Consider the following 132,699-nt stretch of genomic DNA (forward strand, 5'->3'; position numbering starts at 1 on the left):
TTCTTCCCCTTTTGTCATCAACAAAAATTGGGGTAAAAAGCTTCATAATGCAAAACTAAATGCTAAGATTTCAAGAAATCCTAAACAGCACTAGAAAATAAACACAACTTAAAACCCATAACATAAAACTACTTCAAAAAGAAAGAAAAAAAAGCATGAGTGCCGTCAACTAGCACCCAAAAGATTATGAAATGCAATCATTCAAGCTTCCAGGCTGATCAGTTTAGTGTGGGAGTCAGAGCCGGATTTTAAGTTTCCTTAGACCTAGCTGGAGGGGTCGTCTTGAGCAATTCAGCAAAGTTATCAGAAATCTCTTTGATGGCAGCCTCAATTTCCTCCACGTCAACTGTAAGTTCCCGCATAAATTGTGTCAGTTCTCAGAGAATCGAAGCTTCACTTTGAGCCTCATTTTCTGACTCTGCATATGTTGATACTGAAGAATAACTTTCAGCTATCCCACCGTCAGTTTTTCTTTCGGACCATTCTTCCTCTGTGCTAGGTGTCGTAGGGTAAATCTTAGGAACTGTCATATTCTGTGAGGATTTGGTGATAAATTTGTTAGGTTTGCAGCAGGGCTTATATATATATAAGAGATAGTAACAGGCTCACCAGATGGTTGCTAGTGGTGTACCAGTGAACCTTTCTGTTCCTTGCAATAACTTGATCATCCAAAGTGGCTACATCCATTATTACAACCACATCAAATCTTGATATCCCAAGAACTTGTCTAGGCAACACATGCATGATTTTGAGCTGTAGATCATTACAGAGACTTCAAATTATAGTTTGAAATTGTAAAAGCCTATCAAAGGCATGCAATATGTGCGTTATATATATAGAAAAATCCTATAATATATAGATACTCACAACAATTCATGGCCTTGCATTATGGTTGCAATTGACCATAACTGCAGAGGAGAGTTGCATGTTATCATATAGTATTCATAAGAAAAGAAAACGTAGCAGAGACGTTGCTGTGGTGTAGTGGTTATCACGTTAGTCTTACACACTAAAGGTCCCCAGTTCGATCCTGGGCAGCAACACTCCTTTTAATTTTTCTATGAATTGAATTGCATCCCTAAACTTTAAGGATTCCCAATTATACACTTATGAGTAATATCTTGGGAAAATTACTCGTAATTTCACTTTTAGAAGGTAAATGACTTCAAGATAAAAACTTCAATTTTGAACATTTTATTTCAAATAAATTGATATTTATTATATTCCTAAAAAACACCAATAATCCATTTTCAAATTCCTTTTAAGGAAAAAGCTCGTCATAAATTCTAGCTAAATTAAAGTAAAACAATCGCTGTCTATTTTTCTTTTAAAAAATAAAAATAAATTCTGCCTTCATCACTACAAGCCACATTTTCTTTGGATCCTCCCACAGCAAACCATTCGACTCCTGTGCAAAGTCACAAGCAGCCTCTAATAGCTATTGAATTTTTTTTTGGTTTAGAATTTTAGGTAGTGTTGGCATGACGGAAAATATTAATTGAACTAAATTGTACTGAATGAATAATTATTTTATTTTATATTTAATATGTTTTGGATTGAACTAAATAATTTATTTTATTTTATATTCAGTAGACACTAGACGAGTCTTGGTCGATCTGAGATTTAGACCAGCTTGAGTTTAAGAAAAAATAAAAAAAGAATTAATCCGACATGATCCGGTCAAAATTAAACTCATATCAACCCAAGATAAAATTAGATAAAAAATTTAATTCAAAATAAAAATTACGTTAAAAAAAAATTATTATCATATACTGATATGTATAATTAACAAGCCTAGATGGTAACATTCCATCTTTCAGCTCACCAAGCTACTGACGGGCAGATTACAACTTTGCAGTGTCACGAACGAGGCATGATAGAGAGGCAAGGTAAATATTGCACAATTATTTGATGGACCATGTCTCCTGCTCCATTGCATTTTCTTGTAGAGTAAATGAAAGCAATTTCTGCTGAAGACCATTCCCGCTATGATTTTCCCACCTGTTTGATGAAAATAAACAGAACCATGGTATATTTTCTTCTCAGAGCCTTGGATAATACATTTTCTGAAAGTGAGCAGCTTCAAAAGTAATCCATGCCTGAATGGATCTTGTGCAATTACCGAACCACTCCCGGCTAATATTGTCCATTTTCTTGTAGAGTAAATCAAAGCAATTTTGATTTTTTTTTATTGTAAGGGTATTTTGATTATTTTATTGTAGAATGTCAAAAGATTTTCTTACCCCTAACTAGATAAGGGAATGACACAACCATCGTAATCTTGAGTCTCGGTGAACATTGTTTTTTAATGGGGTTTTAGGTTGTTTTAATTCTTTGATCCTGGCAGAATGTTTGCCTTTCTTTGTTTCCCAAATTCTGTGCGGTCTAGGCTTCTCAGGCAAAATATTTATAAATGCTGGCACGGGATGTCAATAGACATCGAGACTCGGATGTTCAGGTTTTTTTTCATCAACTTCTTATAGTGAATTCGTCTTCCTGCAGTATTAAACCTTTGGAATTGTATTGTAATGGAATCTTTTATGCCGTTTCTTTTTAACTATCTCCCCTGTTTCATTTTATAGCACCAAGCATTACGCATTAGTACTATTCGTTTATGGGTGGTATTACAACGTTGATTGCCATGCCCTTGAATAGTTTTCCCTCAACTGTTTCTGCAGAAACTGCACGACTCAAGGTGTAAAGGGTGAAGGGTGATTGTATTAATATGTTTAAATCATTCATTTATATATATCAGTGCTTTCAGTAAGATAATCTTACGAAGCTTAAGCCATGATCTTACCACGTTCTTTGATTTTCATGCAGTCTTGGGGAGCTTTCCATTCAAGTCCATTTATCCTTTTGTTTACTTTTATTATGAATTGATGCATGTTATGGGGATTTTTGGTTACTTGAGGCGATACAGTTTACCAACTCCTGGTTGTCCTAATGTTTTTGACGATAGATTGATGCAGCAGAAAACAACATCTATGTTGATTCCTTTTCCCTTCTAGCTTAAGTCAGTTTAGCCAATAGATTGATGAATGTTATGGGGTCTGTCCAATATAGACTTCAGAGGGCCGTGAGGGCATTTCTTCCCGTGGAGGAGATTATTTATTGTCAATAGATATTGAAGGTATACGATACGACATCTTTTGATCCTCGGGACATATAAGAAGTCTGCCCAATATTCTTGGATCCAACTCTTGGAATCCCGACGAAGTGGGTCTGGGATAGGGGGAGTCGAAGTGCATTCTGAAGAAAATAGCTCAATGGATACTGGAAAATCTTCCAAAAATGTATCTGAATTTCCTGTGCCAATGGAACCAGAGTGGTTGTGATACCAGGACCAAACACTAGAGGGAAAACTGCTTCAATGAAACTCTAGGTGTGGCGTCTCTCATGTCAAATGCTGGTTATAATATTTGCCAGCTATGAATACCCCAAGCTTGTATCACGGATTTGTACGATCTTGGAAGCAGCTTCCAATGAATCACTTGTCCTCATTGATGAAATTTGTAGTGGAACCGATCCTTCATATGGAGCGGCCCTTTCAACCTGTATCTTGCAACTCATTATGCTGATTCAAGTCACCTGGAAAGACAAGGATAGTCGATTTGAGAATGCAGCCATGGAGTTTTCTCTTCAAACATTACGATCTAAGTATTAGATTCTCGAGGGGGGGGGGGGGGGGGTACTGGTGATTCAAATGCATTAAGCATTGCTAAATCAATTGGTTTTGACAGAAATATAATTGAACGTGCACAGAAGCACTGGGTGGAGAAGTTAGTGCCTGAGAAGCAGCAGGAGTGATCGAAGTGACATGCTGTATCAATCATTGTTGGAGGAAAGAGAAAGAGTGGAAGCTCAGGCCAGGAAAGCTGCATCTCTTCATAGAGAGATTATGCATGGAGCTTTACCATGAGGTAGAATTTAGAAGATCTAAATGAGCACAACAGCTTCTGATTTTGTTGTCCTCTTTTATATATATGCTTCTGTAGTTGAAACACCTGGTGATGATGAGACAGTCTTAGTCCAATACGGTAAAACAAGAGTTCGAGTGAAGAGAAGTGACATGAGAGCAATTAAAAGCGATAAGAAAAAGAAGAAGCAAAGCAAACATTCTAGTCCCAAGTTTGAAGAGACAGGTATGTATGGTTTGCTGCTCTGGAGAAGTTTCAATGGCTTCAGATACAACAGGCATTCCTATCTGTCTTCGCTTCAGACGCATCCGCGATTCCTTAAGCTAGATGTCCTTGTCATTCTGGTTTGAATTGTAGGTCAAGAAGAGTTTTTCAGAGCTAAACAAAGATGAGGACGTTTGTTATGGCCCTCGAGTGCACTGTTCTTCGATGTCTGCAAGCGAACCGCACTCGGTTATCTTTGTTGTGCATGGCACGGGCACTGGAGCTGTCAAGGAGTGCGCCCTGGAGGTACAAGGTAAGCATCCGCGTGTTGCCAAATATGAACCAGAAAGTCCACTGAATTTTGGCTGTACAGTTTCTTATATTAAGTGATGAATTTTACTTGCTGCTCACAGATCTTTTCATAGGCACTAAGTCTCCAGGTTTCATTTTTCTCTCTTCCATTTCATCCTTTTTTCCATACAAGAAATGAGTTATAGAATACTTAAACATTGCAACATCATCTATTGAATTATCTCTATCACAACTGAAACATAAATGCCTTGTTAACGTGGAAATGTTGATTCCCTCAGGTGAGCTTACACTACCACATGCTGAGGAAACCAGCCTTGTGCCAGTTAGTCCCCTGGCAGAATGCCCTCTTGCTGGTGAATAGTGCTCTTGTTATCGGTATTTGTGAGTCCTTGGGTACTATCATGTTGGCTATCGTGACTGTCAGTTGATTTGGTGGCCGAGGCCAATTGAAGTTAGAATCGAAGTATACACCAATTCCTCCACAAGAACCACCATTTAGGCAGCATGAGGGGAAAAAAAAGAAAAAGAAAGAAAGAAGTCATTAGAGTGTCATCGTGTATCCTTCGTCTACACATACACATACTGTATCTTCATAAAAATCTTAACGAGATAATCTAGTAACACTAAAAAAACCCACCATCACAGGTGAGATAACGTCCCACGCGTTGCTCATAAATGACGAGTTGTTCCGCTGGCCAACAAACGTCTCCTTCTTTCACTCCAATTTAGTCCCTGATCTTTAAACAACTCTACAATTTAGTCCTTAAATTTGTTTGACCAGTAGCATGCAATGTATAGGAAAAAGGAAGATAAGAAAGTGACTACACGACGTGCACTAGCTCAAAAGGTTGCACCAGCTCAAGTCCAGCTCAAGGGACTGGGACTGCACCAATTTGAGTAACTATACCAGCCTGAGGGATTGCACTAGCCCAATAGGCTCAAGGGACTAATTGGGCTGGACTACTCTCCAATCCAAGCTCTCTACCCAAACACACACGCGGTCCAACTAGGCCTTATCCCAAACAAGATGAATCCTCTCGTGCAAATTTTCAAGAAACTAGCGATTGACAGATGCCACAATACAGAGTTACAAGTTCAAGAAAATTAATATGGCACTCTCCTCAAATTACGTGTTATCAAGAAAAAATGCATGGTAAAGATGGCAGACTGAACTTGAATGCATAAATGTAAGACGTTGGAGAGTAGTTACATTGCTTGTTAGATTGATTCAGTCCTCATCATCCAAGTATATCATGCACCAGTAACAAAAATCAGTCATGTAGGAATAGTTTTCTGGCATCAGTTTTTCAAACCTTGAACAGTTTATTGAGCTTGATTCATGCACCTTTTTATTGAAACTGTCTCCCAAGTTCTCTTAAGGCTATCCTACATAGAGAGGTGGAGACAGAAAACAGACACCAAGTGCCTGTCTTACGAAGGCTAAAGGCAATTTTTTTCAGTTGTAGAATATTGTTTTTAATCAAGAAAAATATAAATGCTTGAAGCCTACCATTTACGAAGACTCGTGCTAGCTAGGGGCAGCTGCCTCCATGGCAACTACGACCTTGTTAATGAAAAACCCCGTTCGGCTGCCCCAGAACTTCATCCAAAGAAGAGATGTGCTCCAAGTCAAATTAAGGTAATAATTATTAATTATATGATAATAGTTGATGTTTATAATTTTGAGTATTAATTTTAAAATGAATATTTATTCAAGATCATGATAACCGCATAAAAAAATTATTTATAAATTTTATTTATCAATCAATCCAATATCAAAAGATTAAATTAAATAAAAAATAAAATAATTCTTTTAATAATTATCAATATTAGTTGAAAGATCAAACTTCTCCCAGGATTATGATTAAGCTTCTAAAGTCAAGCATTACGAGTGAATTTCTTTTTTTAAAAAAAAACATTAGACTCAAGTTAATTGGTATTTTGTGTTTAGGGATATTCTAATAATAAAAGATGTAAAAAGATAGTAGCGACCTCGATTGATCAAAAAATGATTAATCCACAGTAATTGAAGGAGGGCGAGTGTGAAAATTTTTTATAGAAAAATACGGCAAATTAATTCTTTCAATCCACAGTAATTGATCCAAATGAATCTTTTAAACCTGAGTTAATATTTCAAATTCATAGCTTGTGAAATTACAAATCCATGTTCAGTCAAGAAATTCATTTCTCAATCAATTTAATGTTGAAGAATGAAATTAAAAAAGAAATTCCAAATTAAAAAAACTTACCAAAGAAAAAAATAATAGGGACCAAATATGAGCATCAAATATGAAAAAAAAAACAATGAGGAAGGTAAAATTAAAAAGAAAAGAAATAAAAAACAATCTTAAATAAAAAAAAACATAAATCATAATAATAGGGATCAAATCTAATAGACTAAAAATTAATTAAAGATGAAATTGAAAATAAAATTAAATCTGAGAAATTAATTAAAATAAAAAGGAATAAAAAAGGAGGGACAAAATCAAATTAAAAATAATCAAAGGACTAAACTGTAAATTTGAAGGCTTGGTGTGGATGTTTAGAAGGAAAGAGAAAAGAAGGAAACACAAGAAAGAAAAAGTTGGTGACGCCGCACCGGAGGTTCATTGACCATGCATGACACTAAAAAGAAAAAGGAAGCCAAGATGATTCAAATAACACGATAGAATAATGGTTTTGACTATTAAAATCAATTGCACGTGCCGCTTGAAGACGGTAAAGCACTCATCAACAGTTTTTTATTTATTTATTTATAAAAGTATAATATTGCCCCAAAACCAAGAAATTATTACAAAAAAAAATCATGGAGAGTGGTATAATAATATAGAATAATTACCTCCATTTTTTCATAAAAATAAAACAAAGGTTTTTTTAATTAAAATAATTGATTTTATTTGATGTAGTGGCCCGTGAGTCGGCCTACTAACTTAGATGTTTTTTTTTTATCAGTGTCCGAGTATAGAAGATATTTGTAATATCTCTATTTTTTTCAAATTGACTTAAATTGAACATAGTCTTGGATTTTAATATCCCAAAAATGGAAATGAAAGCTAGAATTGCATGAAATACTAACACCATCCACCATCGCTATCCTTTCTTCCAAAATCCTCAGAACTTGATCATCTGCATTTTTATACGTTCCTGCAGGAGCAAGTAACGTGATTCGATACGATACATGAACCTGCCCTTCATTTCTTCACATGAAGAGCACCACGCCATATTCCGAATCGTTGATCATTTTGAGCAATGATTTAATTTACGAGATCAGGCACAAAATCTTCCAAGAAAACAGGCCCTCCAATCCCTAAAAGGAAATCTGCAGGAAGCCAGCACACAGAAGAACCTTAACGCAGATGGTTATTGACTCCATATGTCAAAAGAAAGCGAAAGGAGATTCCCCATATGTTGAAGCACCTTCGTATTGAAGGTATCTTGATGCTTGCCTCTCTGTCATTTTCAGCATGCCTTCATCATCATGCCCTGCCGGCCCTATGCTTTCCCAGCGATAACGACCATATTCATCAGGCTGCGGCTTCTTTGGGAAGACAATACATTTGTCCCCCAACTATCACCAAACTCTCAAATTGCTACCCCAACAAAAAATATCTCCAATTGGATCCTCCATCTATCGAATAGACTAGCATTACCCAAATAACTCGTCATCAAAGATTTATACAAAAAATGATGTCACTTTAATACAAAATCTTTCTCATTTTTATGATGATCTTAAAGGTGAAGGTACTGATAAGAGGTTTTTCAAGTAATGTCTGGTAGATTGGGGACTTAATTGAATTTTTTTTTTGGATTCAATTGAGAATTAAGTGATAATTTAGGTGTCATGTTGTCCCTTACCACTACCAGAAAATTGATAAATACAAACGGAAATACCGAGGGAATATTTTCGTCGGTAAATTTCCGAGGGATTTTACCGACTGAAATATTCCCTCGGTATATACCGACGGAATTACCGTGGGAAAAAAATTTAAAACAAAGCAAAAAAAAAAAGATGACGTGTCATTTTTACCAACGGAATTACTGACGGAATTTACTCTCTGGAAAATTCCCTCGGTAATTCAGTCGGTAAACTGTGAACACTGTTCATCATGTCAATTACAAAAGGAATCACCGACGGAATTTTCCGTCGGTATTTTCCAGAGAGTGTTATTTGGCGGTTTTCTGAAAAAATTCAATTAATTTAAAATTTTCATTTAAATATTACAGACGGAATCACCGACGGATTGAAAAACCGTCGGTAATTGTTGGCGGTTTCTGAAAAAAATTTACGAAATTGAAAATTTAAATTAAATATTACCGATGGAATTACCGACGGAATAATTAAAAAAATATTAATATTCAATTATCCATCGGTAAATCCATCGGTAACGCGCCCCAATAAAAAGCCTGAATCCCCTTATTTCACAAGAGACAGACTCATTTCTTCTCCTTATTATTCTTCTTCTTCTTGTTCTTCTACTTCTTCTTCTTCTTCTTCTTCTTCACTACATGTAAAAAACATCAATATATATTTCTTTCTCTTCTTTTCTCTCCTCATCTCCTTCTCTTTTCCTCCATGCTTAGGTATGTCTTCTTCTTCTTTCTTCTTTTATCCTCTTAGTTTTTTTTTAATTAATATGCTTAACGAAATTTTTTTTCTCTCCTTAGCTTCACTTGCAACTACATTAAGGTAAGATTTTTCTTTTTTCTTCTTTTTTCATGATTTTTTTCACTATATTTGTTTTTTATTTTATTTTTAATTGTTTTTGTTCTTAATAATTGTATAAATGTTGTTGTGAGATTTTTTTTTCATATGAGATCAATTTTTAGTTGATTTATTTATAGGATTTTTAAATTTTTAGCAATTGCAACTTTATTTTTTTCATATGAATTTTTTAGTTGAATTTATTTTTTCATTTTATTTATTTGTTGTAAATTTTTTTGAGTTGATTTTCTTATTCTTTTTTCCAAGCATTTTGAGTATATATTATACAGTGTTAATTTATGCTAATTTAATTATTTTATAATTTTATAAAATGAATTTTTTTAAATGTTTTTAAATAATTACCGACGGAACTTCCATCGGTAATTCCGTCGGTAAATCCGTTGGTAATAAAAAATATTATTACCGAGGGATATACCGACGAAATGAAGCGGATAAATTTATTTTTTTATTACCAACAGATTTACCGACGGAAAAAAAATTACCGACGAAAGATTCACCGACGGAGCATTTCCGTCGGTAAATTAATTACCGACGGAATATGTGTCTTACACCGACGAAAAAATTTCATCGGTAAAACTGTTAAATCTTGTAGTGTACCCCTTCTTTTTTTTTCTTTCCCATTTGCCTTTTTTTTTTAGTTTAACGTGAGTGTCCGGGCCAGCTTGCGCGCACCTCGACTAATCCCACGGATCCTGAAGTTAACGACCATGTAAGCCTCCAGTGGCTATCATATGAGTAACCACAAGACTCGAATCTGAGACAACAGAAAAAGCAAACCTCTTGATCTTAAGCTCTTACTACTGGGCCACCACCTAGATTGTTATTTGCCTATTTTATTTGTATGGATGCTCTATCAATGTGCAATAAAGTGATAAACTAATAGTTGTTTTGTTTTTATGGTGATCAAAGATCAAAGCTCAATCGTGTGGATTTTCAAGATAGCTTGAAATTCTAACTTTGATTAGAAAGATCGAATTCCCCTTGTAAAAACCACGGAAAATTGCTGACAAATTTTATTTGTGGAGTAGTTTTGGTATTGTTATTTTTTTTCATTCGAATATCTCACATCCGTTTAAAAAATAAGATTAGTTCTATTTGGGGTCGTGGCTACCCCTATCAATAAATACGCTTTATGGGGATCAAATTTGTGTTTTTATCTTTATAGAAATATAGCAGTGCCTTAACCACTAAACCAACATTTCATTAGTAGTATTACCATTTAAAACCATAAATCTGTTTTATATCTTTATGCTTTTGGATGTTTTTTAAAAATATTTTTCGCTTGACAAAACATTAAATTGATATTTTCTTAGTGTGTTTTGATGATTCTAATGTAATTATATAAAAATAAATAAATAAATTATTTTAATATATTAAAAAAAAAACTATTTTAAAAAAATATTATACACAGAAATAAAATATGATCATGCCAAACTAACTTGAGAGGGGAGCTTAATCATACGCTACAATTTTCTTTTGTTTTTTTATTTTTTAAAATGATTGAATAACTTGTAATCTTTGAATCCAAGTAACATGCATATAATTGTTGTGTTGAACACTCTTTTTTTTTTTTTCCTTTTCAAAGAGTCATGACTCATGCATATGGAGCAACTTTTATAAGAAGTTTCTTTCTCATGATTTCTTTTAAATTCCAAGTAATATGTAAATTATTTTTTATATATTTTTGATTCGTTTTAATATATTAACATAAAAAATAAATTTTAAAAAATAAAAAAATAATAATTTTTAAATATATTTTTAAATAACTTTTTTTTTAAATAATCTATCAACCACTTTTTTAACTGTTCTGTCATCGTATGGATGAGACGAGAAGGAAGAGGAGAAAACCCAACCTGTAAAGGAAAAGGAAGTCTATTAAATAAATAACAATAGAATCAAAACATGTACTCACTCTTCAATTGAGCGCCAAAAGGCAATCATTTTGTTTTCTTCCTTTTTTTTTTCTTTTTTCTTTTTTTACTGATACTCAAAATAAATAAAAATAAAAACGCTATTCAATCAACATTCATGTTTTTTCCATTTCTTTTATATATATATATATATGTAAACCATACCCTGACCAGAACCTCTTGAGGCCAATAGCTTATCTCCCCCTACAAGTTCTCACCGCCAAAGCCTCTCTGGTTAGTTACTTCAGTTCACTCTCCTTAGAAAAAAAAGAATTTTTTTTTGGGTTTCAGTTGTTTTTTTGTGAAAATGTTTCTTGTGGGGAAGCGAGTTTTTTTCTTCTATTTCTGTTGGAATTTAAATCTTTTATGACTTATGGATGTAGATTTAATAGCTTTCAATCAAATTTGATTAATTTGGTAGCCAAAGATTGGTAATTGGATACAAAGTATGAACCTTTACAAAGTTTGATGCGTTTTGATTCTAATTTTTTTGGTTTTGACATTTTGTCAAATAAGTAGTCTACATTTCTGGTAATCTGGTTTATTATTACTTCTTGTTTACTTTTAGTGGCTTGACTGGCTTCCATACTCTTTTTTTTTTTTTTGGGGGGGGGGGTTAAGATAATTCTTTTATGCTTAGTAAGTTGGTTGGCAACTGTTATGCATTTTTTTTTGGTTTCTGTCTGCTACCATTCAAAGTCGAATTCGTTCGTGGGCATAGCCTCTATAGCACTACTGGAATGCCTTTCATTTATACTGTTTTTTATTGCTTTTATTATTGGCTTAATTTGGTTCTTGTTCTGTTAGCTGATATGGATGTAATGGTCGTGAATTTTCTTTACATGTTTCAGGACTCTAAGAAATAAATAACAAATTGGGATTTTTTTCTCTGCATGCTTGTGTCTGTTTCTGTTGGAAGCAGAATCCAGTTTTAGTGTAAATGTAATTGCTTCTAAATTACATTTGATTGCTTCAATAGAAAGACGAGTTAGTGGATATAAATTATAGATCTTTTGATTGGTTTCACTACTTCTGCATCATCTTCATGGTGATTTGTTTCGTCGTTGACATTTTGTTAAGCATATAGACTATATGCAGACTGCATTATTTGGGAGATGGGTTTTTATTTAGGAAGAGCTTCTCTTTTTATGTTCATTTTTTGTTGCTTTAATAGTTTCTTTTTTGCATCATGGAGCATTTTTCTCTCAAATTAATTCTTTGTGACGCCCCACCCTCATTAAATTCATTTCTATTACTGGTATCATTATTTTGATTGCTTTGTTTGATTTCGGTAAAAATTTATTTTTGGTTCTTACTCTGTTGGCCCATATGAATTCAATGCTTTATAATCATGTTTGTTATTGCTTAGATGTTTTGTGGGTGTATGCAGATGGGAAAACAGCATGTCTTGCCTGTAGTATGGATGTGAGGTTGGATTTGCATTTAGTGAATCTGACATTTTTTTCCTTTTTTCTAGTGTATGCATTTGCTGTTTTGGTGAGGGCTATCGTTCAATTCCTTTCTGACATGGTTTATGTGAATGCTGAAATGATCTCTCCATTCCAATTAAATATGCTGAATTGATTATCGAAAATTTTCTTTCTCCTTTTTTCAGTAGTGCATTGAAATGGAAGTATCTACTTCCAACATATTGAAATGTGATGATGAGGAGAAGGCATTGGAGGTCTTGCTTGAGGCATTTGGTTCTAAATTTTCTCTTGAACAAATAGCATCTGCTTATTGCAAGGCAGGCCGAAATGCAGATTTGACTGTTCAAATTCTTCAAGATACGGAGGGAGGTGCCTCTACCTCTTCAAGTCATTCATCCAATGGAGAGGCTATGCTGAGTGAAGGATCTTCTGAGTCATCCAATGGTTATATTTTGAAGAAATGTGATGCAAATGGAAAGTTCAGAAATGTAAAGCAAAAATGGCGTCCAGTTTCAGGAGGCACCGTTTCAAGTGTTCTCGGAAAAAGTTACATTAGATCCATGCCAGTGGGCAATGGCTCTTGTGCCGCAACCAAACCATTGAAATTGGACTCGCAGGAGTTCCCAATGTCTGAACTTTGGGGAGAAGAACCCAAACAAACCCAATCAAAGCATGATCGTATGCACGAGGATATGGAAGATTTTTTATTCAAAATGCTAGGAGATGGCTTCCAGCTGGATAGGGAAATGATTCGACAAGCTCTAGGTAAACAATGCTTTAACTCTTTTCTCAATCATATATTGATGTGAAACCTTCTGTTCCCTAGTAATTGGCTGTTTTGTAACTTCTACCTTTAAAAATATCTGGAATTAGTGGAATCTGTTTTAAATTGATGAGATTTTCTCTAATAAAATGTGAGATCTCCTCTATATGATTTGTGTAACCTACTCTGTATGATTTCGTAAATAACATAAATCTTCAATCAATTAAAGATTTAAATTTGAGATGGGATGGAGGATTTAGATCTTGAAAGAATCGAGCCTGCACTACTATATGCAAATGAACTATCCAACCAGATCGCTAATCAGGTTTTATGTTGATTTTGCAGATACATGTGGGTATGATATGCAAAAGGTATGTATAATGTCCTCTTCAATGTTCAAGGACTATTTTGATTTTTTTTACCAAATGCCCTCTTTTCTATCATTTATTTTCAAAACCAAATCTTGATTTCACTTGTTGCTAGTTAAAGCATTGATGCTTTTATAGGTGGGACATATTGTAGGTTGGCATTTGTTGCTTGCCTAGGATTCAGAATTATATACTTTTGGTTGCTTCCAATGGTTGAGCTTTATAAATTAGTTAACTGAGAGGATTAAAAGGTATCACGGATTTACGGTGACAGTGAACAAAGGCCTTTTAAAAGTAGGCTAGATTTTTTAGCCACAAGGCTTGGGCTTTAATAGTTAAAATTTGTGATTACAACATGATTGCCTTCAAGAAACCCTAAAATTTGTGCAACTATTGACGTTTTTTTGGTGCATGGCTTGTTTTTTATATTTTAGACTAATAAGCCATTCTTTCAGTATGCTATTTTGCCCACAAGTATGGCTACCTTATAAAAGTTTATATAATTTTGAGGGTGTTTGTTGTGAGGGAATTTTAAGGTGGAATGTAACTGGAACCACCCATCATGACCAAACCAACTACTTGAGTATTACCAGCGTACATGTGCTAAAGCTTCAGTTCTTTTTAGTAGGATGCCTCAACTGATGAACTTCACCCTGATCTTCCTCAATGAGCCTATCAAAGAACCTATGTTTAAACATCGTTGATGAACATGGATGAAACTTTTAAGTTAATATGCATGATGAAGTAACTCATGAAGATACTGTGTGTTTTAGTTTGTTCTTAATTAATGTGATCTTATCATCTGTGGTAGTAAGCATTTCTAAATCTTTCTTTCTTTTTGTACCTTTCAGAGCATGGAGAAACTACTTAATTTGTCAGCAGTGATTTTGGACAAAAGGAACAATTATGTTGGTAGATCCACTGGAAAGGTTAGCATGACCAGCTCTGTTTAGAAAAATCCTCATTTATTGAGGGATCATTGTACATACCATTTAGTGCATATCTTACAGGAAACTTTTAGTTTGTACTAGTTGTTAACTTGAGTATTTGAGTAATTAGGCAAAGTCAGTTGTTACTAGTCTTGGCATTGAGTTTGCAACTGTGTTTGGGTGCGTTTCAAAATCTTGTTTGCCCTGAAAATACATTAAATTGATGTTTTTTTTAGTGTTTTCCAATATTTTGATGTGGTGATATCAAAAATGAAAAAACAAATCCGAGAAGAAGCCACCACACTCCTAAACAGGCTTGAGTAAAGCTGGGAGAGTATTTTACATGCCAAAGCTTTCCTGTTTGTCCTATGTGATACAAATTTTACTCTTGTTCTTCTTGGTTGGTATGAGATTATAATTCAATAATTAGTTGTCTATTGAATACAGTTCTTCCTAGTATTAAAGAAGAGGTTTAGTGGTAAGAAGCTCATGATGACTGGCTTCATGGTTTTTAAGTGTGCAATTAATTATTCAATTGAAATATATGGATGTGTCAATTGTTCAATTGTGCTGCTTTTTTTCTCCCTCAACAAGTTGGTATTTGTCTTGTGGTTCACATTATCATCTTTGAAATTAAGTGAACTTCCTCCAATTTAAGGGTTATAATGATATACTTGATTTACATATCTTTTTCCTCTTGCAATATTGTCTTACAGTTCACAGATGCACGGTCAAATAGTGGAGGACCTTCATGTCAAAAAAATTTACAGTTTATGAGTTCCTATGGAGGGTATGATACTTGCAAAATTTCTAGCGAGTTAAATAATTTGCTTTTATTAAGCTATAGGATACTTTTCTCATAATTAAGGAAAGATCAGCTTATCATTTTGATTATTTTACATCATAATACATTTGTTTGCTTGTATTTGCTCAGCAGTGCAAATAGAATTTCAAATGCAAATGGGGGAGGATCACCTGGCCAGGGGAAAGAGAAAAACAACCTCCAGAAGGAAATTTTGGCCTCACTTTTTAATGGTGCTGAGAGATCTGGGGAGTTATCTGGAAGAATAACAAAGGCTGAGAGGAGGTCAATAGTATATGGAGAGCCAGTGGTTGAACCTCCTACTGACTTTACCTTAGAGAACAGGACTGATTTTATGGACTCTCTGCAAGATTATGACAATGGTAAGAACTCTTTTGAGATGAACTTCATTAACGAAGTAATTTGTATAGAAAGTTAGAAGGCTTGGATGCTTTAGTAGCTCATTCAGAAGAAATTTGGGACCTGGAGCCCCTTTTTTGGCTTCTATGGACTAGATTTCTTTTCGCTGCATCTACATTGCTTTTTAATTCATGGAGAGCTGAGCAACACGTTGGATATGTTTTTGCTAGTCCCTAACACCCCCTTCACCAAAGAAACAAAAAAACAAACTGAAATATTCTTGCATGGATCTGGGAACTTACAATTTTCTTTCATATTTGCTCACTGTCACTTGAGTTAGAATTGTTTGATGGCCTGTTTGTAATGTTTCTCTCTGGTATGAATTAAAGCACTGATTCAGTGATATGCACCATTCTTTCCTTCTTATTTTATGGCTTGATGATAACTAAGGGATGCATCAGGCAATAAAGTTCAGGGCAGGTGTTTTGCTGGTTGCTCTGAAATGTTTTAAATGGGCATGCCTGCGCTCTCTCCCAGGCCTATCATTGCAGCTTGTAAACTCATGTTGCAAATTCTATTTGTTTTTCCCCCCTGAAATATTGCATTTTTTAATAGCAATATGATGCACTTTGAATAGGTCTCAGACACTGATAAATTTTACTTCTTTCATCAGAAGAAACAAAAAACAATCTCTATGGACATTTACATGTTACCATGTGGGGTTAGTAAGAATCCGTGTTTGTAAAAGAAAAGGTAATAAATTGCTTATGGACCTCTTCACTTGCTGCAAAAAAATGGTTCTGATCCTGTCTTGTTGAGCTTTATATATATATTTTTCTTTTCTTTTCTTTTTTGTGTGAACTGTATAGACTTTTTTTTTTTTGGTTAAAATGCTATATCCCCTTTCAGTTTGTTAATTTTTTCTTGGTTGGTTTGTTAATGTTCTTCTCTTTATGCTAAGTAGTGTTATCAGTTGAAGATGTAGATGAAGATGATAGTTACCATCTTCTTCGTAAAGCTTGGAAGGAGTATCGGACCACAATGAATGAATTTTACAAAGCTGTAAGTTGCTAATTCTATTTTTCCTGAAATTTGGTCTGCCTATGATAATGGCATTTATACCTATATTTTGTAAATTTGCAATTCCTGAGTAAATTTGGTTATATATGTCATGATACTGTAACATGTTTTAATAATTTTAGTAACATGAGAAAAAATTTCCTATGAATATTAATAGCTACAAGCTACTGCAATTTGATAGCTCAGACTAGCTTTTGCATAAGAAATCTGCAATGTGGTTTGTGTCAATCACCTTTCATGCTAAAATAAGAATGTTCCTTGTCAGGCTGGTGATGCGTTTGCCAAGGGAGATGATGAGCGAGCAAACAAACTAATGGACGAGGTAAGGTTTCTGACTGTGTCACAAAGCAAGATGTCTGTTTACAAGTCATCACGTTTTTTTTTCTCTGGCAACATGATCGGCACTCAAGATACAAACAAGATATATATATTTTTTATTTTCTTGGATGGTTATCAATTAGTTGACCGCAAGATCAAAACCAAGTTGTGACTGGTTGGTAGAGCTGGTCAACACAAGAGTATGGGTAGCATAATAGCCAAAATGAAATGTTCATAGCCAAAATGAAATGTTCACGAATGGAAGTTCCATGTGTATGCTTTTAGCTGTGGGTTTCAACAGCATCTCAGTTGTGTCAATTTCAATTAGAAGGTGTTGTTGGATAATATAATAATTTTAGTTATAAATGTCCTTGGTATTTGCAGGGAAATTTTTTTCGTGACAAGGCTTATGAGGTAGATGAGGAATCTACTCAGAAGATTTTTGGAACCAAGTTAGTGATTTTTGTTTATGTTTTCTTCCATTTCATTTAGTATCTAATGGTGTGCACTCTTTGTTTTTTCTCTTCTCTTTGCATTATAAATCTGTATTTGCTTCCCTCCTTGCTTTTTTTCTAATCTATTGGTTGCTTTCATTATCAGAAATGTTGAGACTCAAGACCAGATGTTGCTTGATCTGCATGAACATGGTGCAAAAGATGCAATACGCTCCTTGAAGAGTAATTTTCTCTTACTCTCAGGCATCCCATGTAAGCTATCATCATGCCTTCTTTTGCCCTCATAATTTCCTCGTCATGTATCTTATCAAAGTCAATTTTCTTGCTTCAGCATTCAAGGACCTCAAAGTCATCATTGAGACAAATGAGGTGGATGTCACGAAAGGGGCTCGTAGAAGATTGGTAAGATTGCTTTGATTCTTTTATTTGAGAGATTGAACCAAAAATGATTCACTTTTACAAGTTCTACTTATCACATCCGAAGGATCCAAAACAGAATTTATACCTTACCCCCTTTACTTTTGCAGATTATGAAGCTATTAGAGAAGGAATCGATAAACTGGACTGAAGGAGCGGATGTTGGAACAATACTAATTCAATTGGATAATATCAACCCTAAGCGCTTGAGTTTCGCCAAAAAATAGCATACAACATGGAATCAAGTGGGTTTCTTGAGAGGCAGGCAAGCAGCCACCATTTTTTTTTTTTTTTTTTTTTTGAGAATCATTGTCATGATCATTTGTTGACAAGTTACTATTTATCAAAATGTTGACCGTGTAAACACTATAAAGAAGCAACGAAGAATAAAATTTGATGCATTCTTTGATGTATTCTCCACTCGTCTTCTGTAATCCAGTAATATGTTTCAACTTTCTTGATTTTAGCTCCCTTCTTGAGATGCTTAATACTTTCAATGGCATTAGAAAAAGGTTAGCCGAATCCTAACGAGTGTTAAATTTTTTTTTTTTTTTTAATGAATCAGGTTCCAGTTTATAAAATATCAAAAGCTAAGTTTGATATAATTATGAGCATAAATAATGTTTCTACTCTTCAATCAACTTTTGAATTTAAGTTCATTTTCACTGTTTAAATTCTTGCAACTCCATAAAGCTAATTTTCTTGGTGGTTTTTTTTCTTAACTTTATTATTTTTCAATTTATTTTTTTTATTGTTTATTTTTCATTACATTATCAGATATTGAAAAATAATTTATTTTCTCGGAATTCATTAAAAAAAATATATTATTTTCCAGCAAATAAACAGGGCATTAATTTAATAACTAATCTAAATAGTTTGAATAAAGATAAATTACTCTTGAAGATAAAATCGAGCATTAATTATATTTATGCTTTATACAACTGCTATACATATAAAGTAATATTGTCGTTTAAATCTATCAATGTGCACAGATAAACTTCTTCAAATAATCAAAAGGTTTTGAATTATTTCAAGCACATGTGATTTTTAAGTTTGGATTAAAAATACTTAAACATATTTCTATATATTGCACACAATAATAACCAAACTATCTGTGGGCCCGACTCACCTATCATCTGTTCAATCACAAGCGTACACGTGTCCTACACTACCACATTAAAGGACCCACATAAGGCATCCCTGAAAATAGACGGTGACTGATACGGATGTATGTATGCTTGCGTTGGTGCCATCAGAAGTTGATGATTCCCCGACAGAAGAAAAGGTAAAGTTTATTTTGGTCCCAATTAAAGCTATATTTTGAAACTTGTTGAATTGTATGGGGTCAAAATGTAGCCTAGTAAACAAAATAAAATAAAAGAATAGTATGCAGTGTTTGAGATTGTGATATTATTTTTCAGTTTGAAATATATATATATATATATATATATATTTTTTTAATATTTATATATAAAAATAATATATATAAAAAATATTTTTGAATGAAAAAACAAAGACACAGGTTTCTATTGATAAATATAGGAAAGGGAAGTTGTGCTGTGTCTGCAAATTTCTGCGAGTGTGTGGTTGCAGGCTGGAATAAAAAAAAAAAGAGTGGGTCGGTAAAGGACGTGAAATCAAAGGCTGAGCTTGATAACATAACCAAAAGTGGAGAAGCAGTAATCATTCACTTCTGGGCATCATGGTGTGATGCTTCAAAACAAATGGACCAAGTCTTTTCTCATCTCTCCACTGATTTTCCTAACACCCACTTTCTCACGGTATGTAATGTGAATTTCTTTGTTTTTATGTTCGTGGGTTTTTGCTTTTGTTTAAATTGGTGATGTGGGTTTTGTTTCGTAGGTTGAAGCAGAGGAGCAACCAGAGATATCAGAGGCCTTTTCAGTGTCTTCTGTGCCTTATTTTGTTTTCGTGAAGGTATCTTCGTTTTCTTTTAAAGGGGTTGTTTTGAGATTTTTATGTTCTTTTGGGTTGTTATTGATGTTTTGTTAGGAAGTATCCGTATCCAGCTTTGTTGTTGGAAATTTAGGCTGTAATGGTAGTCTTAGAAAAGGACATGTCTTGGCTGTGTTAATATTGATTACTTTGCTCTGTTTTGGTGGTTTCATGATTCTAATCGTCTCTTGTAGAAGATGGATTAATGAATTGAATTATGTAATTCACTTGTGCAAGTCATTCGTATGGTTTTAAGTGATAATTTGGTGGAGCAGTGTGTAGTCATTTAGCTTGCAGGTTTAAGGATTTCTTATTTGGGTCAAAATTAAATCCATGAAGCACATTATTACAGTCTGTAAAATGAAAGGAGTAATGCCAAGTAAAATCGGTTTTTAAGAACAACTATCTAGAATTCATGAGATACATGGTACTGCTGTCTGGGTTTTGAGACAAAAACGAGATGTAGTGACTTTTTTGTATGCTTTGCATGCTTTTATTGTGTGCTGTATAATAATCCCGTGGAAAGATGCAAGTTATTTTATACTCCTATAAATTTTGGATTAAGTTTGCATCCAACTCATGTGATATTGTTTGTGGGTTTTGCGGCTTAGCTTTGGAACATTTTTTAAACCCACCTGACTAATCAGGCCACCAAACTTCTCAAAACCAAAACCATTCATTTTCAAAACCTGCCTGCCTAATCATGTATTACACAACTTCTCAAAACCACACGAATTATGAAATCCTTAAAATTGCTAGGTTTGGATTTAGTTGGGCTGAACTGTGCATCCGGCAAGTAGATGGATATACAATGTCTAGTTCCGAGCCATGTAAACCAGAAAAGTTCTTGATATGTAGCACACACTCAAGTCACCGTAAAGGGCCTATTTTCATCATCTTTTTATTCCTAAAAATTAGAAAATGACCTGAAAATTTCAATTTGATACTCTATTTTTTGCAAGATTGTCTACATTCATGTATATATAGCAACCTAGGAATGGATTACTGCTGTTCTAGTCTCCTGAAAACATAGTTCTCATTGTGAATACTAACCAGCCATTTCATGCATTTTCTTCATCAGGATGGCAAGACAGTTGATACATTGGAAGGTGCAGATCCTTCCAGTTTGGCAACCAAAGTCACTAGAGTTGCTGGCTCAGCTAACCCTGGAGAACCTGCAGCCCCTGCCAGCCTTGGAATGGCTGCTGGACCTACTGTTCTTGAAACAGTGAAAGAGTTTGCCAAAGAAAATGGCTCCTCCCCACAAGCAAACCAAGCACAACCTGGCCTCAGTGATACATTAAAAAATCGATTGCAACAGCTGATTGACTCTCACCCTATCATGCTATTTATGAAAGGGAATCCTGAAGCTCCTAGGTGTGGGTTTAGCCAAAAAGTTATTGATATTTTGAAGGATGAAAATGTGAAATTCGGAACTTTTGATATCTTATCTGACAATGAGGTTCGTGACGGGTTGAAGTTGCTCTTGAACTGGCCCACATTTCCTCAGCTGTACTGCAAGGGAGAGCTTCTTGGCGGATGTGACATAGCAATTGCAATGCATGAGAGTGGTGAATTAAAAGAAGTTTTCAGAGATCATGGAATTGATGCTATTGGTTCCGTTGAGGCAAAAGTGAGTGGAAGTGAAAATGGAAAGGGCGGCATTACACAATCCACTGGCTTGAGCACGACCTTGACCTCCAGACTTGAAAGCCTGATTAATTCAAGCCCAGTTATGTTGTTTATGAAGGGAAAACCTACCGAGCCAAAGTGTGGTTTCAGTGGGAAGGTAGTTGCAATCCTTCAAGAGGAAAAGGTGACCTTTGAGAGCTTTGATATTCTCACCGACGAAGAAGTCCGTCAGGGGCTTAAAGTCTATTCTAATTGGTCCAGTTACCCTCAACTGTACATCAAAGGTGAACTTATTGGCGGATCAGACATCGTGCTGGAGATGCAGAAAAGCGGGGAACTTAAAAGGATTTTGGTTGAGAAAGGGATTGTTCAGAAGGAGACTCTAGAAGATCACTTAAAGAGCCTGATCACTTCTTCGCCAGTGATGCTCTTCATGAAGGGCACCCCAGATGCCCCCAGATGTGGTTTCAGTTCCAAGGTTGTGAATGCCCTGAAGGAGAAGGGTGTCAGTTTTGGGTCCTTTGATATTTTATCAGATGAGGCAGTGAGGCAGGGACTAAAGGTCTTCTCGAATTGGCCAACCTTTCCTCAGCTTTATTACAAAGGTGAGCTAATAGGCGGTTGTGATATTATACTGGAGCTGCGAGACAACGGAGAACTAAAATCCACCCTATCTGAGTAGGGTTGACATCGATTCTTTCAAATAATGACCAGCCAAAACCTAAATTTTCTACTCATGTTAGTGATGTCTGTTGATGTTATACATGAGTGATGAGCCTGAAGATTGCACAATATACTTTCTTATCAATGTTCTGATGCCTTGCTTGGTTTTCTGATAGATCATAGATTTAAGCTATATTATGAAAGTTTTTCTTGCAACGTGGTTCAAGTGGTATCAAGTATGATTTGGATTGCTTTTACGATGGATGAATCTAGCTGGTAATATTGTAGGGTCCATGCTTTCATTAGCCCTCTCGCAGAGTCCTATTGTCATCTGTTAGTGCTTGCAACTTGCTCGACTTTTCCTGTTTCTTATCATCGTGAAGGGTTGATCTGTTATGTCGAAATTTGCTCGTTAAATGCAGTCTTATGACTAAAATCTGAACGGTGGTTTTGGGCTCACAATACATGACATGTGCTTGACTGCTTGCTTGGGATGTACATGCTTTCCTTTGCAAGATGAAAGATAGAGGTTTCATCACATGGTCATATTGCCAGTTCAACTGAAATCAAATACACAGACAAGTTTTCCTGACTATTAATTGTTTGAAGAGGTCAGATGCTTGGATGAGAGCATGTATTGCACTAGAAACTTCAGAAATTCAAGTAGGAAGCAGAAAATTACAAAATCTATTTATTTCATATTGAACTTCTATCTACACGAGGATTTTTCATGAACTCTGACAAATTCAATATGGGAAAAAAGAAAGAAGCAACAGATGCTTAATAATTGCGCAGTTTCTTCGAAGGAATCTTGTTTGGATGCACTCGGATTGTAGACCCTAAGGGAAGCATTTGAAGTCCTTGCAGTTATCATAGATTTAGAACTTTTTATGACAACCCAGAGGAGGTATGGAAAGAATACGATTCAAAGGCCTAAGAAAATAAGCTTAAAAATCCAATTTAAAAGCAAACAAGAAAACACAGATGATATTGAAAACCAATAGAACATAATATTTGTATTTGAGGAGATTTAAAGAAAACCTCAAGAGATCAAAATATCTTTTAAGCTGGTAATAGGTTAAGATGTTGAACATGAATTGATGTGAATCATGTGATTACTGAGAACCATCAGCATCTTTAAAACAAGTTATTTGTTGAATTTATGGACCCTATGATGCTAGAATTTGTAAAGTTGTAGGAGAAACGACGTCTTAGAGGCTACAAGGTGTCAATTTTTACAGAAAAATTATGAAAAAGGTGATAAGGATGCTGAAAATATGAAGTTGTAGTCTTGCTTAGTTCATGGAAGTTTATATATCTAAAAGAGGTAAAATACATTCTGGTTTTGTGGGCTTGGATCCACACCCTAGCCCATTTATTTTTAGGCTTAGGTCGTGTCTCGTATTTTGAGTCTTGGACATGAATTATGCCTCGTATTCTATGTCTCCGCATTTACCTTCTTGAATGTGTCAAATTCTGGCTTTGTTGCTAGCTTAAAATCTAATGTTTGCTTCTTTGAAGTTTTTAAGCAATCAATGCTACAAAGAAAGAAAGAACAAGTACAAGGATGGGATTATCTCCTAACGACACACTGTAAGTAGTTTTTATGGGAGAAGGGTTGTCTTCCACCTTTAATTTGTGTGGGGGTAGAAATCTATCTTCAAACCAGAAAGAACGGGGAGACAGCAAATCCCGAGCAGCACTCCAGCCAATGCATTATGCATGGAATAAGGCTGTTGATAAATTAAATGGACCAAGCATATATAAATAAAACCCATCACGATTAGCTTGAACAATTTCATATGGACAACTGGAAGCAAGCAAGGGAATAATCTTGATAAATGTGAACTACCAATTGCTTCAACGCAACTAGACAACCAAAATGGAGTGCTGCATCAATTGCATGATTCTCTCAGGAACAAACTTGATTTGAATACGGGAGTTATTGTGGTTCTCAATGGAATAACATTAAGGCCTTAGGTTGTTGAATTTACTTCTGCATCATGCTCAAGATTTTCTTAGTTTCTTCGTCCTCCTTTATCTTGCAAGTTTTCATGCCGTCCAAAAGTCCATGCACTTCTTTCCCAGCTCTTATATGTGCCTTCAATACAGCATGATACATTTCCCTGTTCATTGGGATGACATTCTTCAACGAGGACACAAAAGCTTCTGCGTCTTCAGCACTACCTTCATCACCAAGCCAACTCAAAATGCCAGTGATCACCTTTTGATTTGGCTTCCATTCTTTATTCTCCTCATATAGGCAGAGGGCAGCCTTCATACAGCTGAAAGCTTTTGCCACCTCATTTTTGTCAAAGAATCCTGCAGCAACTTTGCCCCAAATGTTTGGGAGAGTCGCCTTTCCTTTCTCGGTCAAGTTCTCAAGCAGTGCCTTTGCTTTCTCATACAAGCCTTTACCAGAGTACCCAATAATAAGGGTATTTGGCACCCGAACATCGTAAAAATTGCCAGATGCTTCCCACTCTTTTAGCACTTTCTCAACTTCTTCAAACTCATCAAGCTTCACTAGAGAAGCCATAATGTTGATATAATCCTTGTTTATAGGCCTTTCACAAGTAGATTTCTCCAGATCCCACAATCTCAAAACCTCAGTCTTCTCCCCTAGTGTAGCATAGAGTGAAATCAGATGATTGTAACCAGTTCCATCTTTCTTATCTAGCCTTGTTTCTGATTTTTTCAGGGAATCAATGGCCTTATCAGTAAGGCCACCTTTGATGTAAGAACTAGCAGCAACAGCATAGGAGTTCCAGTCCACAACAATGTCCGGTTGGTGCTCCATCTCATTCAACATCTTTTCCATTCCCTCAAGGTCACCTCTAGCACCATAGGAATTCATGCAAAGTCTGTAGCTGAAGTTATCAGGTGAAACATTGTTCTCCTTCATCTCATTTAGGACCTGAGGAACCTTCTCATGCTGGCCAACATTCGTGTAGAGGCACATAATGTCATTATAAGAGAGAGATGATTTGGCAAAGCCCATCTCCTTCATTTTCTGCAAATGCGAGATGGACTTATCAGTTTCACGCTTCTGAACATAACAATTCAGAAGGGCACCATATGTCTTTTCATTTTTATCCTGGTCCCTCAGGTTATTGAAATAGTTCTCAGCAGAAACAAACCCATGAACTCTACCAATCAAATCCAATTGAACAGCATGTTGACTTGGTGAGAATATGCAAATGCCCTTTTTATTCATCCATTCTGACACCTGCACCCACAAAGTGTCACAAACTTAGAGGCAATACAATAAAAGTATATATTACCTGAACAAAAATTCTAAAAGAGTAGCAGATTAAATTAAATAATTCTTTGGTAGCCAACATTAATAACAAAAAGTTCAAATGAATAAAAAATTGATGCTCTCATTTACCTCCATTTATAAACATTGCATCTTTAATCAACCGAAAAAAAAAACATTTGTATGTGTTTTCATAAAGAAAGATATATAGATTAAAAAGGCAGCAATTCATCCACCAACACGGTTGAGATGCACATACGGTCAAATCCATGCATAGCCAAGCATTTTTTCTGTGAAAACTCATTTTGAGGCAAAATTCCAAAATGGCATTGACCATTAAGCAAAGTGATCGACAATTAGTTTAATGTTCAACCTTCCTTTCTTTTCCTTTCCTACATTTTCTCAGCAGCCAAACAAAACCCAAATCAACAAAACACAAAAGAAACAAGAAAAACCCAAAAAGAGAAAAACCTGAAGGGCGTGAGTGAACCGTTTTCGCATGCGAAAATCGTGGATAATGCGTTGAAGCTCAGCAACCTTGACCTTTTTTCCGTTTTGGATCCAACTGTCAAGCTCAGGCTCCAAACTTGGGGTGCTTCCTAAAGGACTGAGCTTTGAGTACAGGGTAGCTTTATTAGTTTTGTTGGTGTAGTAAGATCTGGAAATGATTGCATTTTGATTTTGGTTTAGGGTTTTAGAGATTAGTTTTGTGTTCATTGTTAGGGTTTCGCAGCAAATACAGGGTAAAAGAAACAGCGGCTTTATTTTCCTGCCAGGAGGGTTTAAGAGAAACGGGTCTTAGAGCTCGGCTGGGCTTTTATTGGGCTATCAGCGGTAGTTTCCAAATTAGCTTAATTAAGGATAATTGATCATAAATATATATATATATAGGGCTCAGACCAAGATTCATACTATAGATTGAAAATGTATAATTATCATTGCAATATTTTCAAAGAAAACCAATGAGGGTCATATGGTCTTTTCACAATGATCTAATAGTTATTATATTGATAGATGATAAATTGAGGTGTTTGACGGCCATATGGTGACGACGGATGCAATGTTCGAATCATTTTAGCGGTTTCTCATCCATAAACAACATGGTGGCTTACTAACCTCCAGTTTAATATTAATAATTTTTTTTTCTCTCTCATTTTTTATTTTCACACCCAACTCTCCATATTTTTAAATTTAACAATATAATAAATATAAATATTATTTATAAAAGTGATTGATAAGTACAATACAAGTGTCAGCATATAGGTTCTGGTTGCACCATTCAAGCAACTCGTAAGAAGGAATTTGAAGGCCTAACAATAGCTTTTAAGATGGCGTTCGAATCGTCTTGGCACCCCTCCATTCCTAGATGGCCCACGTGACTTGCTGACTTTTGATTTTGTGTTAACAACCTTTTTTTTTCTCTCTCTCCTTCTTAATTTTTGAGTCTAACCCTTTAAATTTTTAAAGCAGCTATTCAATTTATTTTTTCTTTAAATCTGGTTTGTATTCTTTTGATTAATATTTGTTTTATTTGAAATAATTTATAAAATTAAATTTTTTTATTTTTTTCCTTTTTTAATTTTGTTTTTGTCAAGTTTGATCTTTATTCTTTTTATTGTTATTTGAGATAATTTTTACATTTGATTTTTTTTTTTATGATTTCTTCCTCCTTCTATTTTTACTCTATCTTATTTTATCATTATTCTTTTGATTGCTATTTTTTTTACTTTGGTAAAGTTTCTAAATTTATTTTTTTTTTCTCAATTTCATAATTTAACATTAAATTAGTTGTGGATTGGGCTTCTTAATTGAGTCCGGGTCTAAGATTTCACGGGTTGTGATTTTGAGAGATTAACCCAACTTTAAAAGTTTCGCTAAGGTTTGTTTGTTTTTTTTAAACTCATGTTTTTTTCAGTTTTATTAACATTTATTTAATTGGATATTAGGCTCTATTATTTTTTTTTATTTTCTTTATATGGGATTTTTCATTGAATTTGTAAATAACTTGGGTTATCTCAAGTTTTTTTATAATTTATCGTTCTTTGTTAAATTTAGCTTTTTTAAAATATTTTTTTAATTAAATTAAATTAATTGATTAAATATAAGTATGAGATACTTACTTCATGATATTTTGTTTGGTTTGCTTTTTGGATCGTTGCTTTAACAGCATGTGTGGCATGTTTCGGTGTCATAGTGTAGCCTTTAACGGTGGTATAAAAACCTTCTTAATGAGCTATTTCTTGTTGTGAAATGGTGTCACAGCGAAAACACAATGAGTTTCTAATATACTTCTCTTTTTTCTTCTTTTATATATGATATTGATAACTTATTTTTCCAGTTAAATTTGATCCAACTTACATTCAGCATATATAGCACTAATCACCTATCTAACTACAAATTATAAATCTATAACCTAATTCAAAGAGCAGGTTATGAGTTTTGAGTTGGATAAAAAGATATAGTTTCCAGATTTTTCTTAAATAAAAAAATATATACAAGAAGTCATGGGTTGACCTATTTAATTACGAGTGGACCTACTTAGTTGTCCTGGTTTAATAACAAAGCAGTAACAACTAGGGGTGTTCAAAAAAACCGAAAAACCGATTAAACCGAGGAAACCGGAAAAAAAATAACCGAAAAAACCGAACCGTAAAAAAAAACCGATTAAACCGGTTAAAATTTTAAAAAAACCGACCGGTTCGGTTCGGTTTCGGTTTTTTAAGCCTGGAACTGAAAAAACCGAACCGAACCGAACCAAAAAAAAACTGGAAAAAAACCGAGCCAAACCAAAAAAACCGAGCCGAAACCGAGCCAAACCAAAAAAACCGAGCCAAACCGGAAAAAACCGAGCCAAACCGAAAAAACCGAGCCAAACCGGAAAAAACCGAGCCAAACCGGTTCGAACCGGTTTTTTCTCTAAAAAACCAAACCGAACCGAAACCGGTCGGTTTGAACCGGTTTCGGTTTTTTTAAAAAAAAAATTCAGTTTGGTTACTTTTTTTTATAAAAACCGAACCGAACCGAACCGTGAACACCCCTAGTAACAACATTCGTAGAAGAAAAAACGCACACTAGAGAGAACTAGACAAAAACATAAATCTACTTCAAAAACTAAAACTACAAGCATCTCTCTCTCTCTCTCTCACACATCAAGACAATATTACAAATATTTAGGGAAAAGTGAAACTAAACACTAAGCAATATACTGGGGAAGGAGACCTGCTGAGAGAGCACTCCTAGGACTTTGCCAAGTTTTTTGTAATTTCATCAGAACTTAACATAGCCTCCTGGTTTTGTTCTGGTGGTTTCCCATATTGTATTGATTAAGACAGTCCAATAACTTAGTTTCTAGAGCCTTGAATTGTGCTATTTGGATTTGCAGTTCAAGTTTCTCTCTTCGAAGGTTCTTGTTCTCCGCCATGAGCGTCAAACAATTAGTTTCTTCCATGTCAATTATTGCATTCTCTTGATTAGAAGAAGCCTTTAAATATGCTGGAAACATACTAGGCTCACATTTTTTTCGAATGATCTCGACTAGCATGTGCCTCCTCCCTTTCTGAAACTTTTCATGCTTGAATTCCCATTGCTTCGATGATGTTTTCTTGAATCCCTGCTTTAATTCAGAGGATTAGATTCACTATAAAATCACAAGGTGAGATTCATGGCACCGAGCCTAAAATGTTGCTATCCTGGTTTGATACAAAGTCATGTACTAAGAGCGTGTTTGGCAGTGTAGTTGCGGGTGCTTTTCAAATAACTTTTCGTGCCAAAATACATATTAATGATGTTTTTTTATTTTTTAAAAATTATTTTTGACATCAGCATATCAAAACGATCCAAAACATACAAACCATATTAAATTTTTAAAAAAAATATTTCAAATTTTTTAAAAACGCAGCCGCAACCGCGTTTCCAAACGAGCTCTAAAGAACCGAGGCCCATTTGGATTCCAAATTAAATAAAGATGATGATCGGTAATATTTTTGAAAAATTTAAATTTTTTTAATGTATTTTAAGTGAACGGCGGCTCCGCATTCCTAAACAAGACAAAAAATGAATCCATATACAGTAGCTTATACGTAGATCATAAAAACAGTATAACCACTAGCCTGTGGTGCTTGCATAGATTGAAGTGCAGGTTTCTAACGAAAAAATGGAGTACAGGTTTGCTCCCTAAAAAAGTCCTAGTTAGAAGAGAGAAAAACTGGCTCTCACCCACATGATTGAATTGTAAAAGTCATACAACAAGTACATTAAACTTAGCAGTAGGACATTGTTTACCCTATACTTTAAGCAGTCAAATATGAACAATCAATCACCTCTGATCATGATAATTCATAGTGTTCATCGATAATCCTCAACTTGGATCAGATCATTAAGAAAAAGGAGACAAAAAATATTCTAAAATTCCCAGTATCTCGTGCTAAAAGAATTTCCCTATATATTATATGGTGAACCCTAAAAGAAACTAACTGCAAAACAAAAGGGGATCATTTTTGTCTAGAGGAAAGTTGCTGGAATTTGATAAGAAGGCATGGCATTAAATGTTGAAGAGATGAAAGAATATAGTAATAGTAATTGCTCACATAAGTGTTAAGCTGACGGATGAAGCTAGAGAAGTTGCTGTGCTTGAAGTATCTAGGCAAAGTGAGCTCTGAGAACTCAGCTGGAGACCACACTACAAACCCATTTCCCTCTGCATTCCAAGAAACAACTCTCTTGCCATGAGGATGATCATCAACGCTATCATGAGCCCCACCTTCTTCTAGCAAGTCGTAAGTCTTGGATAAAAATGGAGCAGGGCTTCTTGTTCTTGGAGACCTGGTGTTGCTTGAAGAACTCTTGCTTGTTGTGTCTTGGTCAAGCTGAGAGAAAGTGGCCGCCATGTTTTAGCTTAAGCTAGATTTATGATATCCAAAAGGTTTCTTTAGTGTCGAGGCTTTCTACTTGTATCTTCAACACCGGCCTTGAGAAACTACTAGCACCGTGGAAGGTGGAATGTTTCTTTTCTATTCTTTCTTCTTCTTCTTCTTTTCTTATCCTTTTGTTTCTTTAGGTGCATGTAACTTTCTTATGTTGGAAGGAGATCATCATTGGTGATTGTATGGGACTATCTAGAAAATGGGCGATAATTCAATTTTAAAAAAAAATCGGAGTAAAATAAAAGGAAATTTTTTTTGAAAGTTTCAAATGCAATACTTCTCAATTTATAAAATTGAAAAAATAGTTTTTTAAATCTATATAAATGAAAAGAAAACATGAACTATAGGGATTTTTTTTTTCTTTTATATACAAGTTAAAAGATTGATTTTATATATATATCTAGCTAGTGTCATAAGTTTAGTTTTTATTGTAAATCTAATATGAAGATTTTCTTAGTTAATAATATTTTTTTTCATTATAGTTTTTAATTTGAATGAAATAAGATTAATATTATGTAATTAGATTATCATAGATATAAAATATTAAGATTATTATTATAAATTATACAATTCTAATTAATTTTGATGTATTTCTTTTTTTAATGAAAAACTTTGTTTTCGTCTTTAATAAATGAACACGTTCTCTAGTTTTTTATTAGAAAGGAAAAATTGAAAAAGAAAAAAAAAACTAAAATTAAAATTAAAAAGAAAAACTGTTTTATTTTTTTATCACTGAACACGCCCATAGTATTGATGTGAATATTCTCAATTTATTCCAATAAAATAAATAAAAATAAATTGAACATGTTTACTAATCCCTCAGTCAAACAAATACAAAATTAATCAAAAGAAGGGCCGGGAACTCTGACCTTACTTTAGGAGTCCCTACAAGCTATATTGTCTGCCTATACCATTATTGAATTGTGATTCACTGTATGATTGTGATCACTACATTTGTCCGAACTTATCAAACTCGGAACTTCTTCTTAGGTCAGTGCAGTGACTCGTATGATTGATCAGTTTGGAATTATAACAGTGGTCGACATAAAAAAAAATTTATTTAAAAATATATTAAATTAAAATTTTTTTATTTTTTGAGAAAAAAAATTAAAGCAAAATGAAAAATTTAAAGCAAAAAAATTTAAAGCAAAAAAAAATTTAAAATTTTTTGGAACGCGTCCAAACACTCTCAATGTATTGGAAACGTATGGTCACGGTTGTGGTTTAAAATGTTTTTTATTTAGAAATATAATATTTTTTTTATTTTTAAAAATTATTTTTGATATCAATACATCAAAATGATCTAAAAACATAAAATTAATTTTTAAAAAAAATTAAATTTTTACAAAACATGGTTTCAACCGCGTTCTAAACACGGCCGTAGTTTCAAAACTTAGTTCGGGCTGGGTTTGTTTTTGAATCGTCAAGAGAGTTGATCTGGTTAATTTTTGATACTCAATAGGTTAATTCATAACTTGAGTGAAATTTAGTCAATTATTTTTTTAATCTTTATTCAGAATAATATTGTTTTGGATTTTTTTTAATTTATAGAAAAAAATAATTTTAAATAATTAAAAAACTAAACTTGATAAACTCGGGTCAATCTATTGACCCGCTTAGTTAACTTACCTAATTTATAATCCAAGCCTAGAAGCAAATCATCAATTTATAACTATGCATTTTTCCAAAGTCGATAGAAAGTATTGGGAAACCATAAGATGTAACATGTTTTACTCCTAAAAAGTTAACAATGTTCAAGAAGATTAGTGAAATGATTAGGAGATTACGCTCCCTCTTAAATAAGATTAGCAAAATAGTTAGAGGGATGTCCTTCTTGACTAATTAGAATTCAAAGAAGTGAATTTTTTTTAATATAAATTTACCGCTTTTTAATTTTTTTTCCAATGTGAACAGTCTATCTTTAACATAACTTCAAATACACAATGAAACAATTCATCCTTAATTTCTAAGTTTTCATCTGGTATTTTTAAAGTATTTTTTACTTGAAAATATATTAAAATAATATTTTTTTATCTTTTTAAATTTATTTTTTACAATAATACATCAAAACGATCTAAAAACACTAAAAAATTAATTTAAAATTTTTTAATTTTTTTTAATAAAAAACAGGTTACACCATAATCCAAAATTTATCTTCATCTAAGATTTAAACAAAACATTTTAATTAAAATTTCAAAGTGATCCTATAATTATTGCTTTACAAATTATATCATATTTGTTTTTAGGTATTAAAAGTATTTTAAAACAAATGAAATAATTTTTTTATTTTAATTTTTTTTATATTTTTAAATCGTTTTCAAATAAATTTTAAAAAGTAAATATTTTTTTAAAACTAAAGAAAAGAACTTTTAAAGGGATTGTTAGATTATTCTATAGCTGGAAGCAGACTTGATTTGACTGCTGGAGTGGTTAGGTGTTCAGCGATCCACAATGTGCTTAAAAAGCCACTAATAGCAGCCTCCATTTTTCTCTTGCTTTCCCTTTCTCTTTAGACCACGCCTGTCATGCTCTATCCAAAAGAGTTTTTTCTTTTTTTTCCTCTACTTTAAAGTTTAAAGCAATTTGCTAACAGCACGGCAGAGACTTCCGGGAATTCCTCGGGAAAAGCTCGCTGCTTGAAAGGGAGTTTTAATTTGTTTTTTTTTTAAAAAAAATTATATTTTTAAATCGCTTTATATAATAATATTAAGATAAATTTTAAAAAATAAAAAATATATATTATTTTAATTTTTTATAAACAAAAAATATTTTAAAAATAGTTGTTATTCACTCGTTCATCCAGTACTAGCCTACAACTTCATTAATGGGAATATTTTTTTTGGAGCAACTGCCTCGAGTTTCGACTGCGAAAGGTATTGTAGGCTTCCTTTCCTGCTGTCTGCGGGTTTTAATCCTGTCTACTGGGGTTCTGGTCATTCCTCTAATGTTTAATGATTGCTTTGTCCCTTCTTATAAATAATAATTTAATTTAATACCGATTTCATCTGAATTGAATTGAATTGATAAATATTTTTTTTAATTTGATATTTTAATTTGATAGAAAATAAACAGCGTATAATATATTATATTATATAAATATATTTATATAATATTTAGATTTTTTCAATACAATACCATATATACATATTGTATTTCAACTCTACAGCAAAAAAGACAAGAAAAGGGTCTTATAACAAGAACCATTTATTTTTTTGACAATCATATTAAAAAATATATTGACATAAAGAATTCACTGTATCTGTATACACAAATCATTATTTAAAATAATAATGTAATTATTATTTTACCTCTTCAATTAAAAATCAATAAACTTGCTACCGGGGATAATACGTTCTTTTCTGTATGGTTTATTAGTCACTATAAAATTGATCATGTATAATTTGGTAATTTTATATTTTAAAAGCATAGCATAATGACTAGACTACCCTTAATATCAAGATTTTTCAAACTAGCATCCAAAGATTTTTTTGTATTTTCAAACAGGTGTTTTACTAATTATCAAGTTGTTCCGAGGGGGATTTGGTCTTTTAATAAATATAAGAATTATTTAAATAATAAAAGTGGTTAACACGTTGATGAGTGGGTGATTCCTACACCTTTCGAACAACATGTGATGCATTATGTTGCGTCTAAAAGATGCCTCAACCCGTCATGATCTTCCATATAGTGTTGTACATTTACACACTGGCGCAATGGTTGGGCTTTAATGAACTTTTTTCTTCTCCTTTTTTTTTACTCTTCTCTTTGCCAAAATATAAAGGTGTTTTATTTATTTTTATATCTAATTTGGTTCTCATTATTTTGAATGCTATTTCTTTTGCTTTTTTATCTTTTTTATTGATTTTTTTCATCAATTTTATCCCATATCAGTTGATTTTATCTTATTTTTATATCAAATTTGGTCCTTATTCTTTTGATTACTATTTTTTTTCTAATTGAATTTTATTTTTGACCCTTGGTATTTGATTTCAAGTTATTTTTATATTAAATTTAGTCTTCATTCTTTTTATTGATATTTATTTTGTTTTGGATCCTTTTTTATTGCATTTATTTTTCAATTTCATCCATTAATATTTTGTTGATTTAAAATTATACTTTGTTGTTTTTTAAGGTTTGCTTTCTATAGGGTCAGTTCAATGCTTATGACTAGGATCACAAGTTTCAAAGGTTAATACGGGTTAACTTTGATTTTTTTAGATCATTTTTGAAAATTGATTTTTTTGAATCTTATTATTTCACATTTGATTTATTGGAAATTGATCTTTTATATATATACTTTCATTTCTATAGGGTTATCACAATCATGTGCTCATGGTTACATGGTTAATAGGTTAACTTGGATATTATTATTTTTTCATTGCTTTTTCTAATTAATTTATTTTTGAGCTCATCATTCATGTGCTCATGGTTACATGGTTAATAGGTTAATTTGGATATTATTATTTTTTTTCATTGCTTTTTCTAATTAATTTATTTTTGAGCTCATCATTCAATTTTTTTTTTGTTTTTTTTTTATATTTGAGTTTTATAGTTTTATTTAGTTTATTTTCAATAAGATTTCTCCAGTATCATGACCTTGTTGTAAATTTGGCATGTTAATTGGATGGCCTTGAGTTAAATATTTTTTACCTTTTTTATGTTGATTTTTTTTGTTAGTTTATTTTTTATTATTATATATTTTTTATTTAAATTATTTAAACACTACCAGAAATTCGCTAAATAGCAACGGATTTACCGACGGAGTATGTCTGTCGGTAATTTGAGGTTGAAATTACCAACGGACACTTTTTCATCCGTACTTCAGTCGGTAACTACCGACAGAAACTTTTCGTCGGTAGTTACCGACTGAATTACGGACGGAAAATTTTCCGAATTAAAAAAAAAAGCGGGTCGCTGACGTGGAGGTTTTGGCGGGTTATTTTTTCTGACAGAATCACCGACGAATTCAAAAAGACAGCCCGTACAGTGACGTGACCGGTTTGCCGTTTTAAATTGCTGATGGAATCACCGAGGGCTTTGAAATGGCAGATCTGTATGGTGACGTGTCGATTTTTCCGTCAAAATCACCGACGTACTCACCGACAGAGTTTCCGTCGGTGAAACCGTCGGAAAAGGTTAATATATGTCAGCTCTGCCGACCCTCTCCTCCCTTATTTCTCCTTCTTCTTCCTAATCCCAACTCTCCCAATCTGCAAACAACCAGCCCACCCTCCCCCACAAACAAAAATCTCCCTCATATCAGCACAACAAGTTATATTTCTTGAAGTTTTGTGGTCACAGCATCCGTGTTCTGATTTACCGACGGATTTTATCAATTTTTGTAAGTAATTCTATCTTTTTAAATTTTAACATTTAATTAAATGTCAGTTTTTTTTTAGTATATGTATTTTGTTAGTAGATGTACATGTTTTATTGTTATTTCTCAAACAAACTTGTAGTATATGAATGTATAATTCTATACCTGTTATGGTTTGTTTTAGATTTTGTAAGATTGTATTTGTTTGTAAATTGTTAAAACTTTATGGAACTACCAAAGTACATGTGCTATTTTGAAATAATTAATAGCTTGCTTAATGGGTCCGTTTAAAGTTTTATCAATGGTATTGCGGAGTGATAATTTCTGTAAATTTATATATTTTAATTTGTATGGACGTTGATAAATGATAATGAATATTTAATATTTATAAGAAGTTGTGATTGGTTTGTTGGATAATCTCGAGGTAAAGTAATATTTTTGCAAGTTTATTTACCTAACTTAGTTAATTAATACATGATGTCATCATAATTTTATAAAGGTTCGATATAAGTCATGGATGATTGTTCATGGATGTATCGAGATTCACTCCAAGAATTGCGGAGGATGGATTATTGTAACGGGGTTCAGGGTTTTATTAATTTTGCAACATATATTCCCAGAAATTTTACTGGAGGCGGTATTAGGTGTCCATGCAAGAAGTGTCAAAATAAAAAGTATCTGCATCCAGATGTTGTAATGATGCATCTTCTACACAAAGGGTTTATGAAGAATTACCAGTGTTGGTATGCATATGGAGAAGTATTTGTTAGTAAGAGGAGAATGGAAGAAACGGTGGTTGGGTCTAATTCTAGTGCTAGCAACGTGCATGAAGCGGCAAATGACAACACTAATCCTTACAGAAATATGGTTATGGATGCAATGAGAATGAATCAAGGTAATGTCAGTCAATGTCCAATCGTAGAAGAAGAACCTAATGCAGATGCAGCTAGGTTTTTCGATTTGTTGAAAGATTCTGACGAACCATTATGGGATGGCTGCACGAACCACAGTAAATTATCGGCCGTAGCACAGGTGTTCACCATCAAGTCAGATCACGGGTTGAGTGAGGCCGGGTATGACAAGATTATTGAATGGGCAAGAAGCATTTTACCTAAAGGGAATAGGCTGAAAGAGAACTTCTATGCTGCGAAGTCCATGATGAAACCCCTTGGTTTAGGATACCAGAAAATTGACATGTGCCCTAACTTTTGCATGTTATACTACCTTGAAAATGCTGAGATAACCGAGTGCATGACATGCGGGCATTCCCGTTACAAACCTAGAACTGGCAGGGGAAAGACTCTAGTGGCATATAAAAAACTTAGATACTTCCCGATCACACCTAGACTGCAGAGGTTATTCATGTCACCAAGGACTGCTGAGCACATGACATGGCATCAAGCACATGATGCGGTTAATGGACTGATGGTGCATCCTTCTGACCGCGAAGTGTGGTAACTCTTTAACAGTGTGCATCCTCACTTTTCAGCTGAATCAAATAATGTGAGTCTTGGGTTGTGTACAGATGGAATCAACCCATTTGGGTCATTTGCTGCTCCTTATTCTTGTTGGCCGGTCATACTCACAGTTTATAACTTGCCACCGGGAATGTGTATGAGGCCGGAGTTCATGTTTTTATCTACTGTCATACCCGGTCCAAGCAGCCCGGGGTGGAATATAGATGTTTGTCTTCGACCGTTGATTGATGAGTTGGCGCAGATGTGGTCCTCCGGAGCTCTGATTTATGATATATCGAGGAAACAAAATTTTCTTATGAGGGCGGCTTTGATGTGGACTATCAATGATTTTCCAACTTATAGAATGCTTTCTGGTTGGAGCACGCATGGGAAACTCGCATGTTCATACTGCATGGAAAACAACAAGGCATTCACGCTAGCAAACGGAGGTAAAGCTTCTTTTTTTTACTGTCACCGTCGCTTCTTGCCACTTAATCACAGGTACAAAAAGAACATAAAATATTTCTTTGTTGGCAGAGTTGAAAAAGATGTTGCATCCCCGCGTCTTTCTGGTGAAGAATTGCATGATGTTGTCTCAGAGTACGGTGACATTGTGTTTGGCCTTCAATCAGGTAAGCAAAAGTTTCCTGGTTTTGGTTTGACCTATAATTGGGTAAAGCGAAGTATCTTTTGGGAGCTTCTTTATTGGAAGACCAATCTGCTCCGTCATAACCTTGACGTCATGCACATCGAAAAGAACATGTTTGAGAACATTTTCAATACCGTCATGGATGTGAAGGGGAAGACAAAGGACAACATCAAGGCTAGATTGGATATAGCTTTATACTATAACCGTAAAAATATGGAGTTAGTTTATGATGAGTCACGGGTCGCAAAACCAAGAGCTAGCTTCGTGTTAGAGAAAAACGCACAACTGCTAGTTTACAAATGGCTTAAGAGTCTGCGTTTTCCGGATGGACATGCATCGAACATATCAAGGCTGGTTAATATAGAGGACTGCAGATTGTATGGAATAAAGAGTCATGACTGCCATGTGTTTATGCAAACACTCATCCCATTAGCTTTTCGTGATTTGTTGTCAAAGGGAATATGGGATGCACTCACGGAGATCAGTCATTTCTTCAGAGATATATGCTCCAGCAAGTTGAATGTTGATCACATTGAGAGGCTTCAAACGAATATCGTCGAGACACTATGCAAACTTGAGATGATATTTCCTCAATTATTTTTTGACTCAATGGAGCATCTCCCTATACATCTACCATTCGAGGCAAAAGCTGGAGGACTGATCCAATATAGATGGATGTACCCATTCGAACGGTTAGATATTACAGTTGCAATGTAATTAATATATAAAAGTATTTTCTATGTTTTTCTTAATTGAAAATACTTGATTAATTCAATCCATGTACTTGTTTAATCTCAAGAAAAAGGTTAAGAACAAGGCGCATGTTGAGGCTTCGATATGTGAGGCTTATATTGTCGAGGAGATCTCAACATTTATCTCGTACTATTTCGAAACTCATCTGAGAACGAGAATCAATCGCGTTCCATGACATGATGATGGCGGTGAAGTGCCTTCCAGTGGGAACTTGTCAATATTCTCCAATACTGGACGACCCATACCTAAAAATATCGTAAGAGGAAGATATTTATCGAAAATAGAGTTCAAACAAGCACACAACTATGTTCTATTTAACTGTGATGAGCTGAGACCTTTTATTCAGTAAGTTTATATATGTGTAATACTAATTAAACTTTGTGAGTAATATACTGTTAATTATATATTGTAATATCATACACTTACTATCACTTGCAGGCAACATCGATAATATTTGCTCTCCAATAACTCACAGCTGACCGAATCCCAGATCTTTCAATTACAAGATGAACAATTTGTCACGTGGTTCAGAACACATGTAAGCACTATCACAAACTCATTCTAACTTGCAAAATTACTGTACGTATGCATGTCATTACGAGATTCTCGTTCATTTACTGTTTATTGATGTACATTACATACAAGGTTTATCAAATGGAAAGGAGTACGCCTAAGTCATTGTCTTTACTAAGCCTGGGCCTGAAAGAAAATGTAAGTGCTACAACGGGTATTTTATCAATGGATATGTTTTCCATACTGAAGAATACGGGCAAGGAAAAAAGACATACAACAGCGGTGTTTGTGTTAAGGGATCCACTAGTAGTGAGTTAGAAGTTTACTACTATGGTATATTTGAAGAGGTCGTCGAACTGCAATATCATAACGAGCAGAATATAGTGTTTTTATTCAAATGTTATTGGTATGACACGACTGACAGAGGAATCAGAGTTGATCTGCACTATGGTCTGGTCGAAATCAACTCAAAAGCTAGACTCCGCAACATAAACGATGTCTTTGTTTTCGCAAAGCAATGTCAACAAGTTTATTACACATACACCCCTTCATTTAGAAAGGATCGATCAAGAGTTGATTGGTTGTCCGTTTTAAAAACGAAACCCCAGGGTCGTGTCGAGGTTGTTCAGGATGAGAACGAAGACACAAGTGTGCGAGATGAAGTCTTTCAAGTTAGTGAGTTGGTTGAACCATATTGAGTTGCTCCTTCGATTGAATTGGAAGAAAATTCAAATTTTCATGTTTTCGATGATAGTCTTGTTGATGTTGACGTAGAGGAGTTGAATGTTGTTTTGAGCTCTAGCGGACAAGCAAATGTCGATGAAGAAGATGATATCTGTATTGAAGATTGCGATGAAGGTGATGACAATTCAATTGATGACGAAGAAGAAGAAAATTCTGACTAACAATCAAAATGAAGCCCTGTGTAAAACCCTTTCTTTCATGTAATTTAGATTATGGATGATATATTTTGTAACACGAAATATTTATTACTTGAAATAATTACTTGAAATGCCACAATCACGAAATAATTACTTGAAATAATTATAGATCATGGATGATATATTTTGTAACACGAAATAATTACTTGAAATGCCACAATCACCGACGTCCATACCGACGGAATAAGTCCGTCAGCATTTCACAGAGAGTTCAAAAATAATTACTTGAAATGCCACAATCACCGACGCCCATACCGATGGATTAAGTCCGTCGGCATTTCAAAGAGAGTTCGAAAATAATTACTTGAAATACCACAATCACCGACGCCTATACAGACGGATTAAGTCCGTCGGCATTTCACAGAGTGTTCGAAAATAATTACTTGAAATGCCACCATCACCGACGCCCACACCGACGGCTATAAGTCCGTCGGTAACTTGTCAGCGGGTCAATATTACCGACAAAATTGCCAATGGACTGTGCGAATTCCAAAGGGGCGTGCATTAAATGCATATCTGACCGCGTCATCTTCCTGACGGAATTATCGACGGACCATGAAAAATATGGAGGGTCATTAAAAATTTTGGTGCGAAATTCAAAAAATACCGACGGATTTTTCACACTTTACCGACGGAATAAATTAAAATAATAATTAATTTTATTTTCGTTGGTGAATCCGTCGATAAAACTGTCATATAAGTTCCAGCGACCGCCCCTTCAGTTTATTTTTTCTTCTCCTCAGTTTTTCACCTTAAATTTCGATTCTTTTCCTCTCCGTTCTTCAAAGTTTTCACCTGCAATCTCTAGCAAGTTTTCTTATGAATCTTCATCAGTTTAAAAGGTATGTGTTTCTTCTATTTCATTTTACTTTAAGGGTTTTTTTTTGCTATTTTGTTTTGTTATGTTTTTTGTTTTGGTGTATTTTTTGTAATGTAGATAAAGTATTGAATTCAACACATTATTAAAGTAAGCATATTTCATTCCTAAAGTCTATAGTTGTTTTTTTGAATTTATTAAATATTTTTTATTGTTGTATTGGCATAATTATTATTAGTTAATTTGTTGAATATTTATTGTTAAAGTTGAATTTACCTTAGAATTAGTAGTTGAATATGTTGGAATAATTATTAATTTTACTCTATTATTGCATGATTTGTGTTTAATTTTTTGCATTTATTTTGATTGTTATTCTAGAGATTTTTTTTAATTTATTGTTTTGTTGTATTGGCATAATTATTGAATAATTTTTTGAATTGTAATTGTTAATGTTGAATTTACCTTAGTATTAGTAATTGAATATTTTGGAATAATTGTTAATTTTACTCTATTATTGCATGATTTATGTTTAATTTTTTCCATTAATTTTAATTGTTAGTCTACAGTTTTTTTTTATTGAATATATTTTATTGTTGTATTGGCATAATTATTGAATAATTTGTTGAATTGTAATTCTTAATGTTGAATTGTAATTCTTAATGTTGAATTTACCTTAGGATTAGTAATTGAATATGTTGGAATTAGTATAGACTGGGTCAATTGGTTGTGGCTTTTGTTAATATGTGCATGTTTGTGGATTTGGGTAGTATCCAGTATAGGGGAGGTGCTATCAAATTTTTTTTAACATTGAATTTAATTATATAATTATTTGTATAAAATTGTGGAGATGCGTAGAATAAAAACCAGAGCTGGTCGCTCACGTACGGTCGCAGCTAGTTCGTCTAGCAGCGTGATGATATTTCCTTAGGTGCCTCTCAAGAAGAGGCACCTACACCACCTGCGCCGTCAACCGATGCTGCCTCTTTCAGCGCTACTTCACAGCACAGAGGCAGGGTGCCTTCGCAGCAGAATCAATTTACCCGTAACTACGAGGCACAGTGGAAGGACGATCTTTCAATGTAAGTTTGTTAAGGTTTTATTTTTTTTAAAAAAAATTACAACATAATTTATGAAGTAATCACTATTTAATTTATTTCATTTATTTTCAGATTCACAAACATTGAGGTCGCCCGAGTAATATCATCGGCGTTTAAATCGTCGATAGAGATTTCATTGTTTCAATGGAGTCAGATATCCAAGCATCCTGAATGGATGCCTCAAATCAATGCATGGTTTGACAGATTTCAAGTTGGTGTTAATTTATAATTTTCAGCTTATTTCTAATAAATTATTAATATAATTGTAAATAAATTATTATTTTTATTTAAACTTATTTATTTATACACAGCACAAATTCTGCTGGGACAGTGAGCATAACACTGTTGTGAGGAGGGTGTGGGAAAATCACGCGGCAACTAGGTAAAATAAAAAACAATACAAGATTTTTTTTAGACAAAACTTTATGTTTCAAAATGTAATTTTTGGTTGCGTGAAGTAGGTTGCGTGATTTTTGGTATGAAGCACAAAAAAGAGGAAAAAAACCACGAGAGATAGGGGTTTCCAAGGCTGGAACGATGTTGCGGTTTGGAGGGATTTCAAACCGATATACATCCTGGAAGATATATGGCCGCACTATCTTGAGCACGTGACGTCTGAGTGGTTCACACGACGCTCACAGTCCGGTGCTGGCAACCGGAATCGGCCAATTCATGGCTCGGTGACAACGCACACTGGCGGCTCCGTTCTGTTTGCTGCACATGCGAAACGGATGGTAAGATTAATTTAAATGAAATATATCGTTAAATTAAGTTGTTGTTAATATATCTTTTTTCATTATAGGCTGCGTCTCTTGGACGTGAGCCGAGCCCGATGGAGTTGTTTGTGCAGACACACATGCGGAGTCAAGACCGCCAAAAGGGGGTGCAACAGTTCGTTGATAACCGTGCTCAACATTTCGTGGTATGTTTGTTCAACCATTTTATTTTGTAAGTTATTATGTTTATTGAATTGAATATGATGATTACTTTTTTTATTTTCAGGAGACCTATAATAATCGGTTGAGGGAGAGATACGGTGATGATATTTTGACCCATCCGGAATTCGATCCGGATTTATGGATGGAGGTTGGATCGTCAGGTGGACCCGATAAAAATCGGGTTTACAGGCTCTCCAACACTACGGCCGACAACTTGCAGTCGACCCGTAGTGTTTCAACCGTTGGGAGCTCCCAATCTAAAGAGTTTGTGGCCTTGCAGCAACACACGGCTCAGCTCACCGACAAATACGAACACCTATCAGCAGAGTACGCACAACTCAAAGCATCTCATGCACAACAAAAAGCGGCTTATGAACAACAAAAAGCGGCTTATGAACAGCTTCGCGAAATGGTGATGAACATGACAACATGTAGTGGAATATGTGCGCCTAATCCTTTTTGGCCGTATAACCACCAGCCTCCTCCTGCAGGATCTCCTCCTCCTCCTCCAGCTCCACCTTTATATTAATTTCTAATAAACATTATTTACCTTTAAAACTTCATTTAATATTTTTTTTTAAACATATTCAGTTTGTAATGAATATTATTTAACTTTGATTTTTTTTTGATGTTCAATATAAATTTTATTTGCATAATTGGTTTGTATTACCATTAATTTATATAGTTTTATATTATATATTCTAAATAATTTTTTAAAAACAAATTTAGAAAAAAAACTATTACCAAGGGTTTTACCGACGGAATAAATCCGTCGGCATCTGACAGTAGCATTCCCGACGTATTTACAAACGGATATATTTGGTCGGTATTTTAAACATTCACCGACAGCCTTACCGACGGACTTAATCCGTCGGCATTTGACAGTAGCTGCAACACTTACTGATGAATTTACAGACGGATATATTCGGTCGGTATTTCATACACTCACCGACAGCTTTACCGACGGTAAGTAGCCGTCGGTAAATCACGATATCACCGACGGAATAAAAATCCGTCGGTATATTTCAAACGGGAATCTTTTTTTTGGCGCGCAAATTCCGTTTGTAAAACCATCGGCAAATGGTTTTTTTGTTTTTCCGACCAATATAGCGACGGAATGGGAAATCACCGACGAAGGGAAAGGCGACGGACAGAATCCGTCGGTGAAGATGTCGGTAAATAAATCACCGACAAACTTCTAATCACACACCGACGGAATGTTTTCGTCGTTAAAACTGTGAAATCTTGTAGTGAAATTAATTGAGTCTATTAGACTCAGTAAAGTAAATAATCTTGAGTCTCCAAATATTTTTTTTAAGGAATTTATGCTTCACCTTAGCATTTTTTTTTTATGTTAGAAAAAACTTGGCCAGCTGCAAAGTAATGTGACCCCTTATCTCGTTGTTCTTGTGAAGAAGATTCAAGGAGATGAACAACCTCTCAATTTCCCTTTTGGGTGCGTATTTATGATCTTCCTTTAAACATACGATCGATAGGAAATATTCAGTGCATGATATAAACAAAGAAGGGTACTGTAGTAATTCACCTCGTTATAGAGTTTCCATTGATGTTAACCATGCTTATAAAAAGTTATTAGTGATCTAAATAAAAAGAGTCTAATAATGTCAATTCATATTAATTATTTGTTTAGTATAACTACATTAATGTAAAGCACGTAAATTCCATAAACTTAGAACCAAGGTAACACCTTAAAGCACAATAATCATGATCCAATGAATTTATATAAATTTAAACTAAATTGTTATAATAATACTTACTTGTTAAATCACGTAAAATTTGATTTCAATGAAGATTATTTGTTGTTGCGAATCAATAATTCATCTTTAATATTTCTTGCTCGTCATTAACATAAATAATTAAATGTAATTAATCTTATAGAATTCCAACAATACCACGTTAATTAATTAATTACATTACTTCTTGAGATCTACGAATCAAGGAAACCAATTTCAAAAGCTCCGTACAAAATCCAAACTTCAGCTCTAAAATGATTGAAGAAAAACATAGTAGAACATGCTGGAAGAAAGTAGAAAAGACACATGTTATCCATCTCAAAAATTTCTTTTCCATCGCTAGCCTGAAATCCTTAATCCCTAAAGACTCATCTCTTAAATCCCAACCTCTCACTCTATTGCAAATCCCATTTACGTTCATTCTTGATCGATGGGTTAGTCAAGGCAATTCTGTAACAAAATATGAGTTGCAGCAGATAATAACGGAGTTGAAGATTTACAAGCGTTTCAAGCATGCCTTTGAGGATCCACATTTCTCTAGTCCCTTTATTTTTATTATGATTTTTACTTTTACTTTTGGTATTGGATTATGATTTTTTGTTTCCCAATTTTTTTTTATATGGAAGGAAATGATTTATTGAAAATAAGTAAAAAAGTGAACTTGGTGTAGAATTCATGTGGTTTTCACTTTTTAGATGATGATCAGGGACTAAATTCTGTTGATTGCAACAGATGGGGATGCAAAAATGAAATTTTATTGAATTTGTGAAGTTTGAATGACCCACTTGAACCATTGTTGTTTTGTTATATATAATAAAAAGAATGAGACCTTGATCTTTTGTTATTAAACGACCAAATCTTATTACAGATTTTGCCAATCGAAGCAAATGGGCCTGTGAAATTAAGTAAGTTAGTCAGCTTGTAGAGAAGTATGTATACTTGTAAGTTATTCTGTGCCTGTGATTGTTTATGGTCGATTTGGATTGGTTATCTTCTGCCAACGAGGCTGTTGGCATTTCGTGGAACTCTTGACATTATAAAAAATTGATCTTTTTGCTTGGAGACAGCTGCAAAATTGACGGGGAGGTTGAAAATGCAGGTGGCCTCATCCTGATACAATGATTTGCAGAGATATTTTATTTTCAAGGCAGAAGTTGTTCAGAACCTTATAGTTTATTTGCGTAGTGGATATGTTTCTAAGTCATGCTTGTTTCCTCATCCTCTTTATTTTGATTTAATTTTAATTTCTTTGTTCTTGCTGGATATCTCACCGGATGAGCAACAGGATGTATTTTCCTCTTTCGTGCAATGATATAGCAACCAGGATGAACTTAATCTCGAGGGTCCATGGCATTCAAGAAGCAGAGAAATATGCTAATGCCATCCCACAGAAGTTAAAAGGGTTTATGGTTTATACAGCTCTTCTCAACTGCTATGCACGTGAAAAAGATGTGGAGAAGGCAGAGGCAACTTTTAAGAAGCAGACGGACATTGGGGTTATGAGGTCCCCTCTAGTTTTCAATATATTGATGTATCTTTACTTCCAGACAGGTAATAATGAGAAACTAGATGCCTTGATGTCCAAAATGGAATCAGAGGGCACTCCATTTGACCAATATACTTTCTGCATCCGCTTCGCTGCATTTGCAGCTGACTCTGACAATGAGGGAATGGATAAGATTCTGTAAAAAATGGAGTCAGATGGGGAGGTGGTTGGAGATTGGAATACTTATTGCGTTGCAGCAGATCGGTGCTTGAAAGCTGGGATAATGGAAATGGCGATGACAATGCTGAAGAAACTTGAGGGACAGATAACTGAAAAAACAAAGAGTATTGCATTTGATACTCTCCTGAAGTTGTATGCCAGAAAAGGAAATAAAGATGAGTTGTATCGTATCTGGAAATCTGACGAGAAAAGGGATAAAATCTACAATAAGGGCTATATGAGCATGATAAGCTCGCTTTTGATGTTGGATGATATTGAAGCTGCCGAGATGATGTTTAAGGAGTGGGAATCCAGGGGATTATCCTATTATTTCCGAGTTCCTAACATATTGATTAATGCATATTGCAGGAATAATCTTTTAGAGAAGGCTGGATCCCTTATAGATCATGCGATGATGAAAGGGAGTGAACCTTCAGCTGATGCATGGTATTCTCTGGCAAGTGGGTATCTTGAGGTTAATCAAATCCCCATGGCTAAGGAAGCTATGAAGAAAGCAATCTTGGTGTGTCCGGGATGGAAACCCATCAAGGAAACTTTAGCTTCCTGTTTGGATCATTTGGAAGGGAAGGGAGATCAGAACAAAGCTGAAGAGTTCATAGAATTACTGAGAACTGAGAATGTTTTCTCTCCAGTTGCTCACAACAGATTGCGGACGTATATTAAGGGTCTCAAATCACAATCTGATGGGCTTCTGTAATCTGATAGGTTGAAATATGTGGCATTGTTTGAGGGGAAAGGAACAAATGATGCTAGACAACTCACTCAAACTTTTAATTAATATTTCATTTGATTATGTGATTCTATAGGGCCATTGATTGGATACAATCTTGGTAAAAATAGGGCTTCTAGCTGATGTGATCTGCTCTTCCAACTTAACAAAAAAACGGAAGCTTAGGTGATATATTTGGTAGCTAAAGGGATGTATGAAGATGTTCTGCGCTGAAGGATAGCAGGTAGCTTCAAAGCTGACACCATGCAATCCTCTGGTATGCAAAGGATGGATGCTAATGCAGATACGGAACATAACCAATTCATCACAACTTAGGCTATGCAGGTATGATTCTGGTGAGTGGTGGAGGAACCGTGTTAGCGGGGACAATCCGATGGCCTCTGAGGCTGCTTCTGGAGTTCTGCCGTGATGTGGACGATGCATGGGAGGACTGGAGTAAGGGGTCGGCTTATTTTGCAGTGCTAGAGTTTGGAAATGGGCCAAAGGCCCGCCATTGGTCTCTCTCTGCATTTCCTTTCGCCTTCTTTTATGCAGAATTAGAGAAGAAGATGAGTGACCATGATTTTGGATACTGATATGACCAACATTGAAAAGAAAAGGAAAAAGAAAAAGAAAAATTCGTTTGATCATGAAATAAAGTCCCAATATCCTATGAAAAGTAAACTCCTATTAAAAACATAAATTAAAGGTTTCCACAATCAAAGAGACTTTAATTATTTCTTCCATATCATGACTTGGTACAAGTTTGGTGAGGTTGCATGATGAACTACGGAGAGAGATTTTGAGTTCAGATCTCATTTTTATTGAGAAACATGTGTGAGTAATTCTCATGAACTATATCTATGGAGCATTTTTCTCAAAAAAAAACAAGATGGGCTCTCACTAATCCACAGGCTGCCATGGCTTTTGTAAATATTGTTAAAAAAAGACCTCATGGCTAACACTGAACACGTCTGAAACAAGCATTCCAGGCAGAGTGGCAGACAGGCGCCTGCTGGGAAGTGGAAGTGGCCTTGCACTAAAGGCAGAATTGGAAAGGTATTTGTAGGCCTAAACAATCATCACTTTTGTTTTGTAGCAAGCCCAAGTTGTGTATCAAATTTCGTTCTCTCTTCCCTCTGTAACTTCAGAAATGATTGGCCATTTTGAGGGGCAACTCAAATTCTGTGTGACTTTTGCTTGCATCCTTCAATTTTTAAGATCTCAGTGATCCAAAAAAACTAATTTATTTTCCTAGAGTGGATAACAAACAATGAAAAGAGAGAAAAGTGAAAAACACTTGGACTCTTTCCAAGATATACATGATTTTGTCGGGGCAAAAGTGTTTTAAAAAAAAATTTAATTTTTTTTATTTTAAATCAGTTTATTTTTTGTGTTTTTAGATGGTTTTAATGTGCTGATATAAAAAATAAATTTTAAAAATAAAAAAATATATATTATTTTAATACATTTTCAACTAAAAATCACTTAAAAAAAACCGCTAGCACATACTAATAATATATATGCCCTTCTCGATGAGAATTCTTGCTATCTCAACTTTGTTGATGTTAAAAACAAAACACAAATCTCAGCTTTTAATGACTCGATGAGATTGATTGTGTGTCTGGTATATATATATATATATAATTTTTTTATATTTTCTATATAGTATATTAAAATTATTAAAAAAAATAATAAAAAACAGCAGAATATTATTTTTTTTCAAGTAAAAAGTAGCAAAAAAAAAATAGAGGCTAAGTTAACGAAAACACTAACTAATTAAAGCATAAGGTCCCGCCATTAGATAAACGTTTATTTCAAGTCCAAAAGTCTGTAACCCACAAAAGGGGATAGATTTGCTTACTATTTGTATTCCGTATTTCGGTGGAAATTAAATGCCATCAGCTATGGATCACCGTTTTCCTTTTCTTTTCTTTTCTTTTCTTTTTTTTTTTTGTTGCGAAAAGGGAAAATTAAAAACTAAATAAAATACTCACTTATTTCTTATTAAATTCAACGTTCAGAAACAATTCATGTAATTGAAAACAAGAATAAAAGTTATATGTTGGAAATATATTATCATTACATTTAAATTGATTATGATAAAGAGCATGTTTGGACTGCTACTTTTTAAAATGTTTTTTACTCGAAAATATATCAAAATAATATTTTTTTTATTTTTTAAAAATTATTTTTGACATCAATGTATTAAGATGATCTAAAAACACCAATAAAATATTAATTTAAAGTATAAAAAAAATTAAAAAAAATAATTTTTTTAAAAAAAGCTTTTAAAATATAAAAACAAGCTAAAAAATAATTTCATCCTATAACCGCACAAATCATCGTAATAACACCACTACAATTATTTGGGGTGAGAAGAATATATGTAAATTACTCTTCTTTTCTTGTTGTTTTGTTTTTTTCGTGCTTGGCTATGAGTTAAGATCACGACTCTACAGAACTACAATTATGAACTTCAATTATTTGCAGGCATCAATCAAGATAGACAACGCATACAGAGGGGTAACGCGTAGACTTGCAAGTCAAATTGCTCGAAAGTTTTTTTGGGAGCATGCACACGTAGACGAAGAAGATGAGTTATAGCCAAGTGACCATGGAGGGATTCCAAGTCAAAAAGCAAGTCTATGAAGCTTCGTTTTTAGCTTGGCATGGAGAAAAAGGAAGAGGGAGGCCTAACCAAGTAATAAAGACACCACATCCACTGAAAAAGAGATGTAAAATGAAGCTGGTGTCATGTCCATTCTGCAACATCGACCAAAATGAGTGATCATCATGGTGGCAGCCACCAGTGCTGGAGGCAGTTGGGTCAATTGTGGCTAATTTCCTGCAATCTATCATCATCATCATCATTCAATTTGATAAACAAGATTCTATTGTTCCTAATCCAACGCTTGCATTAATTTCAATGCTTAGTTTCTTGTCAAAAAGAAAAAAAAAAACTTCTTTAATTACTCTTCCATCTGCCACCCTTAGAGGAAGGTAATGGGGTGACGATGATTTGTTAACCATTTAGGCTATGGCAGTGGGTTGACGACAGAGACAGAAAAGCTTAAATCATAACGCAAGCTATACGCTCATCTGCCTCTATCATGTCAAATCAATTTAATTTTAAATTTTAAATTATTAAAATTTATATTATACTCAAATATATTTTCAAAACTCTCTAACAACAATTTGTTTACTAGAAAGTTTTTTTTTTAAAGTAAATTCTGAAAAATTAAATTATTTTTTGATGTTTGGAAGTGTAATGAAAAATAAGTTGAAAAATAATTTCCAGTGTTTGGTTATGTCATGAAAATTGAGCTGGAAAATAACTTATTAATATTTTATTTTTCTCAAGTTTATTAAAATAATGAGGAACAAATCTTACAGATTAAAAAGTTGAATGAGAATGAAATTAAAAAAAATATAATTTCATAAATTATCTCAAATAAAATAAATAATAATAAAAATAATAGAGATCAAATCTAAAAAATTTAAAAAAAATAAAAGTTGAAGAAATTAAAATAATAATAATTAACATTTCATAAATTATTTATTAAAAAAATAAGTAACAATCAAAAGAATGAGGACCAAATTTGATAAATAAAAAATTTCAATAAAAAAATAATGAGAAAAAAGCAAATAACAATTATAAAAATGAGGACCAAAGTTAATATAAAAATTAAATTTTAAGAGATGAAATTGAAAAATAAATATTCAAAACAAAATATATATATATATATATATATATATATATATATATATAGCAATCAAAAGTTTGAGGACCAAATTTGATATAATCAGCAAATAATATGACATTTCTAAATTTTTCACAACTTCCGGAAAGTGTTTTCCGCCCAAATTTTTCAGGAAAACACTTTCCTGGAAACCAAACTAAATTTTCCTTTGACTGAAAAGTGTTTTCCGTTGACTAACTTTTCTAATGTCAAATAAACACAGGAAAGTTTGGAAATGGTTTCTCGGAAATTGAATTCCGGGAAACAAACATAACCTAAATTTAAAACTTACACAAACTCATATTATTTTATTTTTAATTTTTATCAAATAAATAGAAGATGGTGAAATTTGAAATCGTGACCGCTTGGTTTTTTAATATAGTATCAGAGCTTTAATGACCAGGTAGTCACGAGTTCGAATTTCTCCGTCCTTATTTATTTGATAAAAATTAAACACAAGGTAATATGAGCTTGTACAAGTTTCAAGTTCATAGAAATTTCACTTAAAAAATATATTAAAAATAATATAAATTATATCTTAAAATCTTACCTATTAATTTAAATTTTTATATTAATTCTTCAACCCAGCAACTAGCCAGCCATGTACAAATGTTTTTGTAACTTTCAATCACAAGGCATTGGTGCTTCACCAGTAATCGATTATAGGTAACGTAGAGGAAAAGTGATTTGCCCAAAACACTTGATCTGTGTCCTTTTTCTTAACAATCAATTGGAATATTGTGCTTTCAAGCTATGCAAGGCAGAAGCCGAAAGGGCAACTTGTTTTTTCTCCGTCCCAATTCTATTTTTTTAAAAGAAAAAAAAATAGCTGTAATTAAAAAAATCGACAAAATAACACTATTTAAAAAAAAATATATATATATATATATATATATATATTTTTTTTTTTTTTTTTTCACTTTGTGGTCGATTTTTACTAAATATTGCGCTGTTCAGAACAGCTGGTTTGTCTTCTCACTCACAAATTAAGGTTGGGGCAGGCTTGATTAATTAGGGCATTTTGTGTTTGATTATTGTGGTGTTTTTTGCGCTTCCATGCCCAATACGCAGCACCTACTTCTCCTAATACATCAGCTCCGTATCAGATCCTCGTTTGACTTTCTTGCTGGTACGAGTTATTAGAATGATATATGATGAACTCTTCTCTACCTCTCTGATTTTCTTTGAGTGGTGATAGAAATCAACATCCTTGAGGTATTATTTACAAACCAACATTCAATCCACACTCCACATGTTTGATAATATGTCTATGAGAATTGTCTTTGCCCCGACCTTTGCCCTCTCTTTCCCTTTATAAGTTGATATCTTATTATTTGATTTAATTTAATTTTTATATTAATTTTAATTTTAATTTTAATTTTTATAATTGTTATTTACTTTTTTCTTATTATTTTTTTAACTAAAATTGTTTATCATTCATATTTAGTTCTTATTATTTTCATTGTTATTTATTTTATTTGAAATAATTTATAAAATTGTAATTATTATTTTTTAATTTCATCATCTTTCAACTTTTTTATCTGTTAAATTTTATCTTTATTATTTTAATTATTTTAATTTTTATTTATTTGATTTGAGACAATTTATAAAATTAATTTTTTTTTTCAATTTCATTCATTCAACTTTTAAATTTATAATATTTTTTTATTATTATTTTAATAAACATGAAAAAAATATTAATAAATTATTTTCCAGTTTATTTTTTATAATATAATTAAATATTTTTTAATTTTTTTATAATACTATTAATCATGAAAAAATAATTTATTTTTTAAAAAAAATATTTTATGAAAAAAAAAAAGTTATAGTAAACAAACGATGCATAAAGCAGAGATAAAACTTTTACTTTGTAGGCTTCTTTTTTTTATTTCTGTCATTTCATTTATTATTAAATAGGGTAGCCAATAGAGAGCGTACCAGGCCTGCCTAAAGCTGCAGGCCAGGTCACATCTGTCCATGAAGGCGACTCAGGGAGCATTTATGAGGTATATGTTTGGTCCCTTGGTTGGGGACGTAATTGAGGATGGTCAAAACCGTCTAGCAAGCACCGGTTGATCCAGGCAGCTGGACGGCCAACCTATCCGAGTTAGTGAACGGTAGCGGAGGGCCCTAACTCACCGGACACAGCTTGCCGGTACGTACATGATATTTTCTACGGGTATCTGGCAGGCTTCTGTCTGTGGTTCTGGCGCCATAGTTCGTGTATGGCCTACAAGCTGGTGGCCTTTTTTTGCTTTGCAGGTGTCTTTCAGCGACGTCAGTAATGGGCTAATGGCTGGGATACTTCCACCCAGTTGGCTCTTAAGGCAACGATTCCCAAACTCGTTTTATAAAAAAAAATATTTATTTTATATTTTTAAATTAGTTTGATGTTTTAATATTAAAAAAATAAATAATAAAAATATTATTTTGATATATTTTTAAAAAACACTTAAAAAACCACTGTTTTAATATATCTAAATTATAACCTCAATATAAAGACCATCTAAATTATAAGCTCTTGATTGGGAATAAAAGTTTTTTTCAAAAAATTAAAATTTTTTATATACTATTAAAAAAAACATTTTAAAAATTAATTATTATTACAGCAGAGTACCTGATTGGGAATAAAAAGGACAAGCTATCTTCAGAAGGCGAAGTCAGTCTCCTAAAACTAAAACTGCAAGAAAGCTGCCATCAGGTCTAGTAGTGACATCCATAGCATTACAACTTATGATGGAGCAATAAGATTCAGATTTACAATCTGCATATTCAGCATTATTTCACATGAAACACTGTTCAGGTTCTTGCCATGGATATAATTGATTAAAAGGCATGAATTTCCAGCAAAATATGAAGATCAATTCATATATATATAAATATAACTGAACCACGGATGTTTCATAAACTCGGATCCACTGCTCTTTACAAACTAACTATCGAGGTGAACAATGGAGAATAACCTAGTTCTATATTTCAAAATACAATGAGGCATAAAAGAAAGCAACAAAAGAGAAAAATGGAGATTCTATTCAATGACTTGTCTGCCATCAGCTCATGCCTTCTCAGCCTAGGGCTACCAGTACCCATTAAGTGATACGAGTTTGGAAAGGGACCGAAAACCCTCGCATACACCATCTCTCTGAACATCCCAACAACTGGTTGCTGCAAACCGGTCATTGTAGGGTCTCCAAGATTAAGCAAGGGTGATGGGGAAGCCTCTTCGAAACTGCCGTATGGATTAGCATTATAGTTATGGCTCCGGTAAGGATTACGATATGGAAGCCGCTGGCCGGTGTTAGATGTGTTTGACACCACGCCTTGAGCACCACAAGCTGAAGGTCTGGGAGGAATGATCATGCCCCTGTATGGTGTCTTGCCTTCAGCTTCGGTTGAGCCTTGGCCACGGCCATAGAGGGGAATCATGGTGGTGTGAGATATATCAGCCTTGCAAACTGGGCATTGCGGGTGCTCATCAGAGGCAAGCGAGGCGCTCTGGACGTGGAGCCACTTGTAGATGCAGGGCCAGCAGTAGAGGTGGCCACAGAGGGTGACTACTGGCTCATGTGCAAAGTCAAAACAGATATTACAGTCGAAACAACCACTGGGATTTTCCGAGTCAGTTGCCGCACTTGAAACTGATTTCCATCCCTGGGTAAAATATTTCTCAAATTCCATAGATTCTCACGTTCTCCTTTAACTCTGAAATAGGCGAGAGAAATCAAACCATATCAGTAACAAAATTCCCCTCGTTATCCAAGTTCAAGTACCTACTAACTTATAACCTTCGAGTGATACAAACTCTGAAACTCACTGTTAGGAAGGGGAACAGAGAAAGAATACAAAATCAGTAAAGATACCACTTGCACGTATAAGCATATAAAAACATCTAGATAGGCACAAGATATATGCCAACAGCAAGGCAATTATGATGGCTGAACTAGAATAAGTAAAGGCACCAAACAAAAGGTCCCCATGGCCCACCCCACCGTTTAGTTTTCACACCAAAGGCCAGAGCTCCAAAAAACGCAGGTTAAAGGACCCCACAACTTTAGATTTCTTATCAGATAAGGACTCTACCCTAGCAATAATTAGAAGTAGAGCGTGAAACTTATCCATTCCTGGTTCCCATTTTGTTTTTCGTTCTTCTATTCTCGGTAAAATTCCGTTTTAAAATTTCCCATTTCATATCTCTTGAAAAAGCAACGGCGAAGCATGGCTTTCACCAACACATTTGAATATTTTGACCTTCCAGCAAGAAACTTCGCAACTTTTCAATGAGAGACGTTAAAATCCATCCTTCTAGATTAGCACCACTTTCTAAATCTTTGTTAGACAATCAAATAGATTAAAAAATAAAATAAAAATTTCGAAGACAAAATCTAACCAGGAATGAACAAGGATAAGTTCAAGAAGAGCCCAATTCCTCGCGCTCGCACACACAATTTTTTTTTTTCAAGGCCAAGTGAAAATGACTACAAATGAGTGAACAATCAGCAAAGACCGTCTCAAATATAAAATATATTTAAGAAGTCGAATCATATAAATCAGATATTCAAGCATTGGATTCTTGTTACATCATATGATCAATGACAGACAAAACCACAAACAAAAAATAAAACAATTTTGCTTTCGACAACCTCAAGAATTCAGAGAGATGACAACTTCAAGACAATCAGTGCTTTTATGTCAAGGTGATCGCTCGCATCAACAAAGAAACTGAAAAGAATAAGATTAAGTTCCTTTCTAGGACCGATCTTCACTTCAATTAGGAACGACACAGCATCTCTAGAACTAAATAAATTATGATTATCCTTGAACATCCATCCAGCATACCTAATTACCAGACTACCAGTACCGGGTCCATTACGAACCGCCATAATTTTTCACTATTGATACTTTCATCAACCACCAATCATCAAAGCTATCACCACAGGCCCATTTTAAGCTCAACCAATGAAATTTTTTTATGCGCTTTGAAAATGGGAAACGAAAAAACTGTAACGCACACAAAGATGATTGCATACAAGGGGAACGCCCATTTGTAAGTTCGCAGAGAGGGAGAGACGGCAGGATAACAATGGTTGGATGACCATCAATGTCCCAGATGGTCAAATGTTTCAAGATTTAGTGTAATTAACAATATATGAAAAAAAATTCTATATAATTGTAGTTTTTTTTTAAGATGCCAAGAAAAGTAGTCGAATTGAACCTCAAAAATGTTTAATTCTTCACGTCCACACTTCGAACCTTCAAATTTAAAGCAGATTTTACTACTTTTACACACACAAAAAAAGAAGCAAATTTCCCACCCTTATTTTTTTCTAATTAAGCTTAAAATTTGCCAATTTTCCCTCATTAACCTTGCCTTTCCCCCTCCCTTTCCCAGAAACCAAACAAAACACAAGATAGAAGACAAAAAGGGGGAAAAAAGAAGAAATAACAACAAAACTCAGCCAAATTAACGAGATCCAAGATCCAGGACACAAACACAACTCAAAAATTCAAACAAACAGAGAAATGAGGCATTAAGAGTAAACAAAGAATAAAAAAATTCATGAATCCTAGAAAGCTGACTAACCAAAGATTACCTGAAAAACAATTAAAGGCAAAATAACAGTGTGTTGTTTGGCTTGATTAAAATAAGAGGATTCGAGGAAGCTTTAATGGAGATTTTGCAGATAACAGAGAGACAGAGAGATTTTTGCGAAGGGGACTGGTTAAGCGTTGTTGCCGGTGTGGGGTTTATATAACAGTGCCGGGAATCTAATGTCCCCTGTTTTTTTTTTTTTTCTTTTATATGTTTTTATTCTTCAGTTTATTTATTTCTATCTTTTTTTATTTATTTTCTTTTCAACTATTCGGTGGGGGGGTTTAACACATGTGGATCCTGCCTCGATGTTTTCCATTCCCTCCTTTAACTCTATAAATTTAACCTTTAAAGATATTATCTAAAAAATAAATTTTTTTATGAATTTATTGAATTGACGCAGAGACTGCGTATTTAAGATCATTTAAAAAGAAGAATTAGCGTGCGTTGAGGTATAAAATGATTAAAAACGACTCCCATTTAATTAAAAAAATTTATTTTTATTGACAAATTAAGAATCTTGTTATGGTGCTGTATCATGCAGTCTTAAAATAAATAGGGTTTTATTTATTTTATAATTTAGATTCCTTCTTTTTAGATTAGGATTTCTAATTTTTATTTTCATATGTTTTTAAAATATATTAAATTAATATTTTTTAATATTTATAAATGATTTTTATATGCTAGTGTTAAAAATAAATAAAAAATCATTTTAAAATACAAAAATATAAAATAATATTTTAAAAATTTTCACATCAGAGTATCAAAAACAGAATCCATTTAAACCTTCTACCTGTCATTTTAGCCAATCTCCAACAAAATCAGCCAAAAGTTACCAAATAAAAAAGCTTGTTGCGTGTATTATCATCACCAATCCAGAATTTGTAAAACTATGTGAATGATTTGATTATTATAGGTCCTGTTTGTTAAAAAAATTAAAATTTTTTTGTTTTGTTTTAAATTAATATATTTTTTGGTATTTTCATATTATTTTAATACGCTGATATCAAAAATAATTTTTCAAAAATAAAAAACAATATTTTAATATATTTTATAATAAAAAATATTTTAAAAAATAATCATAATCACACTTCCAAAAAAAAATTTTAAACTTAATTAGTAGAAACTTCTAGCTAGATGCATATGATTAATTATTGCATAAGAATTTGACCCTGGGCCTCCATTCATTTGATATTAAACGGTGTGTTTAGTGAGGCAGTTAAAAGTTTTATTTTTTATAAGTATCTGTTTTTTAAAGGTGCTAATCTAATGTTTTTGCAAATGTTTTCAGTTTTTCTAACATCCTTGTATTATAATCATTCAAAAGGATATTTTAAGAAAATATTAATTTGATATTTTAAAAAGCATTAAAAGCTGCAATACATGTCAAATAATCATCTCAACCTAATAGCTTAAACTGTTAGGTGAGGTCATAAGATATGATTTATATTATTCTCTAACACACCTCCTCGAGTAAAAGTCTTTTGAGTCTGAAACTTGTACAAACTCACATCACCTTGTGCTTAATTTTTATCAAATAAATGAGGAAGGTAAGATTCAAACTCGTGATCGTTTGGTCATCAAGGCTCTGATACCATGTCAAAGAATCATCTCAACCTAATAGCTTAAGTTATTAGTTGAGTTTCAAGATATAATTTATATTATTTTTTTTATAATATATATTAAATATGAATTATGCGATTGATGTAACAGACCAGATCCTCTGAATTTTTTCGAGTGGAGGAAAAAAAACTAATTTTGTTGAAATAAAAGAATCATAATTTAAATGGAGACCTTGTCTATTGAATTTGACAAAAACAACCTGAGAAAAAAAGGGTTTCGACGTGGGTATTCTGGCATGGAATCGATGGCCTGCTTCTAGAGAAGCTTTACGTGTGTTTTGTAGTTAAAATAATTTAAAATGATGATTAATTTTCATTAGTAGTCGGGCAGCATGTTCCTCCATCCCCGATTTGATTGTTTTTATTGTATCTTTAAATTTAAACACCAATACTACAAATTGACTGAGTGTAAGAGAAAACACAAAAATACAAAGTAAATAAATTGGATTTTTTAAAAAACAAATTAGCGGAGCAAATTTAAAATGACAAAAAACTACAAGTCAACAAAAAAATTGATAAAATAGTATAGTCTTAGCCTTTCTCAATTATGAAAGGTAACATTTTAAAGATGTTGATATTCCGAAACACGATAAAGTATCTTGTTAGAATTCAAAACATGATAAGTTAGGTTGTGTTATTATTATTATTATTATTTTGCTAGTTTTTGCATTTACGGTGAAACAAACACAGGAAGTTATTTAGCAACACATTAAATTGTATTTTATGTTGCGGGGTTGATTACAAAATTGAGTTTGAAGCGTGGTTTTTACAAGTTTTTTTAATCGAGTTTTGTAAAAAATCCTAAAACCCTGTTTGTTTTTGCGTTTCAAAAGCGTTTTTGAAAAAATTTGAATTTATTTTATTTTTTTCTCTGCTTCAAATTAGTTTTTTTATATTTTCAGATCATTTTGATACGCTGATATCAAAAATAATTTTTTAAAAATAAAAAAATATTATTTTAATATATTTTCAAGTAAAAAACACTTTGAAAAACAATCGCAACTACGCTCTCAAACACAACAACCAAACATTTTATACATGTTTTTTTTTTATCACACATAGGTATTTGTTTACGCGGTAGCTTCTGCTTTTAAAAGCTCTCCGCGTAAACATATGTTTGGTAACATCAAAATGTAATTGATTTTTTGTGTGGGACCCATGTTTTTTTTTTATTGAAACGCCGATTCACGATAAGCAGTTGAGAGCTGCTTCTCACGTCTGCAAACCAGGTGAATATAATTCACCCGGGCATTGTTCGCGTGAACAGTGCCAGGTGAATTTCACGTGGCACTGTTCACGCGCAATGCCATGATTATAATTTCTTATATTAAAAAAAATGCAATGATTATAATTACTTATATTAAAAAAATATTTTTTAAAAATTATATTTTACTCGAAAAACTAGTGTTTAATATTATTTAATAACACTACATAAATTAGAAGAACATCGCATGATGACGTAGCATTTGTGGAATTTAATCTCAATTTCATTTTTGTTTCTGATGATATTTTACCTGATTTTATTGCACGCTCAAAAACCCATAGAAACTATAGTACTTATCAGATGAATTTCATACATGATGAAATTGTAGATAATTTAACGGAATAATAAAAAATATTTGATATAAAATATTATTTATTTAATGATGTAATAATGGTAGTTAAATCTACAATATTTAAATTAAAAACCATCAATATTAATATATATCTTTTTTAATTATTTTATAACCTCAACTTGAAAAGCACGTTTAACCAAACACGTTAAATTACTTTTTATTCAACATCAATTTCAACCACAATTTTAACTAAACATATATAAATACCAAACCAACCTCAATTAAAAGTATTTTTTATAAAATAATTTTTTTTCAAACTACAACCATAAAAGCTACCACAATACCAAACACATCAACTTCAATCATAACTTTTACTAAACACGTATTTAAATCCAATTAACCATACTTTTTTAAAATTTATTTTTTAAAAACCACAACTATAAAAATTATCTTAAAAACAAACACACTCGTTACTTTGTACCTATTTGAATTCACGATATATCATTAAAATAAACTCAGCTCTCTTCTTTTTCCCTATAAGAACATAACTCTCTCTGTCTCTAAAATTGACATATAAAAAAGTCATGGTTTGAAAATATAATATTTACCTGGTATAGTATTTTGTAACTATGATAATCTTAAACTATGCTATTTTACAAAAATAAAAAATAAAAAATAAATTAATTTTTGTGTGCAAATAGGCACAAAATCTCTGACATGTAGCAGACCGGACTTTCTTGGAAACAACCTTTCGGTGGATTCGAAGCTTCTTGTTTCACTTTCATTGCCCACCACTACGCTGTAACTACCGATGCTCCTAAAGGGACAATTGGTAACGACGATATCAAATGAGGATTATATATATATATATATATATATATTATTTAAAATAAAAATATTTAAAATTTTATAAAAATACCTTCCAACCATACGGCCACGGCACGGGTTCTTTTAATCATCAAACATACGGCCACCACGCATGGTCAATGGCTGGCCGATTTCCCCAAATGTACAAAAGAGTCCCTCACAAACAACATAATGGAGCTAATTCACCAAATTTCCCATAACAAATTTCCTAATGGGGAAGAGACTTGTTTTCTTTTTCTACATCAGATTCAATTCTTTTTATTTATATTTGTCACCCCCGCAGTGTCTTACTCAATAATAACACGGACATTACTCAATAATTACTCAATCATTGAGCTTGCAGCGTGTTCAGTGGAACTGAAAATTAGTCGTGATATTTGTCACCCCCGCAGTGTCTTACTCAATAATAACACGGACATTACTCAATAATTACTCAATCATTGAGCTTGCAGCGTGTTCAGTGGAACTGAAAATTAGTCGTGGTGCGCGTAAGCTGGCCCGGACACCTCGGGTTATAAAAAAAAAAGTGTAATTTCAAGTCACATGTGGCTTATTGATTTCTGATTTATTATTATTATTATTTTATAAGATGATGCTCTTTAAATTATTTGGAAAATATGTTTAGAACATAATTGATGGGGTTGGAGACGCCCCTAATATATAATTAAGGTAAATAATGTCACATCTATATACTCTAATTAATTAATAAATTTCAAATCCTTAAACTAAACATTGACATTCCTATTTGTATAATTAATTGAGATACAATGATTTTCAAAATTTTATATTAAAAAAATAGAATTAAAAAAAATATGTAAGTTCACTTCAATGTAATTCTATTAAAAAAATTTCATTATATTAAAAAATATATACAGTGATGCCATCATGCTAATGATAATGACACGGACACTAAATAACTAATTATGTTTACCATTGGCAACATATATAATTACGAGACTTTAAATAAATAAAGAAGCAAGTGGACGTTACGCTCTATCTCAGGCCTAATAATTACGTTTTAATGGTGTTTTATGAAAATTTCAATTTATTTTTATTTAAAATTTATTTTATATATTTTTAAATAAAATACATTTAAAAAAAACAACTGCTTCCAAGTACAAACACCCTGTTAAAATTATTATTTATTACCACTTGTCCCGGTTAAAATAGAAATCCCGTGCTCTTGGCCTGTTGCTCACCTAGGTACAAGCCTCGTGTTATTTATTTTTTTATTGCTATAAAAAACCCTAAAAAGAATAATCCAATCATGCAGTGACACATGGTCAAATTAAACAAGGACGTCAAATTCCACCGGAATTTGTGGAATTCTATATTTTTATATTCGTATTTTAATCTCGTGTGCTGTCAGAGCTAGGGGTGTTCACGGTTCGGTTCGGTTCGGTTCAGACCCAAAAAACCAACCGAACCGAATTACATTAATTTTGTGAAATATTAACCGAACCGGACCGAAAACCGGTTCAGACCGAACTGGTCCGGTTCGGTTAAATCCGGTTTTTTGGAAAAAAAACCGAGAAACCTAATCCTATCATTCGGATTTTGCATATGGCAAGGAGAAAACACAGGCACAGCCGCACAGAAAGAAGATAGATTTTACAGCCCTTTTGCATGAAAGGCACAGAGAAGTTCAAGACAGAAACTTCCTTGATGGAGCTAGATGAAAGATAATTATCTTTAATATCAAAAACAACTCCTCCATGGTTTCCATTGCCATTAATCCCATCGATCTCAGCCATTACCACGAATACAGCTAAGAATGAAAAGGGAGGAAAGATAAGAAAAAGAAAAAGATACAAGTAACAAAGATGCGCAAAGATATTGTCTTTGTGGTAGCTTTGTTCTTCTCCTATGGAGTATATATAACAAGTACAAGCTTCTGTAAATTTTCAAGTTACAGAGGCTTATAATCTTTGAATGTGTACGTGATGTTGAAAGTTGTGACCTTCACATTGAAAGCTCATTCAACAACCCACTGGAAAGGAAGATTGGGAGTGGGTTGAAAGGAAGATTGGGAAACTAGGAAAGGAAGAATGAAAATTAATTGAGAGGAAGATTGAGAATTTTTTTGGAGCAGGCGGCGGCTTTTGTGAGAGGCAGGCATAAATGTTATATTAACTGTTAGGGTTAGGTTAGAGTTTAACTATTTATACCTCAGATTTGTGTAACTTTTGGCTTTTAATGGGTCCGGTTCGGTTTGTGCCGGTTTCTGGTTCAAAACCGAAACCGAACCGGACTTGTTAAAATTTATGGTTTTGACAATCGGTTTAATCGGTTTTTCATTTCGGTTCGGTTTTTTCGGTTAATTTTTCTTCGGTTTTATCGGTTTTCTCGGTTAATCGGTTATTTTGAACACCCCTAGTCAGAGCAACTTGATGACAGCATCAAAGTAAAGGTTACACAAAAGCACACAGACAATATCACAAAGAACCAGAAAGATGGAAGGCGTGAGGGTTAAGGTAATCTAATATATGACTATCTATCTCGGTTCACAGTATCATATGCTTTAATGATCTCGAGAAAAAATATTAATTAATTTGATATTTTTAATTTTACAATTGTAGCAGTTGAGTGGAATTTGTTTTGTCTTTTGGCAGGTTAGAAATGTCAACTTGTTAATTTTAAAAGTAAATTAAATTAAATGATTATTTATCACTAAGAATATAATAAATAGCATATCTGTTGGTAGTATAGTTTTGAAACCTGGTCTGGCCAGACAGGTTGACCCGAGGTTGAAATCGGGTCGGGTTGGAAAAAAAATAGAGAAAAAAAAAATTCGGTATGACCCGGTTGATCCGGCAAAACCTGATTGTAACCTATTAATTTTTATTTATTTTTTACTAAAATGATATTGTTTGAATTAAGCTAGGCGATCAGTTAAAATTCAGACCGGTAGATAGTTAATAAGAGGGTTAATTAGCTTGGACCTTTTTATTGATTGGTCGGGGTTTGTTTATGGCTCATATCCCAATGCTCAATAAATTTCACAAAAAACACAAACAAACATGAGGTAAAAACTTTTAATAGGAAATAAAGCTGTCTTTGGAATCAAAAGAATACAAATCTTGAGGATGTTGAATTGTTTTTTAAAATATTTTTTATTTAAAAATATATTAAAATAAAATTTTTATTTTTTTAAATTATTCAATATATTAAAATAATATAAAAAGATAAAAAAAATTAATTTGAAGTAAAAAAATAAAAAATATTTAATTTTTTAAAAAGCGTTTTTAAAATGAAAACATTTATAAATGGTATTTGGCATTATTCAAAGAGAAAATCCGTAAAAGTTATGAATAGCTTTTCAAGAAAAGTAATGCTGGTCCCATAATTTTTGGATAATCCAATTGCCAGCTGTATGGAAAAGACAAGGATTCTATCTAATTTACTAGTAATATATAATACATGATTTGTGATAAGGTTAATCTAAAAATATATATATAAAAATTTTTAAGTAAAAATAATTTTTGAATTTTACCCGATCTTTGGGCCGCAATCTCAGACAAAATAAAAAAAATAATATATCATGATTACCATCTTTTCTTACTTACATATTTTTTTTGTGATTGTAATTTTAAAAAAAAATATTTGAAAAAAAATATAGTTAGTTGTGACTAGTTAGATTTAGATATATGTTTTGTAAAAATTATGATTAAAATTTATGTATAGCAAAAAACATATATAAAATATTTGATTGTTGTGTTTGAGAGTATGGTTGTGGTTGTTTTTCAAAATATATTTTACTTGGAAATGCATTAAAATAATATTTTTAATATTTTTAATTTTTTTTGATATCTGCGCATCAAAATAATCTGAAAATATAAAAAAATATTAATTTGAAGCAGAAAAAAATAAAAAAATTTCAAATATTTTCAAAAACATTTTTGAAACGCAAAAACAAACAGGGTTTGAAATTTTTACAAAACTCAATTAAAAATATATGTAAAAACTGCTTTATAAAAACTATATTTTAAACTAATTTTTAAATAGATCCTACAATATAAAATATAATTTGATATATTACCAAATATTTTACCGCATTTGTTTTACTGAAAACATAAAAGCTAACAGAAAAAAAAAAAACACAACGTACTTGTAAATCTAAGGCTAGGCTTTTAATAAAGCCAGGACTAGTAAAGATCTTTCCTCGTCACTATATTACTCCCTTATTATTTAATATAAGCACGAGGCAGCTGCCCTATTGGCAGGTTAACTGTAAATCCAGGGGAGGTGGTCAGCTAGTTAGGGGGGGGAGGGGTATTAAAGTACATTAGTAGGAGAAGCATCTAGATAATAAGGAAATTACCCTTGACCTTTAATTTCTTTTTTTTTCTTTTTTTCCAAGTTTGGTGACTAGGAACATGAATTCAAGTAATCTTCAATTCCATCTTTTGGCTCCCTGCCACACATTAACCTTGATGGCTAAGCTAGTGTGAGAATGTATTTGAAATAGTATTTTTTAAAAAATTAATTTTTTTATTTAATTTTTTTTATATATTTGTATAAAAAATAATTTTAATATATATTTTTAAGTAAAAAATATAAAAATAATTGATGCTGCATCTTCGAACACCATTCTACACTATTAATAATACGTAAGTTATAATTATGAGAAGTGTAGTTTAATTAGTTAGATCCTATGTTTGTTCTATAGAGGTCATCAGTTCGAGTTTCACAAATCTCAGGATTATTGGAGACTTACATGATCGTTAATTTCAGGGCCTATAGAATTAGTCGAGATGTACACAAACTGATCCGAATATCCAATTAATAAATTTTATTTTTCAAAAAAAACAAAAAACGTTCGTTTTTTCAGATGTACAAGACAAAGTCACACCATTCAAGACTCCATTAATATAAACCAGCAATGATGATGATTCTTCTCTCTAATTGAGAAAGTCCTTCCACTCCATCTGTCAACTCCTATGAAGAAAAATACCAAATTATTTTTTTTATTCTTGCATCACAAAATATATATATATATATATATATTTTTTTTTTTTCAAATTAAAATAGTTTGGATTTCAGCTGGAATGTTAAAGAAATTATAACTTAATCATAACCAAAAATATTTTTTACGATTTTATCCAAATACCAGCTAAAATCATTGTTTACTAAAAAAAATCTACTCATTTATATCATCACTAGCAAATACCATAATCAATCCTATTCCTTATACATGCCATGTGTGGGGGAAGGCAGGGGCGGAAAAGTAATTTTCTCTTCTCCCCAAACCTGACAAGTAATGACACGTGCACATGATTAACCCTGTTGCCGCATGGCAGTCATCAATTGGAGCAAAGGACCAATACCAAACGAGATAACCGCACACTACCAAAAAAGGAACAAATTTGAATTAGAGAAAAAGAAACCAAATTAAGCAAGCGCGCGCCAAACACAGAAAACGCAACTCCCGCTCTCGTTTTCAAAAAACCTCTCCTTCTGTCTCAATTTCAATTCCAGATACCACAAGAAAATACCCCTCACTCAAAACTCAAAAATGTCAACAGCGAAAACAAGCTCCAAAAAGCGAGTTGCCGAGTCGTTACTCACCAAACCGGCTTCCAAATTCCGAGTCGAGGACGAGTTCGATCCCGATCTCTCAAGGTACATCCTCAAAACACCTCACTTTTCATTGTTTATGAAGAAATATACTAAAATTCAAATTATGATCTTAATTTCAGCGATATCAAGGGGATTATGTCGGCGCTACACCAGATCAGAGAGAAAGCTCAAAAGGACGGTCTGAAGAAGAACGAGCAGACGATTTCTAGGCTAGTAGAGTTTAATGTCTTTTTTTGTTAGATATTAATCGGTTATTTGTAATATATATATATATATATATATATATATATATATATATATATATATATATATATATTCGCGGATTCATGGTATTTCTAGTTTTTTTAGTAATGCTTCCAGGATTTTAGTGATAAAAAGCTTGAATGAAGTGTTTGATTTCGGAGGCGATCAAATTGATTTTCATGTTTCTTATGTTTCGAATTTTTTTAACCAAATCCGTTGAGAGACTGATTTTTTTTTTGTGTGCTTCTGTGTGTTTAAATATGTTATTTTGGTAATTCTTTTTTATATCTCATATAAATTTAATTGTTGATCGGACTCAGTTTTAGTAATTCTAGTTCTCTAAACAATATGAATTTAGTTTTTGATTTTTTTTTAAGAATTGATTTTGCTTTTTTTTTTTTTTTGCTTTTAATTAATTTATTGATCTCTGTAATTTGTGTAGTGATTTGACTGTTTGTTATTTTATGGGGACAGTGTGGGCTCTGAGATCAAGTCTATGATTGATGAATTGAAGTCTAAAATTGAGAAGGACAGGTAAATTAGTAAGAATAAACAAAGCCATTATTAAAGCCAGATAAACTCTGTTGATGTTCTTGTTTAATTTTATTCCTTTTTTAACTGTTAGGCAAACTTTTGCGAAGGCACTCTCAAAGAGCTCAAAAGAGGTAGGTAGAGAAGAAAGGGGGATTAAAACGAAGATAAAATTTTTGCTTTATTGTTTTTTCTTTAAGATTTTTGAATGGGTAATTAATGATGAGCATATGGGTGTGGTTATGTGATTGGATGTCTGAAGTGTGAAAATTGGTTGAAGAGTGAGACTGCCAAGTTTCAAGAGATATATGACAAGTTTTGCAAGGAGAAGGAAGCTCATTTGCAGGCCCTGAAAGGTACTTTGTTTACCGACTTTCTGGGGTTAATTTTCTTGGATCTTTTTCCCAACTGTTGATGAACGCTGAGCTAGTGTAACAATTGTTGATTGAACGGATTTCTAAAGTCAACTTTACACATGGGTTTTGATGGAGTACGTAGAATAAGACTGTGATTTGTGAAGGAAAGTAGGGAGATTGGGCCACGGATAGTGTGGGAATGGTTAAAAAGGATTTGCGCCTAATACACTTGTCTTGTCTTCTACTGACATCTAATCCATATTATTGTCTTTCATCGATTTGAATGTTTCTTTGAAAATTGATACCTTTATGTTGAAGATGAGATGATTTTGCTTGCTTATGGGACCACTCTGAAAAATCTTAGATATTAATTCCAGATTTTTTTTCGACCCTGTGCATCGAGCAGCACTTTGTAATAATGTAAAGCATTGTGTCACTATTCTAAAGGATTTGCTCTTACATCGAGCTACTTTAATTTGAATCATTTCGGGAGGATCAACTCGTAGAGTAAAACTAGAAAACAGCTCATGGTTTGCCTTTTCATGTTAGAATGCTGTTCTCTTTATGGCAAGCAAATTCAGTTCCAAATGATCACTTTCGGTGCTATTTGTTTTCCAATGCTGTTTGGCAGATACTGTTTCCAAATTCGAGGAAGACAAGGAAAGGCTGTGTATGAGATATGAACAAATGAGTAAGGACTGCACAAGAAAACTCTTTCTTTCTTCTAGTGAAGTATAACTCAACTCATTCTGTTATGGGTCGATATCAGGAAAGAAAGAGAAAAGCATGATATCTGAACATGAGAAAACCTGTGCTGATAAAATTGCTAAATTGGAGGAATCATTGAAAAAGAAAAAGCAGGTATGCTGATTATAGATATCAGGTTACTGAATTATTAGATCCGCCCACCCTCATGCCAACACCATTAACCACATTTTTCTTTATGAAAAGCACAGGATGGCAAGACTTTCAGCATTTTGAGGAAAAGCCTCGGCTCATTCCTGGAAGATGCTTCAGATGAGGACTTCCCTCCTGATGATTGAAGGTTGCATATCTGCATTAGTTTTCATCACTCCAAGCATTTAACTGTGGATACCCAATTCCTTCCTTTCCAAAGTCAATCTAGTTTACAACATACTGCCCCTAGGAAACTCGTATGCATTCTGCTTCCAGCATTCTCCTCGTTCATGTTCATGTGTCAATTTAACTTTTACTTGGCTCTAAATTTTGGATGTAATCTAATTTTGTTGCAGGAGGTGATTATCTCTTAATATCCTCTTACTATAATGGTAAGGAGGACATGACTAGTTCAATGTTGCATACGCACCTGTTGGTGGTTGTAGCTACCCTTGTCAGGCTACGTATTACCTCTTACTTTTCACGTTCTGGCCAACGATAACGGCTGAAATTTCTGTGGTAAGAGAGTTGTTTGGTGAGACTTTGGAAAATATCAATTAATGACTACAGTAATGAATCAAGTAGTTTGGTGAGGCAGCAGGAGTTCTTTGTTGGAGTTTGTAGTTAGTCACAGAAGTAATTGACGTTAAAAAAAATAAAATTAATATAGGTTTGGCTAGACATAAAAATCATGCTTTCCAGGAGTTTGAATGCTTCGAGTTTCATTATTTTCGAAGTTTCTAAAGTCAATTATTCATCATTTTGTGGAGGATTATAATTCAACATGAATTGACATGGTGATTTTCAAATAGATCTCGTTCAGATTGGGATCCACACATACGTGTGATTATAAGAATGTGGGATCCCATAATTTCTGGACGAACCTAAGAAAGTGCCCTAGCTATTGGGTTTGTAGTATTCATTGAGTCCCCCAAACAATTATATTTTGATTGATTTTTAAATTGCAGCGTTTTGTAGGGAATCTAATTATTTTAACAAAAAAACATTAAATAATTCCTTGTTTTTTAAAGTGCAATTTGAATGAAAATGAGGGCTCAAAATTGATAATGAGACAAAAAAAATGGGTTTTCCTTTTATTTTTATTTTTTTAGTTTGAAATTTTTATATTTTGATCTAAAATATTATTTTATTTACATTTTAGTTATAAAGTTTGAGAGTGGAGAAAGAGGGTCACTAGAAAATAATAAAAGAGAAAAAATAATCAGTTACCTAGTATTAAGACAATGTTTTATTTTTTTATTTAAAAAAATTGTATTTAAGATCATGATAAGTTTTTATTTAAAGAATAGTGCTTACAATAAAAATACAAGCTTATGTTCAAACAATTAAGAAATGCATTAATAAACTAACAGGTTGAAGAAATATATTTTTTCTCAATAATTTAATTTTTTATATTTCCTATAAATATCAATTTTTAAAATTATTTAATTAAATAAAAACTAAATTTAAAAAATAAAATTATTAAACTCAGTTACATCTAAAATTTCAGGTTGACAGACACCACCAAAATATCATAGTACTACTTCTGTGAGGAGATCCAACACAAGCGCAACTATTTCTTCTTCTTCTTCTTCTTGTTTTTTTTTTAAATCGATCCTCCATAAATTGGAACATTTTCTTACAAGTTTTTCGTTTTGTTAATTCCTTTTCAAATTGATATCATCCATAGTTGGGCTTAACACGAGTCAGGCTGTGAACTTAGGTGTAATTCGTGCAGAGCCCACACCCTTTCATTTGAAAACAAAATTTCTTACCGTTAAAAAGTACCTTGGCTGCTCCCTCTCTCTTTTTATATATATATATTATTAAATTCTCTCTATATTTAAACATCAAAAGTCCTCACATACATTAAAAAAAAACTATTTTTTAAGCACTACCTACTACTAGTGACTTTAACTTACTAAACACCATCTGCTATTAGCTACCAATTATCTGAATTTTCATATCAGGTCATCATACACCTTTGTTATGAAAAATATATCAAATTAATTAAACTAAAAAATTAATCAAATATATAATATATCAACCTTATTTCTAAATATCTAAGATTTTAGGATTTATTATATCCCTACAACGTTAAATATTTTCTTACATTGCCAATTTGCTAACAAAAAAAAAATTATAACAACTTTAAAAGAAGCTTTTAGCATTCAATGTAAATTGAATTTCGAAAACAACCTGATTGTATTATTATTAATTGTTTTTTTTAAAAAAACATTTCCTTTTTAGAATGATATTCAAGACCCACCCTGCAAGAAGAAAACGGAAAATCTCAAGGTTCTCTTTCATTTATTGTCCCCTGGTACATAGCTTATTCTACATTCAACACTCAAACGTTACATAATTCTGAAAGAAATATAAGCTTACCATTTTCAATTGCTATTACTGTCAAAATATACAATTGTAATTATTAATTCCAATTCTTTTAGCATAGACAATCTCTCTATTTAATTATTTAGACCTGAAAAACTCAAACAATTGCCACAAAACATGTTCTCAAAAAATTGAATCCAATCATGCTTTCCCCTTGGTACAAAAGAGCTAGCTAATGCCTTAAAGAACTACGACATTCAAGATAATGTAATTTTTTTTAATTTTCTTGCATCATTTTCTCTTATATATATATATATATATATATATATAAACAATTAATTACTGTATTTTCAAAATTTAATACTCATTCCAAGCACTTTTGGATATTGTTTGTATAGGGTTCTCATTTCTCACTGATTTACAGCACGGTTTGCTAATGGGGTTTGTAGCAATTTGTACTTCATGCATGAGGTCTGCGGGAAATTTTTGTGCATGAAAAAGGTTAGCTCTCTATTCTTTGTGTTTATCCTGGCTAATGACAGAAAGACAGTTTTGTCACATGACTTCTTAACTGTTTCTTTGTCTGAGATTTCTATTAAGATTTATGCCTTTCAGCTTTCTTAGAGATTCTGCTTTATGTTTGGTAATAATCTCTGCATCACATCACTTATAAGTAACTTTCCAAGGTATGCTAGGCGGATGAATGTCTAGACAGAAAAAATTATGCAGATCAGATCATTATATGCTGGAAAATTACAAAATGATCAATGTGCTCGCAACCACACATCATACTGCTATATATTACTATAATATAGATCATCATGATTTAAAGATTTTGTTCATAAATCATTAATAGGATATTCAAGTGCCGGAGCTCGAGGGGCCAAAGTGTGCAATTACTGTGTTTGATAGGCATCAGGATGCTATGCAATTCTGTCCTGGCTACAAATTAGGTTTCGTCATATTTATATCGAATTATAATTGAACTGTTTTACTAGAATACATGTGTAGATTGCCTGGTTCTTTTGTGTAACCAACACTGTCAAATCTGACAGTATTTTCTTCTCTTATGATCACAGATTTCAGGCATTCAAAACTTTCACAGAGGCCTGGTATTTTTATATACTTGGACATTAATTTTCCTTTGAAAGGTCTCTGCTCCTACAACAAAATGTCTTAACAGGAAATAAAGATCCAACACTAAGCAGTGACTGATTTTTTTCACCTTCTGTTATATCTTGTAGTTTGAGCAAATGCCTCCAAAAGAGAAACCAAAGAAGGACTACACCCTTAAGGTGACATCACCTGATATCGGTGGAAGGACAGTCATAGGCAGTGACAAGCTTACTCTAGTTGAACAAAGACAGTTTCTTTATGTCAGAATTGTGAGAGCCAATGGCTTGCCAGTGAACAACATGACTGGCACTTGTGACCCTTTTGTCGAGCTGAAGATCGGAAACTACAAGGGAATAACTAGATGCTTTGAACAGACCTCAAACCCGGAATGGAATGAAGTCTATGCTTTCACAAGAGATCGCCTTCAGGGTGGGAGATTGGAGATCTTGGTAAGAGATAAAGAATCTGCGATTAACGAGATTATTGGCTGTCTTTCCTTTGATTTGGGCGATACTCCTACGCGGTTTCCACCAAATAGTCCATTGGCACCACAGTGGTATAAATTGGAGGATCGCAATGGGGTTAAGGTTGCAGGAGAGTTGATGTTATCTGCTTGGATAGGGAATCAAGCTGACGACGCGTTTTCTGTTGCTTGGCATTCTGATGCAGCTGCTGTTAGCGGCAAAAGCGTGACAAACATTCGTTCTAATGTATACCTCTCCCCTGTGCTTTGGTATTTAAGAGTTCAAGTGATTGCGGCACAGGATTTGGCACCTTCAGACAAGAACAGGAAACCAGAAGCTTACATCAAGGCTGTTCTCGGGAACTTGGTTTTGAGGACTACAGTTTCAAAGGATAAGAATCCGAATCCTACTTGGAATGAGGAAGTGATGTTTGTTGCAGCAGAGCCATTTGATGATCATTTAATTTTAAGTGTGGAGGACAAGATGGGAGCTAATAAGGAGGTATGTTTAGGGAGGTCTGTGATTCCTTTGCACCAAGTGGAGAAGAGGTTGATGCCTCAAGCTATTGGTGCTCAGTGGATTAATCTCGAGAAGTATGTTGCGGAGGGTGAGGAGAAGACAGAAGTGAAGTTTGCCAGTAGACTTCATTTGAGGATCTTTTTAGATGGTTTATATCATGTTTTTGATGAACCAACTTACTACAGCAGTGATTTGAGGGCAACATCTCCCAAGTTATGGCCAGAGAAAATCGGGGTCTTGGAGCTAGGTATCCTAAAAGCTGAAGGGTTGCTACCAACGAAGTCCAGGGATGGTCGTGGAACTACCGATGCTTATTGTGTAGCGAAATACGGGCGGAAGTGGGTTAGGACGAGTACTATAGTAGACAGTTATGCTCCAAAGTGGAATGAGCAATACTGCTGGGATGTTTATGATCCATATACAGTTGTTACCATTGGAGTTTTTGATAACTGTCATTTACAGGCAGGGGACAAGAACGATGGGACGGGTGATCCAAGACTTGGCAAAGTAAGGATTCGGTTGTCTACTCTCGAAACTGGTAGGATTTATACACATTCCTACCCGCTTTTAGTCTTGCAACCCAATGGATTGAAGAAAATGGGAGAGCTTCACTTGGCTGTGAAATTTAGTTGCAACAACTGGATCAACTTGTTTCATACTTACTCACAACCTTTGCTTCCTATGATGCATTACCTTCAACCATTATCAGTCTATCAGCTTGATAGTTTAAGACACCAAGCTACTTATATTCTCTCTTTGAGGCTTGGTCGTGCCGACCCACCCCTAAGGAGGGAGGTTTTGGAGTACATGCTTGATACAGGTGTAAATAGATGGAGCTTGAGAAGAGCAAATGCAAATTGTGAGAGAGTCATGACATGTTTGAGTGGAATCGTTGTTCTTTGGAGGCAGTTTGATCAAATACGCCATTGGAAGATCAATTCAGCAATCACAGTCCTGATTTACTCATTGTTCGTTGCCATGGTTATGTGCCCAAAACTAATATTGACTGCATTCTTTCTAGCTCCTTTCGTGCTTGGAGTTTGGTGCTTTCCAAAGAGGCCAAGACATCCTCCACATATGGATACCAAATTATCCCATGCTGAAACTGCACAACCTGATGTACTTGACGAGGAATTCGATTCGTTTCCATCTTCCAAGCAAGGTGAAGCACTAAAGACAAGGTATGATAGATTGAGAGGAATTTCAGGGAGGTGGATGATAATTATAGGAGATTTGGCAACTCAATTGGAGAGGATTCATGCTCTTGTAAGCTGGAGGGATTCACGAGCTACTGCAATGTTTTTGGCATTCTGTCTCATTGCTTGTTTTTTGGTTCATAAAGTTCAGTTCAAGTACTTGGTTCTTGTTATAGGGACTTATGCAATGAGGCCTCCAAGACTTCGTGCTGGCATTCCTTCCATTCCTCAAAATTTCCTCAGGAGATTGCCTGCTAAAACTGATAGCATGTTGTAAGGAAAACATTTTTATGATGTGCTGCGGCCAGTTTTTTTTTTTTTTCCTTCTTCTAACATTTCATAACGTCGTTAACAAGCTCAGGTGCTGCATTGTTGCATGAAGCAGAGGGCATTAACCTCTGCTTATTGACAATGGGTTTTAAACTTTTAATTCAGGAGTTGATATGCTTCCTTTATCTATACTGTAAGGCACTTCCACCTCACACTGTTCTCCCTTCGTATTTTTCTTGTTGACAAATATTCATTCTGGTCTCTGCGTTCAACACCAATAAAAATCACTGGGAAGCAGCAGCTTCAAAAACTGATAAAGAAGCTACCGCAAAAAATCTCAATTGTGCAAGACTGTTCACCATGGCAAGCCAGTCGGAACTGTGATGAAGTTTTTGCCAGGAGCAACAGGTGAAGTTCTTACAGTGAAACGTTGTTTACTGATATGAAAGTAACTTCTAATACTTCAAATATATTTTTCTTGAAATAGAATTCTTCGTTGGATTATGCAATGTACTGAAATTTAGTAGATACATAGTTTAGAGATGGAACTTGAAGAATAACAAAACATTATCCGCTCCAGCAATGAAGAGTAACGCTAAGCAGTCCTCCGACGTTACTGGATAAGCACTAGCAGATGAAAAATAAAGGACACTATTTGACAAGTTTACCATTGCCACAGCCAAAAAAACCATGAAAAGAAAAGGGAAAAAAGGCTCGTTACCTATGTTATTTAGTTGAATTTCAGTTGCACTACTTGTGACTGAACATCCATAATCCAAGACAAGCTAATGGCTAAATTCCAAAGACAGTAGCCATTGATAAATAACAGATATTTCTTCATGCTTTGAATAACTCGAAAAGCTACATCAAGAATGAAAGAAACTTGTACAAAATCGCTGCATCTGATGACAAAAATTCTCAGAGAAACTTGAAATATATCATTCAAATCAGCATAGACCCAAAAGTATACAGAAATGCCAACGTTGACAGTTGAGATAAATGGCAAGAATGTAAACAGTTATATATAGCTCCCACATTCCAGAAAAAAAGATGGATTTGAAAAGAAAAAAAAACACTGGGATGGCGGCACCCATTCCTAAGCACTTCAGAAAAGATTGGCTCAAGCTGGAGGGAGCATCCCCCAACTGAGTGGCGCAGATCCAAAACGAAGTGGTCATAGACAAACAGCATTACAACTGGGCCTTCCTAAACAAATATTATCATTTGCTTCATTATGGTTAATAAAGCACTTCTGAATTGAGCCGGTAGCCCGGTAGAATGAGCCGTGACCCTCCAAGTCGGGGACTTCTTTGTGAATAGAAGAAATAATATGGAGAGTGTTGTCGTTTAGCATGTCATTAAACGACACCGGTTATTACCGAAAGTTTTTTTTAACTATCATGACCCACAGTCAATGTTTGAAAAATTAATCTGACTTAGCAGTTAACCTATAATTTAGGTGATATAAAGACTAAATCAGATTATTTTTAAATAAAAATAAAAAAGAATTGACATTGTATGATTAATAAAAAAACCTGGATTAATTGAGCCGATTGAGGTAGAAAAAATATGATAATTTTTTTTTTATTTTAAAAAAAATAATATAAATTTTTTTATTTTTATAAAATAAAAGAAATTAACTGACATGTGTTGACACACTTTTTTTTTAGATTAACGTTGGTATCCGGGTCAGCTTGCGTGTACCTCGACTAATCTCATGAGCCCTGAAGTTAACGATCATATAAGCCTTTAGTGACCATTATATTAGTAACCACAGAGCTCAAACCTGAGACTATAGAGAAAACAAATTTTTTAGTCCTAAACTCTTATTACTAGCCACTTACTAGATGGTTAACCTGTGTTAACACATTTAAATTAACGGGATGAACTCAAATTGGGTTTATAACGGGATGAACTCAAATTGGGTTTATAACGGGATGAACTCAAATTGGGTTTAAAAACTAGGCACACGATTCAATGTCATTATATTTAAGATTAGTTTGTCTCCAATTTATTTATTAAAACATAATGAAGACCTAAAAAAAAAACTGAAACTCAAAATAAAAGGCAAAAAACTATGAAATAATAAAAACAAGAAAAAAAAAAAGAGTAGAATAGAATTTGCATTATGATGATGCAGGATTGATAAACAACACAAAGGCTTTCAAGGTAGCTGCACAAACTTAGAAAATTTGGGGATCGATGGAGTAAACTACTCAACTTAGAAAATTTGGGATTTATAATTTATTTTGAGTTAAATTTTTAGTTAAAATAGATAAGATGTTAATCTGGTAAATAAAATTAATTTGATAAAATTTAGTTGGGTGAGCCCTATTTTCATAAAAAATTTAGATTGTGTTCAGGTATGCTTGGTGTTTTTATTTATTAAAAATATATTAAAAAAATATAATTTTATATTTTTATTTTTAATATTAGCTTATCAAACTAATAAAAAACATTAAAAAAATATATTAATATAAAGCTTTTAAAAAAAATCAAAAGCTTGAAAAAATACGTATTAATCTAGAACCCATAACCCCTTTTCCTCGTACAACGATGAGCTTGAAAACTGTGCCTCCAATACCTATCTACTTAGCCATAAAAAGTCCGCGTGGACAATAGCGGTAAAACTCCGGCCGGATTGGTTTTGGTAGTTCAACTGCTCATTGATAATTGGAGCCGAAATTGCCAAATGACGAGCCTATTTTCACAATTTTGTTTTTGTTTTTTATTTTAAAAGTATTTTTTTAATTTTTAATTTAAATTAAATTTTTAGTGTTTTCGATCATTTTGATGTGCTAATATCAAAAATAATTTAAAAAAATAAAAAAATTATTATTTTCATGCATTTATGAGCGAAAAACACTTTAAAAAGCAATTGCTACCAAATTATAGTGTTTGGAAGTGTGGTAACGATTGTTTTTTGAAGTGTTTTTTGCTCGAAAATGCATCAAAATAAATATTTTTTTAAAAAAAATTATTATTGACATCAGCACATCAAAAAGATCTGAAAACACAAAGAAAAAATTAATTTGCAGCAAAGAAAAAAATAAAAAAAATTTAATTTTTTAAAAACACTTTTAAAATGTAAAAACAAACAACCAAATAACCAAATGCAATGAGAAATAACATATTTTATTTTATATAAAGCAAATAAAAGTAAAACTTTTAATAAAGGAATTATTCTAAAATAAAATATAATATCTCATGATTTTTCAAAGTAAATAATTTTTTTTATGATGGAGAAATCGGTAAAGTGAGACTCAAATTGAACAAAAAAAAAAATTATTTTTAGAATCTATCTTTATTAAAATAATTTTTAGGAGCAATCTTTATTAAAATCAAAGACATTGAACCCTGTAGCTCCATGCATTGACCGGTTACCAACCCTCGTTTCCAGAAAGATACCATTGGAGGAGACGAGATCACAGCCCTCTATCTCTCTCTCTTTCTACACATCACACCTCCTTGCTAGCTTCACCCACCTGGACTGTCCCGGGCTCATGTGTCCAAATGTTTCTGCATTTAAGAACTTCCATGGACACCGCGTTTGCCTCTTCATACTAACTTTAGTCATCCAACAAGAGCTTAACCTCCATGGCTAAGAGTAACAAGATTTTCACCAACACCCTCAGGCTCCTTGCCTTGGCTGCCACTGTGGTTGCAATTGTCTTCATGGTCACCAGCCATGACTCTGCCCAAGTCTTGAACTTAACATTCACTGCAAAATATAGCAACACACCAGCATTCAAGTAAGTTTAGTTTCCCCACCTTTCTGCCCTGACCCCTGCATTATTATCATCCTATTTTTAGTACATTTTTATGCCTGCCTTGTGGTTTTACTGGTCTCAAATGCTGGCATTTAGGTTCTTGGTGATTGGAGAGGCAATTGCAGGTGGATACACCGTTATATCTATCCTTCTCTCGTTCAAAGGCTTGTTTTGGCGCTTGATTGTAATCCTAGATATGGTAATTAATGATGCAGATCTTCTTCTTCTTCTTCTTCTTCTTCCCCTTTTAGCTATATGTGCTTCTGTGATCATGAAATATGAATTATGAATTGTCATGGGAACTTGCTTGTCATATAGGTCACAACAGTGCTACTCACATCAAGCATTTCTGCTGCGTTGGCAATAGCTCAAGTGGGCAAGAAAGGGAACACTCATGCTGGTTGGCTACCAATTTGTGGACAAGTTCCTGATTTCTGCGACTATGTGACTATAGCTCTTATTGCTGGTTTTGCTGCAGCAATAATTTACTTTGTGCTTCTTCTCTGTTCTCTCTATGTTGTCCTCAGTCCTATTTTTGTTGCAACACCTTAGATAAGCTTCCTTTGAGTAAAGACTAAAGATATATACTGTAATTTCATCTATACAATTTGGTTTAGCTTATATACTTCTCTGTTTCTCAAGGACTGCTTAACCTGTGAAAGAATACATGTACCTCTTCCCCGACTGATGATCATTTAACATATCGGTGTAGCATGCTTGCTCTAGTTATTGTCTTGTAGTTATGACAGTAGGAACCCTTAGAAAGGATTTTCTTGAGAATCTTCATATGTCTGTCTGCTTGAGGCAACCACCTCAGAACATTTAAGAGTTAACAGGCCTAGCAAGGAGAAGCCACTAAGCATGAGGAACCATGGAAATCACTAGGCCTACAAAGGAAAAGGAAAGCATTCAACAACAGATGTTATATAAACTTTATTCGACGGGCTATGGTGCTCTTGGGGTTTTCATTATTGGAGCTGGAGTCCTTAATTAATACTGTGTGGCTGCAGCAGACTTTGTGATGTAATTTTCATTACATTTCGTTGCATGTTTCCTCGACAGAATCAAAAACGTCCTTTCCAGTTTCCTCGAAGAAGCCATGAACTGTATTCATCATTTCCATTGAAGCAATTACCTTATCCACACCCCTCGTTCTAAAACGTCCCTGATGAATGAGAGTGATACAAGCGAGGCTAGGACTTGAATATTCCCATTGTAGATTCACAAATTAATTATTTGAAGACTATAAGTTAATTATATATACATATATATTGCTCATGAGTAAATAGTAGACGTTACCTTGTGATCTGTAGAGCTTTCTTCAGGCCATGTCATTTTCAGCAAGGCGTGGTTTTCAAACAAAAATAGCGTTCTGATGATGATCAGAAATATTTCTAGCACAATAAAAGGTCATCGGATTCATTGCCCGATGAACCACAGAAGCTGTGACAGCAAGAGAAGCAGACTCCCTCAAGAAAGGCTTCACAAAAGATCACTGTTTAAGCTGCGTAGAGGTAGTAGACGGTGAGGAATTCACTAAAATCAAGAGTCATTCCCGTACTTGCCCAGGGCTTCAAAGAAGTTCCGTTTTGTGATGCATGCGAAACCTTTCTTCTCAAGGAACTTCTTATATTCACTGAGGCTTATCCATCCATCTCCGTCCTTATCCATTGATGTATAAAAATGAGTTACATTTTCTTCTGCTGCCTCGACAAGTTTTCACAGTACGTAAATGCAGTTTCGCATATCTCTTCCATGCTCCCTTTCACTGCCACTGGCGCCACCGAACGCGCTAACCAGCAACCAGGGAACTACTTATAGTATAACAATAACCTCAATGCTAGACGACAACATATTTTATTAACAGTTAGAAGGTTTTTTCGCTGCAAGAGGGGCTCGTCTCTCTGTTTTTTTTTTTTCCCTTTTGAATGATAAGTTGCATCACTTTTTAGGCAATTGAATTTGTTTTTGTTTTGTCTCTAGATAATTTATAAAATGCATTCCTCCACATAATACATTCAATAAATTTTCTACAATTATGATTCTAAAATTTGAAATAATAAAATAAAAAATGAAATATAACTTATTAACTATCAAGCAAGCTAATCCTTTATAGCGAGGACATTAAGAAAAGAAAAGCTAAAGACACATAAGTGAATCATTGTGAAAGTGTTTTTTTTTTATTATTTTTTTTTCTTGGGTCATCAATTTATTTATTTTTAATTTAACTCTTTCACATTGCATTAATTGATAATTGAGTTTGATAATTTATTTCGGGCTCCTTACTTTTGAGTTTTTGTAATCTAAAAAAAATACCTAGCAATGAGTTCATTCTTGATTTTAAAAAGAAAAATTTGATTTGATTTTTTTATGAATAATTAAAACTGAGAGGACCAAAATTGAAAATGTAATCCTTTATTTAAGAAGAAAATATTTTTCTTTTTTGGTCATTTATTTCTTTTTTTTAGCTTGGCTATTTTGTTTTTCCTTTTTAATTTCATCTTTTCACATTATATTGATTGATGGTTCAACTTGATTATTTGGTTTGTGTTATTTTCTTTCAAGCTATTGTAATCTAAATAAAAAATTTCCAACACCAAGTTGGTTTTTGATTTCGTAAAAAAAAAGTGTTATTTGTGAAAAAATAAAAATCAAGGCACTAAAATTAAAGGCTTGGTGAAATGGCAACCCTTAAAACAAAAAATTGGTGTCAACACCTTTTTTGGCTTAAGATTTTGACCAAATTCATTTTTTGTCCCTTTAATTTGAAAATTATACGATTTAGTTCAAGACTTTATTTTATTCACATTTCAGTCTCTCAATTTAGAAGAGCAAAAAGAAAATTGCTTAATTTACAGCGAAAGAGGGAGAGTTATTGAGTGGCCACATTTCATCAACGGATTTTATTTGACGAGAAAAATCCAATTGAGGTCTTTTAAAACCTTAATATTGTTTGGAAAAATAAATTGGGGTTGAGAGAACATTCCCCGATTTGATTTTATATTTTTTGACCAATTTTAGAGGATTTTTGGATTGGTAAGTAAGTTTTTGGAGGTTCTAAAGGTGTTAATTAGAGGGTTTTTTAGGTGAAAATGAGTTAAAAATTAATTTTTAGGTCAAAAGAACCCCCCCTAATTTAAATGTTAGTGTTGAGATCTTTTTCTTTTTATTTTACATTTGTTAGTGTATATAATTCTCAATTTATTTTATTAAACATATACATCACATTTTGAGTTAATGATTAACATTTTTCTTACTTCTAGAAAAAGATATTAACAACACTTAACATTTTTTATTTTAGGTTAAAAAACTGATCTGACCTGTGATATGGTGCGAACCAATTATCTAGTAGTTATTAACATGGTTAGATTTATTGTGTTGATTTAAGAAACTCATAACTTAGAATCTGATATAAGTTGGATTTTTAATTGAATCGGATAAGATATTGATTTGATTAAAATTGAATAACTGAATTAGCATTTTAATAACTTAGTTGACCGAGTAAAATCTAGCCACGTTAATATCAAAAAGATTAGAAAAACAAAACTATGTTGTTTATAAAAATAATAAACCCAAATTAATCTCATAATCTAATTTAATAATTCAATAATCTAAACTTTTTTTTAGATTGGTTCTTAAAATTCTGAGAACTATAACATAAGGGTCTCACTCCTATCTTCAGTGAAACGCTAGCTAACTTACTTGTGCTACGCTAATGGTCGAATCAAAAGTTGTTTTTCAATGAAAAAAACAAAGAAGAAAGTGTGAGCATTGCCAGCTTGTTTTTAGCATGAAGAAAATTTTGTATTAATTTTATTTTAAGGTTTGTTGTTAATAACAAATGATTTCTTTTTTAATATAAAATTCATACAAATACAGCTAATTCATGTAAAATATAAAAGAAAAAAACTTAATTTAAATCAAACTAATCTTTTAAAAGTGTCATGTAACTAAAATACAATTTAAAAAGATCAATCACTATCTAAAAAGATTGATTCGATTTTCTTTTACAGACAAGAGAGTAAGCACAAAACAATATTTAAATAGAAAAAATTAACAGAATAATATTTAAATAGAAAAAATTAACAGAAAATGATATATAAACAAAGATGTCAAGTGCTAATGGGCTAAACCCACTCAGCAGACCGTAATAAAACAGCCTAAGTGCACATAGGCCCACATCTAGTTTTTTATTTTTTCCTCATAAGCGGGCGCTCTTGTATTTTCTGATTTTTTTAAGGCGTGCGATTGGTCTCATGTAGTGGTAGGCGACCTGCCACTAACTAGTCTTTTTCTAGTAACCTTCGGTGATTAGAGAGTTAGGATCATGTTTTCTACCCCTAAAAAACCTAATTTTCAACTTGTTTTTATTTAAAAACACATTAAAAAATAATTTATTCCTCAAAAAACCACTCAACAACCCCAAAATCACTCTGAAAAACAAAAATCAACTAAATAAAAAAAAATAAACAAAACCTTATATAATTTTTTCGAAGGAGAAAACTGCCTCCATTAAACTCCTCTCGAGAAAAAAAACTTATTGATACAAAGATCCTCTTTTTGTGTGGTAGAAGCTTGGCCAACCAATAACATTCTCTCTCTTTTGTTGTTTTCCAACGAGTTTTTCTCAATTAACTCAATGTTAAAAGATGAACTTGAAAAAAAAATTAATAAAAAAAGATCAAAGTTAACCTACCAAACTTGCAACTTGGGTTATGAAATTAAGATAACCCTATAAATATAAAAATTAAAATAAATTATGAAGTTCAACTCTCAATCAACCCAACGTTGAAGGATGAAAATTAAAAAATAATATCAATTAAAAAGTACACTATAAAATGACATGAGTCAAACCGGGTTAACACTCCAAACTTGTGACCTGAATCATATAACCAAGATAACTTAATAAAAAAACAATTTGAGTCAACTTAAGTTAACCCACCAATCATGCGACCCGAGTCATGAAGTTAAGATAACCACATAGAAAGTAAATTGAAACAAATTATGAAGTACAATTCTAATTAGCCTAATGTTGAAGGATAAAATAAAATAAAAACTAAAAATATTACGCAAATTAGCCTAGGGTTGCTCGTCAAACTTGTAACTCGAGTAATGAGACTATAATAACCTTATAAAAAAAAAATATAAAATTCAATTCTCATTAAATTAACTATTAAATGATAAAATTAAAATTAAAAAATAAAATATAATTTTTATTAAAAAACAATATACTATTAAAATAAATGGTATTATCTGAGATGAATTACAATTAATTACCATCTTTTTTATTGTGTTTTGTTAATAATAATAATAATAATCATAATTATTCATTATCATCATCATCATCATATTACGTGGAAGGTTTCGATTGTCAAATGGTTGGTTTTCTTAGTACCTTTACGGCATGGTATACTTTTGTGGGTATTTTAGACATTTCCTCTGTGATATTGATAAGGCTGTATAGCATTCATATACGGTTATGCATGCCACGTGTTCCCCTCATTATCTCTTTCGTAAACCTCTACCACAAGTATCAGGTTAGAGTAGATGGATGGAGGGATGGAGAGAGAGAGAGAGAGGAGAGGAAATGCAGAAACAGAGGGAGAAGAAAGAGAGAGAGAAATCACTTAGGGGTAACATCAGAACCTTTTAGAAACTAGAATGGTAACAGTGATAATTCTTAAACTATAACAGTAGAATTGAAACATTGATGAATTTATAGGGACGAAAATGAAGTTTGCCCTGGAAAGAAAAGGGGTCAAGCAAATATATCTGATCAACATTCACCATAGTCCCCAGTCAGTATTTCCTCGTCAATGCATCTAAACCACCAACTGACATGGTAGAGAGCCAAATGGGACATAAAAAAACAGAGAAGAACCATTAACATACACTTAGTTTTCGGACACATCTTACTGCAAGATGATTTGTGGAGTTCTCACCTTCAGAGCTCCTCTTTCTTCAAGCTGTTCATTCACTTGTGATTCAAAAAGACCTGCTAAGCATTCTGCCAGACTCAAAATTCAATGCTCAAATTCTAGTCCGGACATTCCTTTAACCGCCGGTAAGCTCTTGCTTTTGTACTTCTCCATTCTGTAAGCAATGGATTAAGTTTCCATTATAAATCCAATACACAAAATTGTAAAGAATCCAGTGTTCTAGCTATATGTTTCAACAAAGTTGTTTGCATGCTTTACTTTTGAGTGGTCTGGGATTAATTATGAGAATTTGGTTTTGCAATATGGTTAGCTCTGTGGCCTTTTTGACCTGTTAAAGGATGTAATTTTTCCTCAGTTGATCATTTTATGTACTCTCAGAATAGGGTGCTTGCTCTAGTTTTAGTCTTGCAGATATCATTATTGAAAGCCTTGCAAGTTTCTTGAGAATCTTCATATGACTTTCTTCTGTACACAAGTAACACAACCACCTCAGAACAAATAAGAATTGAGGCCTAGAAAATGTTGGTGTCCGAAAAGCCATCACACTAGGATTTCACCAACTCGTGCCTTGTAGTGATAGAGAGTACCAAGCCAGTTTGCAGGGTACTCAGTGTTCTGGTTGCAATTGCCTATTTGGAGAAATGAAGAAAGAAATTTATGAACTGTACCAATCTGAGAGATGGTAATAAGTATTTCCTGGGGAAAATCTCAACAGTGATAGGAGTTCAATAGGTTGCAGTTTTTCTATGTAATGAAATTAATGAAGCCATTGAGCACATATGGTGTTTGGCATAAAAGAAACCCTTTTTAGCATATTTTGTGTGAATGGCAATAGCATTACATAATCTTAGTATACATGACATGATGCCAACCTATAAGTGCACAAGGCATTTATGCATAATACCCCCTTCCCTCCATCTGCCGCGATCACAAGGCTTGCTCAATCAATCTTGTGAAGTGCTAGGTGAAGCTTGTTCCCAATTGAAGCTGATTTTTGTCATGGATTTATGACAGAGAAGATTGTAAATGACTCTTATTTGACTGGCGGTGCATATGATTTTGATAGAGCATCAACATCACTTACTCAGAAGTTATTATCATCTCCAAAGAAGGTTACTATTGTAAGGCACGGTCTTAGTTCTTGGAACAAAGAGAGTAGAGTTCAGGTTTTTAGCTTCTCTCTTGCAATTTGTGGATAAAAATTTCTTTTTTGACCATTCTCTGTAAGCTGCTAACCTGATTATGTTATGCGTACCTAGGGAAGCTCAAACTTATCTGTCTTATCAGAAACTGGAGTGAGGCAAGCGGAGAGGTGTAGGAAAGCCTTGGGAAATATGTACTTTGATCGGTGCTTTTCAAGTCCAATATCTCGTGCCAAGGTTTGATCAATGATTGCCATGATTGATATCCTAACTTTCAGTGTTTCTCTCTATCAAATTACAAACTTGGCATTCAATGCAGTCCACTGCCGAAGTCATATGGCAAGGGAGGGACGAGCCACTGGTTTTTCTGGATTCATTGAAGGAGGCCCATCTATTTTACCTTGAAGGCATGAAAAATGGTCTGTTCCTTTTGTTTTATTTGCTCAGCTACTGCTAAAGCTTGAGAATTTCTTCGTACAATTCTCTTGTTTACTCGTCAAGTTCTTTCTCACCCCATCACCAAGTTGTGGTGTTCATAAGTCATAACTCAGTCAAATTTGAAGAATGAGCAGTCAACTTTAATGAATAAAACTAGTCTCCACAATCTAGTGGAGAATAACACTGAACATGCATTTTTCTTTTCATTTCTATAAGACTAAATCACGTTCTGAATTTGGAGGCAGTGGATGCTAGGGAGAAATATCCAAAGGAGTACACAACATGGAGAGAAGATCCTGCTAATTTTACTGTCAATGGCATCTACCCTGTGCGAAAGCTATGGGGGACGGCTAGAGAAGCTTGGAAGGAAATATTGTTTTCGTCTGTGAGTAACTTTGCTTCTGATGGGTATACCTTATTAGTTTTCATGAAATGTTAAATCTACTGACTTGAAAATATTTTCTTCAGGGAGAAAACTTTTTGGTCATCACACATAAGTCAATATTGAGGGCATTGATCTGTACAGCTTTGGGGCTAAGTCCAGAGAGGTATGTGCTGGACTTGAAATAATTTCAGTATCCCTGTTTAAGGCATAATGATCCTTCTGGGATATCTACAGCTAGTTCTCAAATACCTGGAACATCTTTGAGCCTGGGGCTGTTTTTCGGTATTAAGTTTAATGTGGCCTTATTTAGACATTTTATTGAAGCCTGATTGCCACCATGCTTGAGTATACAACAGTAACACTTTTTGCTGCATACTTTCAGCTTATAAGTGCTTTATTTGTTGGTTCAGGTTCCGCTCAATTGATGTAAATAATGGTGGCATATCTGTGTTCACTTTCAACAAAAAAGGAGAAGCAATGCTTCAATCTTTGAACATGACAGCCCACATGTACAATGATCATACCTATGTTTACTGAAACTTCAAGACTTCACTTTTTGGCGAGGAAGAAAATTCTGCTGAAAGGAAACACACACCAGAAACAGGGATACAGTGCTCATGGAATGATAACGGGCAGAGTAAGTGATGCAACTTATGAATCATACCAACTTCATCTTTGTTTAGTTACCATGAGGAGTTAAGGATTGTAGTTTAGAAGTTGAAAAGGTGTATCGGATGCATATTCTTAGCCCACGCTATGGTCGCTTGTCCATGGTAAAGCATTTATCTGAATTCATTATGAGAAAACCTGCATTACTGTGGAATAGTATTCCTGCAAAGCCCTTTCCAGAATATTCATTTTCTCATTATTCTCTCTTCCAATGTTCTTTTCTCAGCTATCATTTTTCTCGTTGAAGAATGGATTCTTGCAAAGCAAGAGGGTTAAGGACTCGAGTTTGAGTCCCAACTTTGTGAATTCATTAACAATCACAAAAAATTGTATACTTGGAACTGATAAAGTGGCAGGCTTAGGAACCTGAAAAGCAGAGATGTGCTGAAGCTTTGTTTTGGCAAAGAGCTAATAACTTGTCCGGGAGTCGATGAACTGCTTGGTCTCAACCGTCCATTTTCTTGGTCATCATTTCCGGTATCATTTCTTGATTTAAAAAAAAAGGGTCATGAGGCAGTGAGAGCTGAGTGTATTCTAATAGAAATTACATATCACTGCAGAACTCTTTGGGCTGCCTTTGTTGAACAGTGATACAAGGAATTTATGGAAAACGAGAAGGGAAATGCGTGACCATTTTATTCTATGTGAAAGAAAAAAAGTTACTAGAAATGGACATCATATATTTGGTTTTTTCCATCAATATTATTGAAATGACAGAAGGAATGTTGCACAGGAGAAGGTGCAAGTGCCTTCAGGTTGCTGCTTTTCTTCTTTTTTCTGGTTTGAAGTCTTCTGTGCTCAAGTATCTGGCTGCCCACAAAATTAAAATACCCTCAAGCACCGGGAATCATCGTTTTAAGTTCTATAATTTGGTGCAAAATACAGTGTAAAAGTAAGTATAAATACCACATTAGTTATCCAAAGAATTTTGAAGGAGAAAGAAAAAGGTTATGGCCATAATTGCTGCGGGATAAGAATACATCGTTGAATATAATCATACTATGAAATTAAATTCGAGAAACAAACAGCAGGTTTGCCCGAGAGGTTAAGGGGGAAGACTTAAGATCTTCTGTACATAAGTACGCGTGGGTTCGAACCCCACAGCCTGCATTTTTATTTATTTTATTACTCGTACTTTATGGGCCTCTTAATATTTTCATCGTCTTTCTTTCTTTTTCCTTTTCAGGTTCTATGTTGAAATCTTTCTCGGTTCATTGATTTTTATCCCATTTGATCGAAAAATACTGAACGATGGCATAAAAGTCTATATCCAAATCACTCTAATATGAACAACCCATAATTTTTTTCATAAATTATATTTTAATTTGTACTAGAATTATTAGATATTTATACACACACACATAAAATCTTTATAGATAATGAAAAATTTATGGATGTTTCCCGGCTGAAGGTAGTTTTGGGCTACCCATTTGACTGCAAATGTGATCTCATCGGAAAGGTTGATGATGGAGGAGGTCAGTGATGGAGATGAGGGTGGTCATGGTGGTGTTCATGCAAGAAGGTCAAGAAAGGAGGCTGGGATGGGGAACGGTGGTGGGACTTTGAAGAAAAAGAAAAGTCGTCTCTGGTTATTATTCAAATTTCTGCCGTTGTTGTGAGATCTCTTGTCATTCAGGAGTGACAAATGGTGGTCGCAACGACAATGATTCCTCAGTTTTACTTTGGTTTCCTTCTAGATTATTCTCCCCCACTACGCGCATATCAGATCAAGTTTTATTGTGTGGTGTTAATTTAATATAACTTTGTCTATTTTATGAATTTAAAAATAATATAAATAATTGATAAAAATATAATTTAATTTTAAAATAATCAAAATAATATTTATTTTAAAATAATAAAACAATAATATATTAAATTGATTCAGGTTAACTTAGAGTAATTTGTCAAATCCACAATTCAGGTTATAAAATCAGTATATATCTATAAAAAATAAATCAAATCAGATTATAAATCTCAATTTTTATTCAACACAATATTAAATGTTGAAATTTTAAAAAAATTCAATTAGAAAAAGCAAAATAATAATTAAAGTCATCATGTCAAATTCATGACCCATATTATTAAATCAGAATAACCTCATAAAATATAAACCAAAATAAATTATGAAGTCTAATTTCTAATCAGTTCAATGTTAAATGATGAAATTAAAAAAAATAATTAAAAAAATAACTTAAAAAAATGACCTGAGTTAATCTCGTTAAGCCACTAAGTCAATGATCCATGTTATGGTACTGTAATAACATTATAGAAAGTATATTAAAATAAATTATAAAATCTAATTTATAACAATAATAAAATAAATTAAAAATTAAATTAAAAAAATTAAAAAATTAAATTAATTAGATTAATTTATTAAACTTGTGATTTAAATTATGATATTAAAATAATTAAAATTAAATAAATTATAATACTCGAGTCATTTAAATGTTAAAGAATGAATTTTTTTTAAAAAAAAAACCTTTTGTTCCGGTGAACAGTAATACATAAGGAGGGGAAAGGTGATTTACCATTCTCAATTATTTCTTATTAAAATGTAAAATATAATATATGTAAATATAAGAGTGAAGTGTTATTTAGGTAATGATGACATGTAGGATGTAGGTATAAGGTGGTGTTTTTGTCTAGGTGATGCTGACTTGTAGCACGTAGGTTGCTGTAGCAAGCACGCAGCGCCAAGCACGTGTTGAGCATATGACAAATTATTGCAGCACGTAGGTGGCAGTAAATATTATGTGTGCTACATACTTTAATTTATCGCGGATTTGTAACAATATATATAGATAATTTTATGTAGAAGATAAATATAAAGAGAGTTCAAATATTAATAATGTTCCTTGTAGATCAAAATATTAATTTCTTAATAGATCAGTAACAAAATTTGAAGATAAATTCTTCTTATTTCTTTTTCTTTTTTAATATCGTGAAGATAATATATTATATCATAAGTTTTTTAACTTAGGTTAAGTTACTAAACTTGTGATTTAGGCTTTAAAATCAAGATAATCTTATAAAATATAAATTAAAATAAATTATAAACTTTAATTCATAATTAATTCAATTAATTTAATGTTAAATAAAAAAATTTAAAAAAGATAAAACAATATGACCTTAGTTAATATAGATTAACTCGTCAAACCTATAAATTTATTTATAAAATCAAGAAAACATCATAGAAAAAAAAATTTAAAATAAATCATGATGCTTAAAATATTAAAATAATCAATTAAAAAAAAGATAAAAACAAACTCGAGTTAACCAATATTAACTCATCAGACTCGTAACTTGGGTTATGAAAATGAGATTACTTAAAAAAAATTAAAACAAATTACGAAACTCAATTCTCAATAAACTCAATATTAAAAAATAAAATTACAAAAAATTAATTAAAAAAACCTGAGTTAACCTGATTAACTTATTATCAAAGTCATGAGATTATGATAACCTCATAAAAAATAAATCAAAACAAATTATAAAAAATAATTCTTAATAAACCTGAAATTAAAGAATGCAATTTAAAAAAAACCAAAAAAAAAACCAAAGCATTATTTATGTGAGGAAATAAACAATGAATACATCTCCCTTTTAGTTTTTGTTAAGAAAATAATATTCATTTAATATCATATTAGAAATTTATTATTTTTTATAAACGTTTTGGTATATTTGTTATTATTTTAAAAAAGTTCCGGTAACAATTTAAAACTATTTTTATTGTAGTGGTATATTTGTTATTTTATCAAGTAATAAATTCTTTATATTTTTTAAAACTTTTGGCAACAATACACATTATTTTTTATGTCATTCTGCTAACTCTTAAAACAAATTTTTATTTAAACACTAGTATATCATATATAAGATTTCAAATTGGATAAACCTCAAATATATCGTATAATATTAAAATAATATCAGTCCTGCATCCAAAATATTTTTATATTAATTTTAAACAATTTTAATTTCGCAATTACATATTTTTAGTAGGATTACTTAAAGTAAATGTTAAATTTTCTATACAATGATGCTGGTTTTTTTTTTTTAATAAAAAATTATAATTTATATGAAAACATAAATAAAATCTCTTAGAATTAGATATATTTTTTTAATTAAAAAATCATGAAAGTTTAAAAATAAAATTAATACTAAAAAAATAAAAAGATTGTTTAATGGCAGTTTTGAGGATGTTTAAAAAAACGTTTCCTCACCCGCCAAAATAGCATAAAAACAGGGCAGCAGCAGATTCATGGCATACTTTCATGGAGACCAAACAACCCCATAAACTCCCACATTCTCCGGCCTACAATTTCCTTCTCCAAGCTGGACCACGTCTCTATCTTCTCCACCAAGTCCACGCCCACATTATAGTCTCTGGCTATGGTCGCAGCCGATCTCTTCTTACTAAGCTTCTCAATTTAGCTTGCGCTGCTGGCTCCATTAGCTACACGCGCCAAATCTTTCTCGCTGTCCCAAATCCAGATTCTTTCCTCTTCACTTCCCTTATCAAATCCACCTCCAAATCCCACAACTTCTCAATTTATTCCCTTTACTTCTATAGCCGCATGGTCCTTTCTAATGTTTCACCTTCAAATTATACTTTTACGAGTGTGATTAAATCTTGTGCTGATTTATCGGCTCTGAAACATGGTAGGGTTGTTCATGGGCATGTTTTGGTTCACGGGTTTGGATTGGATGTGTATGTTCAAGCTGCTTTGGTGGCTCTTTATGGGAAGTGTGGTGATTTGATTAATGCGAGGAAAGTGTTTGATAAAATACGTGAGAGAAGTATTGTGGCATGGAATTCAATGATTTCTGGGTATGAGCAAAACGGGTTTGCTAAAGAGGCAATTGGGTTGTTTGATCGAATGAAGGAAACGGGTGTTGAACCGGATTCGGCCACATTTGTGAGTGTTCTATCCGCTTGTGCTCACTTGGGTGCATTTAGTTTAGGGTGTTGGGTGCATGAGTATATTGTTGGTAATGGCTTAGATTTGAATGTGGTGCTTGGTACTTCGTTGATTAATATGTATATAAGGTGTGGGAATGTGAGTAAAGCGAGAGAGGTTTTTGATTCGATGAAGGAAAGGAATGTAGTGGCTTGGACGGCAATGATTTCTGGGTATGGAACAAATGGTTATGGTAGCCAAGCAGTTGAATTGTTTCATGAAATGAGAAGAAATGGATTATTTCCTAATAGTATTACATTTGTTGCTGTTTTGTCAGCATGTGCTCATGCAGGGTTAGTGAATGAAGGGCGCCGGTTGTTTGCAAGCATAAGAGAAGAGTATCACTTGGTGCCTGGGGTGGAGCATAATGTTTGCTTGGTGGATATGCTTGGTCGTGCAGGACTTCTCGATGAAGCATACAATTTTATCAAAGAAGAAATTCCTGAAAACCCAGCACCTGCTATTTTGACGGCGATGCTTGGAGCTTGCAAGATGCATAAGAATTTTGACCTTGGAGCACAAGTTGCTGAGCATCTCTTAGCTGCCGAACCAGAAAATCCAGCTCATTACGTGATACTCTCAAATATATATGCTTTGGCAGGTAGAATGGACCAGGTGGAAATAGTCAGAAACAATATGATTCGAAAATGCCTGAAGAAACAAGTTGGCTATAGTACAGTAGAAGTGGATCAAAAAACTTACTTGTTTAGCATGGGGGACAAGTCTCACTCTGAGACAAACGCGATTTATCATTATCTAGATGAGTTGATGTGGAAGTGTAGCGAAGCGGGTTACGTGCCAGTATCTGATTCAGTGATGCATGAATTGGAAGAGGAGGAGAGAGAATATGCACTTAGATACCATAGTGAGAAGCTCGCAATAGCATTTGGGTTATTGAAAACGAGCCATGGAACTCCTATCAGGATAGTGAAGAACCTTCGAATGTGTGAAGATTGTCATTCGGCCATTAAATTTATTTCAGCTATCTCCAGTAGAGAGATTATTGTCCGTGATAAGCTTCGCTTCCATCACTTCAAGGTCGGCTCATGTTCTTGTCTGGATTACTGGTGAAGGCTCCCTTTTGCATCTTTTAATCAAATATGAAATAAATATCATTTTGTGATGCCTTGATGTACCTTTCAAAATGGACTTGGAGACGCATCAAGATTCAATTGGTCAACAGGAGTCTCATCATATTGTGATTGGGAAAAGCAGAAACAAACATGAAGGGCATCGATTGTTCATTCTCAGTCAGGATCCTGTTCAGTTAGACATGAACAGGCTACCTTGTAGACATGGAGGATGAAGGAATCATCACCAAATTCGCAGTAGCGGACCTATTTCCTGAAATGTGGTCATTAACCAATTCCTTTTTGGATCATCCCATGAGAAGGTACTAATTCTTCGGTGTTCCTCGAAAAACTGTGCTGTTCACCATGTGATTGGTGGTCTAAGGCACTGCATCAACAGCAAATGCAGGAGTAAAAAGAAAAAGGAATAAGAAGACCAACCATCAATCGTGCATTTTTTTTATTTTTATTTTAAGAAGCTTCTATTAATTCAGTTCCGTGCATATGGAAAGATTTGCCTGGCAATTTCCAGCATTTCCGCAGGACAGTATTATGCAGCCTATTCTTATTGATTTTTTTTTTAAAATAGCACTTTAAAAAAATATTTAGCCAAATAACATCATTTAAAAAAAATGGTAAAATAATATATATATATATATATATATATATATATATATATATTATTAACATGGGTGTTCTGGTCAATTTACGTATATCTTGACTAATCCTACGGGCTCTGAAATTAATTAATGACTATATAAATTTCTAGTGGTCTTAAAGTTTATGAGACTCGAACTGATTACCTCTAGAAAGCAAATATAAAACCTGACCAGTTAAGATATATTTATCAAGATTGTAAAATAACATATTATATATATATATATATATGAAAAACATAAAGTTTAAATTTGTTGTTATTTAGGAACAGGAAATTTCAATTAAATTGTGAATTGTGATGCACAAATTAAGATAGAAAAGATGAGCGAGAAAAAAAGAAATAAAAAAGAGAATCTATAGGCATAGAAACTATGATTTTCATTCTTATTATGACACCATCAAAAAAAATCTTAGCGTGATGAATTCAACATTATTAAAAAAGACTATCAGCGATTACGCGAGCATGTCACAGATGTCTCATCAAGACGATAAAGATGATGGGTGGCCGACTTATCTTCTTGACAGCAAGTTGCTGCGTTTTTATAGAATCTACTGCTGCATAAAAGTACACATTGACACGCAAGTTATAGTTCAATCTTCTTCGCATTCAATAATACTTTGATGCAATCGAAGAGGTGTACTTTAACTTATTATATTTTAAATTTATTTTTAAAAAAATTTATCAGTTTAAGTTTTATAAATTATAGGGTTATTAGAATTTTATATAGTTGTTAATTTTAGAATATATAAAATTAATCAAAATATATATAAATTAGTCTGAAAATCCACATTAAATTAAAAAAAATATATTTCATGCTCAATAACTCAAACTTGTACTATTTCACAGTAGACCCATTTTTTAACGGAAAACATGTGTATTATTGAGTTTCTTTGAATATTTTGCTGTTAAATTCACAAGAACTCGTCACGGAGTGGACGAGGGCAGCTCTCTTTTCCCAAAGGAGAAAACAAAGCCAGTACAACTCTCTCCAAGTTCAAATCATAAAAAAAAAAAAAAAAAAAGGGGCAGGCAAGCAAGTGGAATCGGCAAATTGAACTTATTTTACCGTTTTTTTATTTATCGGGCATTAATTTTAATTTCATCGGAATTTATTTCACTGTTTCTTATTAGGTGTTAATTCCTTTATTGAAATTAATGCTATTGTTTCTTATAGGATATTAATCTCATCATCAGAATTAATTTTGGGTATTAATCCCTTTACTGAGAAATTACTTTCTTCCACTAAATATTTTTCAAATTAAATATAAAATAACATAATATATCTAAAACATTATAACAACAATATTACAAAAAAAATATATTAAGGTGTGGAACACCTATACGCAGTCATGATTTTTGAGTGCCTCCTTGCCACAACACGGTTTTAGAAGTCTCTCCTGTATTAATAAACATATCATATTTTCTTTTTATATTTATTACCAAATAAACTTTCATTTCCAAGCATTTATCTAATAATTTAAATTAACCAATAATAATCGGTTTGACTTATTTAATCAAAACTATCATCTTTCGGGTAGGTCATTTCAAATTAAAATTTTCATTCATTTCTATATTTTCCTAATTCTATCAATGAAGGAAATCTCACATAATCTCGCATATACAACTATTTCTTACACTCTTTTTTCTTTCCCGTTACTTTAAAAAATTCAGAATTTTAAATTAAAATTAATTCCAAATATGGGTTGAAAACTAACTAATTTCATATGGTTTGTTATAATTAACTCTTAACAATATTTGGTGTTTTAATTATAGTCAGAGTTCTAAAATTGGTTTCATGGATAGTTTATTTCTTTGGAAAACTAAAATATTTTTCTATATTTTTGAAGATAAATACTAAACCTAGTTTTGTCATCTTACAACAACATGTGGAATTTGTCCTACTACTCTCGGTTTAGATCTACTTTCTGTTTTTTTTCTATATCTAGAGTTTTATAACTTTAATTTATACAAAATCAGTTTTATTAAAAAGTTAACATCCCTAAATATAACTTTTATGTTGAGATAAATTTCAAATTTCATCATTTTCATACCTAAAAATTCCTTATAAATCAAGAGACAAAGGTATCTCGTCCATAAATTTTACAATCAATGAAATATCCTATACAATTGTATCATTTTATTACAAGTATTATACACACACACACATATATTGTGATATTATTGATATCAATTCTCTAAAACTCTTCATGCTCATTTACATTTTATTTAAATATCTAAAGTTAATTTATGCAAAACATTCATGTTAACAAAATTTCTGATTACATCACGACATTTCAATAAAAAATTCAAATTATAATTAAATTCTTTTAAAAATCATTTCCCTACATAAAATGCATTAATTTACAACAATTTAATTCAATTAGATGCATGCATCAACAACAAAGGCAGGAGTAAAAATAAACGGGAATAAGAAGACCAACCATCAATCATGCACTAGTGTAGGTAGGGGCGGAGGTGGTAGCATTTGATAGGAGAAGTCAAAATTAATATAATAAAATATATTATTAAAAATTGTATTTATTTAAAATAAAAATATCATACTATTTCATATTTAAATACTAAATAAATAAAAATATATTTTGCAGCGGCCCTTGCCTCTTCCTGCTTCCTCCCCCTGAGTGTAGGCTTATACATAATATCTCACTTAAAAAATAATGTGAAAATGGAGATGGAGCCCACCATTGCATGTAAACCCTTGTGCACGCAGACCCATATATCTTTTTAAAAGAATGAAAACTCCCTTACGAAGTGGTAAAGAAGGGTTTTTTTTTTTTTTTTTTTTGCGGGTGTTGATAAAAGATACAACAAGAAGACTTTATGTAGCTAGATTATAAACCTTTTTAAATTTAGATTTTGTAATTTTCATCAATTAGAGTTTAATGGGATCTAAGTCTTTAATCATAACTTATAAATTTTATACAAAACAAGATTTATAAACCTTTTTAAATTTAGATTTTGTAATTTTCATCAATTAGAGTTTAATGGGATCTAAGTCTTTAATCATAACTTATAAATTTTATACAAAACAAGATACATTAATTTAAAAAACATAACATGGTATATGTAGTGAACACTTTCCGGCTGCAAAACATGATGCAGTTAGGGGTGAAAAAAAACCCGAAAAATCGGTTAAATTGGAAAAATAATAATAAAAAAAACCAAACTGTGAAAAAAAACTAATTAGAATTTTGAAAAAACCTACCGGTTCGGTTCGGTTTTGATTTTATAAGTCTAAAACAAAAAAACTGAATTCAAATCGAAAAAAAACCGGGAAAAAACCGAGTCAAATCGGAAAAAACCGAGCCAAACCGATTTTTGTTCTAAAATAACCGAACCAAAACTGATTAATTTGAACCGGTTCCAGTTCGGTTTTGATTTCTTTTTTAAAAAATTAATTTGATTAATTTTTTAATAAAAATCAAACTGAAAATCCTCTAGATGCTGCTATTTCACCAAGATTTGCCTGCAAGGTTAGTAAAACAACAATGCCATTTAATTTGGAGATTATTTAAAAATATAATAGTGGTTGTTTTTTAAAATATTTTTTATTTGGAAATGTATTAAAATAATATTTTTAATTTTTTTAAAATTATTTTTGATATTAATATATCAATATAAATATACTAAAAAAATATTAATTTAAAATAAAAACAAATTCAAATTGTTTTTTAAAAAACTTTTAAAATACAAGATCAATATGACCACAAATGCCTTCTTCACACATTTGAGCCCACCCACACGCGAGTGCACTGTCATCAAGCTCGAGCTGACAGATTCTGTAAGTAAGACGCACAGAAATGTTTTGTTGGGTAGCGCCCAACAACCAAAAGTCATGATGGCAAATACAAAAACAAAGAACTTTGTATTACGCACCCACGTGATGCTTAATCACTTTTTAGGCAAAAACAAAATTGAAAAAAAATTGAAAAGTTGAAGGGTATAAATGTGTTTTATTTTTTTAAGAAAAAAAAGGTTACTACTACTAGATTTGAATCCTAAACAATAAGACCTCAATTGAAATCATACATAAACATCGAGGACTGATATGTAGTTATCTCAAACTTTTCCAACTTGCACTACCGTTACAGCTCAGACGAAAGGCCCCACCACAAAATTAAATTAAATTAAATTAAAGAAACCACAATCAATAAATCCGAGACATTCCCCCATAACGTCTATTTTTTGAGTTTCACACTAGATCTATCCAATCAAAACCAGCCAGATCAGCATGTTTTCCATCTCTATTATTATAAGTAAAAAGGATTAAAGAATATCCCCCATGCATTATTTTATCGTCCTTTCTCTTTTCTCCTTTTTAATTCCTAGAAAATCCCGTCAAGGCAAGTCCTTGACTGGTGGGCTCCCACATGATTCCCCGCTCTCACTACCTCACTGATTGCTCCGTGCACGTCACTTCTTTAATAGCGCGTGCTCTAACATCACAACATTTTCAGGTAGCCTTAGCCACGTATCAGTTCCCATACTTTTCTCTATACTCGAAATCAGTACACAAAAAGTATAAGTATTTCAATTTTACCATCCAACATCCATTTTGTCCCTCTTTCTACAGGGAAAAGCTCATTACATTTGGTTGGGCTGCAATGCCCACTATCTTACTAGAGTAAAACAAGCACTTTGAAAAAGTTAGTCATGGAATAAATATGATGATTAAGGATCAAATTAGACGATTGGTGTACGGTAAGGACTATAATTGTATGATTTAAAACTCTAGGGACTTCTTTGAAAGGATCTGAAACCTCAACGAAAACAGAAAGCCGTGATCTCCACTTTCACTTCAACTTTTGAAAATTTCTCTTCTTGTGTTATCCAAAGCCAAAAACTGGTGCAGCGCTTGCAGCTTTCCTTTCTCCTCCTTAAAACAGTGCTTAACCAAAAAAGAAAAGAAAAGAAAAGGAAAACCACCAGCTTTCTCTCTCTCCTTAGACTTCACTCTCCTCTTCTTCCTTACCATAAGAAAACCAAGCTGAGATGAAGTCAGCAGCGGCTACACCGCAGGCATTTGTAGACTGAACCAACTCAGCCAACCTGTTCCTTACCATGGACGTAGGGCAGCGGCCTTATCCCACGCGCGTTCGGAGTGATCTCCACGCGCGACCTCAACCACCACCACCACCAGAACCGTCAGTCTACAACATAATCCCAATCCACGACCTACTCACGGACCACCCTTCTCTGCGGTATCCGGAGGTCCGAGCAGCTGCCTCTGCCCTCCGCACAGTCGGCGACCTCCGTAAACCACCGTATGTAACATGGGACCCGCACTGGGACTTGATGGACTGGCTTGGTGTCTTCTTTGGGTTTCAGAACGACAGCGTTAGGAACCAGAGAGAACACCTAGTTCTTCACTTAGCAAACTCCCAAATGCGGCTTGAAAAGCCGCCGCCTGTCCCTGACGCTCTCGACCCCGCCGTTGTCCGCCGGTTTCGGAAGAAATTGTTGGGAAACTACACTTCTTGGTGCTCTTATTTGAGGCGTAAGTCGGAGGTGATTCTACCGAAAGCTACGAATGATAATAGTCTTCGCCGTGAATTGCTTTATGTTGGGCTTTTTCTCCTTGTTTGGGGAGAATCTGCAAATCTGCGCTTCGTGCCGGAGTGTATTTGTTATATTTATCATCATATGGCAATGGAATTGAATAAAGTTCTTGATGATTGGCCTGACCCTAATACGGGCAGGGCTTTTTTGCCTTCAATTTCTGGTGATTGTGCGTTTTTGAAGAGTATTGTTATGCCATTTTATAAGACTATTAAGACTGAGGTTGAGAGTAGTCGAAATGGGAGTAAGCCGCATTCGGCTTGGAGGAATTATGATGATATAAATGAGTTTTTTTGGAGTAGGAGGTGTTTTAGGAAGTTAAAATGGCCTATTGATTTCTCGTGTAATTTTTTCGCTGATGTTGAGAAGATTAGGAGAGTAGGGAAGACAGGTTTTGTGGAGCAAAGGTCATTCTGGAATGTGTTTAGGAGTTTCGATAAGCTTTGGGTTCTGCTGATTTTGTATTTCCAAGCTAGTCTGATTGTTGCTTGGGAGAGGACTGAATATCCGTGGCAGGCGTTGGAGAGGCGAGATGTTCAGGTTGAGTTGCTGACTTGTTTTATTACTTGGTCTGGGCTTAGATTTGTGCAGTCGGTGCTTGATGCAGGGACGCAGTATAGCCTGGTTTCGAGGGAAACATTGCTGCTAGGGGTGAGGATGGGGTTGAAAGGTATGGCTGCTTTGACGTGGACCGTGGTGTTTGGAGTCTTTTATGGGAGGATTTGGAGTGCAAAGAATTCTGCTGGGTTTTGGTCTTCTGAGGCAGACAGGAGAATAGTGACATTTCTTGAGGCTGCCTTTGTGTTTGTTATCCCTGAGTTGCTGGCACTGTTGTTTTTTGTTCTTCCTTGGATTAGGAATGCCCTTGAAGAATTGGATTGGAGTATTTTGTATGTGTTCACTTGGTGGTTTCACACTCGGATTTTCGTGGGACGTGGACTGCGGGAAGGGCTTCTTAACAATATCAGTTATACATTGTTTTGGATTGCAGTATTGGCTTCGAAATTTGTGTTCAGCTATTTCCTTCAAATCAAGCCCCTGGTTGCCCCAACGCAGGCTCTTTTGGATCTCGGGCGGGTGTCTTACAATTGGCATGAGTTTTTCAGTAGCAGTAACAGAATCTCAGTTGTGCTTTTGTGGCTGCCTGTTGTTCTAATTTATTTAATGGATTTGCAAATCTGGTATGCTATTTTCTCTTCATTTGTTGGTGCAGCAATTGGGTTGTTTTCTCACTTGGGTGAGATTAGGAATGTTGAACAGCTTAGGCTTAGGTTTCAGTTCTTTGCTAGTGCTATGCAATTTAATCTCATGCCTGAAGAACAGTTGCTAAGTCCTAAGATGACACTGGTGAAGAAGCTCCGTGATGCAATCCACAGATTAAAGCTAAGATATGGACTTGGCCAGCCTTACAGAAAGATTGAATCAAGCCAAGTGGAGGCAACTAGATTTGCCTTGATATGGAATGAGATTGTGACAACATTTCGGGAAGAAGATCTCATCAGTGATCGGGAATTTGAACTCTTAGAACTGCCACCTAATTGTTGGAGCATTAGGGTTATTCGCTGGCCATGCATCTTGCTCAGCAATGAGTTGTTGCTTGCCCTGAACCAGGCAAAAGAGCTGGCAGATGCGCCTGATAGGTGGATTTGGTTGAAGGCAAGTCAAAGTGAGTATAGACGGTGCGCTATAATTGAAGCATATGATAGCATCAAGTATTTGCTTCTTACGGTTGTTAAACGGGGCACCGAAGAGAATTCTATTGTTGCAAAAATTTTTCAAGAAATAGATGAGAAAATACACATCGAGAAGTTCACCGAGTCTTACAAGATGAATCTTCTAGAAGATATTCTTTCAAAATTAATATCACTTGTTGAGCTTCTGATGAGACCATGGAAAGATCTTAGCAAAGCAGTGAATATATTGCAGGCTTTGTATGAGATTTATGTTCGAGAATTTCCAAAAAGTAAGAGGAACACTCTGCAATTGAAACAAGATGGTTTGGCCCCTCATGGTCCAGCTTCTGGTGAAGGGCTGCTCTTTGAGGATGCTATTGAGTTTCCTGATGCTGAGGATGAATTCTTCAATAGGCAGGTACGTCGTTTGCACACAGTTCTTACTTCTAGAGACTCAATGCATGATGTCCCAAAGAATATCGAGGCAAGGCGACGTATTGCCTTCTTTAGCAACTCAGTGTTCATGAACATGCCTCATGCTCCCAATGTGGAGAAAATGATGGCTTTCAGTGTTCTGACGCCTTACTATGAGGAAGATGTGTGCTTTGGCAAACAAGACATTCGAACCCCCAATGAAGATGGCATTTCCATAATCTTTTATCTGCAGAAAATCTATGAAGATGAGTGGAATAATTTTATGGAGCGCATGCGCAGAGAGGGAACGGAGAATGAGAACGAAATCTGGGAGAAGAGGTCTAGGGATCTCCGACTTTGGGCTTCGCACAGAGGCCAGACACTATCCCGCACTGTGAGGGGAATGATGTATTATTATCGAGCACTTAAGACACTTTCCTATTTAGATTCGGCATCTGAGATGGATATAAGGATGGGCACACAAGAACTTGCTTCTCATCACTCATTGAGAAACAATCGTGGTTTGGATGGTCTTAACTCAATCAAGCCACCCTCTGCACCTAAACTGACCAAAGCTAGCAGCAATGTCAGTCTTTTGTTTAAAGGGCATGAGTATGGGAGTGCTCTGATGAAATTTACATATGTAGTCGCCTGCCAGTTGTATGGACAGCAAAAGGCAAAGCCAGACCACCGTGCTGAAGAGATTCTATATCTCATGAAAAACAATGAGGCCCTTCGAGTTGCTTATGTTGATGAGGTTAACTTGGGGAGAGATGGAGTGGAGTATTATTCAGTTCTTGTGAAGTATGATCAGCAGCTGCAGAGAGAAGTGGAGATTTATCGGATCAGATTACCTGGTTCCATAAAGATTGGAGAAGGGAAGCCTGAAAATCAGAACCATGCTATAATCTTTACTCGTGGTGATGCACTCCAGACCATTGACATGAACCAGGATAATTACTTTGAAGAGGCACTGAAGATGCGGAATTTGCTGGAGGAATTTAAAGCCTTTTATGGTATCAGGAGACCAACCATTTTAGGAGTCCGTGAGAATATCTTCACTGGTTCAGTGTCCTCACTTGCTTGGTTCATGTCTGCTCAGGAAACAAGTTTTGTGACCCTGGGGCAGCGTGTTCTTGCAAACCCTTTGAAGGTGCGAATGCATTACGGTCACCCAGATGTGTTTGATAGGTTCTGGTTCTTGCCTAGGGGTGGAATCAGCAAGGCTTCCAAAGTTATCAATATCAGTGAAGATATATTTGCTGGCTTCAATTGCACGCTTCGAGGTGGCAATGTGACTCACCATGAGTATATACAGGTAGGTAAGGGAAGGGATGTTGGCTTGAATCAGATTTCGATGTTTGAGGCAAAGGTTGCAAGCGGCAATGGTGAGCAGGTTTTGAGCAGGGATGTATATCGGTTGGGCCACAGATTGGATTTCTTCCGGATGCTTTCTTTTTACTTCTCAACTGTTGGGTTCTACTTCAACACGATGATGGTGGTCCTGACTGTTTACACATTCTTATGGGGTCGCCTTTATCTTGCTCTCAGTGGTGTTGAGAAATATGCGCTGAAACATAGCAGCAACAACAAGGCTCTTGGCACAATTCTGAACCAGCAGTTCATTATCCAGCTAGGACTCTTCACTGCCCTCCCAATGATTGTAGAGAACACACTTGAGCATGGATTTCTTCCAGCACTGTGGGACTTTCTGACAATGCAGTTGCAGCTAGCCTCACTTTTTTACACGTTCTCCATGGGAACTCGTTCCCATTTCTTTGGTCGGACTATTCTTCATGGGGGTGCCAAATACCGAGCAACGGGTCGTGGTTTTGTGGTGCAGCACAAGAGCTTTGCTGAGAACTATAGACTCTATGCACGAAGCCATTTTGTGAAGGCAGTTGAACTTGGAGTCATTCTAACAGTTTATGCTGCCAACAGCCCATTGGCTCGGAATACTTTTGTTTACATTGCCATGACTATATCTAGCTGGTTCCTTGTGATTTCATGGATAATGGCCCCCTTCGTGTTCAATCCTTCTGGTTTTGACTGGCTAAAGACTGTATATGACTTTGGAGGTTTTAACAATTGGATATGGTATAGTGGTGGGGTGTTCACAAAAGCAGAACAAAGCTGGGAAACATGGTGGTATGAAGAACAGAGCCATCTGAGAACAACTGGTCTTTGGGGGAAGCTACTGGAGATTATTTTAGATCTTCGTTTCTTCTTCTTCCAATATGGTGTCGTATATCATCTTGACATTTCTGGTGGAAGCACCAGCATAGTCGTTTACTTGATATCTTGGACATACATGGTTGTGGCGGTTGGGATTTATGTGATCATTGCTTATGCCAGCGACAAATTTGCAGCCAAGGAGCACATCAAATATCGTCTAGCACAGCTTATAGTCATCGTGCTTATAGTACTTGTGGTTGTTTTAATGCTGAAATTCACTAATTTGACAGTTCTTGATCTTGTGAGTAGCCTTTTGGCATTCATCCCAACAGGGTGGGGCTTTATTTGCATTGCCCAGGTACTTAGACCATTTCTGGAGTCCACTGTTGTGTGGGATACTGTGGTGTCCTTGGCTCGGCTGTATGATTTGCTGTTTGGGGTAATTGTTATGGCTCCTGTTGCATTGCTGTCTTGGTTGCCTGGATTCCAGTCAATGCAGACAAGGATCCTATTTAACGAGGCATTCAGCCGAGGACTCCAAATATCTCGTATCCTCACTGGAAAGAAGTCTAACTGATATATAACTTGAGGTGATTTCTTCTATCTCGAACATTTCATGGACTTCTGGAGTACTCCATATTGCTATTTCTCATTGGCTGTATGTCCATTTAAGTGAATATTGTGATTGAGTTGGATTAATTTTGTGTTTCATGTATTCTTAAGTTAATCTTTACTGTTGAAGTTTAAACCATAAAGATTTTTTTTCAATTATTGCTCTTTTTTCCCCTTGAAAACGTGGGGTTTGTTTTTTGTGAAGAATCCATGGGGTGCTTCGCTGATCTTCCACGGAGATTCAATTATTTGTTCCGTCATGAATATCCTGCTGAATGACATTTTTTGGTTATATTCAATGACAGCTATTTCTCTGTACCGTTCCCTATAAGAGCATTCACTTTCACCCCTTGTATGTTCGGATATAAAGAGTTGTGTTACAAAAAGTTGAGCTAATCAGTAGCCTTAAGCTGGGCTTTTCTTGTGCAGTCTACTAATCTACTTTACTTGATGGAACTCATATCAGCTTGAGACATCCTGAGGGAAATCTTGGTTTGTTTAAGTTATGAGTATCCCAAGTGGGAATTTTATTAGAGTGAATCTCTAGTTTAACCGAAAAATGTCCTAGGTGAGCCAAGAAACAGGCTGCTCAAGATGGACTGTCATTCAGTTAATCCCAAGCTGACACCGACAACTTCCTGGAATGCCAAAACTATCATAATTATCAAGCCATCAAAGGGTAAATTGTATTCAGACTTAAAAACCTTGGTCATTCTGTATATGCTATTACTCTGATTGTTGCTGGATCCTACCTGTCCTATCGTAAATGTTTCCCAAAGCAGATTTGGGAAGAGCCTATTTTTGTTGCTTTCTTGCTTTTCGTGCTCACAGAACATGACTTGTAATCTTTTACTGCCAATTCTTGCATGAATCATAAGAACATCACATACTGCACCCTTCATATGTTTGCTGGTTCCAAATCAGCAACTTGCTTTTGGCACCTGTGCTTTGCCTGCTGTCAGTGCTTTTTCACATTTAATGTGCAATTTTTATGAGAATTGTGTGTGATCCTGAGAGTTACTGCCAGAATTGCATATTGAAAATTAATGAATTCTCGGACTTGCCTATTTGATTCAATCTATGACATTGCTCAAACAAATTTTTTATTTAATTTTGAATGATGCAAACAAATTTTTGATTGTCAAAAGAATGCTTATTCCAGCTGTATGTTAAATGAAGTTGGAGATTCCTCACAACTGCTTACTGGATTTTGCAATGCGAGCACTATAAATTGTGCACGTAAGTACTGCCATGCTTTATGACAATTATGCATCTATGCAATTCATTTTTTTCTCTCTCTGCCTGGTTGATTGTTGCTATTCGTATATGAAATTAACAAAGATTTTATTACATCTCAGGTTTCTAGGTCGGACTAGAGAACAGAAGTAGACAGGGTGGTGGACTCCTTTCCCACAGACCAAGGGTTTTATTCTATGCTGCTGCTGTTACCTGATCTTTACAACTGTCAACTTCATCTGCTGCTGCCATATCAGATCATGTTGTTGCATTCGACTCATTTCAAGATCTTTCTGCTTGTACAGAATAATTAGAAATGATTCACAGGAATTTTGATCCAGCCACGCTTTTATTCTTTTCATGACTTCGTAAATATTATTGATATGGTAAGCTCCAGTGCTAGCTTGTTAGGAGTAGTGCCAAGTATATTGCCAGTAATTCTCTTGAATTCCTTGCTTGTTATTCTGTTGCACTTGTGAGCATCGAATATTGATTGAATTGCTTTAAATATGAATTCCGCGTAAAACATTTAGAATCTTGGCTTTGAAATACTCAAGTGTTTGCATAGGCTGAGCTAAGAGCTGCATTGTTTGTGTTATTGAATCTTCATGATCAAAGCATAAAAAAGGTGATACTTTAGGGTTCAGATTTCAGAGATGAGAACTCTTAGAAGCAGGGGCTAAATTCATTGTTTAGCATAAATGATATGACCTGCTCTCCTTATCCCCTGTTGATGCCATAGCCAAACTCCACCAGCCTAAACTTGAAATGTGAGAAGGAGTCAAATTTGAACTGCAGTCTCATCGAGTTCATGTTGGCAATTGTTTTTTTTTGCAGCAGGAACTCATATAGCGTAACGTATTGTTCCACCCTTGTGTTTGTAAAAATTTCTCAATTTCATCACTCTTAATAATTTTTCAATTTCTCATGTATACAATCCATTTTTTTATTTTTTATTTAAAAAAAAAACTCCTGACGATTAGTCTAAATCACAGCCAAATAATATTTGACTTGAAAAATAAGGATGTACTGAAAGCATACATGTTAAGTTAGTTGATCCCGCATTGTAATTTTAATTTGGTGAGAAACTCATTAATTCCACATTTTTTTTTCGACATTCCTTTATTTTCCATATCAATATTATTGACAGTGAATCAAATAGTTGTTTTCAACCTGTTTATCTTTTTATTTTATTTTTATTTTAAATTAATTTTTTTTGATATTTTTAGATTATTTTGATATGTTAATGTTAAAAATAAATTTTAAAAAATATTATTTTAAAATGTTTTCAAGTACAAATTTTTTTTGGAAAACAATTATTAGCTAAAAACTGGATTACACAAATAACTGAATAAAAAATAATTAACACAGATGAAATTCTGAAATTGTGAAGAAAACACAGGTAAATGATCAGTTAGGGCTCTATCAAATCCAACCTAACCATTAAATCTTCACTAGATTCAACAAAAATGGTTGTTTTATATTTAATTTGCATTATTGTACTTGAGATTTACAAATAAGGTTTTTAAAGGGTGGCACAATTAATTGAGTAAAATAATGCTAAAACATTTAATGATTCAATTTCAGAAATTTCACTCAGAACACCATAAAACTTCTCCCAGCAGTCCAAGTTATTAAGTCCTTCAGTTGCTTTCTGAGGATAGAAGAGATATGGCAGCTCTTTTAGACAACATGATGTAATGCTCACAAGAGAAAAAAAAATAAAATTAGAGCTGGGAGGAAGAACCATGTTTAGTTTAAATTATCTACACCATTTCTCTGTACGTATCAAAGCCTGCACAGATTAAGTTCAATATACATCAAGTATCGAATGATGCTTCATAGATGACGAAAAAAAATCAGTTGTTCCTATGGATAACTAACACTTGAGGCAACGCTTTGTTGGTTCATTTACAGCAAATACTGACTTGAGAAGCATTCTTGAGATGCAAAGGAAGAAGTTCCATGGAACAGGTAGATGAAGAAGGTAGTCTCCAGTCCACAGCTTGCCCCCGTCTTCTTAATCTGCTTTCTGAGATTTCCATGTGACTGAGATTTCCGGTTGTCCCCTAGCAACTAAATTCAAATCACCATGATCAGAACAGACTATGACTTCTGAAGATCAAATTATAATTATAAGCTTTATTGGCTGCAATATCAAATTTAAAGAATGTCAATATGCCTGCAGTCTGCAGAGAATCAAAGAAATGCCAATTAAATATTCTCCTAATTAGCTCATGTGCAGGTAGTAAGATAACCACCAACCATTCACTTTCCGCATCAAAATTTTATGGAGCACATACACATGGTGGACATTTATCCCTTGAAAGAAACCAAAGATTGATAGAGTGCACACAAACATATACACATGTAATATGATGCAAATATGAAGTTTAATTTGCTCCATGATGCTGTTGAAGAACAAAGCAAAAACACAAACATGCAAGCAGCTTAAAAAAAATCCAGATATCGGTGTTGGCATTCGCCGTTAAAAAAAAAAGCTAGATGACCAAGAACTCAATTTCCAAGAATAGATGTGATAATCTCAAGAAATAGTGCTATGGTGGATCTTGATACCAGGCTCAGATACTCTAAATCACCAAACAAATAAGGTGATCAAATTCCATAATCGTGAACTTGTAAGATAACCAAGACAATCAGAGTATTTAGCAGAACTTTACCTCAGTTGTTTTCATGCATCAAAGCAGTCATTCAGTGTCACAAAATCTTCAATGAGTTGTTATCTCTTGCAGTTCCTCGTTGCTAACTATGGGAACCTTTTCATATGCAGGACCCCCTCTAAATCTCTTTGGAAGAAAGCAACGACCACCAAATTGCTGCTGTAAGTAAATGAGGATAGCAAACAACAGGCCACACAAAGGGATTATGATGTCCCATGCAGTAGAATAAAAATCATATGTGTGATTTGCATACAAGTATGACAAATCAAGGTACCATGTGGAACTGTGAGCCCTGTAAAGGTCATATGCATGAGGCAGCAAACGAATAACAGTTGTCCCAGCATAAAACGAAGGGGCAAGAGCTTTTTCACTAGAGTTCAAGAATAAGTTAAACATTATCTGTGGGAGTAAGAAACCATCCAGAACCAAACCAGCATATGATTTAAGATCTGTCCAGGGATAATGTTGTTGGTAAACCTTATGACCTTGTAGCAGGTGTGGGCTCCTAGAAGTGTTTTTCCAGTGATGCACATACCATGCAATGAGTCCACCAACAATGTACATCGGTAAAGACAAATAAAGAACTCTTTTCTCAGAAATCCACACGTTTTTGTTGCTTCCATCGCTCGGCCTAGCAGACCAAGTGAGTTGGAGAAGCCGGAATATCAAAAGAAAGGCTACCATCTTTACCACCCTTACTGCTACTTCATTGACTTCAAGCCATCCACCACTCTCAAGAAAAACATTTTGTTGGTTACGGTTTGACAAAAACAAGGCTTCGAAATTTAACAATAGAGGTATCATATGACCCAGAGTAAGAACAAGAAGCATCATAAAAGAAATGAAGGTTAGCACATCAGGATGCCTTTTCACATGATAGAGCTGCAAACCCACAAGGATACAAGCAAGAGTACTAGAAATCAAAACCATGGTTATTTCCATATCCATTCTCCAAATGGATTCCGCAGCTTGGTGCCTATAAATCGAGTTTGAAGATATCTCAAGCTTCTCAAAGTGAAGAGGGTCTGAGTTTTTCCTTACGCTTTCAATGGTTCCTTTGATGTTACCGTGACCCTTTCCATTCAGTGGAGAAAACTGGACATTGACAAGAATCTCACAGTCAGTTGAATCATTTTTCATTGAATTTCCCATACGTGATATCAAATGCCGACAACCTATCATGCATAGAACCCCATTCTCATCATCGTACGTTCCTTCAGCTGAAATTGTGCCAGAGTCATTTGATGGAAGCATACCCGTGAACAACATCTTGTAGCTAATATTTAGATGACCACTGTAGTTGTTGGTCATTGGATATGGCTCAAACAGCTGATAACCCACAAACAATGGGGTTGAAAAGCCCTGTGCTACGTGTCCTTTTCCATTTCTCACTAACATATCAAACCGCATGTCAGATGAATAACCATGTGGGTATGTCTTTCCTTTACCTTTCATGGACTTCTTTTCTGCACAAGATTTATGCACCTTGTCAAGCATAGTATACTCATAAGCCAGACCTCGAAGTCGCCTTGTCCGAAACTCAGAACCATGAAACCCAATTCCAGGAAAGTAGCTCGTGTCATTCACAGTTTTGTTGCTATAAATTTGCCCCACTACAACACTCTGATCTCTAATTGTCAAGGTTCTGGGGAACCGCAAGGTCAATTGAATCGAGCAATCACCAACAGTAGCATTAGCTGATGAATCATTAAAATTCAAGACACGACATGCAACCACAAATAGTCTATTCCTCTTCTCATCCCAGACCCCCTCGCCAATTAGTGTTGTATAAGGATCAAAAACTCTTTCAGAGCCATAAGGTCCATAAACATTAACAACGGCAGAATCTGAAAACCCAATCAAAACCCGAGCTTCACGCCCACGCTCATGGTCACATCTAATTCCCTGAATTGTCATAATCTTCGGCAAAACCCCAGAACTCCCACTAAGAGGATTACATTTACCACCATTATCACCACTACAATCACTCCCATACTCCAATTCCAATATCCTAGCATGCCTATACATTTCATTTAAACACATACTTCTATCGACCGATTCGATAGGCAAATTCTCTCTCCCCCCGACACTATCATAAGTTCCACTAAAACCCACATCCACATTCTCTTTATCTACCAATGTATACTTGTATTCACCAAAATGAGGAATGCCCAAAATCGAAACCTGCTCAAAATAACTATCCTGAAAATCCAAACTTTCCAAAACCCCATTAATCAAGCCACTAAAGTCACTAATACCCACAGGATAATTAGCCTTAAAAGCAGCATTTAAAGAACTTAGACCACTGTTACCTGAACCAGATCCCACCATACACAGCTTCCCTGTATTCATTGACCAGAACCCATATAGCTCAAACAGTAGATACCTCGACCTGACTGGAGTTCTCGGCGGGCGGTACCGGATTCTCTTCGAATTCCTGCGATCCCGTGTCACATTACTCCAATCAAACCGAGCAGGAAAGCGAAATTTAAGAGACCCTCGAAGGGAAACCACATAAGGGTTCACAGTTTGCTGAAGATCGAATTTTTTTGGCTTAAAAGAGAGGACACTCGGAGCCGAATCAGAGTCCCTTTTTTTGGGTATGATTTGTGAGCCACCAGTAAAGTATGCGACATCAAAATTAAGGATTTTGATTTTGTCTTCAAAGAAAGAAGCATTGTTTATGAGAGTACCTGTGATTGGTGATTCAGGGACTACGTTGTTGCAGTGTTCGGCGTAATATTCAAGGAAATTAAAGGAATTTATTGTTGGTGCAGAGGTTGCCGAGGTTGTAAGGAGAAGAAAGGCGAGGGAAATGAGGAAGGGAGTGGTTGGGAATCTGCGGGAAGTAGAGTTTTCGAGAAATGGAGATGATTTAGGAGCGCGAGACGGCTCCATAGTCGGTGGCGATTTGAGAAAGGTGAAGACTGTAGACTGAGGTGGAGATTAGGGTGGTATTTATAGGTGTGGTTGTTGGGTATTCGGTATTGTACCAGACCCGAATCTGGATCCTCTCTGAGATCGGGTTAAGCGGGCAAAGTTTTAGAAAAGGATCTCATGGCACGGCCACCGTTTTTGTTGATAAACTTTGATCCGGTGTTTCAAGAAATTTATTGTCTCCTTCATTTACTTTCAAAGATTGAACATTTTGGAACCTTATAAAAAACATTTATGTTGTTGAATTGACGTGGAGGTTGTTGAGAACATTCGACAAAAAAAAACTAGTGAACATTTAAGTTCAAACTCCAGATATCTTAAAAATAACAATCCAGTTTAGATTTTTTAATAGCAAGACCCGTTTAGTATCACTTTGGAGTTGCGGTTCTTTTTTATTTTTTTATATTTTAAAATTTATTTTTAATATTAGTATATTAAAATAATTTTTTTAAAAAAAATAAATAAAAAATCAATTTTTTAAAAAAACATTTTTAACATGGAAAAACAAATTGGCTAAAAGATTTTTTTTTTCAAAACAAGTTTTAGATAAATGTTATTTCTGCTTAAAATGTTAGAAAAGTTCACGGTAAACACTAAAGTATTTTTTTTGAATATTTTTCTTTTTTTAAAAAAAAATTACCTTCTAATTTATTTTTTTGTTTAATTTTATTCTTTAATATTTTATTGATTTTGAATTAATTATCATAATTTATTTATTTTTATTTTTTATAAGGTTATCACAATCTTAAATAAATATTCTAATATTTGATTGATATTTAATTTTTATAAGTTTTTATTTTTGTTATTATATTATTAAATAAAAAATAATTTTTATTTAAAAAAAGATGTCATTTTTAGTTTATTTTAAAGTCAAACCATGGTTTTACTTGTAGTTCGAGTTATCTCTAGATCTATCAAGTCAATTAAATCACGTAAAGTCAACTCCCATGTAGGTAAATTTAAAACTCAAGTGAGGAGGTTTCAAGGTTGACTTGCTGGGTCAGGGTTAATAATAATGCCAAATAATTTTATTTTTCTTTAAAATTTCATCTTCTATTTTTTTTCCTATTGAATTTTTTTTATCAATTTTATCCTTCAATATTTCATTAATTTTAAATTGATTTTCTTATTTTATTTTGGTTTGCTTTATATAAGGTTACCATAATCTCAAACGAACCTCCTAATATTTGATTGGTGTTTAATTTTTCATGTTATCATATTATTAGAAAATAATGTAAGAAACAAAAACAATGTTGTTAGATTCAGTAGAATTTATAATCCGAGTTATAGGTTTTGTGAGTTTTTTAGATTAATATGGTTAGTCTGGATTAATAATATTACAAAAGAAAAATTCATCCTGACCTAAATTTCTTTTTAGATTCATTTTTTATGAATCAAACGCTGCAAAACTTGGTGTTAGCAAACTAGTTCTGACTAAATGTATTTATTGTTTTGATAATCTTCTCTTGCATTTGACTCCAAAATGGTATTTGAAAAGCAACCACCTGTGAAATAGTCAAGTCCGAGATGGTATTAGGTGAGCAACTGTGAAATAGTTGAAATAACTTGTTAATTCTCATCGGAGAATCTGTGTATCTGGTCTTGATTTATCCAGAGATGAGCTCTGCGGAAGTACAAATCATGGTTGGTAAAACTCAAGTCCTCAATTATCAAAAAAAGAAAGCCAAGCTTACTGCTGCAACAGATTTTGAGATGATATGTCAACACAGGGGGCCAAATAATATGAAGGGCTCGGCTTTGATGCATCTAATCGATGTAAAAATTTCAAATTTCTTCTCTTTTATCAAGTGAAAAACTAGGTCAGGGAGAAATAGATTTAGCTTAATTCTTTGGTTGCTAGCAATTGGGACCTGGAGAACAAACGTTTGTAAGAATTATTGCTTCGATAATTATTACGAGATCGAGTCTTCTCAGTATTACTGGAAGGGCTTGTAAGATTAGTTGAAGCACGCATAAATTAGCTCGAACATCCATGTTAATTAAAAAAAAAAACTTAAAAAGCATTGGCAGCATCACTAAATATAATCATTTACACACCAATCCAAATTTTATTACATTATTCAAGGTTTTCTGCAGCCCACAATACATTTTTTTTTTTTTAGATAATACATCTTTCTCATGATCAATTTTTGTTGCAACCCATAGCATAAATACATTTACAACACCAAGACTCTAAAAATATTTACTATATTTTTTTTCCTTTTTTTTTGGTTCTCACACAGCATGCGCACACAATGAGATCACACGAAGACTTAAAACCACCAAGAACACGATGATATCATATAGAATTATAGATATGGGAGGAATGCCTTGCTATGAACATTCATTTCTCTTCCTCAGTGAATCGGCTGCAATCGATTCCTTTACCAGAAAATGTCTCTACGAGCTTTGGGAAGAGCTTTCCAAGCATGATTTTGAACCCTGTCGAACCACCCTTTTGATTTTCATGCTCGGTGCTTCCAGAGTCAAGTGCATACGCCACCGGAGCTCCTTCCAGATATGATTTACAAGCCAATAGAATATTCTGAGAACGTAGCTTTAAGTGCTCCTCTATGAGTGGCTCAAAATGCTGTAACAGTATATTGACACACTAAATCAATCCTGATCACTAACAAACAGCATTTCTACCTAAATTCACAAGGCCAAAAAAATAAAAAAAAGCCTGAGAAAATAACAGGATAGGGAAGTCCAAAATCCTGTAAAATCTCAAATAAATTGTTTTTAATGAAGAACTTTCTGAGAACATAATATGTAACACTCTATCATCATGAAATACAGTACTCAGAACACAGTAGGGCTCTGTGAAATTCATCTAAGGATCCAAGCATCCTTAATATTATATTAATCCAAAAACAGAAGTAGCAGTTGACATAGAGGCAGTTGGTTTTCTAATGATATTTTGACAATAGTTCAAAGGCAATTATCATCATAGTTATGAATAAAATCAATGCAACAGTGGAGTAAGTTTGTTATCAGAATTGTTTATTTTACCTTTGGTGGTTGGCGGAGCAGGTAAAGCATGGATTTCCAGGTCATAAGGAATGCGTTTTCGTTATAGCTTATAGAGTTTTTCTCTCCCTCAGCTCTTCCTATCTGCTTATCATACCCAGCCTCGTTAAAGTAGGGTTTTTCATTAAGCACAAGGGCCTGGAGGGAGAGAAGAACTTGAAGAATACTGGAGCTTTCTGGATTCCATACTTCAGAGCCTGTGCCTGTCCATGTGTTGAGGAGACTCAGACAGATTTTTCCAGACTCATACAAATTTGGATTGACCCGAAGTCCACCAGAATGATAATGCACCAGCTGCATGAGAGATTACATTGACCAAAGGTAAGTTTCTTGTCAAAAATGAATGATCCTCATTCATGTAAGTAGATATAGTTAAAAAGAAGAAGAAGATGATAGACTTCTATATCGGATAACCTAAATTTGAAAAATTGTATGTCCCTTTGAACAATGGCACTGCGTTTTCAGATTAACCCTTTGGTATAAGGGAACAGAACTTATAGAGATCATTTTGTCTTTGAGCAGCACTGACCACTGTGCAGCCATTAACTCAAGCAGCTCTAGAGTGTAAACGCTTAGGAACTTTAGATTAACTTACAGGTGGTTCATGTGGATACCCTGGAGGAAGAAATATATCAAAAAAGAACAGTCCATCATGATATGGAGTTCCATTTGAACCAACAATGGCTGCTCGAAGAAGATCCATCCTATCCTCATAGATGCGGACATAGATTGACTCTGTTCAGATTACCAAAGGTCTTAGAAATGATGCAAAAGTTGAAAAATGAACCTCCACAAATAACAATCAAAAGTGAAGTCCAAAATTAGATAAAAAGCTAACCAGGAAGATTCTTTTCTAGAATACTCCACTCCTGTTGAACCTTCCTCAACCAACCTCTTTTCACCTGTGTGGAGCAAAAACATAAAGCATATGATTGGTTATTCCTGTTGACTACTAAGCTTACAGAAAAAAATGAAGTCAAGCTTCTGACCTGAGACAATGCTGGCACATTCCCTGCTCCATCAAGAAAGTGGTGGTCAGAACAATCAGCAACCATATCAAATTGATCAAACCGTTCTGGTCTCTTGCTGGCAGATGAAGATCGATGTTCTTTGCTCTCCTGATCATCATTGATTTCTAGCTTTAAATTTGTCCCTTCAAATCTCAGCATGTCACCAGCTACTAAAGGTTGCATCTCCATGCACAGATCACAAGCTTCCGGATTTTCTTTCTCTTCAGGTGTCTTGAATTCATTTCCATCTTCAGAAATAAGGTCAGATGCTACTGGGCCAGACACTGATGTGGAACCAAAGGGTCCAAATATACCTCCTGTAATCCTTGAGAAAAATCCAAGTGCAGATTGAGGAAGAAGGGAAAAGGAACTGGATTCCCATGGGCACTTAGTGCTCTCATCACCAATGCTAATGGAATTTAGCAAGTCCTAAGAATGTAACTCTCTTCAGTTCCAGTTTTAAAAGGAGATGACAATGCAAATGATTCAAGAAGCTTTATAAAATAACCAGAACATTAATTATTCCAAACTAAAGAAATTCACCAGGATTCTGTTTTTGTTTATGGTCTGCCAAATATGGTAGCACAATATTTTTAGTGATTGTGTATTACATAGAACAAGTTTAAGTTGGGTCACTTTTTTGAGCCTACAATTCTTTATTAATTCGTTTTGACATCAGTTTATTAAGCAATCAAAGATTGGGCATCAAGCAAACATGTCCTGATGAGTGAGTTTTAAGTAGAGAATATTTTTGAGGTTATATATTCACTTTTATTATGCATCTTCTGTAATTGCAGATCAATCCTCTATGTTTATACACTTCAAAACTCAACAGATCAATCCTGGACGTCTATATACTTCAAAACTCAACAGATCATTCACCAAAATTGTAACAGCTGAAACACCTAGCAAAACTGAAATCCTGGATTTCGCATAAGCTATTCCAGAAGTTCATAGCTCAAAACTCAACATGCAAGTTGCTTCCTTATTTATTTTATGCTAAATTAAAAAATTGGACCCTTCATTTCAGCATGTTATAACCCATACTGAACTTCCAGAACTGGAGAGCAACTCTATTTTCTTGATATGAGAGAAGGGAGTTGAATTTACCTTTCCTTTCAGGACTGAAAATTGTTTGTCATGATCAACTGTCTCTTGATTCACTTCCTCTTCACGTTGTTCATGTTGCACCATTGTTTCAGCTGAAACTTCATTTTTATCAATTCGAAAAATGTCATTAGGTGAAACCTGTACAATGTCCAACACGGTATTTAAGATTGATGTTTCAATCAGTCTCCCCAGCAATTGATGAAAAAAATAAAGCAGACAGTTGTTTAAAAGCTGATTTTAACCAGAGGATGAATTATGCCAACGTTCAGATTTATCTGGTTTTTGAAACTGAGATTATCACATGTCAAGAATGTAAAGGTTACTGGAAATCAAACAGCACAATGGACCTGCTAATCTTCCAAACATGAATATAAATCCTAATTCTATATGTCAAAAGGAAAGGTAAAAGAAATTCAAATTACTGACCCCAAAACTACACCTCCACAATATCACTAGGTGTGGGATGGGGTGACCTAACCCAAGGAACCTGCTGGCCTATTTTTATGGCTTGTCATGGATTCTGCCAAAAGCTTGCTAATGGTCTACAATATAAGAGAACAAGACAATTTCCCATAAAAAGTAGCATTGCAAAGTCCGAACAGCTTTAAGGCCGCAGCTGGGTGGTGGGTTTTACAAGGCCATGATTGCAGGTTCATGACATGTGCAACCAGATTTGAAATGAATAAGGAAATATGAATGTTTTAGATAATAATAACCAAACTAATTAGGGCATACATTGTCATTGCACTATGGGTTTTTTACCAAATTTTTCATAATTAGCCATTGGATTCAGTGCAACTTCCATTTTATCACCCCTAATTCTGTAATACATAGTACAACTTGAGAGAAATGAAGCGGATCACATCATCTACATGTGTCCAAGACAGTGCAAACACATCATGGACTCTCAACTGCCTACTAAAACTAGAAAATTGTAAATTAATGAACACAATAATCATGAAATTCAAATGAAGAATGAAAAATGGCTAGAGCTCGCACCTTGGTTTTGAGACTAGAAGCCCAAGTCACCTCAACGCTACCATCTTCAAAGCCAGTCACATAGCCGATACAGCACAGGTAATCAACCTGATCTTTACCATGGTCACTTCCTTCGAGGGGAGCATCTGCATTCATTCCAGTCTCTCTGTTCACATGGTCTTTATTAGCCTGATCCAAGTTTTTAAATACAATATCCCCATAAGAGTAGGAGTAGTCAGGGTGTTCAACTAGCTCGTAAGCACTAACAGTTTCCTCAATCTGACCACTTCCTACATTGTTAACCTGGTTCACTCCAATGAATTTCCATTTCACCATAACAGTCCGTTCCTTCGCATCCACACAATTCACAACACCCCATTTTTGGTTACCTGAAACATGTGGATCATCACAAGCACCCTTCTCTAATACGAACTGCCCTGGCCAGAAATCATGAGCATTTACAATATTTACAGGAAGCAGAGACTGTGAATCCAATCCCTGCGAGCACCCACCATCCTGCCACACAACATCAACAATGGTTTTTGTCTTCACAATAACAAATATATCCTGAAAATTCAAGTAAGGGTTCTGTCCCTTAAACCCATGGCCTATCCTCCTGTCCTCTTTAATGATCTTAATGATAGATGCATCAAAAAATATCTGCCCATTCATACCCTTACAATCAGCCAGGGGAAGCATGCACCAATCACCAAGCTGCCAATTTTCATGCAAGAAGCATGACAACAAAGTCAAGTTTCTCGCATCCTGCAAACGCTGAGGAGCAGGCAAACTCAAATCAACAAGAGCACAGGCAAGCCAATCAACATACACTAAACCTGCTTTTACAGCAGAAACAGTCCCTACATCCTGATTTTCCTTCCAAACTCCACATAACCATCTAGCTGATTTAGACACTGCTGAGAGCCTAATCCGTACTCTCTGTCCTGGATAATATGGATATGTCGGATCTTCAAGTATGTTAGAAGAAATAGGCAAGAGCTTTTCTTGATCCACTGCAGTAACCTCACAAGATGTCCCATCATCAAATACAACAGTGACATTGTCAACAACTTTATCAACCCTTCCTATCCATGGCCCATGAACCACATAATCCCCCACTGAAATGGATCGAATCTTCAAAAGTTTCTTTGAATCAACATCCTTTATGATTTTTCCATGCCTATTTTCCAAGTTGACAAGCATATTAACATTTACAACTCTGCCCATCTGTCCAGATGGATCAGTCACAGAAGAAACAATGTCCCCATGTACAAAGCCCCTCTCAAATGAGAGGAAATCATCAATTTTCCCTATGCTTTCCTCCAGACTAGAGAAAATGCTGCTAGCCCTCCCGCCATACAGAAAGTCAAGTTCCTCTATGTCCTCACTGCTACTACCATTATCACTGCAACTTTCCCAATCAGAGTCGCTGCGGAGCATATCCATCACATACAATGATATATCTAAACTTCACCTCTGAGACAAGAACATGATAATTTAAGGTCATAATAATAAAAAAATGCAAATTTAACAAATATGTTAAAAAAAAGTAATGAATAGTGAGGAGAAGAGAGAAGTACCGTTTAATTAACACTTTTTCAAGCAACTGTCCAAGATCAGCGCCACTGTAATGCTATGATAAACACACTGGCAGAAGATAACTAAATGGTGGTGTGCCGTAGGATTGAACTACAGGTGCTGATAATGTGGAATGGGTTGAAAATATATGTTTTCTCAAATGATGCTGAGGATCAATATGGATATCTTAACCTTTAAAGGAAGAGATGATGTTCAAAACACCAAAATTTGCCTTAAAGGGATAACAGGAAGCCAACTAAGGACTTCCTAATGCCAAAGGAGATTTGCCCTAAAGGGATAACAGGAGTCAACAAGGACTCCAAATGCCAAAGGAGATTTGCCCAACAAATGGACTGAAGCTTCTGCAAGAAGAAACTTCCAAAGAAGATTGTACTGCACAGCTGATAAATTGATGAGCCACAACTGTTGCAGATCGGAGTGAAGCTCAACAGAGAGAAAATAATTTAATGCCAAAGAAGATCTGCCCTTTATAGGGAGGGAACTTCAGTAACTTTGCCAAAGGAGATTTGCCCTAAAGAACTTACTCTTAACGTCTAATTATTACTATCAACTCTTAAAAAGGAATTTATATCGCCAAAGAAGATTTGCCCTGCTAGAAGCCAAACTTTCTGCCAGGTTGGTCCAGTGCCAATTGCCAAAACCTCATGGAAAGCAGTCGGCTAAACAGAATAAAATGTAAAACCAGGTCATCCAGACACACTTCTTGCAGCTTAACTTGATTCATGGAAACTTGATTCTGTGCTCAATGATGCCTTAAACAGAACCGTCTCATAGCCAGCATTAGTTGCCAAAAGTAAGTCCTTTTGCATCTAGTTTAGTGTGTCCATGCAACCTTCAAGAACAAAACCTATTAATGATATTATGTAAAGAAAATACAAGCCAATAATTCAAAGAAGTCACGAAAAGGTAAACTTTTCTCAAGGAATTTATGATGGTTTTGTTATGTAAAAGAAGAAAAATCCAAAACAGGGCACAAATGTTTGAATGAGGAAGCAAAGAACAGAGAACTTGAAACATGTTGAATGAATTGTTCTGCGTATTGGAACCATATTTTCTCAGAGAAAAAGAATAACATCCCATGAGAGAAAGCCATTAAAAAAATAAAACTCTAGTTGATTAATTCCAAAAACAAAAATCTACCCCATTCTCTAGAAAGACCTTCATCAGAACGTTCATAAATTCACAAATACAGGCAAATATATGGACAGAGAGCAAAAGTATATAAGAACACAAAACTTTAGCCCCATGCTGAATATATACTAAATAAAGAATCAAATTGCCTAAACCATATTTATCTGCATATTCCCAGGACCACCTTCTTCAATAACAGCATCATAAATTCACAACATAAATAAAACTATAAAGCAAACAAGCACCTTGTAAAGATAAGAGAAATTTCACCAAAAGCCAACAAAAGAATTGGCTTCCAATTGCCCAAGCAATTCAAAACAATATCAGATATGAAAAAAAGAAGAAAAATTAACCTCGAAGAACCCTTTTTATATATCAAAGAACCAACAAACTACGCCATAGCTCTTAAGTCGTCAAAAAAAAAAAATATCATCAATCCCACCATGACGCATAGCATTATTACAGACCATATATGCACATATATAATATATGAACGCATGTATGTAAAATAAATAAATAAAAGTTCAATAGAAAAGTACCATTTAAAGCTTCTATACATCACAGGAGCCATATGTACAAACTATGACCAACAGTCCACCACCACCAAGAAAACCATACAAGGTACTACATGAGCCAATCAAAAGAACTCAACCGAATTCATAACTTGGCAATAAAGACAAAATTCTTCAGACTTTCCTCGCACTTTCTTGGCCAAGAAAAGAAAAACAGAAGGCTTATGTGACTGGGAATTCAGAGAGGTCAATAAGGATGTCCTCTCTGAACCCCACACATCAAGGCATGAACGGAAGAGGAGAACATTGCACAAAGACACAGACACAGTCAGGAAAAAAAAAAAAAAAACAAGGGGTCAGTTTCTTTCTCTCTCTAGAGTTTAGTTAGGTATGTGTTTAAGGCTGTTTTGGTATGTCTCTCTCTCTCTAAAATCTAAGACTTTGGAGGTTGTTTTGAGTGCTTAAACTTGCAGTCACATCCAATAAGATATAGAGATGGTTAAATGTGGATACGCACAGAATATACCAACAGGATCAGGCTCAAATACTGTTCTTGCTGCTACAGAAGCAGTCAGATTACTCAATTCACTATTTTGCCCTTGTCTAGCAATCAAATGACATACTGCTAATCACGACTCCATTTTTACTGAAAAGATTTTTATATTTTTTTGGTTGCGATAGCAGTCAAGGGTTAATGGCATGGCGGGCTGGCTATGCCTAAAACCTATTTGTTTTTTTTTTTTTTTTTTTCTAAAAACAAATTAGGGTATTCTGAAATTAGCCTTGGATCACCAAAATTAACTGTTCTTTCCCATCAAAGGAAATAATGCAATTTATATAATCATAAAAAGGGTGATTTTTAAAAGAAATTAATTTGAAGTTTACTTGGTAAATCTAATATATGAAATAATATTATTCGATAAAAATTTAATTTGACATGAAAGAATTCTTCAAAAAATGTCTTCAATTTTTTTTTAAGAAAAATTATTAACTCGAGTCAATTTAAGTTAATCCATCAATTTATAACTCTAATTTTACATCAGATCATGTGCAAAGTTAGATCTACTTTGTTTATAATGTCTTTATACATATAAAGAAATATTTGTTTTTAGAATACAACTCTAAAAATTAAAATTTATAAAATAATAATAAAAAATAAATCTCTTTGGTTACCAAATCAATATTTGGAAGTTACTTATTAAGGTATTGTTTAGCGCAGCGGTTGAACCATTAATTTGCTATTTTTGAATATTTTTTCTTTAAATTATTTTTTTTATATTTTTAGATTGTTTTGATTTACCGCTGTCAAAATAAATTTTAAAAAATAAAAAAAAATATTATTTTAATATATTTCAAAACGAAAAATAATTTGAAAAACAACTTCTACCATTATTTCAAACATCTTCTAAGCCTCTAATAAACCAAAATTTGGTTAAACGACACAGTTCATTTTAAGAGGGATTCGGACAAAAAAATTTTATGTGAAATCCTCTACTAACCTGATTTTCTTTTTATTTTGTAAATTGAACTTTAATTATAACTCTATAGAACCAAACAACATTATAAGCATTGTTAGCATGAAAAAATAATTTTAAATAAAAAAATTAAATTTATATCAAATAATATTTGGGTTGGGTTCTCAAACGCTACCATAATGGACATCCAAGATGTTAACAAGATATGAGAAACCCTTAATCAATGTGCACTTAGTTCGTCTTTAAATATAAAAAAATAACTTTATTTTTCAAAAAATTAAAAATAATTAGAATTAGAATTTTGTGTTTCTAAAGTAAATGTTTTCATTTACAAATCTTCAACTTCTAATTAACTAGTTTCATGTTAATACTTTTAGGTGATATATATAAGTTTTCTTACTTCTTTTTTTCTAACATAATTAAGAGGCATTCATAAGTCATTAAATAAGATACCAATCTCTCTTTTCTTGGTGTTACTACAAAGAAAATGATTATGATACTCATATGTAGTGAATTATATAAAAAGAAGTTCAAATTAATCAATGTCATAAAAAGGTTTTCATTCAAATTACAAGAAAAAACACCAAAATTAATTATATACAAGTAAAAAACTTGGAAAAATAAAATAAAAAATTGAAACTCAATGTCTTTTCCGAAGCTCAAAGTGTAAGAAAAAATCCCATATTTAAATGGATCCTTAATTAATAATTAGCTGGTTTAATTAACATGCCCTTTTCTTTTCTTATTTGCATGTCAACTAGACATCGAGGGATCCTTTTTTTTTTTTTTTTTTAAAGTCTCGATCCCACACTATATATAGTTTCTCCCACTTGTGCTGACTTTCTAATAGTGAATAATAGCACGTACTGTATATTCAAATAAAAGAAAAGAGGAGATTCTTCCATCTTTAAACATATAAATTAGGGTTTGCCATGCGGCGTATAGTTCAAGTTTTAGTCTCTGTTTGTCGAGGAGGGCCAAGCACATGGCAGCAGAAATTATGATCTCTAAGCTAAGAGAAGACAACTGTTGTTCCCTATCATTAAAATTAATGGGGACTTCAGATACAATGATAGCTAGATTGCCCATAGCAAAATCATACATATATAGCAGTAATGGCTTCCACATGCATGTGTAAGCTAGTTGAAATCACAAGCTGTTCTCTGCTTAAACTTATGTTGGAAACAGCATAAAGAATATGCTTGGTAGTGTTACTCATTTAAAGCATATTTCTGACCTTTTTTTTTTATAAATAATGCCTAATAATTAAGCTCCCTTGTTTTCCTGAAGAAAAAAAGTGATCAAAGCATCATTCAAGTTTGATCCGGTTGTTCGATCTCATTGTTTATTCTAATCTGCATACTTTAGTCCAAAGAATATTCTTAAGCTTGGCTCATACCTAATTAACACACTTTATTTATAAAAATATTATATATGAAAAGAGAGAATATATATCACATTATTACGAGGGAGAAGCTTTTTAAATGTCTCCTTTAGTATGACTTTCCTAACACCTAGTATCTTAGAGGTTGATGAGTTCTTCGTATATAAATATTCACCATATATTTCTTTGTAAGTAAAAAACATCATCTTCTCAACATATACATATCTTATTGCTTCAATATAAATTCATAATTACTCAAGATTGTTGGTCAAGTTGACTTAAAAAAAAACAGAAGACAAATTCATTTTTGAAACCTAAGTTGGAAGGTAATCACCCTTATAATATTGTTTTGAGCGGTCTTATTTTTATATGGTTTCTTTGTTGAGCGGTCTTATTTCTGCTATCCTTGCCTTAATGTTTAGTTTTATTATTGATAAAACATTTGTCATTGAACTTATTAGCAATTACATTCCCCTTCACAACAAGTTTTTTTCTTTTGGTTTTTATATGGGATTTCTTTACGTATTCAACAATGTTTGCTTTAAGGGCCATATATACTAGAAGAGTTTATTCTTTTTCCAAACAAATTGTTGTCCTCTTTTATCCTCAACTTCTATTTTTTTGCACTTATGTTTAAGGTAGTTTTTAAAGTCTTTTTAGGATGGCTATGGTTCTTGAATTGATCATTTTGAAATTTAAAAATTTGTTAACTATGAACTTTTCATACTAGAATCTTTATCAATACTTTTGATCTAAAGCTTCTCATAGTATATTTTCACTCTTGATTGAACTATACACATTATAGAATGTGTTGTTCAATCCATTTAAGATTAGTTTTTTCAAATGAAGTTGTTATTATTTCAAGCATTTATAGCTTCTACAATGGAAGGATTAGATTCATATATCAAACAACTTTGGTGCTTTTTTTTTTTATCAACTTTGTTATGCTCAAGGTGGTCAACTAGAAAAATATTTTTTTATTGTCATATTTGAGAGTCCAATTCATTGAAATTTTTAGATTTCTTACCATGCAACATAGAAGTTGATAGTGTAATTCTCCCTACCAAAGTACTACATGTCAAAGTAACATTGGTTTGAGCAACCAAATCTTGAAAAAAAAACTAAATTGGTCAAATTAATGCAAAATCAATTCTAGTAATTATTAAAATTAATTTTCATTGTTTTCCCTTAATTACCAACCATAAGTAGGTAAAAAAAAAAACTAACAATTTTTGTCTTAAAAAATATATGTTTTTACTTAGAAAATAAAATTATCTAGTAAGTAGAAAGTTATCGTTCAAATTGTTCATTTATAGACTGGATAAACCAAATAAGCAAGCAAAACGTAATTATTTATAGAAAAAAAACTATCTTACAATAAAAAAAACTATTATTTATAGAAATAAAACACATTTTTAAATTAAGATTTCAAGCAATGACCGCTAAAAATAGAAGCTACTTGGCTGCATCATCCTTCACCATTACGATCAATTTTATCTAGAAAAGAATGTTTGCCAAATTAAAGCAAGGGGGCAATTACTTTTTTTTCTTTTCTAGGTGCAATCTTCAAAGAATGATATGGTCTAAATGCACTAGTTCACTGTCTAGTTGGAGAAGCAGAAACATTGCTTAAATATGGCTATGAAAATGACTTTTTCCTAACTATCTTTTCACGGAATAATTTAAATATTTCTTTTATACATTCTTTGAGTGGACTATAAGTCCCACTTCTTGCACTTTCTCTTGAATATGCCTTGGATATGATCCTTTTTGTCAATAAATAAATTAAGAGATATGACCAGTCTCTGATTATGCTCCAAGACAAGTTAGTATGGATTGGAATAGCTAAATAAGCGTTTTGTCGTTCCAAAAAAAACCATTTAACTAGCTAATGAGGTGAAATAACTAGTTTACTCTTAAAAGAAAAAAAAATTCAAAACCAACGTCAAGAGGTTTTTTTGTATTTTACTTTTTAAAACATAGTTAAATGACTAAATTATTTTAAAAAATAAATTTTTTAAACTTGTATCTAGGAGCTTTTTTTTATTTTTTTTCATTGTGTTTTTTTTTTAAATTAAATTTACTACTTGGTAATTTAATAAATATAAATATTATTTGAAAAAAAAAAAGCCAACGCGTGCAATTCACATGTCAATACATGGGATGTGGCACGCCATTAGGGCGGCACTTGTAAGGTCATGTGGTGGCGAAATAGTGGCCTTCAAGGTGACGTTTGAATCATCTCGGTAACCCCTTCATTCTTAGTCGATACTTGCAGTCAACAGACCTTTGTTTTAGTGTTGGTGACTATTTTTTTTTTCTCTCTCTCTCATCTCTGATTTCTACACATGGCCCTTCAAATTCTCAAAGAAGCCTTTTAATTTATTTTCTATTCAAATTTGGTCCTTGTTTTTTTATTAGTATTTGAAATAGTTTATAAAATTAGAATTTCTTTCAATTTCATCCTTCAATGTTTTTCTTCTGTCATATTCGATCCTTATTCATTTGATTGTTATTTGTTTTACTTTGAGAGATTCTGTAAATTGAATTTTTTTTCTATTTTATCCTTTAATATTAAATTGGTTAGGAATTGAGCTTCTTGAACGAGCCCAGGTTTAAAATTTGGGTTGCAAGTTTAGGAGATTAACACGGGTTTTTGAGATTTGCCCAGGTTTGCTTCTTTTTCTCCCTTTTTTAAAGCTTTTTTGTTTTTCAGTTTCGTTCTTTAGCATTTGTTTAATTAGAGATTGGACCCTGTTATTTTTTTTATTTGTTTTCTATAAATTTTTTCACTAATTTTGAAAATAACTCAGGTTATCTTGAGTGTTTTTATTTGTCGTTCTTTGTTAATTTAGTTTTTTCTAAAAGAGATTTTGTTTTTAAATTAAATGAAATTGATTGATTAAATATAAGCATGAGATGCTTGTTTCATAATATTTTATTTGATTTGTTTCCCGAGTGGTTGCTTTGACAACACGTGTAATCTCTTTCAATGTCGTTGCTCAGCCTTTCACATTAGAACTGTCTCCATGAGCTTCTCAGGGTTTTTTTGCTTTTTTAAAATCTCTAGCTTTACCTCAACATCCTTGTTTTTAATTAGAGAAAATTTGATCCAGACTATAGCATAACGCAAACCATCTCTTAAGTTATAAAAACCTAAAATATATGGGGGAATCATTATAAATATATCTTGATTTACTATAGATTGCAATAGTAAATTAACCTATTCGCTCTTGATAAAAAATCAATTGAACTAGTTTAAGAGGGTAAAATAATCTTTTTATAGGTCTATTTATCATTCTATTTTTGTTAAGGGTCAACTTAATATATTTTTTAATTTTTTCACAATAAAATTACTGTTAATGGTCCATGTTCTACATAGACTTGGGTTAGGTTAATAAGTTTCAGCGAAATAAGTGAGAAGACTTTTTGAGCAAAGCCGAAAGAGATTTTGAAGAAAGATTTTTCGAGATGCACGTAACCTCGCAACTTTTGCCGAGTCAAACTCCTCCACTAAGCTGCTCCAGCTCCATTAACGAAAAAAGTTAGAACTAGAAAATTGCATTAACAAGGTTAGATTACAAGCCTAATGAAAAAAGTTAGAACCTAGAAGTTAGTCTGGTAGCCAGTTCATTCAATAGAGTATATATTTTAGCCAACCAGGGACTTTCATTCCATAATTGTTAAGCTGTTAAGTGAGGTCTCAGGATATGATTTATATTATTTTCTAACACACCCCCTCAAGTGAAAGCTCTTTGGGCTTGAAACTTGCACAGATCCACATTATCTTGTGCTTAATTTTTTATCAAATAAATGGGGATGGTGAGATTTGAACTCGTGACCGCTTGGTCATCAAAACTCTGATACCATGTCAAAGAACTATTTCAATCCAATAGCTTAAACTGTTAGGTGAGGTCCCAGGATATGATTTATATTATTCTGTACGCTCTACAAGATATATTAACTAGTAAAAATGATAATCTAAATTTAAATTTAATTGGATTTATAGTTAAATAAAATAAGATATTTAATTGACAAAAATCGTTTAACCTGGTTAGGTTTTTAGTGATTCAATTAACCTAATTAAACTAAATTGAGTCAACAATTAAAGATAAAAAGGAACAAAAATTTATTTTTATAATAATAATAATAATAGAACTGAATTTACCCTATGATTCATGGGATGACTCAATGATCTGATGATATTATTTGAATCAGCCATGGAGTTGGCTACAATAATCATGCTTCATTTTGTCTTTATAATGCATCATAAAGTTCCAAAAAAAAGAGAAAAGAGAGAGAGAGAGAGAGAGAGAGAGAGAGAGAGAGAGAGAGAGAGATCACCCTTCCCTTTCCTCGTAGACCATCCTTTGAAATTTAAATTACTTGTATTATTGAGCATAGTGGAATTGTGCATCAGAACTGCAAAACAACAATGGACGGCTTGCAATCAAACAATATATTTAAAGAATTGATGTCATGTAATAGTTTCCACCATTGTTCTTTGGACAATCTCAAGAGCTGTTAAAAGATTTAAGAAACAGCCAGTTACTATGTCAAGACGGCGATCAAGTTCGTCGGCTAATTATAGCTGGAATGCCTGTAAAGATGCATGAAAGACAGGTAGATTTACAAGAAAGCTCTTGGAGCGGCTTAACCTGTGAATGTGGACTAAAAAATCAGTCTTTTTCCTATCTTTTCACGGTATAACTACAGCGAACCCCATATATATATATATATAGTGGAGGGATCACTCTATCCCTGTTCACAAGCATGGACTAATTCTGTGCTCTATAAAAAAGAGGCTTTTTAATTATCAATATAGATAAAGATCGGCACAAAAAAAGTTCTACCATGTTGTATCAACTGTAATTAATCGAAAATGCTCAAGTCAACACCTTATCTTATTTCAGGCTTTATGCTTAGGATTCCTCCGTCTTTATTATGATTTTTTCAAACATTACTGTTATACACCCAAAAAAAAATTGATAAAAAGTTTAGGCCAAGAAGAAAATGGAAGAACATGCCAAACTATTTGATATATGGCATACCAAACTTGATAAGGTCTAGACTTGAACGTAGATGATAAATGAAAGAAATAAAAAATTTACACTTTACAAGGTACAAGATTCTTAAAACAAAAATTGAGTAAGTAGTTATATTGAATAAGGTGAGTGAGTAATTAACAAAAGTTACGTTGAATAATTAAGGTGAGTGAATAGTTACGGAAACTTAACTTGAATTTTTCTATTTAAAAAAGAAGGCAAGGCAACCAAGAGGGGAACAACTCAACAAAGAATAACTACATTATAGTTCAATCAAGTTCATATGATTTTTAAAATCTGTTTATCAAATAGACATGTAATTGTAGGCTGATAACGAGTAGGCGATAGCTTGTAGGTGGCAATTTAGTAGGTGATAGTCAAATAGGCTTATGATTTTCTTTGTAATCAGCAGGTTTTCAGTTTCAATTTCATAAACCAAAAATACCAAAAAATGCTCCATTATCCAAGATCTCACTAGAATTTTTAGATTTACCAACGAAATTTTCTGTCGGTATTTATACTCAGAATCTGTTAGCAAAAAACATACCAACATGATTATGAATAAAAATCATCCATTAAAAAAACTCTCTTTAATAATTTATGATCTGCCAGTGAGTACAATACCCTGAAAAGTTGTCTTTCAAAAGCAATGCACATAGAACAAATGCATGATCTTTCTTTTCAGGCTGAAATGGTATCTCGTTCACTATTTGGGGATAATGGTTAAACACATCCTTATATATTGGGGCAATTCTCAAAGTGGTCCCTATTTGTTCCAATTAATCATTCCGTCGAGATTTTCCCTTCAAAAGATAGACTTGACATTAAAAATGCGCATGGCCACCCCCACCCTAGTCTACACTTAAACAAACAAATAGAATGAGAATTAAATAATAGAGAATTTTGACAAGAGAACTCATTGAAAAAGTATTTTATTATTTAAATTAGAGAGATATGTGTGAAATAAATAATACTTTATATAAAATATTTTTTATTGTTCCATTAAACTATTTACAATTCCATTATGTATGAAATACATCCGACAAGGACTACAATTTTCTTGATTTCTTAAGCGCGCAACGACATCAGGTAAAATATAATCAGGAACAAAATTGGGATTGCGATCAAATTCTACAAATGCTACGTCATCAGCGATCTCCGTCTAATTTATGTAGTGTCATTGAATAATGTTAAACACTAGTTTTTCGAAAAAAACACAATTAAAAATAAAAAATAAAATTTAATTTTTTTTATTTTACTAGACCGGACCCGGTTCAATGCATTTAACTTTTGACCGGACCCGGTCCGACTGGAACAGTGGAGACATGCTTCACTATTCACGTGAACAGTGGAGTCACTTTCCGTTATTCACTTAAATGAACAGTGGAGAGTGATTCCTCCACGCAAGAAGCAACAAAGAACTGTTTTCCTTCCCCCTGCGTTTTAAACTCAAAAAATAATGGGACCCATGAACAGTAAATGACTTTTTAATTATTACCAAACGATTATTTCTTGTGGTTTACTTCAAAAACAAAGCAATCACGGAAACAAACAGGCAGATAATTAATTGGAAAATCTCTTTATTATATAATCACAAATATAGCCCTTATCTCTCTTATTTGTGATCTAATATCCCATTTTAGCAAAGTTTTCTTTCTTCATTATCCTTCCACTTATGGAACAGAATCTCATTTTCAAATGTAATTAGTAATAGAGCAAACAAGTTTTTTTTTTTTTTTTTTTGTCATGTCCGTCCTCCCTGATTTATTTTCAATGCCAGGCGCCGCGTATGTAACTAGAGATCATAAAATCATCACTGATTATATGCATCAGCTTATTTTTCTGAATTGATGGCAATTAATATATATATATATCATCAAGTTTTGCTTTGGATATGACCTGATTTAAATCACTCGTATTTTAAAGTTATTGGGTTTATTTTTTTTCAAATAACATTTTTATTTTAAAAACATATATTAATTTTAACATGGATTTGATTAGGTCAATTAATTAATTATAAGTCAAACCTATCCAGTCATTCAAGTTTAATCAAATTAATATAAAAAATTATTCATAATAAACTTGGCAACTCAAACAAGTTTTGAGTTGGAGGTTTATCAAATTAAGTGAAATCAATAACTAATCACATTAGTAATAATAAAAAAAAGAATATTCTAGATTCCAGATACTTTGAATCTGTCCACGTCCAAAAGGGGAGATTAATGAAGAAATTAAAAGAAATAACTTTCTATAGTGTGATCCAACCATGAAATTAAAGGAACCAAGAGAAATCAATTCTGACAATAGAGCAAAATGATGTGTGAGCTTGCACGTCGCCATTGAACGTACCAGAGACATAGGCAAGTGGATCCATTATGAACTGCGAGGGGAAAACAGATTATCCTATTTGAAAGAAGTAATAAAAGAAGAGAGGGAGGGAGGGAATTCACCCTTAGCCACCAACTCTGTTTTTAATTCATAAAAACCAAATACATGGGTCAATGATCAGCCAAACAAGTCAACGTAAATTTCAATTTTCAACCACTAGCAGGATTTTCTGGTGTGCCTGGTTAGATTCTTGCCGTAACCAAGAAATCTCGGTAGATTTTTGGATGGCTTACCTGTTTATTTTTATATTTTAAAAGTGTTTTTTTAAATAATTTTTTTAGTAATTTTAGATCGTTTTGATATATTGATGTTAAAAATAAATTTTAAAAAATAAAAACAAATATTATTTTAATGTATTTCTAAGAAAAAAAAATCATTTTAAAAAGCAATTATTATCACAATATCAAACAAGCTTGACATAAAATAAGACTATACTACCAATAGGCCCTTGGATTGATCGGTATTCCTGCTAGCTCCATCATGCAGACATTTACAAAAAAACTAGTCCATAATAGAGTTGAATGCAAGAGAGATCCCAAGTGGTTCGAGAGAAGGGTTTTGGCTTGAGTTTTTGCTAAGGAGTAAGGAGATCACATTTGTAAACAAATCCATCCAATGCGTAGCAATATGTAGGTTGCAATAATTGGGGTTAAGGAGGGAGGAAGTGGAGAAACTATTGTGACAGCCGATGTCTATTAGCATAATCATATTTTAAAGGATAGTGGGGGAGGAACAAAGTGCTTTAGGAAATGCCAAGTCTTATTTATATAGTTTTTAGTTGAAAGATGACAGAAAGGTGGCAAAGAAAGTAAGTCCACTTAGAGGCACTATATGTTACATGGAATGAGATATTCTTTCATATAATAATAATAATGATGATGATAAACACCATGGCCCTTCAACCACCCATAGAACATATAGTAAGATTTAGGCTTCAATTTCGAATTATATCAAAGGAAATAGAAATTCTATGAAGGTGGCCTGCTGGGCTCACCTATATTGACCCCTAGGCAAGTCCCAGCTGCCTGTGTGCTTCGTCTCCCCCTCTATTACTACTTCAGTTAGCTTGCTGAATTGTTGATAATATTGTTAGAGAATAATATAAATTATATTCTGGTATCTTATCTAATAGTTTAAGTTATTGGGTTGAGATGATTCTTTAACATGGTATCAAAGCCTTGATGACCAAGTGGTCACGAGTTCGAATCTTACCATCCCTATTTATTTGATAAAAATTAAGCACAAGATAATGGAGTCTATACAAGTTTTAAACCCAAAAGGCTTTTACTTGAAGGGATATGTTAAAAAATAATATAAAACATATCCTGAAACCTTACCTAATAAATTAAATTATTGAGTTAAGATAGTTTTTTGACAAATAATAATCTTTCGTCACGTAAAGAGAGTTAGCATAGTTTTGCTTGCGGGTTATAACTTCTAGGGCTAAATACAGCTACCATGCACAGAAAAAGCGTCGATGATTTGAGGCCAATGGAATATCAATGAAAAGGAGAAAATGAATAAATAAATCTAACGACCAAAAGTGAAGAGTTTCATCCTAATCTGGACTTGAGAGTCAACCAAAGAGATGTGCATGCAAGAGAAAAGATCGTGGAGGAACTCACAATATTGCAAGTGGCATCAATTTAAAAGAAGAGAAGGAAATAGAGGGGAGGATGTGTAGCTCTTTGCAGTTTCCATTAACATCAATCACAATCGATTGGAGCTACTGTGCGTAGTAGGAAATGATGAGATTTAATGCAACGTCATTGTCTCTATCCATATGTTTTCGACTGTTGCAGGTAGCAAAAACATGTGCAAAATATTGTCTCGTTGCTGGAAAAAAGCTACATGGCAATTTGGCTCCATGGTGTTAGCCCATTAAACAAGTGCATTTGCCCACAAGCAAGCATTCGTAGCAGGCAGTCCTTTCACAATTCAGACTCTAAAAGAATGGAGACTGACCATTTCTGATCACTCGTGAGAAGTGCTACAAGGGAAGGAGCTTGGTTTATTTCCTGACCTTGGAAGAAATGGATGGATGTAAAAAAGCCCTCCCTTCTGTGAGAAGGCGAAATAGATTACACTAGCTGTTTTGTTGTGGTCAGGGGCGGAGTTTTTTATAAGGCTAAGGAGGGCTGTAGCCCAAATAACAAAAACATTTAATAATCCATTTTCTTTTTATTTTTTACATAGCAAATCTAAACACTACCCACTTAATTTTCCTTGCAACACTAATTAATTAGCAGTTATTAGCCGCCTGCTTAATTTCCCTTACAACACTAATTAATTAGCAACCATTAGTCGCACACTTAATTTCCCTTGCAATACTAACTAATTAGTTATATTTTACAGCAAATCTATCTAAATATAAATAATTAATTGGTTCACATGTCTTCTAAATAACTTGGGGTTTTAGCGTTTTCTTCTCAACAATATACAATTTTAGCTTGGATTTTGAAGAAGAATCTATACAGAGAGCCGTAAAAGTGTAAAATCATCAAGTAAGAATTTACAAGCCTTGATTTTTCATTTTGAATTCAATATTTCACATTCATTACAGTAGATTGTTTGTGGAGTAAACAGTAAACCGTACCTTAGAAATGAACGGATATTAACACACTAGTACTAATAATTTACTGGTTATTTCAAAGTTAAGTTCTCCAAATCTCCCAATAGTTTGCATCACCAGTTTATCCTTGTATATTCTGCATTTTATAAATATTCT

At 33.6% G+C, this 132,699-nt stretch overlaps 15 protein-coding genes, 1 long non-coding RNA gene, 3 other non-coding genes and 1 pseudogene across 29 annotated transcripts in view; 14 read left to right on the plus strand and 6 right to left on the minus strand.

Annotated features, from left to right (window-relative positions):
* The window catches only part of LOC18103008 (uncharacterized), a 937-nt gene extending 65 nt beyond the window's left edge, over positions 1-872 (minus strand). Inside the window, exons 1-2 of the long non-coding RNA XR_002984592.1 lie at positions 610-872; positions 1-533 (exon numbers count right to left, since the gene is read on the minus strand). The exon at positions 1-533 is cut by the window's left edge and continues 65 nt beyond it. This is a non-coding gene — a long non-coding RNA (uncharacterized LOC18103008). The remainder of the gene's footprint in view (positions 534-609) is intronic.
* A 98-nt stretch (positions 873-970) lies between these two features.
* TRNAV-UAC (transfer RNA valine (anticodon UAC)) lies at positions 971-1,043 on the plus strand. Its single transcript has one exon. It is a non-coding gene; the product is annotated as a tRNA-Val (tRNA).
* A 755-nt stretch (positions 1,044-1,798) lies between these two features.
* Positions 1,799-4,514, plus strand: LOC18103010 (uncharacterized; annotated as a pseudogene).
* A 6,618-nt stretch (positions 4,515-11,132) lies between these two features.
* LOC18103011 (putative nuclear RNA export factor SDE5) lies at positions 11,133-18,457 on the plus strand. Of its 2 annotated transcripts, none has more exons than XM_052456933.1 (12): positions 11,133-11,303; positions 12,685-13,264; positions 13,608-13,633; positions 14,482-14,559; positions 15,276-15,349; positions 15,494-15,744; positions 16,686-16,783; positions 17,067-17,123; positions 17,504-17,571; positions 17,720-17,826; positions 17,906-17,976; positions 18,102-18,457. In XM_052456933.1, exons 2-12 carry the CDS (start codon positions 12,697-12,699, stop codon positions 18,216-18,218), a joined length of 1,515 nt encoding a protein of 504 aa, XP_052312893.1. In that variant the 5' UTR covers positions 11,133-11,303; positions 12,685-12,696; the 3' UTR covers positions 18,219-18,457. The 2 variants fall into 2 exon arrangements, with proteins under 2 accessions (XP_052312893.1, XP_052312894.1); XM_052456934.1 differs by having other exon boundaries at positions 11,134-11,303; positions 15,497-15,744.
* Positions 18,458-19,478: 1,021 nt separating this feature from the next.
* Positions 19,479-22,458, plus strand: LOC18103012 (monothiol glutaredoxin-S17). The gene is made up of 3 exons (XM_006377283.3): positions 19,479-19,772; positions 19,855-19,929; positions 21,029-22,458. The coding sequence occupies exons 1-3, from the start codon at positions 19,494-19,496 to the stop codon at positions 22,259-22,261; spliced, it is 1,587 nt and encodes a 528-aa protein (XP_006377345.3). The 5' UTR covers positions 19,479-19,493; the 3' UTR covers positions 22,262-22,458.
* Positions 22,459-23,982: 1,524 nt separating this feature from the next.
* On the minus strand, positions 23,983-26,328 carry LOC18103013 (pentatricopeptide repeat-containing protein At4g21705, mitochondrial). Its single transcript, XM_006377284.3, has 2 exons — positions 25,973-26,328; positions 23,983-25,471 (listed from the first exon to the last, which is right to left on the minus strand). Exons 1-2 carry the CDS (start codon positions 26,216-26,218, stop codon positions 24,233-24,235), a joined length of 1,485 nt encoding a protein of 494 aa, XP_006377346.2. The 5' UTR covers positions 26,219-26,328; the 3' UTR covers positions 23,983-24,232.
* Positions 26,329-28,573: 2,245 nt separating this feature from the next.
* On the minus strand, positions 28,574-30,562 carry LOC18103014 (heat stress transcription factor A-2b). The gene is made up of 2 exons (XM_006377285.3): positions 30,088-30,562; positions 28,574-29,111 (listed from the first exon to the last, which is right to left on the minus strand). The coding sequence occupies exons 1-2, from the start codon at positions 30,385-30,387 to the stop codon at positions 28,776-28,778; spliced, it is 636 nt and encodes a 211-aa protein (XP_006377347.2). The 5' UTR covers positions 30,388-30,562; the 3' UTR covers positions 28,574-28,775.
* A 15,383-nt stretch (positions 30,563-45,945) lies between these two features.
* On the plus strand, positions 45,946-46,347 carry LOC127904005 (pentatricopeptide repeat-containing protein At2g20710, mitochondrial-like). Its single transcript, XM_052445401.1, has one exon. It carries the CDS (start codon positions 45,946-45,948, stop codon positions 46,345-46,347), a length of 402 nt encoding a protein of 133 aa, XP_052301361.1.
* Positions 46,348-46,350: 3 nt separating this feature from the next.
* LOC18103015 (pentatricopeptide repeat-containing protein At2g20710, mitochondrial-like) lies at positions 46,351-47,690 on the plus strand. Its single transcript, XM_024581387.2, has 3 exons — positions 46,351-47,078; positions 47,331-47,371; positions 47,440-47,690. The coding sequence occupies exons 1-3, from the start codon at positions 46,351-46,353 to the stop codon at positions 47,688-47,690; spliced, it is 1,020 nt and encodes a 339-aa protein (XP_024437155.2).
* Positions 47,691-53,677: 5,987 nt separating this feature from the next.
* LOC18103016 (E3 ubiquitin-protein ligase RMA1H1) lies at positions 53,678-56,601 on the minus strand. Of its 2 annotated transcripts, none has more exons than XM_024581449.2 (2): positions 56,429-56,601; positions 53,678-54,650 (listed from the first exon to the last, which is right to left on the minus strand). In XM_024581449.2, the coding sequence occupies exon 2, from the start codon at positions 54,513-54,515 to the stop codon at positions 53,814-53,816; it is 702 nt and encodes a 233-aa protein (XP_024437217.2). In that variant the 5' UTR covers positions 54,516-54,650; positions 56,429-56,601; the 3' UTR covers positions 53,678-53,813. The 2 variants fall into 2 exon arrangements, with proteins under 2 accessions (XP_024437217.2, XP_006377349.3); XM_006377287.3 differs by having other exon boundaries at positions 53,678-54,539; positions 56,429-56,599.
* Positions 56,602-65,861: 9,260 nt separating this feature from the next.
* On the plus strand, positions 65,862-68,676 carry LOC18103017 (uncharacterized). 3 transcript variants are annotated; one of them, XR_002976765.2, is made up of 9 exons: positions 65,862-66,094; positions 66,172-66,261; positions 66,770-66,829; positions 66,921-66,960; positions 67,089-67,182; positions 67,814-67,873; positions 67,952-68,043; positions 68,139-68,336; positions 68,436-68,676. XR_002976765.2 is itself a non-coding variant. In XM_024581089.2 (9 exons), the coding sequence occupies exons 1-8, from the start codon at positions 65,988-65,990 to the stop codon at positions 68,223-68,225; spliced, it is 630 nt and encodes a 209-aa protein (XP_024436857.1). In that variant the 5' UTR covers positions 65,862-65,987; the 3' UTR covers positions 68,226-68,227; positions 68,436-68,676. The 3 variants fall into 3 exon arrangements, 2 of the variants coding, with proteins under 2 accessions (XP_024436857.1, XP_024436856.1); XM_024581089.2 differs by having other exon boundaries at positions 68,139-68,227; XM_024581088.2 differs by having other exon boundaries at positions 68,139-68,504.
* A 2,864-nt stretch (positions 68,677-71,540) lies between these two features.
* Positions 71,541-74,179, plus strand: LOC18103018 (FT-interacting protein 3). Its single transcript, XM_052445511.1, has one exon. It carries the CDS (start codon positions 71,667-71,669, stop codon positions 73,983-73,985), a length of 2,319 nt encoding a protein of 772 aa, XP_052301471.1. The 5' UTR covers positions 71,541-71,666; the 3' UTR covers positions 73,986-74,179.
* Positions 74,180-77,409: 3,230 nt separating this feature from the next.
* LOC18103019 (CASP-like protein 1C2) lies at positions 77,410-78,369 on the plus strand. The gene is made up of 3 exons (XM_006377290.3): positions 77,410-77,730; positions 77,845-77,947; positions 78,067-78,369. The coding sequence occupies exons 1-3, from the start codon at positions 77,576-77,578 to the stop codon at positions 78,298-78,300; spliced, it is 492 nt and encodes a 163-aa protein (XP_006377352.1). The 5' UTR covers positions 77,410-77,575; the 3' UTR covers positions 78,301-78,369.
* Positions 78,370-83,510: 5,141 nt separating this feature from the next.
* On the plus strand, positions 83,511-86,520 carry LOC18103020 (probable 2-carboxy-D-arabinitol-1-phosphatase). Its single transcript, XM_006377295.3, has 7 exons — positions 83,511-83,812; positions 84,702-84,853; positions 84,947-85,066; positions 85,149-85,248; positions 85,513-85,652; positions 85,736-85,815; positions 86,063-86,520. Exons 1-7 carry the CDS (start codon positions 83,671-83,673, stop codon positions 86,187-86,189), a joined length of 861 nt encoding a protein of 286 aa, XP_006377357.1. The 5' UTR covers positions 83,511-83,670; the 3' UTR covers positions 86,190-86,520.
* An 828-nt stretch (positions 86,521-87,348) lies between these two features.
* On the plus strand, positions 87,349-87,431 carry TRNAL-UAA (transfer RNA leucine (anticodon UAA)). Its single transcript has one exon. It is a non-coding gene; the product is annotated as a tRNA-Leu (tRNA).
* A 3,145-nt stretch (positions 87,432-90,576) lies between these two features.
* Positions 90,577-92,914, plus strand: LOC18103021 (pentatricopeptide repeat-containing protein At2g33760-like). Its single transcript, XM_006377296.3, is given in 2 exon segments — positions 90,577-90,608; positions 90,610-92,914. Coding segments are annotated over 2 exon segments (1,770 nt in total). The 3' UTR covers positions 92,348-92,914.
* Positions 92,915-97,833: 4,919 nt separating this feature from the next.
* On the plus strand, positions 97,834-105,226 carry LOC7471839 (callose synthase 11). 6 transcript variants are annotated; one of them, XR_008056808.1, is made up of 4 exons: positions 97,834-103,433; positions 104,024-104,134; positions 104,618-104,694; positions 104,814-105,226. XR_008056808.1 is itself a non-coding variant. In XM_024611632.2 (2 exons), exon 1 carries the CDS (start codon positions 98,084-98,086, stop codon positions 103,418-103,420), a length of 5,337 nt encoding a protein of 1,778 aa, XP_024467400.1. In that variant the 5' UTR covers positions 97,834-98,083; the 3' UTR covers positions 103,421-103,433; positions 104,814-105,226. The 6 variants fall into 6 exon arrangements, 1 of the variants encoding a protein (XP_024467400.1); XR_002984604.2 differs by lacking the exon at positions 104,618-104,694 and having other exon boundaries at positions 103,885-104,134; XR_002984603.2 differs by lacking the exon at positions 104,618-104,694.
* LOC112323438 (small nucleolar RNA J33) lies at positions 101,061-101,140 on the plus strand. The gene has a single exon (XR_002976884.1). It is a non-coding gene; the product is annotated as a small nucleolar RNA J33 (small nucleolar RNA).
* A 1,199-nt stretch (positions 105,227-106,425) lies between the features above and the next one.
* LOC18103022 (uncharacterized) lies at positions 106,426-110,567 on the minus strand. Of its 2 annotated transcripts, none has more exons than XM_024611633.2 (2): positions 107,373-110,567; positions 106,426-106,840 (listed from the first exon to the last, which is right to left on the minus strand). In XM_024611633.2, the coding sequence occupies exon 1, from the start codon at positions 110,268-110,270 to the stop codon at positions 107,421-107,423; it is 2,850 nt and encodes a 949-aa protein (XP_024467401.2). In that variant the 5' UTR covers positions 110,271-110,567; the 3' UTR covers positions 106,426-106,840; positions 107,373-107,420. The 2 variants fall into 2 exon arrangements, with proteins under 2 accessions (XP_024467401.2, XP_006377360.3); XM_006377298.3 differs by having other exon boundaries at positions 106,426-106,767; positions 107,373-110,566.
* Positions 110,568-112,358: 1,791 nt separating this feature from the next.
* LOC18103023 (probable ubiquitin-conjugating enzyme E2 24) lies at positions 112,359-120,163 on the minus strand. The gene is made up of 9 exons (XM_006377299.3): positions 119,707-120,163; positions 118,018-118,868; positions 116,459-117,913; positions 115,460-115,597; positions 114,329-114,778; positions 114,178-114,241; positions 113,935-114,074; positions 113,322-113,633; positions 112,359-112,899 (listed from the first exon to the last, which is right to left on the minus strand). The coding sequence occupies exons 3-9, from the start codon at positions 117,881-117,883 to the stop codon at positions 112,654-112,656; spliced, it is 2,775 nt and encodes a 924-aa protein (XP_006377361.2). The 5' UTR covers positions 117,884-117,913; positions 118,018-118,868; positions 119,707-120,163; the 3' UTR covers positions 112,359-112,653.
* Positions 120,164-132,699: the final 12,536 nt, after the last annotated feature.

Source organism: Populus trichocarpa, chromosome 11 (assembly GCF_000002775.5).
Source record: "Populus trichocarpa isolate Nisqually-1 chromosome 11, P.trichocarpa_v4.1, whole genome shotgun sequence".
Lineage (NCBI taxonomy): Eukaryota > Viridiplantae > Streptophyta > Magnoliopsida > Malpighiales > Salicaceae > Populus > Populus trichocarpa.

Bases quoted from the DNA above. Each gene is read 5' to 3' on its own strand.
- LOC18103011 (XM_052456933.1), top strand. From the start codon at position 12,697: ATGGAAGTATCTACTTCCAACATATTGAAATGTGATGATGAGGAGAAG. The intron at 13,265-13,607 runs GTAAACAATGCT...TTGATTTTGCAG, and splicing joins AATGATTCGACAAGCTCTAG to ATACATGTGGGTATGATATG. The intron at 15,745-16,685 runs GTAAGAACTCTT...TATGCTAAGTAG, and splicing joins TCTGCAAGATTATGACAATG to TGTTATCAGTTGAAGATGTA.
- LOC18103012 (XM_006377283.3), top strand. From the start codon at position 19,494: ATGAAAAAACAAAGACACAGGTTTCTATTGATAAATATAGGAAAGGGA. The intron at 19,773-19,854 runs GTATGTAATGTG...TTTGTTTCGTAG, and splicing joins CTAACACCCACTTTCTCACG to GTTGAAGCAGAGGAGCAACC. The intron at 19,930-21,028 runs GTATCTTCGTTT...TTTCTTCATCAG, and splicing joins CTTATTTTGTTTTCGTGAAG to GATGGCAAGACAGTTGATAC.
- LOC18103013 (XM_006377284.3), bottom strand. From the start codon at position 26,218: ATGAACACAAAACTAATCTCTAAAACCCTAAACCAAAATCAAAATGCA. The intron at 25,472-25,972 runs GTTTTTCTCTTT...TTGTGGGTGCAG, and splicing joins GGTTCACTCACGCCCTTCAG to GTGTCAGAATGGATGAATAA.
- LOC18103014 (XM_006377285.3), bottom strand. From the start codon at position 30,387: ATGGCGGCCACTTTCTCTCAGCTTGACCAAGACACAACAAGCAAGAGT. The intron at 29,112-30,087 runs GTGAGCAATTAC...GAATTAAAGCAG, and splicing joins TCCGTCAGCTTAACACTTAT to GGATTCAAGAAAACATCATC.
- LOC127904005 (XM_052445401.1), top strand. From the start codon at position 45,946: ATGTATTTTCCTCTTTCGTGCAATGATATAGCAACCAGGATGAACTTA.
- LOC18103015 (XM_024581387.2), top strand. From the start codon at position 46,351: ATGGAGTCAGATGGGGAGGTGGTTGGAGATTGGAATACTTATTGCGTT. The intron at 47,079-47,330 runs GTAATCTGATAG...TCTGCGCTGAAG, and splicing joins TCACAATCTGATGGGCTTCT to GATAGCAGGTAGCTTCAAAG. The intron at 47,372-47,439 runs GTATGCAAAGGA...TAGGCTATGCAG, and splicing joins TGACACCATGCAATCCTCTG to GTATGATTCTGGTGAGTGGT.
- LOC18103016 (XM_024581449.2), bottom strand. From the start codon at position 54,515: ATGGAATTTGAGAAATATTTTACCCAGGGATGGAAATCAGTTTCAAGT.
- LOC18103017 (XM_024581089.2), top strand. From the start codon at position 65,988: ATGTCAACAGCGAAAACAAGCTCCAAAAAGCGAGTTGCCGAGTCGTTA. The intron at 66,095-66,171 runs GTACATCCTCAA...TCTTAATTTCAG, and splicing joins TTCGATCCCGATCTCTCAAG to CGATATCAAGGGGATTATGT. The intron at 66,262-66,769 runs GCTAGTAGAGTT...TTATGGGGACAG, and splicing joins AACGAGCAGACGATTTCTAG to TGTGGGCTCTGAGATCAAGT.
- LOC18103018 (XM_052445511.1), top strand. From the start codon at position 71,667: ATGCCTCCAAAAGAGAAACCAAAGAAGGACTACACCCTTAAGGTGACA.
- LOC18103019 (XM_006377290.3), top strand. From the start codon at position 77,576: ATGGCTAAGAGTAACAAGATTTTCACCAACACCCTCAGGCTCCTTGCC. The intron at 77,731-77,844 runs GTAAGTTTAGTT...GCTGGCATTTAG, and splicing joins AGCAACACACCAGCATTCAA to GTTCTTGGTGATTGGAGAGG. The intron at 77,948-78,066 runs GTAATTAATGAT...CTTGTCATATAG, and splicing joins TGATTGTAATCCTAGATATG to GTCACAACAGTGCTACTCAC.
- LOC18103020 (XM_006377295.3), top strand. From the start codon at position 83,671: ATGATTTGTGGAGTTCTCACCTTCAGAGCTCCTCTTTCTTCAAGCTGT. The intron at 83,813-84,701 runs GTAAGCTCTTGC...GATTTATGACAG, and splicing joins GGACATTCCTTTAACCGCCG to AGAAGATTGTAAATGACTCT. The intron at 85,067-85,148 runs GTTTGATCAATG...CATTCAATGCAG, and splicing joins GTCCAATATCTCGTGCCAAG to TCCACTGCCGAAGTCATATG.
- LOC7471839 (XM_024611632.2), top strand. From the start codon at position 98,084: ATGGACGTAGGGCAGCGGCCTTATCCCACGCGCGTTCGGAGTGATCTC.
- LOC18103022 (XM_024611633.2), bottom strand. From the start codon at position 110,270: ATGGAGCCGTCTCGCGCTCCTAAATCATCTCCATTTCTCGAAAACTCT.
- LOC18103023 (XM_006377299.3), bottom strand. From the start codon at position 117,883: ATGGATATGCTCCGCAGCGACTCTGATTGGGAAAGTTGCAGTGATAAT. The intron at 115,598-116,458 runs GTGCGAGCTCTA...GACATTGTACAG, and splicing joins CTTCTAGTCTCAAAACCAAG to GTTTCACCTAATGACATTTT. The intron at 114,242-114,328 runs GTCAGAAGCTTG...TGCTCCACACAG, and splicing joins ATGTGCCAGCATTGTCTCAG to GTGAAAAGAGGTTGGTTGAG.